Below are 144,179 nucleotides of genomic sequence, written 5' to 3'. Positions count from 1 at the left end.
TGTCCTATATCTTATCAAGACATTTTGGACAAGTACAAAGTACTCCCCAGTTAGCTTTCTAACAGGCTAAAAGCCATATTTGCTTAGTACACAACTTCCTGCTCTAGACCAAGATAAACAATGAAATCATTAGCAATTATTAAGTTGGCCTGTTGCAAGAAGGGGCTGAATTTCTTATTCTTTACCAAACAATTAGCTAGATTTACTAAACATCTAAATACAGACAGTAGAGAATATGATGCTTTTATGATGTACCTGTTGTAATGATAGGTTTTCTCACAGTATATTATTCAGCCACCAAATGTCTATGGGCTGTATGGAGCTCCACACAGGTTCTGTTTCCTGGTAAGAAAATGAGATAAAATGGGAATTCAAGCAGTGAAGAAGACTGTTTGTTAGTGACTGTTTTATATAGTTTTTTGTGTTTAACAAACCGTTCTTGTTGACAAAAGACTATGATTCCATAGACTTCTGCTACCCTGATTTACAGAGATGTAACTCTAAGTATCTTGCACTTTGACCAATAATACTTATGTAGTACTTTATGTTTTCAAAGCACTGCACAAACAATGACAAATTAAGCCTCAGCGTATCCGTATGAAGTTGGTTAGTAAGTACTATCACCATCATATTGGGGAAACTGAGGCATAGAGTGGTTCAGAGGCCTGTCCTAGTTCCTAAATATGAGCTCCATCTACTCAGAAATGAAACAGCCTGCTCAGCTGCTTCCCAGAAATTCAGCAAGATGACAGAACTAGAAATAAACACTGCAATGCCAAAGCATCAAGGTTTCACTCCTTGAACATGTTGTAATAAGGTGAAAAACACAATACCTACTCTTGTGATGAGTGTAGAGGCACCACTGTGTTCAAAGACATGAGAGGGGTGTAGCAAGTGTGCTTGTGTCTTCTTTACTGGCTGATCTATGGAGCAGTGTTAACAGGTGGGCTAGAGGAAGCCATATTTTATGTCCTCTGAACAGAAAGTGCTGCAGAGAGACAATTCATGGGCAGGTAATTATGGTTAGGTGACGGGCTCCTTAGAAATATGATAGATGGAAGTGGGACCACCCATCCCTCGGCCTTGGTCACAATCTCCTGTTGGGGGAAGGGATTTGGTATAGTTCTATAATGGACATTTAAAAGTTAAAAAAAGCCTTTGACAGGAGAATAAAGCTGATCATTTATTTGAGAAAGAGACCTAGTAAGATAAGATGTGAAAGATAAATATTCCAGACAGCCTAAGTCAGTAGTAGATAGACCCACGCATTTCCATCAAAGTAGTGCACAGCCTTTTGAAGAAGGCCAAAAATAATTCAACTCCCAATATTACCATGGAGAAATCAATGCAGTATTAATTATTCTTGACATTTTAGAATCAGACGAAGCAGCCACTATCTAATTATATGCACAGCATCACGTTAATGAGAACACTCCTCATTTGTTACACCACACAGAGCTTTATTATTTCTATGATTTGAATCCAAGTTCAAATCCTACAAAGAGTTTGCTTAGGGATTTGGTCCTGCCATGTTTGATGTTTTAATTCCTTATTTTCAACAGTTCCCACTATACAAGTGTGCTCAGGTCAAGGTCTTTCTCTATGTGATCTTATTTTCTGTGAGATGGCAGAACTAAGTAGATGGCCAATTGTCAACCCTTTGACTGGACGGTAACAACGGTTGCATTACTTTAAAAGTGTGGTGCACTTCAGTGTATCACAAAATCTTGGATTGATTTGAGAACTAACTCTCCTCTGTTCAGATTTGAGTCCTTAAAAGATTTGCTCTATAATTAGAATTAAAGGGTCAGCTCATCAACAGGTGCAATCAGCGCAGCTCCATTGATTTGGATTTACACCAGCTGATGGCCAGGCACAAAGTTTGTAAATCATCCTACATGGTTCCAGAAATTCCCGCAGAGAGGATCCAAAATCGCATCCAGGCCATTGCAAGAGGACATTGCAAACTCACAAAGCTTATCCCATCTGGTGCTTGAATGACCAGGCGTACTATGGTGATAGGTGCGTTAGAAATACCAAGAGATAAATTAGGTAGGTCAGCTGAGACAATTTTAAGATTTTTAAATAGTACAAGTATTAATAAAAAGGCAGCTTGCTGCTATAAAGTGAATTTTATAGATGTCTTTAAAAACATTCTGTACAGTCTTAATGATTTTTTTTCAAATAGCCTTAGCATTGCCAGGATATCTGGTCTTCATGTGGTGGCTTGTGGTGAACTTTCCCTCACTGCTATACTGGTTTCATATTTTTGCTCTTTAATAAAGCACTAAAGACAGGAACGCTCCAAATCTTCTGGCACTAATTCCCTCACAAAAAGCAAAAGTTGAAAACCATGCGGTTGTGGCTGAAATGGTTCTATCGGATGGAAATTAACAACAGAAAACATGGGAGCTATTTCGGGATTTCCTGGTGGGAGATCGCTAAGGGAGGGCAATAGCTCCCCTCCTCAGGGAAGATTTTCAAATCACCACGAGGTGTCCCTTGAACGTTTGTTCCTGATTTCTGTCATAGTGCAGTGACAGAGCAGGAGAGCTGAGTGATAGATCAAGAGACGCTCAGCTTCTCTTTTTAAAAACATGTCCTCTAGAATGTGTTGGGACAGTGTCAAATTATTATGACTTGTTGTGATTGATATGAATAAATGTGGTGAACATGAGTTTGGCATGGCTTGGTACGTCTGAATTTGCTAGAGGATTCTGGGAGCAGGGTTCTCTTAGTATCTCACAGCTGGTATGGAAATTTACTGGGAGTGATTAGAGGCTCTATCTGTGTGTGTGTTTTCAACATAGAACTTCGGTCATATCACCCTGGGGCCAACTCACCAAGGAAAGAAAACGCAAAAACACAGCATCAGTGAGGTTGGCACAGGCTGACCCGGGTCAAAATGACCCTTTTGGATAACACCACACTAAGAAAAAGTGAATGGTTGACGAGAGGGTAAACGTTGACTGATCTTTGGTCTCTGTTTTGCAGTCCCTTCTAAAATATTAATTAAAAAAACCAGTAATGGAATGCCCACAGGGCATATTTTCTGGGAATGTGACTCCTTTGAGAACAAGAGGTATAAATGCTAAGCAAAGTAAATTAGTTGTTAGTTCCTCAGTTAACATCTGAAGAGGTCTGTGATGCTGTAGGACAAAGGGTCTAAGGATAGCCAAGACCCTGCTATGAGAGACTTTTGTAGGACTTTTGAACCAGAAGGCCTCGGGGTAACCAAGACCCTGCTTTGGGGGATATTTGACAGACCAAGTACTTGAGAGGGGAAAAGAAAAGAAGGAAATAAGTCTCCATTTAGGACTGGTAGCTATACCTGCTTTGTTTGCCAATCAGGATACTGTGTAAAGCCAACATAGTTACTGAGGGTTTATGCTTGGGGAATTGAGGCTTATTAGGGAGACATATTATATAACCTTTTACTGCCTGTGTGATTCTCTCTCAAATAAACTGCAGTGCATTGAGCAAATTGGATTAGAAATTTCACTGGTAGGGGTAACAATCTGCCCAGCTGTGGGCCATTCTGGCAGGGCCTCATCTCATTGGCATGGCGCCTCCTGCTGGTTGTCCAGGGAGCTCTTTTCCAGCTCTGGAGCACCCTCCGCCGGCTGATGGCCTCGCCTGCCACTGGCCCCGGGTCCCTGCCCGACCCCGGTGCCCTTTGCTCAGGGGTTCTGCCCACTGCAGTACCCCTTCTCTCTGGGGAACTCCCAACCCCCTATCCCCACCTTGCCTGAGTGGCTACTGTCAGTCTCCATCTAGCCCCTGATCACTGGGGTGGACTGCAGTCTGTATACCGCTCATCATTGGAAAGGGGGGTTGGACCAGCTGCCTCTACTTATCTCTGGACTGCCCCTCTCCAGCCCTAGTACCCTTTTGTGGGCCCTTAACTTGGCCTGCAGCCTGGGGCTTTTCTAGGCTGGAGCTCCCAGCTCCTTCTGCCCTTCCTCAGCAAAGTTGCACCCTAGGTACCCTCCTCAGCTTCCCAGGCAGCAAGGTCCTTCTCTCTCAAGAGGCTAGAGAGAGAGTGTCCTCTTGAGCTCTGGGCTCACAGCCCTTTTATAGGGACATCTGTGGCCTGATTGGGACGTGGCCTCAGCTGTGGCTGCTTCCCCCAATCAGCCTTTTTCCAGCCACAGCCCTCTCCCAGGGCTGTTTTAAGCACTTCAGGGCAGGAGCGGGGTGACCACCCCACTACAGCCATTAAAGATCCATTTCAACAGAATTTACTCCCCCCATTGGTGCAGTAACCCAACTTAGGGTACAATGCAAAAGCCATTTATTTGATAGAGCTTCTAGGGAGAGCCAAGGATATACGGCTTTGGAGGAAGTGGGACTGGGAGTGGGTGGGGCGGGAAACTCCAGCTATGTTTATTGGCTGAGATATTAATTTTTCTTATTGTATAGAATTATTTTTTTACTGACTGTAGCTGAAATTGTTGTTGGGGTGCTTACAGCTTATGGGTGGGTGTGGTTTATGTTTTTTTTTTAAAGAATAACTGAATAATGGATTAAATCAAACCTTTCCTCTGGTTTGCAGGCTCTTTATCCAAGGCAATGGAAATGACCTCACCACCCTACTTGTGAAAAAGTTTTTCCTAATGTCCAACCTAAACCTCCCCCTCTGCAACTTGAGACCATTACTCCTTGTTCTGTCATCTTCTACCACTGAGAACAGTCTAGATCCATCCTCTTTGGAACCCCCTTTCAGGTAGTTGAAAGCAGCTATCAAATCCCCCCTCATTCTTCTCTTCTGCAGGCTAAACAATCTCAGTTCCCTCAGCCTCTCCTCATAAGTCATGTGCTCCAGCCCCCTAATCATTTTTGTTGCCCTCCACTGGATTCTCTCCAATTTATCCACATCCTTCTTGTAGTTTGGGGCCCAAAACTGGACACAGGACTCCAAATGAGGCCTCACCAGTGCTGAATAGAGGGGAATGATCACGTCCCTCGATCTGCTGGAAATGCCCCTACTTATACAACCCAAAATGCCATTAGCCTTCTTGGCAACAAGGGCACATTGTTGACTCATATTCAGCTTTTCGTCCACCGTAACCCCTAGGTCCTTTTCTGCAGAACTGCTGCCCAGCCATTCGGTCCCTAGTCTGTAGCAGTGCATGGGATTCTTCCGTCCTAAGTGCAGGACTCTGCACTTGTCCTTGTTGAACCTCATCATATTTCTTTTGGCCCAATCCTCTAATTTGTCTAGGTCCCTCTGTATCCTATCCCTCCCTCCAGCGTATCAACCACTCCTCCCAGCTTAGTGTCATCTGCAAACTTGCTAAGGGTGCAGTCCACACCATCCTCCAGATCGTTAATGAAGATATTGAACAAAACCGGCCCCAGCACCGATCCTTGGGGCACTCCACTTGATACCGGCTGCCAACTAGACATGGAACCATTGATCACTACCCGTTGAGCCCGACCATCTAGCCAGTTTTCTATCCACCTTACCGTCCATTCATCCAGCCCATACTTCTTTAACTTGCTGGCAAGAATACTGTGGGAGACTGTATCAAAGGCTTTGCTAAAGTCAAGAAATAGCACATCCACTGCTTTCCCCTCATCCACAGAGCCGGTTATCTCATCATAGAAGGCAATTAGGTTAGTCCGGCATGACTTGCACAGATCTGTGCAGCCAGGTCCCAGGCAATGAGCTCCTGGACAGCACCTTCCACTCAGAGCAGCCATCTGCTCCCTGCCACTGCCTGCCCACCCCTAAGCTGCTCGGCCCCCCTTCGCCTCCAGTTTGTAGAGGCTTTGCAGGTGTGGCTGGGCAGCATTGCCTGGGCCCAGAGCTGATCCTTAATCCCTTGCTCTCCAGTGTGGGGTTTGTATACCCCATCACAGGCCCTGGTTTGCCAAAGTACTTACGTATATGCATAAGTCCATCCCTGTTCAGCAAAGCACTTAATTATGCGCTGAATTCTTAGCACATGCCTCAAGTTCCATTGGGACTTAACACAGGTGCTTAAAGTTAAGCACATGCTTAAGTACTTTGGCAAACAGCCGCCTTAACCTAAATGGATGTGCACAACCAGGGATTATAAAGGTTTATCCAGAGGAGAAAAAGGCAACCTGAGTTGCCTAAAAGGAGGACAATGCTGATTGGTCTCAGCTTTGTCCTGGGAACCTTCAAAAAGAGAGAGAGCTTTTTGGGAAATGCTGGTTCTTGAAAGAGAGCTTGCTTAGAAAGAAGCAAAGAGTGTTTTGATCTGGGCTGAAGAAGAGTTGTAGAGCCTGAGAGATTATTGTGTTCCGACCCATCTGAGATTGCAGCTATACATGCAATTTACCAGGATCTCTGGGGTATTTTTTAACTTATCTTTTCAGAAAATAACTGCCAAAAAGTACCAGCTGGGTGACAGTTCTTCCTAAATTTGACAGCACCTAACTTCTTGTCCTTCTACCTACAGAAAGACTGTTACAATCTAGAAGACTGTTCTATTGGAAAAATAAAATGAAGTTTCTTAGGATCTGGTTCATTTACCTCTTTTGAGCTGATAAAAAGAGGGAGTTCCCCTTTACAAACCCTCTTTTTACCTTTCAATAGGAGCAGGCAGTGTCCCTGACTGTTACCCAGTTCCTAGTGGAACAGTGGCCATAACGTGAAAATCACCACCACAATTGGCAGTGGACGGCATCCTTTCCAGCAGTCTCAGCAGAAAGATCTTGAGCACAATCAGCATGGATAAGAAAATATCCTGTCCTCTCTTGGAGTGGGTAGGGGAGCCTGGTCCCACCTTCTCCACCAGGTTTTGGACCAGGGCCCAATGGTGGGCAGCTACACTCTGCACCTCAGGGTGCTATGCAGTTCGCCAAAGCAGTAATGAAGCCACTTGCTAGCGTCTATCCAGTCTGGGCTGTACCTGTTGAGTGGATAAATAGAGATTCTTTAGCATTGCCAAGTCACACGCTCTCAGGAGTACTGCATTCACCAATGAATAAAAATGAAACAGAAGTGGTGGAAACGAGGGTGAGGCACTGACTAGGGTTGCTGTCAACATTCTATAGGTCTCAGAGTTTTCTAATGTAGATGTTCACCACTTAAAACTTATCAGACTGTCACTCCCACTGCTGTGGTCAGAGAAAGTGTTTTGCTGCTAATCTAAAATTCAAAAGGTCAGTGAATCTGACAAAATTTTACCCAAGTACTGAAAAATTTAGAGGCCAGATTTGGTTCTCAGTTATGTCAGTGTAAATCAGGTGTACTTTCATCATGGTTTCTGGAGGTGCACTGGTGTGACTGACAGCCAAATGTGGCCCCCGGGTATTTTAAGACCCGGTATAAATCACTGTCTAAGAGTTGGCAGAGTATATTGCAACATGAAGATTTCAAACCAAGCAGGAGACGTATAATCACTATCCTGTGAGCTCCCTTAAATGCAAAACTCTCAGTGCCTTGAATCTAGCTGAAAGGTAGCCTATAGATCCATGCTCTCATATATCAAAGAGTGTAAGACTGTCTGATATAATGCGATACTCAACATGTGCACTTGGAAATGGGAAATGGTTCATGTCACTAAAGTATATTTGAATGTGCAAACCAACGCAGAGAAGAGGATTCAAAGAATTTAACTGCAGGAGATATACAAGAAATCTTAGTCTAATTAATATAATAAATGTTTGATTTAGATTTTTAGCTCACTGCTTTGGCTAAATAAGTTCTGCTGGCAGGTTTTTGGGTAACAAAATTCACTAATATTGAATCTAGTTATCCTTCTGCTCAACACAAACATCCACAGCCACAAAGGAGCGTCAAGTTCACTCACTGATTTTCTTCTTGTTCTTTTGGATGAGTTGGGGACAAGAGCATATTTCTGCATGAGGCACACTATTGTGTGCACACACTCTAGGACTCCCAGCTTTTCCTATGGAGGATGTGTGTGACACAGATTTGGGGTGAGGATGAGAGGCCTCTAACTCTTTGAAGATCCAAAATCCTGTTTCTCCCACATTCATTCCACAGGCCTCAATTTGAGTTTTGTCTTTTGTCATTCGTAATTTGGACACGTATTTGGAAATCAGAAACATCTTGGGGATTGGACAGAGGCCAACTCCCTCCACCTCTTTGGGGCCTTTCAAGAACAAACCCGAGTCTGTGCTGACATTTAGTATTATGAAGCTTTGGATAAGCTTCTCTGATATTTGGATGCTTACTCAGAGTTCAAGTGACCAAAATGTGATGGGAGCTTTCCCCTCACCTCTGCTCAGGCCTCTCACACAACACCTGACTTATCCTTACTGAGGAGTTGGATTCTGGTCAGGTGTTCCACTCCTCCCATCTCATCAGGTCACCTCTTCATAGTTGACCAGGTAAATCTCTGTGCCATTCTTCAGGGTGGCCTGCTCTTCTTACTGCCTTGCCAGATCTCTTTCAGGATCCATCTGAACAGTCTTCTCCTTTCCTTTTGGCAGAACTCCTCTTCAGAGGGCTGGCCAGGTGGCCCACTCCTCCCCGCTGGTCATAACTCTTCATACTGGCTCTCCTTGCTGGCTGGCTAGGCCCACTACATTCTGTAGGCAGGGGACTAGCTGGATGGCCTCCTACTCCTTCCAATGGCTAGATTTCCTTTGGGGTTCAACTGGACAGCCTGCTTATCTTTGTAGTAGATCCCAGAATTGGTTGGGTGGCCTAAACTATCTCATGCTCCCTCTCATTGGCAGATTTTCTCTTCATTATTTATTTTTGTAGTTATGAATCAGTTCCTTATGCATGAGTGTCCTCGTGATCTTACTTCAGATGTGTTCAACAAGGGCCTTTTACCCTGAAACACACAGGAAAGTCCACAAGTGACAGGTTTAAAAGTAAAAGCAAGTAGAAACAGAGACATATTTCTTGCTAAGACTTTGATGCAAAACAAAGATGACTGATAATAACAGGCCAAAACATTTAAGCTGAAGACAAAATTCCCACAGAACAGAATCAGGGCCCATGACGTTTTATCTCTGCACATATTAGGAATAATCCAAAGGATTATGAAGAAGTTTAGGAAACCTATAGAAATCATCACCTAAAGCCTTCAGGTAGGTGTACTGAGGGAAATTTCTTCCAGTCTTCCATCAATTGTCCAAACTTTAAACAAAAGAACAAAAATGTGCTTCCAGAAGGGTCCCCCAGGGATCAGTTCTTGGCACTACACTATTTAACATCTGTATCAATGACCTGGAAGAAAACATAAAATCATCACTGATAGAGTTTGCAGATTACACAAAAATTGGAGGAGTGATGAATAATGTGAAGGGCTGAATGAAATAGTGCAGGTGCCTGATTCAGAGCAATTTAGATCGCTTGGTAAACCGGGGGCAAGCAAACAATATGTGTTTTAATACAGATAAACATATATCTGTGAAGAAAGAATGTAGGCCATATTTATAGGGTAGGAGACTCTATCCTTGGAAGCAGTGACTCTGAAAAAAGTTTGGGGGTCATGGTGAATAATCAGCTGAACATGAGTTCCGACTGTGGCTCTGAGGCTAAAAAAGCTAATGTGATCCTGGGATGCATAGACAGGGGAATCTTGAGTAGGAGCAGAGAGGTTATTTTACCTCTATATTCGGCATTGGTGCAACCACTGCTGGAATGCTGTGTCCAGTTCTGGTGCCCACAATTCAAGAAGGAGGTCGATAAATTGGAGAGGTTGCAGAGAAGAACCATGAGAATGATTAAAGGATTAGAAAACATGCCTTATAGAGATAGACTTAAGGACCTCACTCTATTGATCTTAACAAGAAAAAAGTTAAGGGGTGACTTGATTAGTCTGTACATATCTACATGGGAAGCTGCAACAGGCTTCAACTCACCACTGCGGCGCCTCCTGCTGGCTGTCCTGGGGATTAGCTCTGTATGCCAGTGCGCCCTCCTCGGGTGGTCTTTCCGCCATCACTTCTGCTCCAGGGACCCACGTCACTCCCAGGACCACAGAATCCTCTTCGTGACACAGCCCTCCGGCCATACCACTCTCTGCATTCTCTGCTTCTGGGGGACAGTATCGCAGTCTCTCAGTTCAGCTACTTCCTCAGTGGCGAGTCGAGGTGGGAGGGACCCAAGCCCGCCAACTACTCCAGGTCCCGACCCAGGGACCTTGTAGGTGGCCACCACTTGCTGCGTCCCCCTTAAGTGGGGGAGGAAGGGTGCAACCCAGGATCTTGGATCATTGGGAAGCTGGAGCTAATTTGCAAGGAAGGAGGATACCGGCTGAGCTCAGTGGGGCTGAAGATTCAGTTGTTTTTGCTATTTTCTGCTGGACTTTAAGTGAAGGACTTTGATACCTTGTGGGAAGCAAGTAATAGGAAGTGGTCCAACGTTAGCCCTGAAGCACTCTGGGGCATTTGCTATCTTTGCTTCTCGTAAGGCCCTTGGTCAGTGCCCAGTGGAGAGGAAAGGCCGTTCTCATAGAAGAAACATAAAATCTTGTCCCCACCCCCTTGAAGAGGATAGAGACACTGTAAACCCGTGAGTAAATAGCATGCCATCCCTAGGCTTGGAGGTCAGCTGAATACCCTTTCTTTTGTAGGGACATTGGACAGAATATATTTTGTTAGACTTTGTTACCCCAGCAAGGGGTGTGTGAACGTAATTGGTGAGTCAGCTGGAGAATTGAATCGCTGTCTACCGAAAGGCAAACTGCTATATTATTGGAGTGATTGCTGGATGACAAGGGGGAGAGTTGGGACTAGTGAACTAACCACTAGGCAGCACCACTGGTAAGCCCTGCACCTGTCACTCCTGTACTTAATTGACAATGTACAGTGCAAATTTTTTACCTCAGAATGTCATGCAGTACCAGGTCATAAGTATATTACATCTACCCAGGTACCTTTACCCATTGGACTTGTAATCTCCTAAAAGGATGAAATCCGGTTTGTTTGACAAGACCTATTTTCCATAAAACCAGGTCTGTTAGTGAGAGAGACAAGCTTTTGAATTTACACAGAGCTCTTTTCAGGTCTCATTATTCTTTGAATATTGGAATACCATTAGCACTCTTCCAGTCTTCTGGAATTCCGCCTGGTATTCCAAGATTGATTAAAAATGAACGTCAATGGGCCAGAGATCTCCTCAGCCAACATGGACACATTTTTTTTTTCTGGTTGGTTGATTTTTACCAGGAATTAGGGTTATCAGCTCATGGTCTTGGAGAAATACCAGTTTGTTCTAATGATTTGAGTGAACTCTCATTTTGTAATTATGGTGTTTTATTTTCCTGAAGATTTTGACCTGTGAGTCATGTCATTGGATAGAACAGATTCTTTTGAATTGTTTGTTTTAAAAATCAAATTGAAGAGGCTCAACTATTCTGGCCTAGTGTGTACAGACTAACTAAAACCAGCAGTAGAAACAATTCTGTCCAGGGCCGGGCTGTACCTCAAGCAGACCCTGACACAATCAGTAGACATCCTGGGGCTTAGCAATTAGGACACATTATCTTGAGCATGCAATAGAACATTAAACTGAAAAAGCAGCAAAGAATCCTGTGGCACCTTATAGACTAACAGACGTTTTGCAGCATGAGCTTTCATGAGTGAATACCCACTTCGTCGGATGCAAGTAGTGGAAATTTCCAGGGGCAGATATATATATGCAAGCAAGAAGCAAGCTAGAGATAACGAGGTTAGTTCAATCAGGGAGGATGAGGCCCTGTTCTAGCAGTTGAGGTGTGAAAACCAAGGGAGGAGAAACTGGTTCTGTAGTTGGCAAGCCATTCACAGTCTTTGTTTAATCCTGAGCTGATGGTGTCAAATTTGCAGATGAACTGAAGCTCAGCAGTTTCTCTTTGAAGTCTGGTCCTGAAGTTTTTTTGCTGCAGGATGGCCACCTTAAGATCTGCTATTGTGTGGCCAGGGAGGTTGAAGTGTTCTCCTACAGGTTTTTGTATATTGCCAGTCCTAATATCTGATTTGTGTCCATTTATCCTTTTCCGTAGAGACTGTCCCTAACCAGATCAGTCACACCATCACCGGTTCATTCACCTGCACGTCCACCAATGTAATATACGCCACCATATGCCAGCAATGCCCCTCTGCTATGTACATCGGCCAAACTGGACAGTCTCAATGGAAAAGATGCCCTATAATGCCCTATAATGCATGAGGGGACACCCATGTAAAGGTCAGTGGCCATCTGGCCAACAGTAATGGTCCTGAAAGGCAATGAGTTTTCAAGTGTATCCCTTCTGTTACCAGCTTACCGCTAGATGCAACTCCACATGTCAAGTTGCATTCCCATGTGCAGATGCCTCACAAGCCCATTGACTGCTACGTAGCTGAATTACACAAGTTGAGTGCAACTTCTGAATTTGCCAGTTCGCAGATGAAATGATCAGGGATCCAGTTGTTGTGAAGACTAACAGTTCCAAAATTCATGAACAACTCCTAATGATAAAAGGCCTGGCCTTGGAGAAAACCCTAGAAACTGCCTGAAAAATGGAAAGTGCCATGGACTGTGCTATGTCACTCTCTGCAACACCAGAGGTCTTTAACCTGCACAGCTTAATGCAGTCTGATATGAGGCTGCAACCCACAAAGCTCCTAAGTCAACATGCATGGTGCCTTCACCATCCCACAGACCTCATTTCTCCCAATGCTACAGATGTGGTGACACTGGTCACAAGGCAGACTATCAAGGGTGTCCCACAAAGAAATCAGTATGCAAGAAGTGCAACAAAAAAGGACATTTGTTAAAGCTTGTAAGTCTGCAGTCAATGTTTACTAGGAGTTCTCATGGATGAGGATGATGGCAAACTGAATCCCAACAGTGTCCGGAATGTGACAGGAGATCACCACACTACTCAGCACTGCCAAGTGCAAGTCAACAACCATGAAATGAGGCTGTTAGCAGATTTTGAGTTGCCTTAAACTATCATTCTCAACCAGCTCTACACTGTGCTATTTGCCAGTTCTCACCCTGTGTGGCATCCTCCAGACACACATCCTGGAGGGTATGGTGGATGGCTACTCCCCATCAATGGCCATTTTACAGCTACCATAGAGTATAAAGGCCAAACCGCCCAAGAGAAAAATCTATGTAGCACAAAATGGTGTTTCTATTTTAGAATGGAATCATCAGCGGGATCTTCAGATGATATTAGATTAAAATAGTACTGAACCTGTCCTGCAAACATAGGATAGGCCAGGGGTTGACAACCTTTCAGAAGCGGTGTGCCAAGTTTTCATTTATTCACTCTAATTCAAGGTTTTGTGTGCCAGTAATACATGTTAACCTTTTTAGATGGTCTCTCTCTATAAGTCTATATTATATAACTAAACTATTGTTGTATGTAAAGTAAATAAGGTTTTTTTAAATGTTTAAGAAGCTTCATTTAAAATTAAATTAAAATGCAGATCTTATCAGTTTAGTGTGATCCTTGCCCTTGCTTTTCCTTGCTGAGTTTTCCAATATCTGGCCCATATTTGGATACTTTTAGATGCACACAGGCTTCTGAGTGATCACTTGTTAACCGGCTCTGAGAGGGACAGAGGACAGATTTCATGTGTGAAAATACCTGTTCACACAGGTATGTGGAGCCGAATGCTGAAAGCATTGCAAACGCAATTTTCTTCAAACAGTTAAATTTCACTGGCAGGGACGTCTAGCAGGTCAGAATAGAGGCCCCATGATCTCTCTCGGTAGCTTCAAGTGCGCTCCGCAGATCCACAAACTTTGATGCCCACAATTCTGAGCTTTTTAAATGAATGAGTTGCATTTTGAAATCTTCAACACCCATCAACTGAAATACAGACAAATCCAAGTCGCTTTCGTTGAACTTTTCAGGTTTAATTCGAAAAAAAAGCATCGGGCCAAATCGCTGGAAATCTTGAAATCTGTTAGAAAATTCTGATTCCAGTTCTTGCATGTACATTCCAATCTCATTGACACTGACGGTGCAACGTGTCGATAGCTCTTTTATGTGTGGAAAGTGGAAGTTTGAATACTCCAAGAAAAAACTGCTAGTTTTACAACAAATGCCTTCCAGGCTTCATAAAGATCCAGAACCGTTTGCCCTGCAGCCTGGAGACAGAGGTTGAGTTTGTTTAGGTGAGCGGTGATGTCAGTTAGAAACATGAGCTTACACAGCCATTTGTCATCATTCAGTTCAGGGTAGTTCTGTGCTTTTTGCCTTGATTGTATCAAAACAGTTTACAAAGCGCACCAAAACTTTGCCACGACTTAGCCATCGAATGTTGCTGTGAAGTGGAATGTCATTATAAGCATTGTCCATCTCTTCTAGAAGTGTTTTATACTGTCTGTGAGTCAAAGTGGATCAAGCAACGAGGAAATTCACAATTCACACCATTGTATTCATCACATTATTAAGCTCTGAATTAGAAATTTTAGCATACAGGTTTTCTTGATGGATGATACAGTGAAATGTGACTGTCGGGCAGCCAATTTGATCTTCAAGTAACTTTACAAATCCCTTCTGTTTTCCAACCATGGCAGGAGCACCATCTGTTGTCACACAAAATATTTTTCTGATGTCAACTCCTCATTCTTCAAAATGGTTTACGAAACTTTTCACTATATCTTTCCCCTTTGTTGTGCCATGCAGGGGTTTTAGGCAACAAAGTTCCTCTTGAATTTCATTGGATGCACAATATCTTGCAACAACTGCCAAATACAGAACGTCATTTATATCCACACTCTCATCAACTGCAATGCTAAACACTGCTGTGTCTTTTAATGCAGTCGTCTGCTTTTCGTTAACGTTTTCTGCCATTTCGCTTACGCGTCTCTCAACTGTTCTGGCAGAGACAGGCAGTTCTTTTATTCTAGACACGATCGTATCTTTATTTGGCAAATCATTGAACAAAACCTCCGAACTACTGAGAAAAAACTTCTTTTATATATTCCCCATCTATAAATGGCTTTCTGGTTTTTGCAGTGCACTGTGCAATCTTGTAACTTCCTTCTGTAGCTTGGTTTTTACTTACACTTACGCATTTAAAAACACTGCTTTGCTGCTCATATCCTGCTACTGCCTTTTTGATCAATTCAGTCTTGTCTGCTTTGAGCAGGGGGAGGGATAGCTCAGTGGTTTGAGCATTGGTCTGCTAAACCCAGAGTTGTAAGTTCAATCCTTGAGGGGGCCACTTAGGGATCTGGGGCAAAATCAGTACCTGGTCCTGCTAGTGAAGGCAGCAGGCTGGACTCAATGACCTTTCAAGGTCCCTTCCAGTTCTAGAAGATAGGTATATCTTCAATTACCTTTATTTTTATTACCTTTGTCAAGAAAGTTTTTCTTGTGTTTTGTTTCAAAATGTTGTTGAACACCTGATGTGCGACAAACAACACTTTCACAACAGAAAGCACAAACAGCACGGTCCTTCTTTTGAATAAATCCAAATGTGTTTGTCCAAGAAGGCTGAAATAAATGGACATCTAAGTTTGCTTTCTTAGGAGCTGGCATTTTGTCAAATGTACCCCTCAACTCACAGCGGGAAAAAAATTGTGACAGATGACATACACAACATCAAATGCAGTGCACTGTTCCACGTGGCATGGTATAAGCAGCAAATCAGGACAGCAAAAATATCCCAGTGGCATTGGAGCAATTTTTAAGGTGGGGTGCTGAGCTGCACCCCCTCTTGTCCCTGTCTGCATCCCTCACTGCCCCAGACTGGGGCCAGTGGGCCACAGCTGGGAGTGGCTTCAGATTGCCAGGCCAAGGCCAGGAGCAGAGACCTGGGCCGGCGGCCAGGACCCCAGGCCGGCAGCAGGCTGACCAGGGCTGGCTGCCAGGACCCTGGCTGGCAAGGGGCCAGTGGCCAGAACCCCAGACCAGCAGCAGGCTGACCAGGGCTGGCAGACGGAACCCCAGGCTGGCAGCAGAATGCCACTGAAAATCAGCTCACATGCCGCCTTCGGCACGCGTGCCATAGATTGCTGACCCCTGGGATAGGCTATAACCAGAAATCATTGCTGAGTTTCTGGAAGTTTTCACAGACACCACAGGTGTTGCAAAAAAATCAAACACACGCTCCAACTAAAAAGCAAAGTGATGCCTGTACAGCATAAAGTGTGAAATGTACAAATTGCCCTGAGACAACCACTCAAATCTGAAACTACACAAAGCAGATATCATTGAACTGGTTGTTTTACCAGAATTACTCTTATTGTTCTCACCAGGAAGCCTAATGCTGCCATTCACATGTGTGTGGACTTGAGAAACCTATACTCCAACATTGTGGTGGATTTTCATCCTCTACCTGACATCAGTGAAAAGTTGCTCACCTTAAAGGAGACAAGAGTCTTTAGGACCCTTAATTTATCCTCAGCTTACCACCAGATCCCCTTAATAGAAGACTCCCACAAGTTCACAGGTTTCATCACTCCTGAAGGTTTGTGCCAATTCAAATAGATGCCATTTGGGTTAGCCTCTGCAGCACCCATATTCCAGAGAATGATGCATATGGTCTTTGGAGAGACAAGAAGTGTTACTTACTTACAAGATGACATTCTAGTGTATGGCAAAGATGAGTCTGAACATATCATCCTAGTAAAAAGTTCTCGAAAAGCTTTGATGACATGGATTTACTATTAGCAAAAAGAAATGTCAATTCCATACCAAATCAGTGACATATCTAGGACATACTATCTCTTGGAATGGCATATAACCAAAACCAGACCTAGTTTAAGCCATTCATAAGAATCAGAGCTGGACAACAAGGACAAACTGATCCTTCTTGGGATTGTGCAAATACCATTCAAAGTTTACACAGCAATTTGCTATGAAAATAGTACCTTTGCATCATCTCCTAAAAAACAGTCATGTTTGAATGGGATGAAGCATGCAAGAACAGCTTTAATGAGATAAAACATTCAATTTTGACAAGCCCAGCTCTTAGCCCTTTAGATTCTGAGAAGCTAAGCAATTGTACTCACAAGCTTCTGTTGTGACAGTCTTGCTGCTATCTTGTCTCAGCTAAAAAATGAATGAGAAGTCACTATTGCATTCACACCCAGAGCCCTGACTGATCTGGAAAAAATTTATTCCATGACTAAGAAAGGATCTCTGGCCTGTTTCTGGGAAGCAAGACACTTCAGACCTTACTTCAGACCCGGTAGGAGATTTCTCTTAAGAGCGCCTCAACCTCTTTCAACTTTATTCATCATTCAGGGTTCTGGCTGAGCAATTGCCAAATGGGCCATCAAAGTAATAGACTTTGACCTTCAAACGGTGTATTTTTTAGGTGCCAAGAACACCATTGGAGATTTTCTGTCTCACTTGCCCATACCTTATCAAGAGGGTGCAATGGAGAAAGATGATGAAGAGATTGTCATTGCACAAATTTCTGCTTCAACTGAATAAGTGATCACAGTCTGTGCAACGTCTATGAGAGAAGACAAGGTACTTCAGGACCAAAAAAGTTATATAGTTAATGGATGATCTTATAAGACGCTGATACCAGAACACATGCAAACATGTAGACACACCACATGAGTTGTCCCTTGTAAATGAATGGATTTTGAGAATGGATCATCTTGTTGTGCCTACACTTGTGAGAGCATGATTGATTCACCTGGAACAGGAAGGATGTCTGAGGATGAGTCTAACCAAAAGATAATTATGACAAGATTCCTGGTGGACAGAAATGGACAAGCAAGTTGAGGAAGCAATCAAGAATTCCATAGCTTGTGTTAGTCACAGAAAACCTTCAGCTTTCCTCTCACTCCAGTTGACTATCCCAACTGTCCATGGGAGAAACTAGCCCTTTACATAATGGGACGCTTTGAAGATCATCCTGTTACACAGAGATTTGCCATAGTAATAGTAAACTATTATTCAAAGTGGCCAGAAATTATATTCACTGGGAAGGTTACCACTAAGACAGTGATTAAGTTCATGTCATCAACCTTTGCCTGAGAAGGATTCCCCAAGGAACTGGTAACTGAGAATGGAATGCAGTTGACCTCTCCTGAAATGCAACAATACTTCAGTAGAAATGGTATCAAGCACAAAATAATTTCCTTATTCCATCTGAGGGCTAATGGTCTAGTTGAGAGAAAGAAAGTGTGGTGAAAGAAAGTTTGCAAGCAAGACCATGAAAAGAAGCTTTACAGGAAACATGATTTGCTTACAGCACCACTCTATACTCCACAACAGCGGTATCACCCTTTAAAGTGTTAAGAGGATGCAGGGCCAATATATGACTTACTATTGTCAACAGCTTACATGTTTCCCTTGTACAACCAAACCTTCCAATGAAACCATTCATGAATGTGCTATGAAACAAGAAGAGCAATACAGAACATATGTAAATCATAAGAAAGGTGCTAAATGTCACAAGTTTCAAACTGGAGATTTTGTTCATTTGAAGGTGTCATACAGAGTCAAAAAAGGATGTTTATGTCATTCATATTCTTTACAGATAACAGAAATCTAAGGAGATTCTGGATGGATCTATGCTGCAATGTAAGCGCAGGGCTAATAGAACTCAAGTTAACAGACCCTGGGTTTGTTAACCTAGGGCTTGAGCATCTATATTAATTTGTAACCCCAGGTTAGGAACTGTTGGACCGTGGATCCCAACCTAGGGCTCCAGCGTCTACACTACATTATGTGGGCCCAAGTCCTACCTCCCACATCCCAGACTTCCTAGTGCCCTCCCAAAATGTGTCTGCTCTAACCCTTTGTTCGTGGTGCAGTGTGAGAAAACTTGACTGTCCAGAGGACAAAGAAAGTCTGCCCGTGGGATTGTGAGATACCTTTCACGGACTCCCAGAGCACGAGTCCAGTGGGGCTGCATCTACACTGCAAAGTAATAGGACTTGAACCCTGGGACTCAGCTTGACTCAAGCTCAGACTCTCCACCACCTTGGGGTCCTGTATTAGCACAGTTTGTGTGTAGATGGAAGGGAGGTTAGGCTTGAGCCTGAGTTGGAACCCTGGGGTTACAATGCAATATAGACATACCCTTTGCTGTATTAATAGATGGAAAGAAATGGAATACTTCAAGATTGTTTACAACTATTCAGCCAGCAGCTGAAGAAGAGAATGCTGATGTCCACCTTGGACCAGAGAACATCGATGACTTGGATAGTGATAATGGACAATCTACAGCAGTGGGAATTACTCCATGGCCTGCTTTCTTTCCTACCTCTCCAGGTATAAAGAGAAGACTGAAACAAAGGAGACTCCCTAAAAGTTTGGAGGACTTTGTTAAAGGATTTAAGTGATGGTTTGAAAGTGAAGGGTGAAGGATGTGTTGTATCTAGCTAGGCGCATCTAGCTGAACTGGTTTGCATTTGTGAGTTTGTTCCTGGGTGGTTCCTGTCATCTTGGGTTCAAAAACCATAATTCCCAAGATGCACCACTGGAAGGAGGATGTGGAGAGAGAAGGAGGAGAAAAAGAAAGTGAGCTCTGTGAAAGAGTGAGGAGAAGAAACCTTACCTTTGCTGCTATTTAGCTTCCCTAGTCTTCCTCCCAGGGGTTCAGATACAAAATTCAGCTTGGCCTTTCATGCCTCTTACATTCCCCTTGCTGTTCCTCCATAGAACACCTCCAAGGACTCTCTTCCTTTTATTAGGACTTACTGCTGGAGCCACTCCCAGCAACTGTTTCATGTCTTTTCTGGCCTCCTGCCAGACTTCTCTGTTCAAGAGAGGGTTCCATGGCTTACTCTAGCCCCAGGCTTCCTTCTGGGCCCTCCTGATTTCTCTACTCTCTCTAGTCCCAAAAAGTGACTTCAGACTCTCTTCCCACAGCTCACTTCTTCTCTCAACTTCATCTATTTATAGTCTTCTCCCATCCCCTCCCTGGCTGGGCTTCATCCTCACTTGAGCCTGGCCCACGCTTCAGGTACAGACTGAAGATCGGTATGTTAATTGCCCTCTCAGGCCCACATTAGCCCCTGAGGAGCCTGTGTGGGGCACACACCCCATCACAGGGTACTTATGAAAATGTGGCCTTAATTTTAGAAAAATGTAGCCCACCTAATCAGACAGGAATAAACAATGCCACCAATCAAGGCCTGCCTAGAAACGAAAGGATCCAAGATGGATGTTTTCAAAGGCTACGTCTACACTTTGAGATTGGGGGTGTGACAGATGTGCTTTCAGCTAGCTAGGGCACTGTAAATAGTCGTGTAGCTGCAGCTGCACAGGCAGCAATGAGCAGTAGCATGAGCTAGCTGCCCTGGGGACGTAACCATGGAGACTGAACATGTTTGTACTAGGGGCAGCTAGGCCAGGACGCTGCTCACCACTGCCCATGTTATCACAGATACACCACTATTTTTAGCACCCTAGCTAGACGACCGCCGGCACGGTTATGTCTATACGAGCTGGGAATCACACCCCTAGCTCCTAATGTAGACATAGCCAAAGTGTCACTGAGCAACGTATGCCACTCACATACCTCTCAGTCACTAATCTCACAGTCCGTGCTAGCCAAATACCTTAAAGGAGCAGGGCAGGACAGCAGTGGCTCCCTCATGCAACTTCCATATGCAGTCTCAGGCGAGGTTAATGGGAAGTTGTTCACCCCAATATCCTGCCTTTCATTATTCCCCATGTGAGAAGAGACAGCTGTAAAGAAGCAATGCAGTACTTCAGCTGCCATCTCACTTGGCCATCTGGTGCAACACAGATGTTATGTCTTTATTAATTCTCAATAATAACAAATGTTCTAGAGGTCTTTGGAGGGTTTCTGCAACTAGAAGTGATTTCAGCATCTTCTCACGTCATTCGTTCCTGCTGTTTAAAGCAGTTAATGGAAATAATCAGTAACAAAACTAAACCAACTTTGAAACATTAAGCATACAAGGGTGTAGCGGGGTGATCACCGGGCTCCGGCCCTGGAAGGGTAAAAGCAGCCCTGGAGAGGGTTGCAGCAGGGTAAGAGGGATTAAGAACGGCTGGGGAAGCTGAGTGGGTAGCTGACCACAGCTGCGGTCAGCTTAATCAGGGCCCAGCTGGCCCTTATAAGAGGGCTGGGGCCAGAAGCCATGAGAGTTTCTCTCTAAAGGTTGAGAGGGATGGGCCTGGCTGCTGGGAACTGAGCAGGGTACCTAAAGTGGAGCAGGGCTGGAGAAAGGCCAGAGGAGCTGGGGAGCTCCGGCCTGGAAAGCCCCCAGGCTGCAGGCCTTGTTAAAGGCCAAGAAGGGTACTGAGGTTGCAGAGGTGCAGCCCAAGGGTAGACAGAGGCAGCAGGTCCAAACCCTCCTTGACGATGATGAGTGGCAATTATGCTGCAGTCTGCCCCAGTGAGTGGGGGCTAGATGGTGACTGCAGTAGCCAAGACTGAGGTGAGGTGGGGATAGGGGGTGACCGTATGTGTCAGTTTCTCTGAGACAATTTTAATTTTATATGTGATGTCCCCAGTGTCCCAGGAAATTATTTCAAGACACCTGAAATGACCCAGTTTTTAATCTGATCAATTTTTAAAAATAACTACAAACCATATTCCATACTGAGTACCATGTGGGAAGAATAGTGTTTGTGGGGAAAAGTGAAAAGTCAAATGAGTTGTCAAAGTTAGACTCAGGACTCACAGTTTGTCAGACCACTCTCCATGCAAGACACAAACTATCTTATTTATACAGATAAAAGGGTGAGAATTTAACAAGATAACAAAGGAAGCAGAATCTGATAAGTTTACCTGGGCTAGACATGCATATCTTATTTCCTTACTAACTATTACAGATCTTCTGTTAATGTTTCGCCATTAGCACCATTGTTTATGCCTAATGTTTCTTTTCCTGGCACCTGTATTTCAACATTTCTTATTTCTGCTTAAAGGTACGTACAACAGTTCTTTAATCCATTCTTATTTTTACAATATAATTCATCCTACTTTCACAGAGTCAACCACTACCAAAGTTGTTCTTTTGCTCGGAGTTAATGTTAATGGAACTTCTTCAGTGTTTCATAATGGACTCATTCAGATTCCTATGTTACAGGTAAAGAATTTTCCACTCTGAGAAATACACACAAGTTGCTGTTGAGAACCTGGGAATAGTGACAGCAGCGCATGCTTTGTTTTTAACCAAAACAATTTAAAAAAAAATAAAAGGTTATTTCTGCATAACAGCTCTTAAGATCTGGCCTTTTCTGTCTATCCACACAAGTAACTATTTTGTGATCCTAAAAATGTCACCACTCCAGTGTTTTATTTTGAATATGTGGTCACCTTACTCATGATCACTGTAGTAGAAAGAGGGAGCCTAAGACATGAGGCCTGGTATAAGTGGCCTGGTGTAAGGCCCTGCTAAGACAAAACAAAGTTAGCAAGAGTCAAGCTACAAGGAAAAGTCTGGTCCTGTTACAAAGCAGAGGCCTGCTTGCAGGTTCACTCTTCAATACATGAGCTTGGCAAGAACAGGGCTGATATTGCAGAAGCACAAACACTCCTAAGAAGGGCTGGACACTTGCATAAACACATTCCAGAAAGATCGTGCCAGAACATCCCGATACCAAGATATGGTGTAAACACACTCCCCAAAGATGATACAGGGACCACTGACCCCTCTTAAGATAAGGCCAGGATGACAGAGTGATGGATAGCAATGTTTTGATCGAATCAACGGGTACAATGTAAAGGGTGGTGACTAATCACGTCAGAGGGGCAAGATGTAACTTGTTTGTATCAGTGTATAAAAAAGGGGGGATCTTTGTGTGGCCAAGGGGGGAATGGAAAGTCCCATTGTTCACTGAGCTGGTCCACTGTAATGGGCAAACGTGTGTTAGTGGTACTGCAGAGTCTACAGGATACTAGGACCATGCTTCATTGACAGTAAACCTGCCCAAGTGCCTTCACTACTGAACTGATTCTGTGGTTTTTTTAGGCAGTTCGATCGAGATCTCCTGTGTCAGCTACCTGTGCAGAGTTGGTGCAACACACAGCGAGAACACACATGCAGCCAACAACTGACAACAATTATCACTTATTTTTAATTGTGGTTAGCGCTCGCAGCCTGATAGCTGTTTTTCTAAGGTGTAGTAAGACACAGCCCCTATCCCAGAGTGTTTATCACCCATTAGCTACATTAGCATTTGCTGGCTCGTTAAGCTTCTCTTCAACTGCCTCTGGATTTCTTTCTCCACAGGACATTTCCAAAACAGTCTGAGCTGAATCAGAATTCTTGAAGACGTTTCCTATTCTCTCCAAGCCACTTCTAAAAGTGCTAGGCTTTTTCCAGTGCTTCTCTTTCATTAGAGTCAAGTATCAGAGGGGTAGCCGTGTTAGTCTGGATCTGTAAAAAGCGACAAAGAGTCCTGTGGCACCTTATAGACTAACAGAAGTATTGGAGCATGAGCTTTCATGGGTGAATACCCACTGTATTCACCCATGAAAGCTCATGCTCCAATACTTCTGTTAGTCTATAAGGTGCCACAGGACTCTTTGTCTCTCTTTCATTAGAGTATTTTCGACTGATGAAATTGTTATCATTTGATTCTAGAGGCTCCTCACAATTTTAGCCTACCATATTTATCATACTTGGCTCATTTCCTCAGCTACAAGTAATTCCAGAGCAGTTCTTCATAGAGCACAGCACACCTCTAAGCAATGTGCTCCTCACCATAGTTTTTGCATAGTTAAGAATGTGACGTACTACCATATTGGACTGGGCTACTGGAACAGACAGATGCTTCACATTATATCTCCATAATGCACATAAGTCCCCATGAAGTAAATTTCATTAGCGATCCTGACGTACAATGGTGATCAGCTTGAGATCTAAAGTAGGAAAGTTAGCAGCACTTATATTGTATCCTAGATAGGACAATTATACAGAATGGGACAAATCTTCAGCTGGTGCAAATTGAAGTCAATGGAGCTCTACCAGTTTATCCCAGCTGAGAATCTGGCCATTGGCACTGTTAATTCTATTGAAAGTGACTAATCCTTGGCAACATTTGTTCCCCTTGAGCTCCACTAAAATCACGGGCACCAAAGTCTCTATGACCTCTTCCTAGCCAAAACTGAGAACCAGTACTCCATCCTCATCCTCTTTGACCTGTGAGCCATCTCTGACCCTGTTGACCATGCTTTTCTTCTTGAAACCTTGTCCTCCCTTGGATTCTGTGACTCTATCCTCTCTTGGTTCTCCTCCTACCTCTCTAACTACCTCTTCAGCATGTCCTTCAGAAGGTCTTTGTCATCCCCCCTCCAACTTTCTGTGCAGGGTTCCATAGGGCTCTGTCCTTGGTCCCCATCTCTTCTCCCTTTATACCTTATCTGTGGGTGTTCTCATCCACAAAGACAAATTCAACTACCAACTCTGTCCTGATGGCTCTCAGATCGACCTCTTGCCTTCTGTCCAAACAAAATATTGGCCTGCCTCTCTGACATCTCCTCATGGACGACTAGACATCAGCTCAAGCTCACCTTGGCTAAGAAAGAGTTCTTATTCTTCCTCCCCAAGCCTTCCCTATTTCCTCCTTTCTCTACCACTGTGATCAACAGCAGGATCCTGCCTGTCACTCAGGCCCATAACCTGGCTGTTGTCTTTGACTCAGCCTTCTCTCTAGGTCCTCACATCAAGGATATGTATAAATCTTGCAGAGTCTTTCTGCATAACAGCTCTAAGATCTGGCCTTTTATATCCCTCCACACAGATAAAACTCTTGTCCAAGATCTCATTATCTTGCATCTCAGTTACTGTAACATTCTTCTCTCTGGCCTCGCCAAATGCAGTTTTGCCTCACTCATATCCTTTGATATCCTTGCCACTGCTTGCATCCAAAGAAGTGGGTATTCACCCATGAAAGCTCATGCTGCAAAACGTCTGTTAGTCTATAAGGTGCCACAGGATTCTTTGCTCCTCATATCCTTTAAGAATGCTGCTGCAAAGATCATTCTCCTAGCCCATTGCTTTGCCTATGCCACTCCTCTCTTTGCATCCTTCCACTGTCTCCCTCTTCTCTAGCACATCAAACATGAGCTACTTGTCATCACTTTCATGCCCTCAATGGCCTATCTCCACCTTACCTATCCTCTCTCATTCGCTATCAAGGTGTTGACTCCCACCTCTGACCAGGGCCGGCTTTATTAACTGCGGGGCCCGATTCGAATATCCGGCGGTGGTCTGGGGCTTCGGCAGCACTTCAGCAGCGGGGGGTCCACTCCAGGTCATCCGCAGCACCGAAGGAGCCCCCGCTGCTGAAATGCCGCCAAACACCCCCGGAGTGGTCCCCTCACCACCGAAATGCCGCTGAAGACCCCAGAGGGGACCGCCGCCAGGTGAGTAAAAAAAAATAATTTCAAAAGGCGCCTAAGGCACGGGGCCCTGGTGCGGGGCCCTCTTAGGCGCAGGGCCTGGTTCCAGGGAATCGGGCAAATCAGCCTAAAGCTGGCCCTGCCTCTGACTGGCCCCTGATGCCAGCCTCCACTGCCCACTTGATAAATGTTCAAACATGTACATTTGTGCTTTCTCCCATGGTGCCCTTTGTGCTTGGGAGGAGCTCCCTTTAGACACAGGCAAAGCTACTACATTATTCTCCTTCAGATCCCTCCTTAAAACTCTCCATTTTTATGAGGCCTACAAAACAAATTGGCAATGGTTAGGCTGCTGGTGTGCTGAGAACTGACATGCTGACTAATACTGTCTTGTTTCTTTGTACTCCCCCATCTGCCTATCTGCGTACATCTGCTGGCTCTTGTTTTATACTTAGATTGTGAGCAATTTGGGGCAGGGACCTCTTTTTGTTTTGTGTTTGTACAGCACCTAGCACAAGGGAATCCTGTTCCATGACTAGGACGCCTTGGTGCTATGGTAATACAAATACTAAATGATAATAAAATAATAATAATAATAATTAATAATAATAATTAAATTCTGTACCAGTGAATTCCACAGGTTATTTTTCCCTCTCCTTTTGGTAAATTCAGTTCATTGACATTTTCAATTCTGGATCATTGCCTAGGTCCAAAACTATTTCTAGACTGATGTATCCTACCTACAATTGATTTACTCCATTTACCAACTACTGGAGCATTCAAAAAATCATGGCATTTTTTTCATAGGAGCTATTTAGTTTCAGATATTTAGAGTCTGATTCTCATTTGCACGAAAGCTACTTCACACCACTCTGACAATGTAAAGAGGTTTTAAAATGAGTGTAAATGTAATTTATGCCTTTATGCTGCCAGAATGGTATAAAACAGCCTTGTGGTAAATTGTTATTAGTTATTATCTATATTGTGGTAGTTCAATAAAAGTTCAAGTCATGAAACAGGCCCTCCTCATCATGCTAAGCACTATAAAAACAGAACAGTTTTGGCCTTAAGCATTTACACTTCCATTGCTTTCCTTTCTCATGATCTCTTCTACAGTATTAGCCAGTGGATATATTACCTTGGGATCTTGGCAGTCTCTCCAAATTTTTCATTTCCCATATTACTTATCTAAAACAACCTGGTGAGATAATTTTCCATGTCAGCAGCTAATCTGAACTATCAAAGGTATTATTACTAATCTTTCCTATACCACTCTGCTCTTTTTCCACAATAGCTCCAGCTGTCTGAAAACCTCAGCTTCTCTTACTAGCACGAACTGGCCAGACTATCATTCACCGGCAAGATCCCACTCATGAACTCATTTCAACAATTAGCAAATAATATACACCAAACATCACAATCCTAAATTTCCTCTAGGCAAGTTATCTCCCTCGACTTCACTGTATCTATCTTTGGCTACCTTCCTCCCACCTCATTTACTCTAACGTTAAATATAACTCCTCTCTAATGTTTTTTGCTCTGCTTCTAATCTTGCTTGCACTATTTTTGGGTTGGTGGAAATACGCTGATTTCTGCTAAGCTGCTCCCAATTTAAACCAGTGTAACTGAGAGCAGAATTAGGCCCTACTTGGTTAATTTATCAGCTATCTCAGTAATACTCTCAATCTTTGACTCATCACAACTAAATACTCCAGGTTTGCTTGATCTTTTTACAAGAAAATAGTTTCCTGTGTAGTGCACCATGGAAATTTCTATCACATAGATTCCTGCTCTGAAATTTGCTACCCAGATCCATTCCTCCTCACTGCCTTTCACAACACAATCTAATGCTTGCTCTTGTTGACACAAATTATTAGCAGATCTTACTGCTAAGTTATCCTTTTCAGTCATCCTATTTCTTTAATACTGCATTGTATAGTGTGTTACTGGTCCCTCTCCGTGCCTAATCTGCAGAATGTGAGTCTGTTACGGATGCAGCTAGAGAGCCAACTCAGTTTCAAACCCAGTGTGTCAGCCAAGCTGGCAGCTCTCACAGTATCTCTAGTAGACTTAGAGTATGTCTACACTGCAATTAGACACCCGCAGCTGGCCCGTGCCAGCTGACTTGGGCTCATGGGGCTCAGGTTAAGAGGCTGTTTAATTGCTGTTAGACATTTGACTTCATTGGAACTATGCAGGCTTGCTTCAGCATGAGATCTGGTCTCTTTAGTCCAGTTTCAATTCAAATGGATTTGAGTCCCAAACACAAAAGTGAAACTCAACTTGTGAGTTTCTGGTACAAACCCTGAAAAATCATCACATTTTTCCTGGATTCCACATCACCTGTAATGTTGCCCCTTTGCCGAGCAGTAGCAGAATTTGAGGCCTTACATGTCATTTTCTTGTTTGGGATCAAAATTGGTGATGAAGACTGATGTATTTCCTTAGTGTCATTTGTTTATTTACTGAATGTATATGTAATAAATGAAGGGGGTGGGGGGAGCTCCCTTTGATGGACACCCAGCCAGCCAGTTAGCTGTAAAATCCCTCTTGGTAGCTATTCTCTGCTTGCTTTATCTGTAAAGGGTTAAAAAGTCCCCCAGGTTTAAAAAAAAAAAAAAAGGAGTGGGCACCTGACCAAAAGAGCCAATGGGAGGGCTGGAACTTTTTAAAATTGAGAATAAACTTCCCTTTGTCTGTTGTTTGTTCTCTGGAGAGAGGGGACAGAGCTGAAGTTATGCTGCAAGCAGCTTTAAAATCAGGTATGAAAACACATCAATTCATACCTCAAACCTACTTATCTAAAACCCCAAATGTGTAGATCAAAAATGTTTAGAAAGATGTGATTAGGTTATTTTCTTTTATTTCTGAAAGTCTTGTGGAATCCTCTGTGCTAAACCCAGATGCTTTTGTTTACATGTAACCTTTAAGCTGAACCCCTAAGAAAGGTATTTGGGGTGCTTAATTTTTGGAATTGCTCTTTTAAAATCTAGCAAAAGCCTAAGTTCCAGATGTATTTTCTTTCTTTTTGTTTTTAATAAAACTTACCTTCAAGAACAAAATTGGATTTTTGGTGTCCTAAGAAGTTTGTGCATATGTTGTTTAATTAGCTGGTGGCAACTGCTAATTTTCTTTGTTTTCTTTCTCAGCTCTTCCCCAGAGCAGGGTGGGTGTGCGGGGTGGGGGGAATGAAAGGGCTTGAGGGTACCCCACAAGGAGGAATTCCCAAGTGCTCTTTCCTGGGTCCAAGGATTTTTTTTTGGGTGGTGTCAGCGTTTACCAAGCCAAGGTCAGATCTTGGGAATTTAATATAAGCCTGGAGTGGCAAACATTAATTTTTAGAATCTTTGCAGGCCCCCACCTTCTGCACTCAAAGTGCCAGATTGGGAAAGCAACTGTGTTATGCTTTCTCATCAGGGCCTCCCAGAAGTCTAACTACTTACTGTGTGCCCCTTTCCCTCCCTTAGCCTCTGCAGCTTTCACCTGGGAAGGCCCTACTCCAAGACTGCTCACGGTGACCACATGGCCTGGAAAGGCAAAACTGGGCATCTACCTTCCTTTTGCAATACAAAGAAACCCCAGAGCTTCAGCTGTTAAGAGAAAGAAGAGTGCTTTAACCCACACAATACCCTATTACTCTCTGGGTGTGGTTAATACATGGCATCCTAACTCTTTCTATGAGTGTTTCATCTTGGGTGCTTATACCCCAATAACTCTTCTTGGGCAAGACATGCATGAGCTTTGCCCAATAGGCCAGCCATAACAGTGTATTGCACCAGGTTCTTGCAAAACAGCCTGGTTCTGTTCCAACTTCAGTTTGGGCTTATAAGTGGATCCAGGGCCGCCCAGAGAATTCAGGGGGCCTGGGGTCTTTGGCAGTGGGGGGCCCCCGCTACTGAATTGCCGCCAAAGACCCGGCACTTCGGCAGCGGGTCCCGGGGTGGAAGAACCCCCCTCTGCAGGTCTTCGGGGCACTTCGGCGGTGGGTCCTGGAACGGAAGGACCCCTCTGCCGCCGAAGACCCGGAGTGGAAGTAGCTCCGGGGGCCCGGGCCCTGCGAGAGTTTTCTGGGCCCCCCGGAGTGAGTGAAGGACCCCACTCCAGGGGCCCTGAAAAACGTTGCCCCGCTTGCCCTCCCACCCCCCCCCCCGGGCGGCCCTGAGTGGACCATGGACCTTTCAGCCAAACTGGATTGAATTTAGGGTTTAATCATGAAACTTTGGGGTTGTTCTGTATTCAACCCAGCTTCAGAATCACCAGTCAGGCTGTGGCTCTGGGCTGCAGTGGTCAAAACGTTCTGCCTTTGGAATGCAGAGTTGCTTGGGCAAAGAGCAAAAAATGGTGACTACTGTGTCTCCCAGCCAGAGGTGGAGTATGCACTTCTCCTGTCACCAGCCTTACAACACTTGCCTGTGCATTGGGAGACAGGGCACATGCCGTAAACTCACCCAGCCAAGCCCCCTTGAGGTGTACAGTACTATGCCCTGCGCCAGGACTCCTGAGCACCTGGTGTTAAGTCCTTGGGGCAGCTGGTGTAGGAAGCAATCACTTGAGGCCAGACAGCAGGCAGCTAACCAAAACCTCCATTTTATTTACAGATATACAGAGAGCTCACTCAGCCGGTTGAAACCGGTTGAGCTAACCCATAATAATCTAACTCAGTTGCCATAGCAACAAAAACCATGACAACCAAATACACAACACCTGGCACTTGAGGAACCCAAACACTGGGATTGTGGTGGCCTCTTGCCCACCTGTGTGATGAACTGGAGAGTCAGCATGCAGGCTGGGTGAGTGAGTGTTTCTTGGCACCCCCACAGACAGACCTTCTAGGGTATGGCTCATCGCAGATGGTCTCAGGAAATAATGTGGTGAGGAAGTTCAGGAGGGGGTGGGTTTCCTGCCTGAGTAGTGCTTAATTTGTAATGAAAGAGGAGTCAGGACTCAAGCAATTAGGTACCGGGGCTCAAGTAATTTTTTTACTTTTATAACTGAGGCTGCAAGGCCAGAGGAGCCAGGAGCATGAACGGCCAAGCTTAACCCCTTCAAGCCCTGGCACAAATTAAACACTGTGCCTGGGGGAAAAGCTAAACATTTTCTACAGTGACACCGACAGGAGGATGGAAGCTGCCTTTGCACCCTCTTCCTGTAATAGTTCTGTTGCTCAGTGAAATTGTGTCAGTGTTGTTATTCTGGGGACCCAGCCTGGCTGTGCTAACACACCAGTGAGGGACCATGTCACTAATACTGACTCTGGGTAAGTGAGACCCCTGGCACCTGTGCAGAACCTTGCTGATGGAAGAAGGGCTGTGCACTGAGAGAGGGGTCTCCCCACACAGAGTCAGTTACAATTATTATGAATATTTATTAATTATTTGTATTGCAGTTAGGGTGACCAGACAGCAAATGTGAAAAATCGGGACGGGGGTGAGGGGTAATAGGAGCTTATATTAGAAAAAGACCCAAAAATCTGGACTGTCCCTATAAAATCGGGACATCTGGTCACCCTAATTGCAGTAAACCCTGGGAGCCCCAGTCATGGACCTGGATTCCATTGGGCTAAATGCTGTACAAATACAGAACAAAAATATGGTCCCAAATTACTTACAAACTAAGTGAGCAGCATCAGTTGCAGGATCGGTGCTTTCGTGGATATTCTCATTGGGACAAAATATTCCTCCTCTAGCTTATGTAAACAAAATCACATAGCAACTCGTGTTTTCAATAAATCAATGGTGCATTGTTGTGTGGGTGACAAGTACTGTAATCAGTTATGTGGGAGGTGGCTGCAGATGCTGAAGGTCATCCTCTGTTTTGAAAGGCAGATTTATGGATGGCAAGAGACAGAACAGACTGGCTGCTGACCTTTACAAAAGGCTCTTATTGCTGAGATATGTGATATTTAAATACACATAATTTAGTTGTTAAATACATGCTCTTTGTGTCTCAATAAGAAGAACATCACAACTGTTATTCAAACTTTAATGCATCCTGCACAGGCTGCAGTTAGTCTAAAGCATTTTTAAATTGCAGTTGATATTTTCCAAGGACAATTCATTGGTGATAACCTCTAATAGCACAATAATACAAGCACCCTACCCTTTGCCCCTTGCCTATGCATCATAATTTCTCTCTTCCCATTGCTATTATTTATTAACTCTGGAGAATGTTGTGGAATATAATTGGTATAGCAATCACTAAACACATTAATATTGTTTTATTAGGCTGGTATTTTACTGACTGAGTCCATCATAACAGTCATTAACTACATAAAACATTGATATAAAGAGGAGTGTAATAAATGGTTCTCCTTAACCACTGAGGACTGGACAAGAAGTAATGGGCTTAAATTGCAGCAAGGGAGATTTAGGTTAAACATTCGGAAAAACTTCCTAACTCTAAGCACTGCAACAAATTACCTGCAGAGGCTGTGGAATCTCTGTCATTCACGGTTTTTAAGAACAGGTTAGAAAAACACCTGTCATGGATAGTCTAGATAATACTTAGCCCTGCCTCAGTGAACCTAGCTGAACCTATCGAGGTCCCTTCCAGTCCTACATTTCTATGATTCTATGATTATTGTGTTAATGATGTAAGATGAGATTTCTATTCTATTTCCCAAATGGTCTAAAAAATTATGAAGAATATTGTTCGGAACATGGGGGTATATTTTTCCTTATTGACTTGTGGTTTCTTGTTTCACAATCTTCTCATTCTTCCTTATTATGTGACAAAGACGAATGTATGGCTTGTCCAAAGGACTACCTAGGTTTGAACTATAGTAACCAGTTTCAGAATGGCTAGTTGGTAAGTTCTTATGGAGTGCCCAGCTTTAAATACACCCATGCATTTAACAAGGAATCAAGTGAATGGGCGGGGAGAAAGGAGAAAGCATTGCCTGGACAGATCATATGGTAGAAAATATATCATCCAGCTCAATGTAGTGACACTAATTTAATTAAAACCAAGTTGGAAGGTACAATTTATTGGCCAACATGACTAATTTTGTTATGCTTTTGCAAGCAGAGAAATTAATTAAAACTTTGAAGCTTACTTATTGGTATAATGAAAGCTCAATTTACACTGGTAAAAGATTAGGAAAACCTGCTTGATGGCTTCTCATGCATTTAAAAAAAAATAAGCTTTTTCAAATTCTCAAGACCAAGGAATGTTTAATTAAAGTCGATAGAGAATTTAATAGTGGGAAAATGACAGCAACAAGAAATAATCTTAAAAAAATAAATTGCTCTTGAGAAAGAAGGACCTGAATGTTGTTTCTGATTGATGTGAAAGGTGGGATATGCCAAGGATGGTGAATGTCATATGTTATGGGAATGACTATGAGGCAATAACAGCGGGGGTGAGTGGGATCTACCCCCACATAATAGTAGTGTATTGATGCCAGACGCTGAGTCCGCTGGCTCACTTCCTGTCTGGTTTCAAGAGAGGGATACCAAAATTATGCCCTAAGCCACCTCCCCTTGAGCTCTGTGTAGCTCAAAAGCTTGTCTCGCTCACCAACAGAAGTTGGTCCAATAAAAGATATTACTGTACCTCATCCACCTTGTCTCTATAATATCCTGGGACCAACACGGCTACAACAACACTGCAGATAACAACCTTTTCTTGCAGTGCCACAGCACATCAACATTGTAGCAGCAACATCCTATTAAAAGATTGCTCTTGGGTGTTTTGCCCTTTAGAAATAAAGAGCCAAATTAATCCCTGGTGCCAACGGAGTTCCACTTCCTGAGCGAACTGGGATTGTTTAGTCTGCAGAAGAGAAGAATGAGGGGGGATTTGATAGCTGCTTTCAACTACCTGAAAGGGGGTTCCAAAGAGGATGGATCTAGACTGTTCTCAGTGGTAGAAGATGACAGAACAAGGAGTAATGGTCTCAAGTTGCAGAGGGGGAGGTTTAGGTTGGATATTAGGAAAAACTTTTTCACTAGGAGGGTGGTGAAGCACTGGAATGGGTCACCTAGGGAGGTGGTGGAATCTCCTTCCTTAGAGGTTTTTAAGGTCAGGCTTGACAAAGCCCTGGCTGGAATGATTTAGTTGGGAATTGGTCCTGCTTTGAGCAGGGGGTTGGATTAGATGACCCCCTGAGGTCCCTTCCAACCCTGAGATTCTATGATTCTATTAATCTAGCCTCATATGTAGTCCAGTGTTTGAGTGAATTTGGCTCTCTATGTCCGTTGACCAACTCTCCCATTATTTGTGCTTTTTCCTCCTCCAATCACATATGAAACCAATCAGAACCAGCCCTATTTTGATGTGCCCCAGTATCTTGCATAGTGGTATTTCTTTCCAAAGAGATATCATTTACTGAGATACTTCATTGCAGGGCAGGTGGAAATCAGCATAGCATCTTAAAGGATATCTTTAAGCTGTTAGGCTAATGGTCCCCTTTGTGACCCATTTTGGATATCATGTTTGATGAACACCCTAAAGGCTGTGGCACCTTTAAGGGAATTTGGGAAAGAAGTCAACCCCAACCCCCAAAAGGAGGGGGATATTTCCAATGGAAGTTGACTGATGGCAGAGCAGTTCCTCCCCAGCCAGCCTCATGAAAGGATGTGTGGTCTAGAACCTTTTGATACTTTTAGTAAGAAGGAGAATCAGGAAAAGCAGCTGTAAATTGTAAAAGAAGCTGATGTTACAGCAAGTCATGGAAGTACAGAAGGGAGAGATATATCCCTCACCTAACTAAACACCCACTGAGTCACCATCGGCAGGTTTGAGTTGAGTTCTGCTAAGATTTGACCCTAACAATTTCCATAATACATTTATTTTATGAGCTGGTTGCAGTGTGTGCAGAGCCTCCATTTTTGAATTAAGGTAACTAAGGACAACAGATGTTAGCTAAGAAATTTGTTAAAGGCAAGTAAGTGAGTGATACTGATAGTTTTGTTCACCCAAAGAATGACCTCCTGTTATCTAATAACACGAGAATCTTTCTCTCGTATTTTCGGTAGGTTGGTGTCAATGGTATCGAAGCTGAAATTTGTCACATAAAAAAGGCTACCATTGGACAATGTATTTTTGTCAAAATCAAAATTTTCTGCAGGCAAATGTTGATTTTAGTTAAAAGAAACAAAATGAAATTTTCCATTGTGAAATGTTGATTGGAAATGAAAAATATCATTTTGACAAGTCAGATTGTTTAGTTTCAAACAGAAATATTGACCCTTTTGTTTCAACCATTTCTGATTTGAGATATTTCATTTTGGGAAAATTTTCAACATTTCAACATTATGTTCCAGTTTCAACATTAGTTCCATAAACCAATTTTGAAAAATGTCAAAATTTCCTGTGGGGTAAAAATTCTGCTTCCTGACCAGCAATAGTTGTGTGTAAGTGTTTTTATTTAGAGACAAGCCGGAACCAGGTATTGAGAGAGAGTGTCTTTGAACTTTAAAGAAGTTCAGATTCAAACTTGAATTCCTTCACCATCTCCCATCTTTTTGCAGACCAAACAAAACCCTGGACCTGTGCACCCTGAAAAGTTAATAGTTATTATTAAATATTTGTATTGAGGTAGCACCTAGGTGCCCCAGTCATGGGCTGTGTCTGTGCCCCAGAAAGCTTACAGTCTACATCCACATATCAGACAAGAGACAAATGGTGGATACAGACAGAAAGACAGGGCCCACAAGGAAACAATGAAACAATATTGATCAGTATTATCGTCAGTGGTCTCTGCACACCAACTATTGTCAAGTTCTTTTGTAGGTATCACAGCAAAGGAGAGTTTCAAGGAGTTGGATCGAGATCTGAACTTCATAACGTGGATCCTTGTGCATTTTTATCAATTATCTGAGACGCTTTCATAAGAAGTGCTGTGACAGTGTATTCCCCTGAGGGCCTGTGAAAAAGGCAATTCAGGTCGCAGCTCTCTGCCACGAGAGATGGAGAGTTTTCTGTAGCTCATTCTCTTGTTATCATCACATTGTGATTGCTGGGAAGACAGACTCAGAGCAGATTTTCTCTGTTTTCCTTCTCCAAGCCTGTTTTTGATGGAGGGATTGCAGTGGACATAGACTTTGCACACCTCTGCCAGATGAACAGCAATAACAATATCATTCAGAAGAAAGCCATGTGCCGGCAGGGTCAGAGATTGCACAGAGTGGCATGAGGGAACCATTATACAAATGAAAGCACATAGCATGCCGCCCTAGTTTTGTATTAGGCTCAGAAACTCCCTGAATTATCTCATATATAATTAATCCTCCTCCAAACGTCCATCTTTCATTGCGCCTAACATTTGTTCTGTTGTCAGTGGAGACTTTGAGGTTAGCCACATGTTTATTTTTTTCTCCTAAAATGATGATAGTACATTGCCTGCTGTGCAATCTTTGTTAAACCGAGAAATGCAAAATGTAGCCTTGTCTTCAAAAGTTTCTGTGAGGGGCGGTGACTGATACCTTTTGGAAGGACACTCCGGGAGCTGTGAAAGTCATCAAGTGCTTGTCCATCCAAGAGTTAGCAGCATTTTTACTGACTGTCATTCTACTATCCCATATGTCAGTAAAGCATATGTATTTCTAGGCCACTAGGTGATGATGATAGTGTAACTACAGCTAAATCTTAATTAACATTCCCATATGAATAAAACATTAGCACAATCATTTTCAGCCTATACACAGCTGATTTATGTCTCATTTCTTTATAGCCAGGGTTATGAACAGTGCAAACCAAATATTATAACAAATGAAAAGGAAAAATAAACATACAGCATAATTTTATCTTTTCCCAGTTTTGTAATTCAGAGTTAAGTAATAAGTTGGTTAAGTAACAACAAAATCCCCTTGGAAATCATCACTTCCAAAAAGCTTCTGCTGGAGACTTATTTATGACTACATTTTCAGAACTGGAGCGCCAAACTAGTATCCACAGTTTTTAACACTGACTTTTTGGCATCTGCGATCTTTATATATGCAAAGATCAGTTGTGGGTGGACAGGCTGCATCTGGAATTGTGACATTTGCACATGAGAATGCAGTTGTCATGTGTTTGCATGCACAAAACGTAGGGCGTGCAAAACCCATGGCATGCAAAACTAAGTGTGCACAATTTTGAGGCTGTGCTGAGGCCCTTTTGAAATGTGATGCTTAAAATAAAAGGCTTCCTTTTCAACTGAGTTATTCTGTCCTGAGTTCCTTACGTTGTGGGCCTATTCACGGTAGCAGAGCTGCAACAGAGTGGGAACAACCCACTAGCAACACAGGCTTGAACACAAGTCAGTCTCTTTGTGTGAGGTGGAAAAGGGTGTTTTTCCAGGGGTTCCGGTTCAACCCACATTGACACCAAATTGGCAAACGTCTCTGCACATTCCTTCTATGTAATTTTACAGGTAGCAATTGTGAAAAAACACACCATATAGGGCTGCTCCAATCTTCCCCAGAGCACCCTGCTCTGGCTTCTACTCAAAACTCCCCCTTGTCTGGGAAAAAAGAAGGGGGGGGGTAATTTTGTGACTAAAATTCACAAACTTTGGAAGAAAATTTGTGATTAATAATAAATCATAATAATAATAAAATCATTCGTCATTCACATTTTTCACTAGAACAAAAAACATTTCCCAACCGTGGTGCTAGAACTAGAGGTGCAGGGAGTGCTGCCGCACCCCCTGGCTTGCAGTAGTAATAACAAAAGCCAAATACATTATTTCCGTGGTTTCCATCAGCAGCAGCCCCACTATAAAAATTGTTCCAGCACCCCGTTTCCCAATCTGCTTTACATTAGGTCTCTGCATAGAGGTGCAAAACTCTTTTGCTGACTCCCCCTGGGGTCAGGTGTTAGAATCCTAGACTGAGATGCAGGGATTTTTTCTTGACTCAGCCACAAATTCCACCCAAGTGGCCCCTATTAGCCTCATGTCATCTCAGGAGTATAAAAGGTAGAGGGAGCTAGGGCCTAGCACAGAGGAGATTCTGCAGGGACATCCCTAAGAACTGCTAATCTCCGGCTTCATTTAATGTTTTGTTTTGTTTTTTAAATTGAGAATTAAAGAGAACCCCAGAAAAGAAAGATGAGTTTGAACACCAAAAGTGCATGAATGTGCTGCACTGAGAATGGGATGGCTCAGCCATTCATGATGCCCCATTACAAGTTTTAACATGAATAGTCAGACCCAGTATCTTTCAAAGATTGTTTTAAAATGGATTCAGTGCTTTACAGATGTAAAAGAGTGTAGGCTATAAAATCTGTTCATAATGATATGGTACAAGTTGGCACCATGATGGCCATAAATTGACTGAACCCTCTATTAAGCCATAATAATAACAGGTGACTACAATCCATCATTTTTAGCTATGGCCGTGATAATCTTTCAGGAGACTGAATAGTTGTGGTGATACTTAGCTGACTGGTCTAGCTTCCACCTGAAAGTTAACTGCTGGGTTGGCTTGATGGGTGATGCTAGTGAAGTAAAATGACATCGTCTTTTTATAACACTCCCAATTTAGACGTGTGAACAGGGTTCGGTCACATATATGGCCACCTACAACTCTGCATCAAATAGTGGGAGACAGACACAAATAGCAGACCAATGTATTTTCTGTCAAGATCTTGACTGCTTCCTTCTTTAATCAATTGAGTTCTAGGGTTGGCCAGAATACAAGAAGTACATTTTGTGGGGGAAAAAAACTAACAGAGGTTTTGACATTTGGTTTTGTTCTGCATCAGAACAAAAACTAGACCGTTCAATTTTGTCTCACATAGGCATGCAAGTAAAGCCACAGAGAAAGAGTTCTGCCCCTCCCTGTTACCCAGGGTTATCAGAATCCCCAACAGGGGCAACTTAACTATTTCACTCCAGGGGGTGTAAGGAATGAATCAACAGGAACTCAACAATTCTGTCTGATCAAGGAAAGATGCAAGTAAGCATGGTTTTGTCTAACACTGCCGTTTATTAGATTTAAGCACACACAGACATAAGGAATAGGTTTAGAACGTCCCAGATATTTACCTATATTCTGAGACGGTACTGAGTAATCAACAACAGGTCAGCGTCAGGAAAACTTCTCTCCCAGAATAGCTCCCGAGGACGGATCCCCCAAAAAACACTCTATTAGCTGAACTTTCTATAACTAACTTCTACTAAACACATAGCCATAATGACCCCTACTAAGTCATCACTTTTCCTAACTTTCAATAAACTGACAATCAGAGGTGTCTATACTCAAGGCTGTTCATCCACATATCTTCTTTCACTTTCTGTTATTTACTCTTCTCTTCTCCTCCTCCCATACTGATTAGCAAAACTGCCAGTAGTTATGACCTTGCTTCTGAAAGCCTGTCTCCAAATTAGCCCTCATCTATGTGGTGTTCTATTTCGTTAATACATAGTGGCCGAATGCACATAATATGATTGCAATTAGCTTGATCTCATTCTGGGGTACCTACACCCCTCAAATCGAGGGCACTATTCCCCCCCCCCCACAAGCTAGCCAACAGTCCAGTGGTTGGAGTGCTGGGATGTCAGAGACCCAGGTTCAAGTCCCTACTTTGCTTGAGTCAAAGCAGGAACTTCTAGACAAGTTTCTCACATCCCAGTTCAATGCCCTAACCAGTGGGCTACTGGCTAGTCTGCTGTGTGTGTCTCTCTCACTCTGGTTTTGATGAGAAATTACATCCTGGACAAGCAAAACAATCCTGACAAAGTTTTCATCAAAACTGATATGGGGGGTGGGATCATTTTTAACAAACTGGGTTTTTTTGACCTCTCCTCCCCCCCAAAAAAGTTTTGTTGAAAAATCCCTGAGCAGCTTTAATCCTGACACTCAGTTCCAAGATCTGCCCAAGAATCTTTTGTGCCAGCTTCTGCAGCAGCCAGAACAAAGGAAGATGAGAAGACTCCAAAATACAAGAAACTATGCAGGAGAAAATGAAGATCCTCTCTGAGGAGAAGCCAAGTGAGTTGGTGCGTATGTGTGCATGAAGGAACAGAATGGTTAGGATCTTCCAAATTGGGATTCATACAACTAAGAAAATGAGTTGTTTGTTTATGGTCCCGTTTTGTTTTTTAATCATTCTTACAAGAATGAGTGGCGTCAAATTCTTCTTTATTCACTGTGCCAATACAGTTACTCCATCTGTGATTTAGACAGAAATGGTCATCCCATCCCAGTAGCTCCATTAACTTCACTTTGACTTAGGGCTTGTCTCCACTTACCGGGGGATTGACGTTTGATGATTAATCCCTCAGGGTCTAGTGAAGACCCGCTAAATTGACCGCCGATCGCTCTCCCGTTGACTCCGGTACTCCACCGGAACGAGAAGCATAAGGTAAGTCGACGGGAGAGTTTCTCCCATTGACCCGGTGTGGTGTAGACACTGCAATAAGTCGACTTAAGGTATGTCAACTCCAGCTACATGAATAACGTAGCAGGAGTTGCATAACTTAGGTCGACTCATTCCTGTAGTGTAGACCTGCCCTTAGTGGGGCATTCATCTTCTGCATCTTTCTCCTCCTCTTAACGACCCATCACATGCACTAAGACTTATTACAGTGGATTTGCTCATAGATTACTACCAGACTTGGACCCAGTGGCTTATGTCAAAAGGAGAAAAGTTCCACATGATAAAGGATGATTTTTTGTATTTTTTTCCCCATCAAGCGCTCCAATATAGGCACCAGAAAAGAGATTTCCCACCAGGTCCAGCAATGCACATTTAGGTAGATCTAATATAAATGGTGTTCACTTTCCTCAGATGCATCAGATACTGACCACTCTCACCCTCCTGAGGTCCCTTCCAACCCTGAGATTCTATGATTCTATGATTCAGATGGGTAGGATAGCAGACTGATGGTCTGAAGCAGCATGACAAAACCAATGTCTCTGTGTGTAGAACTAACCATATTAGGGTAGAGACCTGAAAGGAAGAACAGTGACCGAAAATAAAGAGGTACATCATCATTCTAGCAGCCCATTCTGCCACATTATTGTTGCCTCGCTTGTTCAGAAACCTGGGACTGCCTAAAGTTGCCATTGGAAGGCTGGGATTAGGGCTGCTGTGGTTTTCATTCTTACTCACTGAGAGGTTCATTTCACATCATTCTCTAACCCCCACATTATCCATTGAGTTCGTGGTTTACTTGAACTTGAAAACGGGACAAGTTTTCCAACACCAGCAGAGTTTAGAAGGATCAGAATCTGGACCCCAACTTTACAACTGGGCTTTATCTTTAAGATGGGCTGAACCAAAATTTGTAGCCTAACCCTGTTGCTCCACCCCACCAAATTTTGGAGTGTTTGAAACCTGAATCTGAATCTTTTCCAGTTTGGATAACTTGGATGACATCACACAAAAATGAAGATGAGTGTAACTGAAAACCACCTCATCCTCCTTCCCAGGCTGGGCTCAACTATTTCTGCTGTTGTGGGTCCTATGGTATAGGGTTTCCTCAACTAGTAAAATGCAGCCAGCAAGCAGGTTGTGATGTTATTAATATGAATTGGGACAGTATAGATCATTGTTGCAACCAAGGTCCTGTAGTGGCACCAAATCTTGTATAAAGAGGGTCAAATTAGGTGTCTAAGACAAGGTTATGGTTTGCTGGTTATGATTATGCTATCTGTGTGCATGTATTATTTTTATATTTAAAGTTATAAGTATTGGTACTTTTAACTTTTGTATTTCAAACTTGTGCTATGCTTCTGGGTGACACCCCAGACAAGTTGGAGTCAGTTCTGCCTAGCCTGCTTGATGGCCCATTAAGGAGCATCAGCTATACAATTGACCCATTGAGAGAAGGCAGACACACCTTGTCACTCAGCAAGTTATACAGGGACACGCCTATAGACAGAACTCTGAGGTTTTTTCTTGCCACGTGCCCAAATGCTTGTCTTTGAAACAAAGAGATCACATGGCAAGAGACTATAAAAGGCTGCTGCAGCTCCTCCATCTTGTCTTCAATCCTGCTTCTTACCCCTGGAAGGTCTTTGCTACAAGCGGAATCGCTAAACAAAGGACTGATGACCCATCCCAGCTGTGGCTGTAGTCCAGAGACTTGACTTGAACTTGCAGTTTATTCTATCACTGCTACAAGCCTGAACCAAGAACTTTGCCATTACTGTATGTAATTGATTCCATTTAACCAATTCTAGCTCTCATCTATATCTTTTCCTTTTATGAATAAACCTTTAGATTTTAGATTCTAAAGGATTGGCAACAGCGTGATTTGTGGGTAAGATCTAATTTATATATTGACCTAGGTCTGGGTCTTGGTCCTTTGGGATCGGGAGAACCTTTTTTCTTTTACTGGGGTATTGGTTTTCATAATCAATTGTCCCCATAACGAGTGGCACTGGTGGTGATACTAGGAAACTGGAGTGTCTAAGGGACTTGCTTGTGTGACTTGTGGTTAGCCAGTGGGGTAAAACCAAAGTCCTCTCTGTCTGGATGGTTTGGTTTGCCTTATAGGTGGAAAATCCCCAGCTCTGGGCTGTAAGTGCCCTGCTTTAAGCAATTTGTCCTGAATTGGCACTCTCAGTTGCGTCCTACCAGAACCAGCATCATTACATATGGTGTAGGGTTTCCTCAACTAGTAAAATGCAGCCAGCAAGCAGGTATGTAATGAGGCCTGTTAGAAAGAAATGGCCACGGGGAAGGTGGGCTAAATAAAGCCTGAAGTTCAATAAACCTCAGCCAACCTACAGATGAGCTCTGAGGCAGATTCTGTTTCACAATGAAGCCTGACAGAAGGTAGATTCTATCTGGCTTCAGGTTCCACTATGGACGCTTTAAAGAGTTCTAGCTTTGCAAAGAGCAATATGCAAGTTACCAAAGATCCTGTTTGGGGTCTGAAAAAATCATTCATACAATAGCTTTGCTCCAGTGTTTAAAAAAGGGGGAGGGGGCATGTAGAGAAAACCACCCGCATGTAAAACATTGGATTAACCTTCCCAGAAACTGGCAAGGAAAACTGCCTCTTACATTCTATGTTTGTGCTCCCCTGCTGTAACAATGTGGGGCGGGGGGGGGGGGGGAACCTCACAATTTCCCTTTTAACGGTGTGTTAAGAGATTGCCAGGTCAGTCCTGGTGGTAGGGTAGCGGATGACTAATAGCGGCTTTTTTTAATTAAACAATATCAGAATGGGATGATTGATTAGCACCTCCACCCCCTGCATTTCACAGAACATTTCAAAATTACTTTTTGAAAAATGGAACTAAAAAAAATAAAAAACAATGATGGGAACTTTTCGCCTGGGAGGAAGCCCTTCTCCCATGGTTAGCATAAAAGCTTCAGGAATTTTTGGTCCCAAAGAAGGAAGAGAACTTTTATTACAATCACAATTTACTTTGGGCCTTATTTACACTTCTCTGACATCAGGGAGGTTACACAGAGTGTAAATCAGGGCTGAGTTTGGCCTGATGCTAGTGGGTTCCTATTTTAAGAAAAGGTATTTCTATTAGCATATTGTTTGAGAAGATCCTTCTCTTTTCACAAATCAGCTTCTCCTGTTTCTGGATCCTGCAGTGAAGACATATGGGCCATAACCTTAGCTGGTGTAAATCAGGATAGCACCACAGATTGCAAAAGCTGAAGGATCTGGTCGACAGGGCCAAATTCTGCTCATTTACAAGAGTATAAATCCTATTGGTTTTTATCTGAGTATCACAAAGTGCTTTGCAAATATTGTTTGTTTAAGCCTCACAACTCTCTCACCAACAGCAGTTGGTCCAATAAAAGATATTACCTCACCCACCTTGTCTCTCTAACACCTTCGGAAGTACGTAAGTCTGTTATTATTTTACACAGAAGGAGAAGTTACGTAACTTTTATTATTTGAATGGCTAGGAGCAGCAGCCCCAACTGAGTCCGGGGACCCATTGTGCTGGGCATTTTGCATATATGAGCCCTGCCTCTAACAGCTTACAATCTAAGTAGACAAGAAAAATAAAGGGTGGGAGGAGAAACCGAAAGGTGAAATGCTTTGTACAGGGTTACCTAACAGGTCAGTAGCAGAGTTGGAAATAGAATCTCGGTCTCCTGAATCTCAATCTAGTGCCCAATCTACTGGACCGCACTCAGTGGCATGGCTGAGAATACAGTCCCAAGGCCTGGTCACCTGCCCTAGACTGTCAATCTCTGTGAGGAGAATGCAATAGAACAACTTTTCCGGCAAGGCAATTACCTAGACGCAAAGGACCCTTTGCCAGATACAGTATCTGCCATGTTTGCACCCCTCAATAAATCTTTTTCTCTCCCTCTGTGCCACACAGAAACCTTCCTTCTTGACTTCCCTTTTATTCCCCTCCAGGGCCCTGTCTTCCTGTCAGGGGTATGTGTGGCATGTGTCTGACTGAAAGGTCCAAATCTCTTCCTCGTGACTACCTCAGGCTAAACTCTAATTGAAATTAGTAGGAACCTTGCCTGAATAAAGGCTGCATGACTTGGCCTCTCTTGAGCAAATTATCCCCAACCTTCTAGAAGGGAGGGAAGTTTCTTCCACCAGGAGCAAGTGGGGAGAAGGGTTTGTAATACAACGCACAGGTGTTGTTCATGTTTTCTGCCCTCTGTAGGAAAAGATTCCAGGACATCTTTTCAAAGAGGACAGTCAAGGCCACAACCCTTCTGTCCTAAGCTCCCCACTACAGGCGACGTTAAAAGGAAGCAAGGAGTGAAAAACTTAAGAGCTGAGCTGGGACAATTAGTGTAGTTTGCACCAGGTGATTATATTGTCTGGCATCTTGGTCAGACGCCACCTTCCCTTGCTCCTAGGAAACCCCTGACAGCTTCTTCTCACAGGACTCCCTCCTCCTAGTGGCTCTCTCCAGTACCTCACCTTGCATAGACGCTTAATAGCTGCTAGATCTCCTTTTTTCCTCTCTAGCTTTACCCCTAGAGTTGTATACCCTGTGCATCTCCACAGTGGGAGGTATGCTTGTCACGAGCTATGATGGACTCTGCCGTGGGTGAAGCTATGCAAGTGCTTAGGGCAGAAACTCTTTGCAAATGTCTCACTCCTGTTGTCAGGTAGGCAGAAAAAAGGTGTTGTAACTGTGTACATGGGTCCTCCTGTATGTGACGTGTGTCCAGCAAGGAGAAATATGGAGCAGGAGGTGCTGCAAAAGGACGAAATGTGAGAGTGTCCAAAGCAGAACAGGGTACGATCAGCAGAGAAACAAGAATATTCATATTCATTTGGAGATCACAGAGGGCTGCATATATTATAGTCAGTTGGGCCCAGCAGTAGGCAGCAGCAGAACGTGTGTTAGCTTTTACAAGTGAGGATTCAAATCTGGTATTGTGGCTATTCCCTGCTTGTTCTATGCTTTTGCTTACTTATGCTCACCAAGGAAGGATGGTTCTGTGAAGTTTTAGACACAGGCTTGCAAAGTGGAAAAGCTGTGCCCTGCTCCTGGCTTTGCCACAGGCTAGTTGTGTGACCTAGAGTAAGTCACTTGCTCTCTTTGCCCCTCAGTTTCCGTATCTGAAGAATGGGGATAATACTTACACCGGGAGGTAGGTATTGTGAGGCTAAATTCTTGTAGTTTATCAAGTAGTTTTGATCCTCAGAAGTACAAAGTATTTATGATTTGGGGATTGGGAATGCTATCAATAAAACTACTTGAACCCCAGTGCAGAGTTAATTACATATTTTAAAAAATCTTCATAAGTCACAGTCACTATAAATAGTTACCCAAAGCCATAGAACAAGAGTTAGGTACCTGGGGGGCTGAGGCCACAGCCTTTTGTGCTTGCCAGTATTGTCACATTGCCTCCTTGTGCTGCTCCCTCAGTCTGCCTGTATCCACCTGTCATCCTTTGTCTGGTACTTAGACTGTAAACTCCTTGGTGCAGAGACTGACCATCTTTTGGTTCTGTGTTTGTCCAGCGCTGAGCAAAATGCAGTCCCAGCCCATGACCAGGGCTCCTAGTAGCGTTGCTCAGGCATTTTCTGATGAAATATTTTTTCTTCAGAAAATACCCATTTGTCAAAACTGAATCTCATTGTGGAAACATGTCGATTTTGACTAAACTTCTGTCAGGAAGATGTCTCAAACACAGACTAGAGCCAGCAGCCCAGTGGTTGATGCCCTCCCCTGGGATCCAAGGTTCAAGTCCCTGCTCTGTGTGATTTAGAATAGGTACTTGAAGCTGGGTCTCCCACATGTTAGACGAGTGCCTTAGCTGCTGGGGCAGGGCTTGCCCCACCATATTTCTAGTGTAAAGGGCTCACTTTTGTTTCGATGTGAAACACAGACAGATTGCCAAACCTCTGAACTTTTCAAGAAAGAGAATTCTTGTTTTCCAGCCTCCTCTACTCCTAAGGGCTAGCACAATGCAAATACTAAATTAATAATAATAGTAACAATACAACTGGCTCACTCCTCATGTAGCCAGGTAGATTATACTGCTTTAACGTATGCATCTGACCGTATTGGCTGCATCTCATTTGCTTAGAATAATACTTGAGTTGATCAGGTCAAGTATTATGGTCAGGGTCAATTTACTGTGTGTTGAGTTACCACAAGCTACAAATGCGGGCTCTTTTTCTGTAGTTTGATTAACATTGTGTCTTCCTTAGCTGGTCTAGTCCCCTGTGCAGTGCAGCTTCACGTCTGTCATGGCAGAGTGTGGTGTGTAAACAAGAGAAAGGATGGTCCTGAGGTTAGAACACTAGTTTGTGCCCCTCTGTGATCAAACTCAGTTCCTCATATTTAAAGTAGGGATAATATTTCTCTACCTCATGCAGGTATTGTGAGGATAAACACATTAAAAGATTGGTAGGTCATCAGGGGAACAGGTAAGTATCCTAGATAAAATGTTTGGGCTTCTAGAATTTTTCTTTATTTTCAGATGTGGTGAGCACTGTGATGCTTCCCAGGAATACCCAGGGTTGTGCAGCACTTCTCTGCCATCTGCCGTAGTGTGCGGAAGCCTTATCTGTGCCTACCAGAGTCAGATCCCTGACTCTCCCGGCCACAGACAACACAAGCTCTCCCCTCTCAGCCTATTCAGGCTCCACTGTCACTCTACAGGTTAGCGATAGGCACATACCAGTCCCTGAGATTCATGGGTTTGCTGATCCCAAAGAAGTAGTATCAGTTACACCTCAGATCACCGCTCTGCTTAACACACAGCACTTAGGTAAGTTGATAGTGAAAACAGGTAAATATTTGTTTAACAAAGAACAGAGATTCAAGTGATAGCAAGTAGAAGTGTTGGAAACAAAAGGTTACATGTAAAATAAAATCATAACATGCATTCTACAACCTAGACTTAATTAACTAGATACTTTCATGTCCTATAGAGCAGTGCTTCCCCAAAGTCCTCCATCATTTTGCAGCCAGGCGTGGCTGTGATATTAAGAACATAAGAACGGCCATGCTAGATCAGACTAAAGGTCCATCTCACCCAGTATCCTGTCTTCCGACAGTGGTCAATGCCAGGTGTCCCAGAGGAAATGAACAGAACAGGTAATCATCAAGTCATCCATCCTCTGTCACCCATTCCCAGCTTCTGGCAAACTGAGGTTGGGGACACTATCCCTGCCCATCCTGGCTAATAGCCATAGATAGACCTATCCTCCATACATCTATTTAGTTCTTTTTTGAACCCTGTTATAGTATTGGCCTTCACAACATCATCTGACAGAGTTCCACAGGTTGACTGTGCATTGTGTGAAAAATACTTCCTTTTGTTTGTTTTAAACCTGATGACTATTAATTTCATTTGGTGACCCCTAGTTCTTGTGTTATGAGAAGGAGTAAATAACACTTCCTTATTTACTGTCTCCACACCAGTCATGATTTTATAGACCTCTCTCATAATCCCCCTTAGTCATCTCTTTTCCAAGATGAAAAGTCCCAATCTTATTAATCTTTCCTCATACAGAAGCCATTCTATACCGCTCATCATTTTTGTTGCCCTTTTCTGAACCTTTTCCAATTCCGATATATCTTTTTTGAGATAGGGCAATCACATCTGCATGCACTATTCAAGATGTGGATGTACTATGGATTTATACAGAGGCAATATGATATTTTCTGTCTTATTATCTATCCCTTTCTTAATGATTCCCAACATTCTTTTCGCTTTTTTGACTGCAGTGCACATTGAGTGGCTGTTTTCAGAGAACTAGCCACAATGACTGTAAGATTTCTCTCTTGAGTGGTAACAGCTAATTTAGATCCCATAATTTTATATGTATAGTTGGGATTATATTTTCCAATGTACATTACTTTGCATTTATCAAAACTGAATTTCATCTGCCATTTTACTACCTGCCTACTGTATTTTCCACTCCATGTATCTGATGAAGTGGGTTATAGCCCACAAAAGCTTATGCCCAAATACATTTGTTAGTCTCTAAGGTGCCACAAGGGCTTCTCGTTGTTTTTGCTGATAAAAAACGAACACGGCTACCCCTCTGAAATCTGCCATTTTGTTGCCCAGTCACCTGGTTTTGTGAGATCCCTTTGTAGCGCTTCACAGTCTGCTTTGGATTTAACTACCTTGAGTAGTTTTGTATTATCTTCAAATTTTGCCACCTCACTGTTTACCCCTTTTCCAAATCAGTTATGAATATGTTGAACAGTACTGGTCCCAGTACAGACCTCTTGGGGACACCACTATTTATCTCTATCCATGCTGAAATCTGACCATTTATTCCTTCCCCCTTGTTTCCTATCTTTTAACCAGTTACCAATCCATGACAGGACCTTCCTTCTTATCCCATGACTGCTTACTTTGCTTACAAGCCTTTGGTGAGGGACTTGTCAAAGGCTTTCTGAAAATCTAAGAACAGTATATCCACTGGATCCCCGTTGTCCACATGTTTGTTGATCCCCTCAAAGTATTCTAGTAGATTGGTGAGGCATGATTTTCCTTTACAAAAATGATGTTGACTCTTCCCCAACAAATTATGTTCATCTATGTGTCTGACAATTCTGTTCTTTACTATAGTTTCCACCAGTTTGCCCGGTACTGAAGTTAGGCTTACTGGCCTGTAATTGCCAGGATCACCTCTGGAGAATTTTTAAAAATTGGCATCACATTAGCTATCCTCCAGTCATTTGATACAGAAGCTGAATCTTTCATTCATGAGAGAAGTCATGCAGTCAGCTTTCCTTCTTTGTGAAAGACTGAGGGTCTGTGTTTGCACCCCCAACAATTCATTGTCTTCACTAGGAAACAGGAGTCCCTCCCGCTTTTTATTTCTGCCTGTAAATTTCCTCTCTTGAAGATTTTGCAATCTCTTGATTAGCTTTTGGCTCAGAGTGCAAACAAGCATCCATTGTGAGACACACAATGCCCAGTATACACATGACCAGATGGAGAGAGAAGTGTGTTACCTCCCGCTTGAAAGGAACATTCCTGAGGTCAATCGCTTCCTAGTGACCTGCCCTAATTCCAGAGCCTTAAGAACATAATTTTTAGTACAGATAGATAACTTCTTATATATTATCTATATGTACATATCACGATGAGAATGATAACCAGTTGGCTACTGGCTCTTGGTAGAGACTTTATATGCCACCCTTTCGTGTATTATTAAACGTATATTTGACCCAGGGGATCCCTGTAAAACTTTATGGACTCCCTGTGCCCTCTGCCAGTTGGCACCAAGAGGATGCTGGGTCACAAATGTTAGTTAGATGCCAACAGTTAATTTATCAATGCCTAATTTACAGAGATCAGGCTGCCTGCACAAACAGAAGTGCACAGGGACGCCAGAGCCATTCCCCTTTGTTATTGCTGTAGTATCATTTATTACTTAGCTGACTGTAGCACCTTCAATGTGCTAAGCACTTACCAAACACATAAGAAGAGACAGTGCCTGCCCTCAACAGCTTATAGTGTGTAAAAAAAAAATGAACAAGGAGAGGAGGAAAGTGATGCTTTAAGTGAAATGATTGGATGCCCAAGTCATTAGTAAGAGTCCAGGAATGTCACTCTGTGTCATCCTGAAGCTTAAAATGTCTGTACTGTCAGTGCGAAACGATTGAAGCAGCTACAGAGCTCTTTTTATTCAGAACATCATCAGGTTGAATCATCACTGGGATTTGCAGTTTGTTGCTATCTAGCTTTTAAGTTCTCAGCCATTTTGATGTTATGAATTACACCCGTGGGTTGTATGGTTACAGTAAGGAAGATATTTACATAATGCCTAAACCTTTGTGATATCAGAAGTAACTCAACCAAACGCCACCCTTACTCTACAGCTAATCTGCAGGCAATGATTTCATTGGTTGTATGAGGAAGACTGCACAGATAATCGATTACTTGGCCCAACTCTCAGACATCAACTCAACCACCCACACAACACAGTCAGCATACACAGTAACCCCAAACACATATAGCCTCTTACCGCAGCACAAACTCCGCATTTGCCACCCACCCTAATCCACACAATCTCCCAGTGCAACCCAACCCACATGCAGCAACACAGCCAACACTCATCAAAACCCCAAATACACACAGTTCTTCATGACAGCGCCCCTCTTTGGCCACTTGTAAAAGTCCACACAACTCTCCCAATACAGCATAACCCACACACAACAGCACAGCCACCACAAACAGTAACCCCAAACATCACTCTGATGTCTGTTGAGACAGTGTGAAGTGATGGAGCTCCAAGCATGGGTGAGAACTCTTTCTGTTTAGAATATCAACAAGCTCAGTCATCACTGGGATTCGTGGTCTGTTACCATCCAGTTTGTAAGCCATTTTTGGCTTTATTACATACAGGACTTTATGAATTACACCCGTGTGACAGCACAGGCTTTCACCTACTAGTTGTTGTTATTATTTTTATTATTCAAGACTTTGGCATCCGCAAGCTGGGGCGAGCTGCAGAGTTTAGAAAAACCTGGGGGAAAAAACCCAACTGGTTTGCAAGGAGAGTTATAAATATGACAAACTGGAAAGTTGGGCTAAAGCCCAGACTAACGGTTTTCCTCTAGAAATGTGTTTAGATCTCCTACAGCGAACTGAAAAGGTGTGTGGATGTTTAGAAATATGGGCACTTTTTTTTGTAAATGGGAGCTGAAATTTAAACAGAACATGCAAACATGCTCTACTGAACCTTAATATTCGCTAGCTATGGCATCTACACTATGTGCAATAAATACAATATTTCATTGCGCTGGTTATTATTATTTTGGTGCCAACTTTATTGATTTCTTCTTGCAACAAATACTGAGCTACACAACCGAAGCCAATGAAACCCAGCTTAGATATGGCATTTGGTGAAAATTCAACAAGGGCTTTCTTTGTCTGCTTTACCTGCCAGTTTTCAAATGCTACCCGAAGAAACCAAACTGGACTGTAAATACTCTCAGGCTTTTTTGATGTTCCTTTTAGAGGTTAATTTCTTCAGCTGTTCAGAGTGTGTTGCTGCAAAGGAAAAGAAACGTTGTGAGTTTATATTTCCTTGAGCATTTTTCACTGGCGATGTGCTGAGCACGTTTCGGGCGCACAAAAATGCCTCATCCGGGGCAGAACACAAATAGAGGGCAGCTACTTTGCTGGAAAAGAGAGTGCGTCAGAGTTTACCTATTTTGCATCAAACACGGTGACACAAACAGAGGGGCCCTTGTGCTTCTGTTACGGCGCCCTGTGGCCAGGGACGGAAACACAGGCATTTCTAAATTAAAAGAACATTTCTGTATTAATATATCACTTCGGTACACACAGAGCTAGCTATTTTCCAAAGGCCAAATACTGTACGTTGTGTAGTTCGCTGAGTTTAAAATTTTATGAAAGAAACACAGTCGCTTTCTTGACGCCATGTAGCTAGCCTTATGAAAGAGCATTTTGTATCTGAATGGTGCATAGAAATTTCAGAAAGTGCATACGTACACAGATGTGATCCCTGGGGGAAAGCACATAGATCTGGGCAGAGAAAGTGGAATAAATCATAAGGCTTAATGTTCAGTTCATAAATCCAGTGTTTGTATTGACTTTTGATAAGGTAGAATACTGGTGCAAACTGAATTTTACTTTATATACCATAATATGCAGTATTTGCATAAACATAACGAGGACTGTGTACTATAGTTAGGTTCTGCTGGCACGCGTATTACATTTATTTACTGTCCACAGTGTAAATGGGCCAGATGCTGATCTCAGGTACACCAGTGTGAATCAGACTAATGCTGTTGGCGTCACTGTAATTACTCCAGACTGGGAGCATGGATCAGCCTTCATGTCACACTCCCTGTCCAAGTACCTGATCCAAGCCGGGGAAGCTAATGATCCAACCATTGGACCAAATTCGGTGATGAATCCTGGTCACGTGCCACTGGAGGCATGTTCTGTATATGCTAAGAAGAAGACTCCAGATTTACACTGGTGTACCTGAGATCCAAATCTGATCCACTGATCTAAATTGTGCTCATTGACATGATAGACACTAATGTGTGCCTGCAAGTTTTATAAGTCAAAAAATGTTAAGTTGCTTCTCCCAATTTTTTATAGATATACATGTACATATTAAAAACACCCTACATCTTTCAGAAACAAAGCTCAAGGTGTAAATATCCTGCCTGTTTGAATCCATCCCAGGTTGGTAGTGATTTAAAGTTGTTACTATCTGACGGTTGTTTGCGGGCCCATCTCAGATGAGTTTGATTATCTCTTAGTCTTAGTAACAAAATAAACCTACATGTTAATGGTTACTATGTTTTATTTTCTAGTGCAGTCAGTGGAGGGTGGACATTTTCCCCTCATTTCTTTAGATGTGTATGGAACTCAGCTTAAAGAATCCTTCTCAGTTATCCTGCCTCCTCCAGAGACTAAATATCCAGTCAAACAGAGCAGAAGGGGGACGGAAGGGCAGGATCATCAATCTGGGAAAACTTTACATGAAACACTTGTGATTTACAGCAGTAGGACTCACTTAAAAGAAAGGTGAAGGCGAGAGGGCCGGGGACTATAGAAAACAATTTTTTTCCTGGATCCCGTCATCAGTGATGCAGACTCCTGTAATTTTATCCCAAATCTTGCAATAGTTATTGTTTTTTCTTAAAGGCCCACTGCAAGAGGGTGGGCTAGGCCTTTAAGGGATTTGGGCTCAGCCCCACTTGCACCTTGTTATTCAGTCCCAGGGGTTGGGTTTGTGCTGGTGGTTGGGTCAGGCGACTGGGCCTCATGTGATGATAGTCTAGGGGTGGAGCTTCCTATAAAAGGGAGTCTGCTCCAGTGAACAGAGGCAGATCAGAGGCTAGGAAAGACTTGGGCAGGGAGGATCAGAGAAGCTCTGAGTGGGTTTGGAGGAGCTCCCCTGCTCTGAAGGAGCTGAGAGCAAGCCCTGAAAATAAGGGTAAAGGAGAGAGAGACCTGCAGGGGACCTAGAGGAAACCCAGGGTCCGAGAGTACCAGGGTCTCCACACTACCACATGAGAAGGCCTGGCTGGAGCAACCTGCAGTGAAGAGCAGAAGACCTAAGAATAAGAGGCTGAGGAAATATCAGGCAACAGAACCTGGATTTGGGGAAAGGGGCTGCAGAAATCATGGGGTGGGGAAAAGACTTGTTTTGGTATAAGTTGGTATTTGCACTCTGATGTTGTTTTAATGAGTGAGATTCCAAGAAGCCCCTCTCTTAAGAAGCCCAGGAGGTAGAAACTGATGCAGCAGAAGGGCCCAATGCCAGATTGGGTAAAACTTAGTTATACCCAACACCTGGGTTTCAAGACCTCATGATTGGAAACCCTCTCTCCCACCGCCACCTGAAAATGGCCCCAGAACCTCCAACACTGAAAGGAAATAACAAGAACCCAAAACTTACTCTATTTAACATCTCAGGATTCTGGGGGACCTGGCTCATGATATTGGAATGTTTGTGGCTGGCAATCCTGCAACATGCTTATTACACTGGATAACTGACACTTCCGTCAGAGACTGAACTGAGGGAAACTGAGGTGCTGCTGCGAATGAGGGGTCTTTTCAGGGCCATTTTCTAACCAGCGGCGGGATAGTAGCTCAGAGGGCTTCATTCTGCCTGGGCTCACCTGCCTTGATTATTCTAGTGAGCTGTGAAATTGGACTCTACCTATAAATGATACTGGAGTCAGATTTAAAAGGGAAACAAAAGCAGAGGCAAATGTGTTCTCTGAATCCATATACCGGAATTGGAATAATCCTGCTTAGTTAACAAACCCTACCTCTGTATGTGAGGAAATGTTCCTGCAGTGAAAAGTTACTAGCCAAATATAAATATAAAGTTAAATATACCAGTTCAAGTTGTATTTTAAGTTTGTTAAGCTGTGGACTAACTGTAGCAATAGGACCGGTTTACCAGATGGCAGAATCTTGGATGTGATTCCCTATGTGTGCAGATATGTACCTATCTTCACTGATTTACTACATCCTTCAAATGAACTCTGAAAGTGAAAGTATTTAGAATTAGAGCCGAACAAGTGGTAGCATTCAAAAGTGTGAAATAATTCCTGTTTTAAGTGCCAGTACTTAATTCTACAATGCCACTCAGCCAGTAGCTATAGATGTAGGTAACTATGGGTCAGGACATATATTTGCCAGACTACAATGGCCAGATGCTGCCAATTGCCTACTACTTCAGTACACTGACCAATGGTGAGATTGAATAGGCTAGAGTCTGACCTCAGCAGTATTATAAATCTAGAGTAAGTTCATAGTCACAATGTAACAGAAATCAAGATTTTTCACTGGTGTAATTAAGTTCAGGGTCTGTGCTCAGATTAAAATGACATGGTACAATCATGCAAAATAAATTGCTGTAAAATACAATATGGGTTAAATTCCTGTAAACTTTTGACAGACCACCAGCTATTTGTACCTCTGATAAACAGCAAGCACTTGGTTTGCATGCCAATGAGATGTAAGAAACTACTCCTATGCATGACGAGCTTCAATCATGTGTCTGGCAATGCCCTGGTAGTCATGGTCACCAAAGCTAGACACCCTGTGAACATGATTGAGGCAGGAACATTGCAAGTAGTTGAGGGAACTGAAGTTTATGAAAGAGATCTTCAGTCCTCAATTCTGATGTCAAGTTCAATGCGCCAACAAATCAGTATAACTGGTAAGAGTAAAAGAGATACATATTCCACTTGGAATGCTGCAAGCAGGGGTGGCTCCAGGCACCAGCACGCCAAGTGCGTGCTTGGGGCGGCAAGCCCCGGAGGGCGCTCTGCCAGTCGCCACGAGGGCAGCAGGCAGGCTGCCTTCGGTGGCATGCCTGCGGAGGGTCCGCTGGTCCCACGGCTTCAGGGGATCTCCAACAGGTGTGCCGCTGAATCCACGGGACTGGGGACCTCTCGCAGGCAAGCCGCCGATGGCAACCTGCCTGCCATGCTCTCAAAATACCTAGAGCCGCCAATGGCTGCAATCACATTACCTGAGCAATATACTGCTGCTTGATTGCTGTGAGAATAAAAGTGGATCTGCTGGGCAAGATCTGCTATTGTGCAAAATGAACATAAGAGCACTAGGGCCAAATTCATCTCTGGAGTAACTCCATTGAAGTAAAAGGAAATTGGTTTTACATCCTACGTTGTTAAGCTCAAGACATCTCTATGCAAGAAGAGGAGATACTGATAGTTCATCCCACAACTAAAAGATACTCAATATCTTTCACCCCGATTCAGTGCACAAAATCTAAGAGATGGTATTGATCATCCCAGATTCAGTGCTGTAAGCGATGGGGCTGGATCAAACACAGCAGAAACAATTGAAAGCTGCATAGTTGGGTGTCACCGCTGTAGAAGAGTATGAATCTGCAAGTGCTCTGTGCCTGGATGTATAAATCTGGATGCAATATTTATACTGTGCTCATGTCAGTGGCATTTGAAACCAGTGGGAATCTACATGCAGTGTGTGTAAATTCCAGAATTGGCTTCAAAGGCTGCAGTCGTTTTAATTGGGGGTGGTCGGACACCAAGCAGTACGCTCATCGGCTAAATCTTAAGACATTGCTGTGACAAAAATACATTAAATGCTTTCTTTAATTACTTGCCTGATTCAAAGTCCTATATGGGATATTAGGAGTAAAAGTAGGAAAAACCTCAACTATCTGTAGTCCACTACACTATTGTACTCTCCCACTCATAGGTACAATGTACTCAGCCCAATAATGGTACAAATACAGGAAAAGAAAAATCAAAGTACATAGGCTGGATTCTGATCTTAGTTGTAAACCAGGAGTAAGTCCACTGAGTTAAACAGACCTATTCTTCATTTACATCATTGTAGATCAATAGAATTTGGCCCCATGGATTGGACAATAAGGCACATCACAATGACTAGATTATACCTGGCATGGTGCAAGCTAAACCAATCATATATCCTAACCCCACTGCAATTTCTTCCTGCTCATGAATTATTGTCGTTATTAAAAATCCTTCTAAATTAAATTTCTCCTCTTTGTAAAGCAAAAATGGGTATCTTTGCTTCCTGGACAGCTGAAATAGTGATTATAAAGCTAATTCACTTTCCTTATCCGGTTTAACATATTAACCACAGAAGACAGTAGATGCTCTTCTCTTTTCCAACACAATTAGCTGGAGTCCATGCTTGCTGCATAGTAATTTATTCTAATGGAGGAAAAAGACATTTCCCTAATGATGTACACTTATGAAAAATGAAGAGGCTTCTCCTTAGTAGGCACATTCAGTAGGATGAGAAATAATTGTTTTCTTTAATCTACACTGAAACAGACCCAGCAGAGTTACTAAAATTGGATTCAGGCATCTTAGTTCTCAATAAACACAATAACCTTTTCTTAGTGTAACGTACCCAGCACTCGGCATATTTGGTGGTAGTAAGTGACAGAGGATGTTAGTGTAGTAGAAATCTAGTCTATTTCTTGGCCATTATAAGGCTGTTCTTCCTCACATGTAAAGGATTGTGATTTTGAAAAAGAATTAGCCATTGTTTAAACAGAGGCACTCCCTCAAACCTGTGATTCAAGTTGCCATACCGTATTATTACCAGGTCGGGGCGAGAAATGGTTTGCCATTCCCTCAAAAATTGTGAGAAATCAAAAAAATTTCTCACCCCAAATGAGGATGTAAAAGGCAATCAAACCTTTGTGATCTGTCAATCCAAAAATTCGGTTTTGGGTCAATTCGTTTTAATTTTGACCATTTTTATTTTTAAATTTGCTTTTACCGTCGTTAGCTTACATTTCTAAACCAAAAGTCATTTTCAGCAGGGAAACTAGACATGTTCATTTAAAAAATGTCAAAACAAACCACTGACAATTTCAGTAGGAGTGGGTGGGCTCTGCATCAGCCCGTACCAGGCCAGTGTGGGAGCCAGGCCAGTGAGAGGACTGCAGGATCCATGACAGTGTGAACCACTTGCTCTAAAACCCCATGCAAGTCAATGTGGGGATCTGCAGCTACTTCTGCATCACATAGACTAATACAAGGGACCAGTGGTGTACTGCAGCCCTGACCCTGAGCTGGGTGGTTCACTTTGACCTAGGGTGACCAGACAGTAAATGTGAAAAATCAGGACAGGGGGTGGGAGGTAATAGGAACCTATATAAGAAAAAGACCCCCAAATCGGGACTGTCCCTATAAAATCGGGCCATCTGGTCACCCTACTTTGACCCTCCAATCCCCATCCACTTCTATCTGCCTAAAACACGATTTCTACAGCTTTGTGAGGGAAGGGAATTTCACCCACTGTGAACAGCAATTGTCAGAAAATATCACAACTTGAAAGAAAAAGGAGATGTGAACATAACAAGTTTCTGTATATGGAACTACATCCTGCACTCTTGGCATTCCTCTGTTGAAGTTTTGGGTGCATGAATTATGCAGCATCAGACTTTTAACAAGTTGCTTATTTTCAAAATTTTCCTTCTCCGCACCTGACCCTTCCAGAAATACTAAATACCAAAATAAGACTGGGCAGGAGGGCGGGAATCAAATCTTGGCATTTCTTAGTGAAAGTCCCTCAGAGATTTAATAAACTGCCATTTGAAGAATGACCCTGCTAACAGTGATAACACTGAATCATTAAGGTTTCATATAGCCTAGCCTGACTGCTTTAACCTTCACACTCCACAAGTAAAAACATAAGTCCTCAGCCAAATGCATCCCTGGTGTAACTCCATTTGACCCCACTGGAGGTTGCATTAGGAAGGAATTTGCCCCCGTACTTTTGACTCCTTACTAACACCAACTCATGATGGGTTAGTCTGAACCTCAGTGCTTGATATATGACTCCCAGTAGGGTTAATTACTCAGCTTTGTAGTAATCCACAGCCCAGTCAATCCACAATATATTTCATCACAGTAGCTGCCTGAATGCTCGGTTAGGGGCCCAATTAATCAACCAGGCATTTTAAAAATATAAATTCACATTTTATAATAATGTAAAACAGCAAGGTATTAATTTTTAGGTGGTGTGTAGCAAATGCACTCCCACCATCCCCCGAATCTCTACAGCTTGATTTATTTCCTTTAAAATTGAATGACTTTGGAAATCCGTTTTATTAGCTTTCATTATTTTAAAGCATACAATAAAGTGAAAACATTAGCTAATAACTGCTTTTGATTCAAGATAAAGATGCCTAAAGAGTACATATCGACGGCTAGAGGCACTGTAGATTATCCAGTCTTCTCAAGGTTCAACTTATTGATTTGGAGACAGAATTGCATAATTTTAAAAATATATGTATAAGTGGACTGCATTTGTAATATAAGACTACCCAGGTGACTTCTGTGCTGTTTAAATAAAGAAAAAAGAAATTAGGAATTGTATTTTAAGAGACGTGAAAATTCCTTTCTTTATTCTGGTTTCGGAGTAGCAGCCATGTGAGTCTGTATCCGCAAAAAGAACAGCAGTACTTGTGGCACCTTAGAGACTAGCACATTTATTTGAGCATAAGCTTTGTGGGCTACAGCTCACTTATTCTGCAAACATGTTCTGAACCAGAGTTGTACAGTGGGGGTGGGGGAAAGGTGGATTAGAACCTGATGAAACAAAGAAAAGAAAATAGTGCTGCAGCCCTAAGAAGCTGTACTGAAAAATGTTTCCATCAGCATGTAACATGCCCTTTATTCTCTACCAATTCCTGTTCAAAGAGAAAAAGTAGAACACAGAGGAATATCTTGGGGACGAGCAGTGGGATATGGAGACTTTCCCATCTAGGTGACTTAGGGCTTGTCTACAGGAACATTTAGTTAGTGACAAGCTAGGATGTGAATCTACCCCGCGTTAGCTTGCTGCACACTAACTGCCCATGTGGACCCTATTGACATGCACTAACAATTCCTTAATGCACATTGGTCTGCCCTGCTTTAAAACGGGAGTAGTCTAAAGTACACTAACAAACTGTTAGTGAGCGTCAGCGGGGTCTGCTGGGATAGTTACTGCATGGCAGGCTAGGGTGGGGTAGATTTGCCACTAACTAAATGTTCCGTAGACCAACCCTTATTAAAGTACAGGCTGGGTTGGTAATGAACACAAGTCATCACTTTCTGATGACTGCCCCTTTGTCTACGTGAAATGAATCTGAAGGACTCAGGACAATGCCCAATAACTGACATTAATTGGCACCCTTGTTGGAAGCTTTGCTGGTCTTGTAGGTTGGAATCTCAGAAGAGCTAAGTTCAGTTCCTCAGTGTGGGGCATGGCTTAGGCTGGATAGAGAGGTTAGCAAAAACACAGGAGCTACAGAGCTGAATGTTGATGCACCGGCAACAGGTTTATAAGCTTGGAAAGGTGAAAATCAAAGGGTGATTATTGCTTTATAGCTCTGTTCAAATGCATTTAACTAGCATGAACCAGGGTTGTTTTTGCCACCTTACCTGCCTCAGCACATAACCACTGCATGTGAAATGAGAGGGTGAAAAGGGAAGTAAAGCCACATTTTTAATGTGAGCCTCTGGGTTCTTTTGCACCAGCATTCACAGGGATTCCTCATTCCTTTAGGTTCTATCTACATTCTCTTACTTGCTAGGACTTGCAGGCAGGCCAAACAACTCTGGTTTATGTTAGTTAACTGCATTTTAAGACAACTGTAAAACAATAATCACCTCTTGATTTTTGCCTCTCCAGATCTGTAAAACTGTTGCCTGATCCCATGAGTATCTCCACCCTCTGCTGTCAACATCTCTATTTTCTCCAACATCTCTGTCTAGCTGAGACACTATGCAGAGGGAGCCATACTGCTGCAGTTTAAATAGAATCATAGAATCATAGGACTGGAAGGGACCTCAGGTCAATACATCCAAATTAAATACATCCAAGGAGGCTGGATAACTGCAGTAAGGTCTTCTTCCCTTGCCACTATCTTGGTGAGAAACAAGCAAACTTCAGCAGGGTCAAAGCTCAAGTTCTGTTTGAATGCACACTGCACCTTTGGGATGCTTATTCAAACCACCCAAACTGCACGCATCAACAGTATCAAGCTTGATGGAACAGGCTCTCCCACGAGACTCCCATGCCCTCTGCTTCCAGGCCTGGCCTGGGATACAATGACAGTGGCCCTTCTGATCATAATTTTGATAAATTATGTATCCAATGAGACCAGCTCTACCTGGGTGTAGCAGTGGGATCTGAAGCTGATTCCTTTAGCATGAACCTCTCCTACTTGCCTAAAAGAGGTAGGTGCCCAAATCCAATGGGCTCTGAAAGTTCTAGCCCTAGCCCCTTACATGGCAGCTGTAGCAGACTCATTTAATCCCTTCTGTCATGTGGCCCCTGGAGAGGGACAAAGCATCACACCACCTTAGAGTGGCTTACACATACGTCTGAGGGTCCATTTCAAGTGTGGCTTGTAAAACAGGAGAGTTATTTTGCACCAATCTGTTCTCCCATCTCTAATCATAACTCTCCTCCCACAGCTCAGGTTGCTGTCAACCAGTCCATTTAAAACCCAAACATGACAGGTCTGTGGTGAGCTGGAGTGCTTCTCTGGGCCTCTTCATTCCTTCCCAGTTTGGATCAGTACCATCAAGTTTCCAGTCAATATGAACTGGAGTAAAACAGGTGGATCTAGGGCATACCTGTCCACCCCAAGGATGCCTCTCTTCCCTTTTAAACACAGATCCAACTTAGGTTCATATAAATTGTTTTCTCCACAGGCCCCTCCCAACCTGAAGAGCTGTTGTGGTGATCAGCCATTGTTCATACCTTCAAGTTTTGGAGCTAAGCCAGATCCTGCTCATATGAATAGAGACAGGCAGGCAGGATTTGGCACTGCATCTGGTCGGAGAGTCCTTGTTCTTTATCTCACCCACTCACCATCTTGGCAAGCATTAAACAAAATACAAAACAACCCCCCTCCCCTGCAAAAAAAACATTAATTAAACACAGATCATAACCCTTCCTAGATTTTCCGCTTTGCAAAGTGCAGCACTGTAATTCTCTTATGAAGAAAAGCTATAGCTACATGAGCAGGTTCCAGTTGCAGGGGTAGCTGTGTGCGCATAGAAGGTTTTAGGCAATCTTGTCTCCCTCCCAAGGCCCCCATTTCTGGGGTATCTAAGCACCTCACTGTGTTTGATGAATTTAGCCACACGATGCCACTGTGATGTCACCTTTGTCCAGTTTGTCCTCATCTGTCCCTCCACAAAAGCAAGTCGACACCAAACCTCTATTTTGTTGCAAGCATGTTTTTTCCATTTCTGGCCAAAGAGTGTTGTCATGAGTTCGGCCCAGCATGTTTTCGGTCTGCCCAGCGGTCGCTTGTCTCTGGGGATCCAGTCACGGGTTGTCCACCTATTGTCTTCCCTACGGATTAGATGACCTGCTCATTTTCACTTTGTGTGTCGTACACTGCCTGCATTACATTGGTCAACTCTGTATGCCTTCTGATCTCCTCATTCGCGGAGCGATATACATTTGCCTTTTCATTGCTCTCTTGGTGACAGCAAATTTTTCTTCCTCCGCTTTCGTTGTTGACCAGCTTTCTGCTCCGTATATCAGTGCTGGCAGAACAGTGGAGTTAAACAGTTCTTTCCTTTTTTTCATGGGCAGTTCATCATCCGTTAGAGACATCTTTATTTAAAGACCCCGCCTTTCGCCTCCTACTGCATTCCACTTTGAATGAGTTGTCTCTGCTCATCTGCTGACCCATGTAAATATATTTGTCGACCTCCTCGATTTCTTTCCCATTTACAGTGAAGATTCCTTCTGCACAGTGCTCATTCCTCATCCACTTCGTCTCCGATGTGTTTGCTTCCAACCCGATATCGTACAAAAGTGTTTGCAGTTGCAATTTCTTCTCCAGTTCTGCTGTGTCCTTTGCCAGTATTACACAGTCGTCAGCTAACAGAAGACGTGTTAACTGTTCTCTGTCAATTCTGATTCCTTCTTCCCAGTTCAATGTATTGAACAGCGATTCCAGTACTGCTGCAAACAGCTTCGGTGAGAACATGTTGCCTTGTCTGACTCCTCTGTGTATAGTAATAATGCAGGGGATACTGAATAGCGTTATCTCTGTCAAGCAACTGTGGCTAATTTCTTCCCTATGAGGTAGGAAGTGCGATTATCTCCATTTTATAGATGGGGAATTGAGGCACAGGGACTCTGACAGACTTATTTCATCACACAGGAAAACTGTGGTAGAGCAGGAAATTGAACTTGGACCTCCTAAGTCTCAGGCAAGGGCCCTTACTACTAAACCATTCTTCTTTCCCCCAAACAATGTCTGGTGGGGCTGCTTAATCTGATACATTGTTCCTGTTATCTGACATGACCTCAGCCTCTCCAAAACACCTGTAACAGATTCATAATGCATTATCTTGGTATTGCCTTCTTTCATCCTCCTCTTCTTCCTTCTCTTTTTTACCCTTTCTTCTTTACCCTTTTCATGGTTTGTAGAATACTCACCTTTCACGTGAAGTTCTTTAGAATCCATCTTTTGAAAGTCATCACCAAATTATGTCCTTTTATGGACCTTTAACACTATTTATTCATCTTTCTTGATCTCCAAGACAACTGAATCTTTGTAAATTTCTTCCCCGTTTTGTTGAAGTGTATTCGTTACACTTTTATTCCACAAATGCTGCAGTTAAGGTTGCAACTTGCAGACTGGGAGTGCTGACCCTTTTGAAAACTCTGATTGTAAGATCTAAAATGATGAACAAGTTATCCTGTTAATTCTCAGTGGAATTACTCCAGATATATGCCAGGGTAACAGAGCAGAATTGTGGAGGATGGAAAAGGAAAACAACAGTTCCAGTATAAAGAAAGGGGGTACTTGTGGCACCTTAGAGACTAACAAATTTATTTGAGCATAAGCTTTCGTGGGCTGCAGCCTACTTCTTCAGATGCATAGAATGGAACATATAGTAAGGAGATATATATACATACCGAACATGAAAAGGTGGAAGTAGCCATATCAACTCTAAGAGGCTAATTAATTAAGATGAGCTATTAGCAGCAGGAGAAAAAAGACTTTTGTAGTGATAATCAAGATGGCCCATTTCAGACAGTTGACAAGAGGTGTGAGGATACTTAACATGGGGAAACAGATTCAAGCTGTGTAATGACTCAACCATTCCCAGTCTCTATTCAAGCCTAAATGAATGGTATCTAGTTTGCATATTAATTCAAGTTCAGCAGTTTCTCATTGGAGTCTGCTTTTGAAGCTCTTCTGTTGCAAAATTGCCACCTTTAAGTCTGTTACTGAGTGATCAGAGAGGTTGAAGTGATTCCTGTGCTTAAATTGCCATAAAAAATTATAGGTATTCCTATTAAACAGTTTCCTAGTGTATCAATCATGTTATGCTGAATTTTATTTCAGAGTGACTCCACTATCTAGTTGCTCTATCTCACCTAAGGCTGCTTCCTTTTTCTGTATGTTAAAATTCTTACGATGTGGATTTTCACTGGTTTCTCCCCTCCTCGCCTTTACAAGATTTCTCCTTTGTTAATCTTTTTGGAGAAGGCATAATCTCAGGACGGCATCTGAACTCTCTTGTGCCGAGACATTAATCTGCATTGCATAGTGTTTCAGAGCAAACAGTTCAGGAGTGAATGTAAACTCATTCCCCTTTCTTCCCCTCCTATGTATTTTATTCACTTCCCTCATCTCAGCAAACAGAGCAATGACATTTTTGTACACAATAGGCCAACACAAGAAATAGAGGGGTGCATCCTGGTGAATTTTCTTTAACTTCTTCAACTTTTTAAAAAAACGAAGACAACGTCAGCTCACCTCAGATACATGCGGCCCTGCCAAGAGGTACCTTAGCTGATGGGCAGTGAGGGGCCCTGCTGGGAGAGGATCAGAGAATGGAAAGAAATTGATTTGGGAGAAATGGGAACTACCAGAGTTTTCAACTAGGATTTATAAAACTAGGCCCTCCATATGTTTAATCTTGGGGCTTAATTGCCAGCTCATCCTTAACCAGGTCTCCCACAAATACTGTGATGATCTGTGCTACATAAATACATAAGATAAACCTCATTTGCACTTGTGGTGGCGTGTAGGTTACATGTAGGTACACACCTCAGTGAGAGGCAGGCTGTGTCCACATTTGTCGCTGCAGTACGTAGCTACACAGGGCAGTGAAAGGCATTCCAGCGAGAGGGGGCAGTGGGGAAAGGCTCTAGCAGCCTCCCCACCCCATTGTCTCCCCCATGCCACAGCCTTTTTCTGCTGCTGGAGCCTTTTACTGAGGCCAGGAAAGGTTCCGACACTGGTGAAGCGGACAGACACTACATTGATAAAAACAGCAGCAGACATGGGAGGCATCACTTGGGTGTGTAGAGAGAGGCATAGGGAATATACAGGTTCCAGCATGGAAGGCCCTCTACTCTATACGGCTAAGTTATGCCTCAGTGTCTACACTGCTGTTTATATCCGTGCTAGCTGAGCATGCAGTGTCTGTACTCTACATGCCACCCAAAGTGTAGACCTAACTACAGACAGAAGTTATTCTCAGGTATAATTTGTGGGCCAGATAGTGGCACCTGCACTTGCATTGAGTGGTACTGTAGTCTGCAATCAATCCTATAGAAATCAATGATGGATCAGTGGGACTGCTCGCAGAACAAGGTCTGACCCTGTGAGAGTAAGACTGGCAGAATCTGGCCATGTGGCATTTAGATGACTGAGTACATGGTTTGTTAGTACAGCCAGACATCTAGCTTTACACTGCTCCTGCAAACAACTGAACATACAAAGTACTGCCTGCAGTTATTGGCAGCATCTGCAAATCGAGAGGCCAGATTTTCTAAAAATCCCTTAGTCTTCTAGTATGGAAAAGTGTGCGACCACTATCTACTTATATGGCCCTCATTACCACAGTATCTGAACACCTCACCGCCTTTAATGTATTAATCCTCCCTACGTCCCTGTGAGGTGGGGAAATACTTTTATTCTGTAGATGGGAAACTGAGGCACAGAGCAACTAAAAAGCGACAAAGAGTCCTGTGGCACTTTACAGACTAACAGACGTATTGGAGCATGAGCTTTCGTGGGTGAATACCCACTTCATCAGACGTATTCACCCACGAAAGCTTATGCTCCAATACGTCTGTTATTCTATAAGGTGCCACAGGACCCTTTGTCGCTTTTTACAGATCCAGACTAGCACGGCTACCCCTCTGATATAGAGCAACTAAGTGACTTACCCAGTGTCACACAAGAAATATGTAGCAGAGCTAGTAACTAAACCGAGATTTCCTGAGCTAGCACTCTAGCCATTGGCCCGTCCTGACACAAATCTCCTTTTATGGATAAAAGCGCCTGCCAAGTAGTTTCACTGGAAGAATCCTGGGCTTGTTTGCAGCACAGAGCTCTGTTAGCTTAAGGTCTCTCCTGTGAATCCCCCAGGGTTCAGTTACACAGGTAGTAAAGTGGTTCAGGGAGCCTCTCAAGAAAAACATGAAGATGACTATGAAGCACCTTGTTTTTCAGGAGTGAATGGCACCTACTGATGTGCTGAAAAACAGGCCTTTGTGCATGGTACTTCTTGCCTCTGCTTTCACCAGCCTCATGTTATATTATTAATTATTGTATATTTATTTATTTATGCAGCACCTTAGACACTTTATAGAAGATAGAAGGGAGGTCCCTTCCTGGCTGAGTTTTGCAATCTAAGGGCCACACCATTGGCATTCCCTGCCTGGATGTGCTAGGGTGGGAAAGGGAACAGGGTCACTCTTCCCTGTTTGGTGGTCCCAAGCAGGAGGCATCTGCTAGTGCACCCTGAGTGCCAGGTGAGGAGGCTTGTGCTGCTGGGAATGCTACACTTCTCAGGGAGGGTTTGCCTCAATCTGGGCAGATTGGAAGGAGGGCCAGGGCTGCACCCACATTGGGCATCATGGGAGGATGGTCCTCAGGGAAGTGCACATTACACTATTCTAGAGGTGTAGCAGCTGAGTCCTCTTCTCCCAGACTCGCCAGCCACCACCCCTTGGGCACCCACTACACAGGCACAATGTCCCTGGCTACCATGCTTCAGGCCCTTCCTGTATCGAGGGAAGTCCAAATAGATAGGATGAGCTGAGCTGAGCTCAGCCTCCGAGCTGCACTGTTCAGAAGTTGTGGATTCAGCTCTGGGAATTTGGTTTAACCTGTTACTAAGCTAGGGAGACCCCTGATTCCAGTCTGAACTTTCCCAAAGTTCAAGAGGGTCTGGGCTCTAGGGCTTTGGTTCAGACCTGCTTCCAGCTGAAAATATTTAACAAGCTTAACTTGGACTGTCTGTGTCTCGCTTTAAATAAAGGGTAAAGCGGCCCTGCTTAAACAGACCAATGTCTTGATCAAAATGTTGCTTTGTCATATCTGTTCCATACAAATTTGCCCCCTCTGGGCCACTCCTGCTTGATGTCAATGGTTAACGCCAACCTCAGCCTTGTCCCAGCGAGTATTCCACAAAGCCTTAATTTCACAGCCTTCAAACAACAGTGAAAAATCACCAGGAACTTTCTCTTAGGCTCCTGGATCTCCCTAGCAACCACAGGCCAAGCATACTGTAATTCAATTTATGCCTTGAACTCCTTCAGGAGCCTCTTCTTTAAAATCTGTCACAGTCAACATGCCTTGGGAAACTATTATAAGTGCCTGAACCTTTGACCAGCCAGAGAAAGTGAGCCTTAGTATAAATCTAGTAAGCATGTTTGGTCTGTTTTTCTGTTTAGTGTATGGTACATTTAGCATTCAGTCCATGGTCCCTATCTCCATTCTGCTTGAGAAAACCACTATGCATCTGTCATACTGTCTGTGTTTAAACTGCGCTACTAGGCCCGAATGTGGTGTGTGCAGAGGGGGAGAAATGCCTCCATTCAGCTAGAAGAATTGCTTTATGTGGAAATGCACTGACATGGCCCTAGGCTGATTGGGAGACAGTGTGTCATGGGAAAGATAAGCAGGAATGACCTGGCAGGTTTGTGAATGTCTCAATCCCGGACTGAAGTGGATTTACAAAAGAGTAAAAGCTTAGCCGAGAAACACAAATGATAATGAACTGCGGGCTGTGTTTAAATAGCAACCCCCAAATAGTTCTGCAGTGAACATCATCCAGTTACTTTAGTCAAAGCAAGGCCTGTAATTTTCAGGGCTATTTGCTTAGGCACTCTGTGTGAGCATATTGAAAAAATTATTGCTTTCGCTGACAAATACCATTTTCAAATTAGGCGCATGACACAATAGCTTATAAATAGGATCCCCCTCTGTGTGTTACTTTACGCCTCCAGTGTGGTCAGAAAGAGAAGACATTTTAATGACTCATGTTTGAATGGAAACTTGTCTGTGTTGCAGATTTAGGGGCAGATCCTCAGCTGGTGTAAATCAGTGGAGCTATGTCAATTTACACCAGCCGAGGATCTGACCCATAGTGCCAAATCCACGGGATGCTGAGAACCTGCAACTCCCATTGACTTTGGTGGGAAGGCAGATGCTCAGCATCTTGCAGGAGCTGGCCCTTCAGGTAATTACTAACTGGCTTTGTTCCAATGTGAATTTGAAAGATTTACCCTAAAAGCAGCTGCCTCAGCCCGCCACAGCGTGTCAGCTAGGAAAAGCAGCCTGTGAACTGACAAGGGATTTTCCAGTTGAATCGAAAATAGATGTCACAGTTTATACTCGGTTCTGTTGCTTAGATATGTGACAGGTCCTATATAAAGTTGAATGGTGTAATTCTATGATGCCCCTAAATGATGGTTATTGTTTATGGCTTATATAAACTGCTGCCTAAGGATAGTTACATATGCTACAATGAAAGAAGATCCCCTTCTCATTCCATGCACATGGACTTCTCAGGCTGAAATTGCATTAGCAACCCACGAACTAGCACCATGCAAATGTAGGGCCATCATGTAGCATCTGTACACTATCTGATACGTCCCACAGGGCCGGCTCCAGGCACCAGCCCAGCAAGCGGGTGTTTGGGGCGGCCAAGGGGAAGGGGCAGCACGTCCGGCTCTTCAGCAGCAATTCGGCAGCGGGTCCCTCGGTCCCTCTCGGAGGGAAGGACCTGCTGCCGAATTGCCACCGAAGAAGAAAGTGGCGCGGTGGAGCAGCCGCTGATCGTGTTCGCGGCTTCTTTTTCTTTTTCTTTTTTGCCGCCTGGGGCAGCAAAAACCCTGGAGCCGGTCCTGATGTCCCATAACTTGAAAAGTATTGGGCCCTGTCAGGGGATGGACTTGATCTAATCAGTCTGTCTTAACTCATAGTACTGTGATCCTATTTATACCTTCAACCCTCCATTCACATTGTCACCAATGGGAGTTCCTGGTGCAGTTGAGTGTGATATTTGGCTCTGTGGTACCTAGCTCTGTAGTGGGAGAACAACAGTGGGAGTAGGACCAGTGATAAATATTTGCCTGATCATTAATTAGCTAGACATGCCAGCCTTACAGTAACACCATTTTAACTTCTGAATGTCCACAATGCAATGAAGGCGCATTGGCTCACGGAGTATGAATATGAAATACCATCGAGACTGATTTTGCTCCCGAAAGCACCAGTATAAATCTGGTTGATTTCAATGTTCCATTTCCAGTTACCTTAACACAGATAATGAAAGGTAGCACAGGCAATTGGTTAGCATATAACAAACTACGTGGAGCTGGAAAGGAGAATCTGGGTATTTTCCAAGATAAAGTAAAGCAGCTTTCTTCAGTCATCAAAACATCTAGAAATGTCTATTTCAGTGGTTAGTCAGACCTATTGCTGGCCGAGCAGCCATGATGGCTGACACCATACTTCAGACTGAAAACCGAGAAACGCATAAAGCAGTGGAATCATAATAGCTGCCCTTTGCGACATGGGAGCTCTGTTGGCTCTAAATCAAGTGAAAAAAAATTAAATATCATTTATCTTTCCCTGAAAAGTTTATGTGCCAAATTTTGAGGGAATTATCTTTTTCACATCAGCTGTTTGCTTGACTGTATAAATACAATACCTGCTTGATAAAGGAACAACAATGCTCCTTTCAGCCATGTAGAATTGCAATTTGCAGTGAGTTTATCTGACATCTTGGATGATTAGCTGTTAAGTTATCTGAAGCAAGACACACTGAGGAAGATAAGCACTGAACAAAGGATCAGAGTCTCTCTCTCTCTCTGGTAGCTGCTTTAAACAAGCCCAGACAATCAGATACTGAAATATGAAGTAGTATATACAATTCTACAGCAGAGGCCTAGTGTAAACCATGATACGTACACCCATTTCAGACATCAAATACTTCTTTTAATGATGTGTTTTCCTTGACAAATTGTATGGCTAATTCCATGCAGTTAAAGAAAATACCATCGGCTTTTCCCAGTCACCATGTAAGGGCTTGATCTAAAGTGCACTAAGGCCACGTCTACACTAGAGAGTTTACAGTGGCACCGTTGTTCTGATGCAGCTGCACCACTTTAAGATCTCCCGTGTAGCCGCTCTATGCCAACAGGAGAGAGCTCTCCTGTTGACATAATTAAACCACCGCCAGTGAGCAGGGGTAGCTATGTCGGCGGGAGAGCATCTATCGGTGTAACTTATGTCGCTCAGGGGTGTATTTTTTCTCACCCCCGAGCGACATAAATTATACCAACAAAAGTGTTTGTGTAGACATAGCCTAACTCAAAGGAAACATTCCCATTGACTTCAAGGAGCTTTGGCTCAGGATCTAAGAACTTGCAGCTGAATCCTGAAGCTTTTATTCCCATTGATTTCAATGAAGCTACTCCCCATAAGGGCTTCGGGAAATGATACTTGGGTTGTAAGCATCTTTGGGGGCTTGATCCTGTTGCCTTTGAAGTTAATGGGAAAGCGCGTGTTGGTTTCAGTAGTTTGGGATCAGGGACACAGTGCATGTTTCTGGCAGGCAAAGAAAGGCTTTGCAAAATTACTCAAGGCTGTTTTTTAAGGCATATGATCATTTTGGTTTTAAGATGAAATGGAACATAGTTGCGACTATTAAAAAGTTGGCCATTGACAAGAGTCACCGCATAGTGATATCTGACATTACCATAGCTTCTCTCCCAGTCCCCCCACTCTTCCCCGCCCTGCACAGAACAGGAATTATCTGGGGTAACTGTTGGCATATATTGACTTTCTATTTGCTGATGCTCTAATGGTTAATAACACTTTGCTTACATAGGGCTTTTAATGTGAGTGTCTGAAATTGCTTTGAGAGATCGCAGTGGAGTAAACAGGACTAATTCCATTGCACAGAGGGGGAAAACGAGGCACAAAAAAGTTAACGCCAAATTTTCAAAAGTGACTATCAGTTTGGGGTGCCCAACTTGGGATGCCTTAAAGGAGCCTGATTTTCAGGAATTGGTCAGCCACCCAGATTCTGAAAACCAGGACCCTTTAAGGTATCTCAGGATGGCTACTCCAAAATGGAGGCACCCCAAATCACTGTTATGTCTGAAAATCTTGGCCTTTGTGACTTGCCAACAGTTACACAGCTATTGCTATTAATATTTATATTGTGGTAGTCTGAGAGGTTGGTGTCCCATTGTGCTAGGCGCTGTACAAATATGCAGAAAGGGACAGTCCCTGCCAAAAGAGCTTACACGCTAAAAGATAAGACATAATAGGTGGAAGAGACAAACAAAGGGGTTAGAGTGGAGGATGGGGGAGATTGAAATAATGGGATTATGCAATGTTTAGCCAATTGGAAGTAGTCATCACAATTTGCCACCTGCCTGGCCATCAGCTATTTGCTGTTTCTTGTATGTTACAGAAATGGAGGGACTTGGAGGAGGACAGGGTGGTGGTTTTGCAGATTTTGACTCAGAGTTTTTCCCCACTCATAAGCGCCAGCATGGGATTAAGTATGAAACTGGGTGTTGGAAATACAGAAACCAGTGATTGAGGGTGGCATAATGGTGATTGGCTAGTAAATCAGTGACAGATCCAGAAAATAACACACATATATTTTTTTAAAATTACAGCTATTTCCCTCCCCCAGCCCAAAACCTCAGAACAGTGAGCTTGCCACACAGGGGTTGAATTCCGACTCAACCATACTTGTGTTAATCTGGAGTATCTCCATTGGCATAGTCTGTATTTATGTAATTGTGAGATCAGAATTTGGTCCCATAGCTTCAAATAGGATGATGGGTAGACTGAGATTATGATTACAACAGGACAGAATATGAGTGGAAGTTAATAACAAATAGTCTCTTGTAGCATTTTCATCTTTGACTCATTCACAGTTGCAATAAAGTCCTGTTTCTATCTCAACATCAACATTCACAATTCTCCAAAAGAAAATGGAAGATAAAATAAATAGGAATTACCCTAACAGATCCCCTAGAAGATTTTTCTTTTATTAGATTCCAACAAATGGCTGCAAACACATTTCAAACTGATCATATTTTCAGCAATGTAAATATCCCAAAGTACAGATTACACAGTCACCATTTTTGGGTAGGCATGTCAGATGTGCCAAGGAAGAGGAATAATAATGCTCCTCTTTATTCTCCATGGCTTAATATTCTCTATATGGTCAGACTGACCTATACTTCAATCATTTCAGATTTGTTCTGGTTTTAGATAACCTTTCCTGAATCAGAACAGAATATATGACAGAGATTTGCAAAGAAATTAGTAATTTTTTTAAATCTTTGCTACTACAGAATTTACTGTATTTTCCTCGTGCTGAAATTCTCTATTCACATATAAATTTCAGCATGATCAGAAAAGCAATAGCTTGTACCAAGGAACTACTGCAATTGCAAGAGAAAAAGAAAAACATCCCAAGCAAAACTGTATTGATCACCATTGTTGAGGTAGCTTGTCACAGCACAGTAGTGCCTCACCAGGGTTTAAACATGATTCAGTCTTGCATCTTAGGTTGGACTAAATCACATTCCTGAACTGTGCTACTGTTTTAGACTTTTCCATTCAGAGTTACTTATTTATTTATTTTGATTTTGCAAAAATAGAAAGGAGAATCTAGCCAAAGCCCAAGGCACAGGTTACAAGAAGAAAAAATACTAAATACTATATGTAGTATTTTTCTTGCATCTATGGGTATATTGCATTGCTACATGTGGGACTAACATCAATGCTTCAGTATAGCTACATGCAACATAGTATTACGATTGCCATGGGCATGCTAGATAAATTCAGGCTAGAAATAAGGCTCAGGTTTTCAAACAATGAGGGTAATTAACCACTGGGACAATTTATCAAGGGATGTAGTAGATTCTCCCTCATGTGTGGTCTTAAATCAAGGTTGGGTGTCCTTCTAAAAGATATGCTCAAGATCAATCACAAGATATGGGCTAGATGCAGGAATTACTGGGAGTGCTTTAGCCTGCATTATGCTGGAGGACAGACTAGATGAACATAACGGTCTCTTCTGGCCTTAAAATCTATGAATCTGTACCATCACTTTGAATTTTCTGATATTTGTGCTATTAAAATCTCTACCTTAACTTTGCATTAAATATTTTAATTTCAATTTCCTTGGGGCTCTTTTTTAAAAAAGGAAATGTATATTTGGATCTAGACTGTTCTCAGTGGTACCTGATGTCAGAACAAGGAGTAATGGTCTCAAGTTGCAGTGGGGGTTGGATATTAAGAAAAACTTTTTCACTGGGAGGGTGGTGAAGCACTGGAATGGGTTACCTAGGGAGATGGTGGACTCTCCTTCCTTAGAGGTTTTAAAAGTCAGGCTTGACAAAACCCTGGCTGGGATGATTTAGTTGGGAATTGGTCCTGCTTTGAGCAGGGGGTTGGACTAGATGACCTCCTGAGGTCCCTTCCAACCCTGATATTCTATGATTCTATGATTTTACTGGTTTCACATTCAAGTTGTTACAGCTCAATATACACTGCCGTATTTATTTAAATGTCTGACCTGAGCACCAGAGCTGCGCATTTAAATAAATCCACTGAGTGGAAAGGATACAATTTTAGGCCCCAATCTAGCAAAGACTTAAGTCCATGTAAACGTCATTGGGACTACTCACTTATGGAAAGTTATCCATATACTTAAATTTGTGCAGGCCTAAGATGTATATTTTTAAAAGTCAGTTTAATTTTATCATGAAGGGAGTCATACTGACAACTGTGTAGAGACAGGTTCTCCATCAATAGTTTCCCACTCATAAGTGCATCTCAGTCCCTACCTGGAAAGATCAAGAATGGGAGAGTAGTTCATTCATTTTCATAGCCTCTTTTCTGGGACTACCAAAATTTTTTCCAGTTGGTGATAGTTATAGTGGTAGATTTTGAGTCACGGGAACTGGTATGACATAACGTATTTGTTGGGATATAGTCAACATGGTTTTTGTAAAGGGAAATCATACCTCACCAATCTACTACAATTCTTTGAAGAGGGCAACAAGCATGCAGACAAAGGACATTCAATGGATATAGTCTATTTAGATTTTCAGAAAGCCTTTGACAAGGTCCCTCGCCAAAGGCTCTTATGCAAAATAAGCAGTTATGGGATAAGAGGGAAGGTTCTCTCATGGATTGGTAACTGGTTAAAAGATAGGAAACAAAGGGTAGGAATAAATGGTCAGTTTTCAGAATGGAGAGAGGTAAATAGTGGTGTCCCCCAGGGATCTGCACTGGGCCCAGTCCTATTTAACGTATTCATAAAAGATCTGGAAAAAGGGGTAAACAGTGAGGTGGCAAAATTTGAAGATGATACAAAACTACTCAAGATAGTTAAGTCCCAGACAGACTGCGAAGAGCTACAAAAGGATCTCACAAAACTGGGTGACTGGGCAACAAAATGGCAGATGAAATTTAATGTTGATAAATGCAAAGTAATGCACATTGGAAAACATAATCCTAACTATACAAATACAATGATGGGGTCTAAATTAGCTGTTGCCACTCAAAAAAGAGATCTTGGAGTCATTGTGGATAGTTCTCTGAGATCATCCACTCAGTGTGGAGCGGCAGTCAAAAAAGCGAACAGAATGTTGGGAATCATTAAGAAAGGGATAGATAATAAGACAGAAAATATCATATTGCCTCTGTATAAATCCATGGTACACCCACACCTTGAATACTGTGTGCAGATGTGGTCACCCCATCTCAAAAAAGATATATTGGACATGGAAAAGGTTCAGAAAAGGGCAACAAAAATGATGAGGGGTATAGAACGGCTTCTGTCTGAGGAGACATTAATAAGACCGGGACTTTTCAGCTTGGAAAAGAGGCGACTAAGGGGGGATATGATAGAGGGCTATAAAATCATGAGTGGTATAGAGAAAGTAAATAAGGAAGTGTTATTTACTCCTTCTCATAATACAAGAACAAGGGGCCACCAAATAAAATTACTAGGTAGCAGGTTTAAAACACAGACAAGAAAGTATTTTTTCATGCAACACTGTCAACCTCTGGAACTCCTTGCCAGAGGGTGTTGTGAAGGCCAATACTATAACGGGGTTCAAAAGGGAGCTAGATAGATTCACGGAAGATCGGTCCATCAATGGCTATTAGCCAAGATGGGCAGGAATGGTGTCCCTAGCCTCTGTTTACCAGAAGCTGGGATTGGGTGACAAGACATGGATCACTTGATGATAACCGGTCTGTTCATTCTCTTTGGGGCACCTGCCATTGGCCACTGTCAGAGGACAGGATACTGGGCTTGATGGACCTTTGGTCTGACCCAGTATGGCTGTTCTTATGTTCTTATGACCAACTTATTTTACATAAACTGCTAAGTATCTGTGACTTTTGGCAGCAGAGAACTTGAACTCAAATTCAAAGATGTACCTGTAAAAAAGGATTCATTACCAATCCCCCAAACCTTCCCATCTTTTGAGCTTCTGGAACCTGTATGGCAGGGGACAAATTACTTCATTGATCCCTAGCCTCTCTGGATTTTCTGGGCCATCTCCTCTGGGCCCACTCAATTCTTCCCATCTGAGGTGTGAATGTGAAGGAATCTTCACTTAGTATCCTAGGCCCTTTGCCCTACTTCTGTAGGTTTATCCTGGGCCCTTTGATCTATTTATTCTGTGGGTCTGATATGGCTCTTAATTTTTAAAAAGCAATTCAAATCCACTGTATGGTAAATCTATCGCTAAAGAGAAAGAGAGAGACTATCTTGAGGTCCCTTCCAACCCTAATATTCTATGATTCTATGATAGTTATGTAGTGTATGAATCCCACTTGGTCTGCAATAAACAGCTTTTTTTTCTATAAAGAGACTATATTGATCTGACCTTTTAACAATACTAGAACCCACAACAAAGGGAGTATTTTCCACTTAGTTTTGTTTCCCACTATTGTAGTGGCAGGGTGATAATGGACCAACATCTGTTCTCTGTTACTCCTATGTGGCCCCAATGAAGTGTCCTATCCAGTGGGATGTAATTACCAACATCATTTTCCCTCAAGGTCTCTTGATCATCAAGTTTCTTTGCTAAAGTGTCTGATGTTAGTAATATGAAAACAATATAATGACACCAGCCCAGATCTGAAAGGGAAAAAATGCTTGTGCCCCTCGAGTGTTTAAAGACTGAGGCTATGGGCCAAATTCTGTTCTGGCTTACACCAAATGCAAGGAGGGTGACGTAATTCAAGGCAGGATTCAGTCCCATGCTATAGACAGAATACAAAAACAGCAAGATTAAAGAAAAGATTGTGTGGGCTTCCAAATGCCTTCATAAGGACTTTTTTTTAATAGGAAGGTTTAGTGTAAAGTAACTACACTTGTAGTAACAGTAATGAATAGACAACTGTACGTGTTTAAAGGGGGATTTTCTATTCAAGGAACTGCTAAAGGCCAAGGTTTTTAATTACGCAAGCTACTTGCCTAGACCGACTTGCTAGTATCATTTGTTAGGGAGAGAAAGATTTAAAGTGGAGAAAACTTGTCTAAAATGGCATTAGTCATAAAAAACAGGCTAGACAATTCACGATTTTTTAAACTTGAAACTATAAATTATTAAACCACACCTCAACTTGCAATATAAATAGAACCTTTAATTCAGTGGGGCCTTTGAAACGTCACGGTTTCTGTATTCATTTAGGTAACTTCACAGACACACACATTCTCTCGCTCTTTCAAAATGCTGAAAGTGATGAGTTGTTCAAACTGATGTACCATCACTGAAAGCTGTGGAGTTCTTTAGAGAAGCAGTTTAGAAAAGCTTTTTCCATCCTGTGCTCCTTCCCATTTACAGCTCTAAAACTCAGGCAATATAATGCAGCTCTGATCTAATGAGAATTTAACTGACCTCCGCTCTCAGTTCGTAAGTCCATGACAAAGGTCAAGCCTTCAGAGGAGGCCTCAGACATGAAAGGCTGGGAAGAATCTCTCTTGGTGGGGTTATGCCAAAATTAGCACTTCAGTCAAACCTGGTCTCTGCAGCTTTTCTCTGCGGCCTCCCAAAACTTTTGTTCAGTGTTTGTCACAGCAAGTCTGTTTAAATAAAGAAATGATCCTGCTTGATCTAGCTGGTACTTCCATTTAATAATCATTTCATATATATACAGTGGCAAATTAGGAATATCTAGCACTTATGAGCCATAGAAGAATGAAAAAGTCTGCTAACTCCAATGAGCTGTAGGCAAAGGTATAGTTCAATAAAACTAAATATTTGCAGCCCACCTCTGATTTGTTTCACTGCTGTAAATTAAAAAATAGCGGCATTGATTTCAGTATCAGAGGGGTAGCCGTGTTAGCCTGGATCTGTAAAAGCAGCAAAGAATCCTGTGGCACCTTATAGACTAACAGACGTTTTGCAGCATGAGCTTTCGTGGGTGAATCCCCACTTCGTCGGATGCATGTAGTGGAAATTTCCAGAGGCAGGTATAAATATGCAAGCAAGAATCAGGCTAGAGATAACGAGGTTAGTTCAATCAGGTAGGATGAGGCCCTCTTCTAGCAGTTGAGGTGTGAACACTGAGGGAGGAGAAACTGCTTTTGTAGTTGGCAAGCCATTCACAGTCTTTGTTTAATCCTGAGCCGATGGTGTCAAATTTGCAGATGAACTGAAGCTCAGCAGTTTCTCTTTGAAGTCTGGTCCTGAAGATTTTTTGCTGTAGGATGGCTACCTTTAAATCTGCTATTGTGTGTCCAGGGAGACTGAAGTGTTCTCCTACAGGTTTTTGTATATTGCCATTCCTAATATCTGATTTGTGTCCATTTATCCTTTTACATAGGGACTGTCCAGTTTGGCTGATGTACATAGCAGAGGGGCATTGCTGGCATATGATGGCGTATATTACATTGGTGGACGTGCAGGTGAATGAACTGTTGATGGTGTGACTGATCTGGTTAGGTCCTGTGATGGTATCGCTGGTGTAGATATGTGGGCAGAGTTGGCATTGAGGTTTGTTGCATGGATTGGTTCCTGAGTTAGAGTTACTATGGTGCGGTGTGTAGTTACTGGTGAGAATATGCTTCAGGTTGGCGGGTTGTCTGTGGGCGAGGACTGGCCTGCCACCCAAGGCCTGTGAAAGTGAGGGATCATTGTCCAGAATGGGTTGTAGATCCCTGATGATGCATTGGAGAGGTTTTAGCTGGGGACTGTATGTGATGGCCAGTGGAGTTCTGTTGGTTTCTTTCTTGGGCTTGTCTTGCAGTAGGAGGCTTCTGGGTACACGTCTGGCTCTGTTGATCTGTTTCCTTATTTCCTCATGCGGGTATCGTAGTTTTGAGAATGCTTGGTGAAGATTTTGTAGGTGTTGGTCTCTGTCTGAGAGGTTGGAGCAGATACGGCTTTACCTCAGCGCTTGGCTGTAGACAATGTATCATGTGGTGTGCCCGGGATGGAAGCTGGAGGCATGAAGGTAGGCATAGCGGTCGGTGGGTTTTCGGTATAGGGTGTTGTTAATGTGGCCGTCACTTATTTGCACCATGGTGTCTAGGAAGTGGACCTCCTGTGTAGATTGGTCCAGGCTGAGGTTGATGGTGGGGTGGAAGCTGTTGAAATCGTGGTGGAATTTTTCCAGAGTCTCCTTCCCATGGGTCCAGATGATGAAGATGTCATCAATGTAGTGTAGGTAGAGAAGGGGCGTGAGTGGACTAGAGCTGAGGAAGTGTTGTTCCAGGTCAGCCATAAAAACGTTGGCATATTGTGGGGCCATGCGGGTGCCCATAGCAGTGCCACTGGTCTGGAGGTATATATTGTCATCAAATTTGAAATAGTTGTGTATGAGGATAAAGTCACAGAGTTCAGCCATCAGTTGTGCTGTGGCATCGTCAGGGATACTGTTCCCGACAGCTTGATTTCAGTGGTTTTACTCAAGATTTACACCAGTGTAGCTGAGAACAGAATTTGCCCCTACTGCAGGTTATCAATATCTCATAGCCACCATCATGAACAGCACATTTCGCCCCATTTCCAGCTTCTGAACATTTTTTTAAGTGGCTACTGATTTTGGAAGTTAGGGTGTTGAGCTTGAGACACCCACGGATGTCTCAAGCTGGGCACATAAAATCAGTGATCAGGTTCAAAAATTTGGTCTCATAGCCTTTTATAGATGTACAAATGCTAAAGCTACGATTTTGTAGTCTGACCTCTTGTTTAACATAGGCCAGATAATTTAATCAGGTGATTCCTTTGCTGGAGGGAGTTATTCTTCCCTGTTATGTATCCAAGCACTAACACGCCTAGTGTAACTTGCAGTTGAATTACAGGATCTTTCAGGAGACATACAATCTTGATGGATGCCCCAATTCAGCAAAGTACTGAAGCATGTGCCTAACTTTAAGCATATGAGTAGTCCCATGTGTTTAAGATTAGGCACATATTACTGTCAGTACCTTGGTAACTTGTGGTCCTAAGAGTACAAGGGATGTTGAATTTATCATCAAACTTGACAATCTCACCGATAAAAAGGGGTTCCGCTTATTTTCAATATGAGTTTTTCTAACTTCATCTTCCAGCCCCTGGATCTCATTATGCCTTTGTCTGACAAGTTAAAGAGCCCCCTAAAATCCAGTATCATTACCTCCCTCTGTAGGTACTTCTAGACCAGGATCATGTCCCCTCTTGTAAAAGACATTTCCTCCTGTTTATCCTTATTCTCCTGTCACCGGATTGGCTCCCTCGCCCTGGATTTCCTCTTGCAAGCAGGCTTCACACACTCTTATGTAAGTTCACTACAGTGTACTTTACTTGCAATGTTTTATAAAGCTTCATGTCCCATCACCATAAGGCTTCTCCCAAGCTTCAAGTACCTCATAGGCACTGGGGGTGGAGAGAGACATCTCACCTCTCTAAGGGCTCATCTATACTTAAAATGCTACAGTGGCACAACTGCACCACTGCAGCGCCTCAGTGTAGACACTACCTATGCAGACAGGAGGGACTCTCCCCACTGGCATAGGTAATCTTTCCTCGAGTGGCAGCATCTAGGGCTACAGAATTCTTTCATCCATCTAGTGCTGTCTACACAGAGAGTTAGGTTGGCTTAACCATACCACTTGGGTCGTGTGTGTATTTTTCACACCCCTGAATGATGTAGTTATGCCGACCTAATTTTTTAGTGTAGACCAGGCCTAAGATACTGAACGTCTTTGTCCTTGCTTCCAGCCTCCTTTCTCTCCTGACCTGTCACTCCTTTAACAATCCCTAGATCAGTGGTTCTCAAAGCCGGTCCACTGCTTGTTCAGGGAAAGCCCCTGGCAGGCTGGGCTGGTTTGTTTACCTTACGCATCCGCAAGTTCAGCTGATTGCGGCTCCCACTGGCCGCGGTTCACCGCTCCAGGCCAATGGGGGCTGTGGGAAGTGGTGACCAGCACATCCCTCGGCCCGCGCTGCTTCCCGCAGCTCCCATTGGTCTGGAACGGTGAACCGCGGGCCAGTGGGAGCCACAATCGGCTGAACTTGCGGACGTGGCAGGTAAACAAACTGGCCCAGCCTGCCAGGGGCTTTTCCTGAACAAGCGGCGGATGGGCTTTGAGAACCACTGTCCTAGATGATGAGCTGGATCCCCTTGTTAACTGGTTAATCAGCCAGTCCTAATCAAATATCTCCCAGTTTGGCCCAGGCAGGGATGCTCACAAAGTGCACAGAATGTTGAGCCGGCCCTAGGCTACTGCCATTCCATCACATCTCCCATGTAATGTTCATGCTGATTGAGAAAGTATCAGTAGACAATTACAAATAGAAATAGAATGTCAGAATAACAGTGACGATTTTTATTCTCTAGCCTCTCTGGTACTGGAATAAAATAAAAAAGGAGATTATACAAAAATTCAGTTTCAAAATAACAGTTGATCTCTTATTTGATCTGAAAAATGAATCTGTTGTTTTCAGAGATATGATCTTTATCACATACATATATATAGACTGCAGTCCAGCGCTATAGAAATCACTAGATCAGGCCGTACTGTTGTCAGACATAATGCAAACACGTGCTGATTAGAACATTGCCTTTTCTTTTTCAGCCAATCTATATTATATACAGCTACACTGTCACTGTAGAAAAGCTTTACCTGTTAGCTCTGTGTCACACACTCAGGTATAGGTGGTGCAACCCAAGGGTCAGAGCAGAATCGGGGGGCAGAACCAGTGGCGTGGTCAGGAGACAAGCCAATGGTCAGAGCCGGGAGTGAAAACAGAACCAAAGGGCAGAGCAGGAGGGAGACAAGCCAGTGGTCAGAGCCAAGAATTAGGAATCAGGAGTTCAGAGGTGGGCAGGGACTAGGGCTGGAGTGGTCCAGGCAAAGGCTGGATAGGCAGCAGCTCTGACACAGCTGCAAGCATAGACTACATTGAGTAGCTATTGTGCTGCTATTGCTGCATGGTTGAAATGGTGATCTGTTGGCTCTTCTGACCAACCAGGGAGCATAATCCCTGACTGGTGAGGGTGAGGGTTTATTGGGCCGAGCCAAACTCATTGGGTTGCTAGGCAACCAAACCCAGAGGCAGCTGAGTTCCTGACACAGAGCATATGGACCTTGTTTCAGCAAAGCATTTAACTTCAATGGGCTTTAATGATGTGCTCAGAGTTAAGCATGTGCTTAAATGCTTAGCTGAATTGGATCTCACTCTTTACATTTGATCTTGCTCGGCAGATTGCTGACGGGTCAGATGATGCAGAAAATATTTTGGCTTAAAATACATTCCTAAAAGTACTTTCACTTGTAGCAATTGTATTTCCCTGGGGAAATCTGGTCAGTGCAAAAGGGAGGGAAATGCTATGCATGACTCTTGAAATGGAAAATGCTCCATGAGATAGCAAATTGGACTGGAGATGTCCACAAGACAATCCCTCCATTATGATATGACCCACACTGTTAAAAACTTTGAGAACCTGCCATCTGGGAAACTGTTGGCTTCCTTCAGGAGATTTAATAATCTCTCTGTCCCTTTCCTTTTTCTCACTGATTCTTCCTGAAAATCTATCCACCTGAGTTAAAAGCAGGAGAGGTAGAGGCCTGGAGATGTTTGAGGCTGGATTTTTTTCAGATGCCACATTGCTTGGCACACTGCATCCTTTAGTTCCAGACCTAGTAGAAAGTGATAACAACCAAATAAACTGTCAGCAGCTACATTGAAAGGAAAAAAAGAGCCCAGTGTTCCTTCTTTCAGGCATGCAGAGAACTAGCACTGCATGTAGCTATCACAAATACCTGGAAAATACTGTGCTTGCTGCCAGAATGTTGCTGAGGTTTTTCTTAATGGCTACATTCTGAATGGACTAGTTGTTAGGCTCCTTGTGCACCACGGGAATGAGGTGTATTTTATGTAGGACTGGCATTCTTTATTTATTTTCATGTATTCCAGCATTCTTTATAAGGGACAGAGCCAGCACCCTTGGTTATTCAGAGCCTTTCTACTGTTCCCCTCATACACAAATCAAGGCATCCCACTGAAGAGATGAGGAACTTTTGTTATCGACATACGTGTTTCACAGCATGATTCAAATTAAGTTCTTTGTGTCAATGTAACAGTTACAGTAGACAAAAAAAGGGTAGCGATTAACACTCCAAGTAAAAGGAAAGAGCTTGCAGCATAGTAAGATGCAAGCCGAACATGTCAGCATTGACTTTGGAGTTCAGAATAGATAAAGTGACATGGACTTTCAGAAGACAGTATCGCTGCTGGATCTAAATATCAGTGATTCCAAGACATTCCTTCTCCTGCTGAAAAACCTTCCACCTCCTAACACCCAAGCTGGAGAACCACACAATGCAATCTGTGCTCTGGGCAATAGAATCCAAACAGCCACGTTTGACAAAATATATTTTTTTTTAATATTAAATCTAAAGAGGTTAAAAGAAGCTGTACAATCCAGTTGGGAAGTGAGCACCATATGCGGCAGACCTGAATTTCAGAGGCGTTGCAGAGCACCCACAACTCCAGCTGAAGTCAATGGGAACCACAGTCACTCAGCACTGGTGGAAATATCTATGTGGAAAGTAAATCTTTTTGAGTTAAGGTAAATCTCCCGCAGCTTTTGTTTCCCCCTTACACATCCCTAAATAATAGAATGGATTGCATTTGCCTAACCATTTGTGCCACAATAGAGTACAAAGTAGTTGTAGAGAGTGTCTCTGCTTGCAAACTGGTGGACATGAGTTACATGTTGGTGGAGATAAATATTGTCAAGCCTGGAATACAGTGGGAAAAGCTGCAGCTCTGCTGAGCAGGGGACCAAGCTGCAGTTAGCTCATGCAGGGAGGGGTTGCCACTCTCTGATGCATCATGCCCTCTGCAGTGCCCCTTCCCTATGGAATACAAAGGGGAACTGGGCATATTGGAACATGACACTGTCCTGGCCAGTGCAGACCCTCTAAGCCAGCCCTTGCATGAAGGGGAACCTCAGTCCATATGCTGGAAGCAGAAACTCCAGGCTAACTGCCTGCTCCATCCCACAGCCTGCTCCTTTTGAGCCTACTTTACTTAGTGAAAGGTTCATGTATTAAGGCTTTAGGATGTTTTTCAGGATTTGACCCAAATAGACTACCCATTTGTGATTAAAATTCTCAAAAGTGGCCTCTGATTTTGGGTGACCAACTTGAGATACAGTGGCTCTGCCCGTTTTGCTCCTGGGGGAAATATTGGGGGCGCTGCCCCGAAGTCTCCTGTACACCAGGCTACAGTAGTTGGTAGCCCTTATGGTGGCTGTAGAAGTGTGTGTCAAGGTCTGTGGTTGTTAGTCTTTACTCCTTCCTATACCCCTGCACAGCTGCATGAGGCAACGCCAGAAGGTAGCCCTAACTTATTCTTGAGGGCATTGTGGCAGAAGTGAGGTATCTACAAGAGTCTCATCAGTGAGGAAATCTTCAACGGGATAAATCACACAAGTAAATACTCATTGTGAGTTAGTGTTGAGAGTCAGACTTTAAATAATTACATTAAAGTCCAAGCTAACTCCCTCCTCCACGTTTCTCAGCATGTTCTGCCTTCTCCATGTCTGTTACTTAGACTGTAAATCCTTTGAGACAGCACTGTCTCCATTTGTGTGTCTTGTACAGTGCTAAGCTTGCTGTCAGCATTTAAATCATAAAACAATCTATAATTACTCCTGCCGTACTGCCATATTCCTTAGCAGATATGGATTTAATCACAGTGAACACTATTCTTCACAGCCAGTAGGCCAACCGATGACTGTATTTAATAGATTTGGAACTGTTATGGATCTATAATCTCAGAGACACAAATAATTACATTTTATATTTATGAACTACCTTTGGTCTCAGAGCACATTATAAATTATTTCATGGTGAATGGCTAGTCTCCACATAGTTAAACCTTCTCTTTAAGCCTGATGATCTTCACAATGAACCCAGAGAGTTAAAGGATTAAAAAAAGTATCTATTTTTCATTACACTGCTTTTACAGAAGGATTTTGATATACAAAGCCACTATTTGACCCTTACTTGGAAAACAATCTTTTGAGTTCTAATAGTATTTCCCAGAAATAATCCTGTATTTATGCCCCAATTTGACTATTAACTTAAGTCTGGTCAGAAAATGGGCTTTTTTTCCCATGGAAAAGTTCAATGATAATGAAAAACCACCAAGTAAGCAGAAAAGTTCAGATTTTTGGCAATAACTACAAAAACATTTTTTTTTTAAATTTGAATGTGCTACTGTGGTGCCTCACGGAAGCTGTAGTTCAGGTGCCCATGCTCATGTTCTCCTCTATAGCTTGGGGTCCCTGTCAGACTACCAGTCCCATGATGGGCCATGGACTCCCCTCATGTTGAGGAGAGGCAGTTGCAACACGGGAGTCCTTGGCCATGGTGCATCAAGGGCGAGGAGGTTTGGTGGAGGACTCCAGCCCATAAAGGAGAATGAGGACATGAGGAAACCAAGCTGCAACTCCCATGAGGCACTGTGGAAGGAGATCTGAATAGAAATAGTTCAGTTTTCTGGCATTTGTTTTTTTGATTAAAAATAGTTTTCTGCCAAAAGCAGACACTTTTCACAAAAAACTTTAGTTTAACTGAAAACTCAATTTTCAATTGAAAAACAGTTTGGATGGAAATTTTTCAATGATCTCTATAGTCATGTTACACACGTACTAAAGTGCTTTGCTGGATCAGAGCCTCGGCTTTGCATGTTACAGAACTTATACATCTGTTCCCAGCAAAACCATATCTTTTAAAAAGTTTGCTCATTATTTTTAATATTAAAGCAACTGGCTAACAAGACATCCACGGTTCTGTACATGTATTGATGCTCTTTACGGGATGTATGATGCTGTGATGTGGCAACTGAGGTCACTTGAGTGCACTAAATCGGATTTTTCTAGCCCTGTTCTGCTTGAAAGAAATTTTAAAGTGAAAAGGATTTGGCACTCAGAGTTCCATGGTTTGGAACTGCATCCAAAATCAGAGGCTTAAAGTTCATACAGTTTTTTTCTGAATAAGGAAAAAAACTAACCCAAAACAACCCATCAAAGAAACTTAAAAAAAAAAGATACTGCCAAAAACACATTGAAAGAGCTAGGCATGCAGGGGAAAGCTGTTCCTTGTGAACATGTAAACGCATCTCATTCAGAATATGTTGCTTTATCCACACAATGTGACCTAGTCTGTCAGATAAAGAGAACCAGTCAAACAGAGAGGATGTGGTTGCTGTTTCAGAACTTGAAAAACAAAATCAATACGGTTAGGGTTCCCAGCTCCCAAAAAATTAAAAACAGTGTTCTCTTTAGCTTCTTAAGCTCCATCCAAGGAAAACAGAATTTTGAAGGATACTTCAGCTTAGCCTACATTGACAATTGGCAGAGCTGATTTGGGGAGGGAAGGAATTGGGGGCAGGGCTGGCTTTAGGCCAATTCCCCCGAATCGGGCTCCGCACCTAAGAAGGCCCCCATCCCCGTGTCTAAGAGGGCTCCGCACCTAAGAGGGCCCTGCACCCTAAGGAAGAGTGCCTAACTTTTTAATTTTTACTCACCCAGCAGCAGTCCGGGTCTTCGGCGACATTTCGGCGGCGGGTCCTTCAGTGCCTGGAAGACCTGGAGCGAGTGAAGGACCTGCCACCGCCATGCTGCCGAAGGCCCGGACCATCGCTGGGCATTCAAATCGGGCCCCGCAGTTCCTAAAGCCGGCCCTGATTGGGGGAAAGTAAAATAACTTTATGCCCTTCTGTTCTCACCACCAGAATGAATGAACTTATGCATTTGAGTGTCCAGCAGTGGAGCCCAAGTCTGGAAGTGGGTCTCTACACCATTTTTTGAGTATCTTAATCAGTATAAATTACAACATTCTCCTTTTCCCTACCTGATCCAAGCATTCACTTTATTCTTTGGCAAGCATATAACATACAGACTCAGAGCTCTTCTTTCCCCCCTGATTCCTTCAGGATCATTCTGTGACATTAGCATGCACAGCCTAAACTGGGGGAGACGAGGTGACACAAATCCCCATCTCCTTGTTTAAGAAAGAATCAGTTTGTTCTATACAGTGTAAATGTACCATTCAAGCTCTGGGGGCTTGACCATGGCTAATAATAGTCTTTCAAACTCACCACAGTGTCACCTTTTAATTTGGTGTCCTCTGTGTCAGTTATGCATGGTAATATCTGAGTCAGCTTGGCCTTTCATCAGCCAAGGTTTAACCCCCAATGTGCTCTATAGACACCACCCCATGAACTGGGGAAATTGTATGAATCTCTCTGCTCTTTGAGGAGTTACCTGCTTGGAGTTGTGAGACTAGAACCCCTCCACCCCATTTCTGAGTCCCAGAAACACTCTCCACCATCATACAACCATGGAAACCCTGATGGGGAAACTGACACCAACCAGTGAAACCAGTAAAATTATAGAATCATAGAATATCAGGGTTGGAAGGGACCTCAGGAGGTCATCTAGTCCAACCCCTTGCTCAAAGTAGGACCAATCCCCAACTAAATCATCCCAGCCAGGGCTTTGTCAAGCCTGACCTTAAAAACCTTTAAGGAAGGAGATTCCACCACCTCCCTAGGTAACCCATTCAAGTGCTTCACCACCCTCCTAGTGAAAAAGTTTTTCCTAATATCCAACCTAAACCTCCCCCACTGCAACTTGAGACCATTACTCCTTGTTCTGTCATCTGCTACCATCTCTTTGGAACCTCCTTTCAGGTAGTTGAAAGCAGCTATCAAATCCCCCCTCGTTCTTCTCTTCTGCAGACTAAACAATCCCAGTTCCCTCAGCCTCGCCTCATAAGTCAAAACTCACAGTCCCCAAGTCTATGCACCATCAAGCTGGTTCTAAATTTCCTCTCCTCTAATCTAAAAGCTTTTCATTAGGAGGATGAAAATAAATCCTGGTGAGCCTGAGTTTTGTGATGTCATTCTAGCATGGACCAGCAAACAAGATACTCTGGAGTTTGAGGACAATAGTCATCAATCACAGCAGTAGAACCTGCACTCAGAGTTTACACTGAGTGTACAGTATATTAGATTCAAAAATCAGTGTCAGCCTGGAAAACCGAAACCTCCCATGCTTTCACTCTCTCACTTGGTTTTCTATAAACTTTAATTTTCACCATTGGAAATGGGCATGGCAGAGTTGTCTGAACAGCTTTAAATTATATTGAATTTTCAGAATTAAAGCAGTGACTCTATATTCCAGCTTGTGATTCCCATCCCAAAAACAAATATAAGCCCTGCTCCACTAGGTGCAGCATTAGCCTATGTTCAGGAGTGGGTCCTATTGGGTGTCTTCACTGCAGAATTAACTCTCACTCAGGTGTTGCCCCTAGCCTGTCTCCTGTCCACACACAAAACTCTTTCATCTGAGTTTAGTGATGCTTTAAATCCAGCCAACTGGCACAGCTGGGGGAATAGCCTAGAGATCAGGTGCAGCTTTCATTTGGGCTGGTAATCCTCTCACTTTGCCTGAGGACACAGGTTAAATCTCTGGAGTGATAGTCCTTCAGTGCTTTCCCACAATTCCTCCCGTGTGCCCAGAAGGACAGACGAGTTCTCCCACAATTCACTAGGAAAGAATCATAGAGTGGCTCAGCTTACTGCAGCACAAAGAACATGGGGCATGCCCCCAGGAGTCCTAGCAACACACCGGGATGAGTGCAGCACCAGTGAGGAGACAGTGATTTGTGTAGGGCTTTACAGTGTGGCCGCTCATGCCTGGACTAGGCTAACCTGGGTGCCCAGATCTGGGTGCTGATCGCCTGGGTTAACTCTGCAGTGAAGACAGACCCTCGGTCAGGATGAGTTTGTCGTTATATGTGGTGTTGTCTGTTCACTTGTGCGTGGATGTAAACAATGGATGTTCACCCTGCTACTGAGAACAATGTCAGGGTACTGTGTAGCTTACACAAACGCTCTATGAAGTCAATGGACAGATCACATATATAGCGAGGGTAAGTATATACTTTTTTCTAAACATAGATCTAGATAGACACACACAAATGTATCTGTGTATTCAGAGGCGGCTCTAGGTATTTTGCCGCCCCAAGCACGGCAGGCAGGCTGCCTTCGGCGGCTTGCCTGTGGGAGGTCCCCGGTCCCGCGGATTCGGCGGCAGCCTGTGGGAGGTCCGCCGAAACCACGGGACCAGCGGACCCTCCGCAGGCACGCCGCCGAAGGCAACCTGCCTGCCGCCCTTGCGGTGACCGGCAGAGCGCCCTCCGTGGCTTGCCACCCCAGGCACGCACTTGGCGTGCTGGTGCCTGGAGCCGCCCCTGTGTGTATTATGTATTATGATTTGCAACTGTTGGAATAGTTCCTGTTACTGAAAGGGCCAAACTTAATTACAAAACTGAAACAAATCACATTCCCAGAACAAAAGGTGGGGTGCAAAAACACTTAAATGACATCCAAGTTCTTTCATTATACCGTATATAAATCACTTGTTAGAAAGAGAGGGCCAGATTCTCAGCTGGTGTAGATGGGCTCCCCATTTTGATAGAGGATTCACATCAGTAAAAGCCAGTAGTGCTACACTGATTTGCACCAGCTGAGGATCTGGCACTACGTATTTTCATTCTATTCACAAAGAGGATTTTCAAACTTTAATTATAGAGTGATGTTAATCTCTACAGACACACATGCACCCATGTAATTCGATATAGAGACAGTGGGGAGGACATTGGCCTGGGCCTCAGGAGACCTGGGTTTTATTCCACTAAACTCCTGGGTGATCTTGGTTAAATCACTTCCCTTCTGTGTCTCTCTTTTGCCTCCCATCCTTTGTCTGTCTTCTCTGTTTAGACTGTAAGTCCACACCGGGGGGGACTATCTCTCACTATGTGTTTGTACAGTGGGACCCCTGTCAGTGGTGGGGCCTCTAGATGCTATTATAATACAAATAACAAATAATAACACAGGAAGGGGGATTAGATGCCATAGAGGAGTATGAGTCATCATTTGGCTCGCACACGCTTTTAGGTAAACTGCAAAGTTTGTGTAAACATGAGAAAATGTTTTTTAAAAATCCTGTCAAGCCCAGTGTCTTGCTCCAGTGATAGCAAAATGTGTAACTCGAGATTGTTGTTTTAACGCTGTGCAGTCTTTTCAGATGTTGTTTTTGTTTGCTTGCAATGAACAGGACTTTGTTGGCTCGTTGCTGAACTCACACATAAAGTCTTTCATCAGTGCAGGCTTTGGTAATAGGCCCCTGGATATCAGTAACATTGACACATTCCATACAATATCCCCCTCAATGATTTGCAGTGCTCCTACAACTCAGTCCTATTAATGTATGAGTGACTCTTTTCATTACTTTGCCATAGATCAAGTGTTGGCCTCTAATTTTGACAGATGATTCAAATACATCTGGTTCTCTTAGCTTGAGTCCATTCAGCTCCTCCAGCTTGCGCTAAATGATGTTGTTTGCCAGAGAAGAATAAACTGTTTCGGAGGGCAGCACAAAAGGCACTTTGATGGCTGAGCTGCAGTCCCAGCCGAGAGGTAAAATGGCTGCCATTGAGAGAGGGATGTCAATGAAAAAAATCTATTTGGGTGAATTTTACAAATTACTCCCTGGAACTGCTTATGTTTTGCTAAGTAGCAGACAACCTGTAAACATTTCATAGGTTAAGATGACTTTGAGAGATTCATTTTCAAAATACAGCGGAAGACTTCCCTACTGTTGCAAGACTAGTATTGACTGAGATTCTCCATGCCGTTATGTGAAGAAGACAAATGCACTGGAAATCCTCAGCGAGAGGTCACTAGTATAATTTTTCAGGGTTGTTTACACATGGATCTCATCATATATTATTGGTTTGGTATGGTTTGTCAATATTATTTTATGCCCAAGAATTTCAACCCACGTGAAGAGAAATGAATGCAAAGGAGAACATTGTAGCTAATATATTTTTACATACTGATCACTGCCAGGAACATTGTAATTTATTTTTAGACTATGTATTGTCAACTTTATTCTTGATTGATTTAGGACCAGGTTCTGCCACGTTTGCACTGACTAGAACCTTACTCCATAAATAACACCACTGATTTCAATAGGATTACTCATGGGAGTAAAGTACTAATCTGCTATGAGTGGTAGCACATGATCTTTAGTTAATTTTAAAATATTGAATGGCCTCAGCTTGGCTTTCCCTCTCCCTCCCTCCAAATGCTAGCTAATATTAATATTATTTATTGTTTCTGGTGGCACCCACAGTGTGCTAGGTGCTGTACAAAGATAGAGGAAGGCACAGTCTCTGAGTCCCAGGAGCTGAAAGACACAGTGTAGGGAAAGGTGCACAATATAAAAGGAAAGGGACCAAAGTGAGGATCAGGCAAATCTTAACAACACTTCGATGATTTGAAAATACAAAGTCTTTTAATTAGGTTTGTATGCTCTCCCAGATTGCCTTGCATTTTTGTATCTTCAGCCTTGCAATTATTAATGTTTCAAGGTACTAATAAGACTCCATCGCTGTATTATTGGTGTACCTCAGACACACAAGTGAATGGATCTTTACTACTCCCTGTGGGCTAAAGAAGTGTAATCATCCCCACTTTATAGGAGAAGAACAGAGGATAAGAAAAAATGAATAATTATGGTGACGATCCTGCAGCCAAGCTCTGTGCAAGCAAGCCTGGGTGCTCTGTTGGAGTCAGTAGAGCTCCAAGGAGGGGTGTGCTCACACTGAGCTCATTGCATGACTGATAGGCTCTCAGATATCAAGGTGACAGTCAGAATAAAAGAGTCTGAATAGAACAGATCAGGGTACAGTGAGTCTTCAAGAGGGATTTGAAAGCTGAGAAGGTGGTGCCCCCTTTATATACCATGATTTTATATACATTGTATGTATATACATGTGTGTATACCTATACCTATCTTGTTATAAAGGATGCACTCACCTACAAGTGAAACCTTATAGAAACATGAAAGGACAGGAGAATCCTGTCCTTTAGAAACCTGGGGAATTGGGATCCATCATCTAGTTGGCAACACCTGAAGTGAAATCCTGCCCCTGTCGCCCACTGAAATCAATGGGAGTTTTATGACTGATTTTAATGAGGCCAGGTTTTCACCCTGGACCCTAAAAATCTATTCAATTGATCTAATGCTTCACAAATAATAGGAACTGTTAAACTAACTTCTTAAGATTTTTCAGAAAAAACACCATCTCAAGTATTTTGGTTTACAGACATGCAGAGGAAAAGTGTAATTAGTGCATGGTTGTCCATGGTGTCACAGCCCACAGCTGTTCTGCATTTCATGGATACCTGGGACTTCACAAGTGACCGTAGCTGGTGATAGGACTTAGGTCCTTCTCTTCCCAAGACACATTCTCTACCACAGGAGCTAAAGGAAAATCTCCTAGTTGTACTTGTCTTGTCATCATGATGTACCATTTAGGTGAGAGCAGCCATAGTTAGAATAGATAGTTGGAGGATAGGTCCATCAGTTGGAGGACGTGTCTATCAATGGCTGTTAGCCAAGATGTTCAGGGATGCAACATCATGCTCCTGTTTTCCCTAAACCTCCAACTGCCAGAAGCTGAGACTAGACAACAGGGGATGGAACACTTGATGATTACCTGTTCTGTTCATTCCTTCTGAAGCATCTGCCATTGGCTGCTGTTGGAAGACAGGAAACTGGACCATTGGTCTGACCCAGTATGGCCGTTCTTATGTTCTTATTTATGTTAGCTGGGATTAAAAAACAATAATAAGTAAAATACTTGTGTTTCAGGGCATAAATCAGTCACCATGGGTATGTCTACCCCAGAGCTGGAAGGTGTAAATGCCAGCTCAAGGAGACATACCTGTGCTACCTCTGAATGAGCTGGCATGTTAAAAATGGAGTTTAGCTGCGGTGGCACAAGCATCAGAAGGAGCTAGTTACCTTGAATACAATCCCATCTGAGTTCATAGGTATGTAGTCAGGACAGCTACGCTGTCCCACTGCTTATGCCACCACAGCTACACTTCTATTTTTCACTTCTGATGTTAGCTCAATCAGTTCCAGGGAAGACATCCCCTTTTTGACTAGGAAGAAACTTCCTCTCAGAGCAAATTATTCCATAAACATGCTCCAGGGGGTGTCTTGCACTATTCTTTGAATCCTCCGGTATAGGCCACTGTCCGAGATGGGATAGTGGACTAGCCAGATCACTGCTCTGATGGACTGTTACAATCCCTATTCAAAAGCAATATATGTATTGTGAACCAACCTCCCAGTTAATTTTATAGTCATAAACACAGGTGAGAGTCTGACTTTCTGTATCATTAGCAGGCAGTGGTACTCATATATGTGTGAGCACACATGCACACGCACACACCTGTTCACCATCACGATTACATGCCTATTCCTGAAATGCTGCTTTCCAAGCAGAAGGCTTTGGTGACAGCTTCTGTCCTGAAGTCACTGTTGCAAGTGGTTCTGTATTTTCCTGAGTCTGCTGCAAACCCCAGCAGCTTTTCAGAGGAACACCAGCACGGCTCACAAACAACCTCACAGGGTTACATCTGCTGCAATCTCATGACCTTGCAGTGCTAGTAATGAGAACACCATTGGGAAAGAGGAGATTCTTATCTCCAGCTGCCCATTGGGACACAAGTGTTAGCTCTGAGATAACTGACCGTAAAACTGTGACATTTTTATGCCTAAAAATATCTACATTAGGACATCTATGAAGGAATTTTACATTTATGAATATTAATTTATCTGTGTAGTTGGACTCCTGGTAACAAAGGGATTTGGCTTTACAGGCAGAGGAATACAAGAAATAATTATTTTTAAAACATTCCTGAACTAGTTTCCCCGCCCCATTCCATATGTAATATATACAGAACACATGCTGGTGTGGTGTGACATAAAAAGCTTTGTCAGCTCTTGTCCGGGATGATCTGACTACCTCAGCTGGCTTCCACAGTTGTGAATAGTGCTCCCATCACAATAAAACCTGTATCTGACTCAACACAGGCCTATATTCTCATTAGATATAATCATAATAACTAGCTCCTATCTAGCATTTCCATTAGTAGATCTCAAAGTGCATTACAAAAGAGCTTAGTATCACTATCTCCTTATACAGACAGGGAAACTGATGCACGGGCAAGTGAAGTGACTTGCTCAGGGTCCCTCAGCAATCCAGTGGCAGCAGTGAGATGAGAACCCAGGTCTCCTGAGCCCTGCAACAGGGCTGTATCCAACAGGCAACATTGCCTCCAACTCCTCATAACGCCAGTACTACTATAACCCCATTTTGCTACTATTCTCCATTCCTTTCCTGCATAATCATCCATGTCACAGATCCACAGACTACAAATCTAATCTATTTAGATTGTAAATTATTTGATGCTGGGACCTTGGGCCTGATTGTTCTCTCAGGCCAGGTCTACACTAGAGACTTCGTTCTGCCAGCATAGCTGTATTGATCAGGAGTGTGATGAGGTGTGATCCGTGTCATAGAATCATAGATTATTATGGTTGGAAGGGACCTCAAGAGATCATCTAGTCCAACCCCCTGCTCAAAGCAGGACCAATCCCCAAATGGCCCCCTCAAGGACTGACCTCACAACCCTGGGTTTAGCAGGCCAATGCTCAAACCATTGAGCTATCCCTCTCCCTATGTCTGATATAGCTGTGCCAGCACAAGACCCTACCTAGTATAGATGTAATTATACTGGCAAAATTGTGCTTCACTTGGGGAGTTGGGAGGAATAAGCTATACCATTAAAAGTGCAGTTTCGCTGGTATAGCTACAGTCACACTAGTATTGCTTTGCAAGTATAGTATATCAGTATAACTGTACCAGCAAAGTGTTCTTAGCCTCAGTTACACAGCTCCCAATTCCTACTGCCCCTATGTAACTGAGTTCAGAATTAGGCCCATTATCTTTCTACTTGTCTGTGAAGTGTCTAACCCATATTGCACACCAGTGACAGATTTTCAAAAGCACACAGCACCCATAGTTGGAGCCAGAGTGTTGGAAAAACTCCACTCCCATTTAAGCTTCTGAATGAAGTGACTAGATTGTCTCACCAAGCTGGGGAAAATAAGAGCTGGTGTGTGATGGTTTTGGTTTTGAAAATCTTCCCCTATATAAATAGTAATCAATGAAAGACATTATACTGGATGAGTTTGCAAATATTTAAGGTTTCAAAACATTAATTTTCTTAATTAAATAGTGATGATTGTGCAACATTGGTCTGACCTGAAGGTTAATGCAAAAATCCCTGTCTTTGGTAGGAATTTAATGCCTCACAAATTCCCTGGGATAAGTGAAATTTCCCTCATTTCTCATATATTTCAAAGCTGAACTGTCTGTCTTTAAACTTTTCTGATAGCTTCACTTGTCACTTCAGTGTGCCCCAAGATAAATCTATTGATAACCAGATTTGTAACCTTTTTTAATAACCCAAAACATGTGTGACATAGAATGATTTCTTCATGGCTTTGATTACATGTTCTCTTGTTCAAAGGATTATTGTTTTTATTGTCACCTATTGAGAAATGCAGTTATGATCATTAACAGTGAGTACACATTTTAAGATATTAGATAACTGTACTAGCAGCATTCAGAGTCACTGGTGCAGAGAAAAGAAACAAAAGGAGCAGTCTCTCAATGGGGTGTCATTGGCACATAACATAAGAAATTGCAGGCACCAATATTCTATCCATCCAGTCTCCCATACCTGAAGTGTTTTGCTTGTGTTCAAGTCTCTCTTTCTGCTTTTGCACCAATGTTCTTAATTCCCTTTCTGTATACATGTTAGGGGGTGTAGCCAATGGTAAGATATAAGTATTGATTAAGGCTGTAACAGAAGGCATACAGGCCTCAGGGCTGTGACATATTTAGCTTAGCCAAACATTTCAAGGCCTATTGACATGAGCAGCTAACTGATAAGTGGCCCTCTGTCATATTACAGTGAAGAAGTTTGCAATTTGCTGATGTTTAGGAAATGTAATACCACAATGTAACGGTTAATACAGCAAGATGCTGTTAATGACGCTTACTAAAATTTTGGGGAATTCTTAAGAAATGTGTGTAAGCAGAAATCTAAATAGCAAGTTGCTATTAGCATCTAGGTCAATTAACTGTTATAAGAGGAACCAATAGGTTAGCCTATGAGACGAAGTGTGCCCCAAGATTAATGGGGTATTGAAGTATGGAAAAGGAAAGGGGTTGAGAACCTTATACATAGATATGCACCCCACTGGGCACCAGCGTTACTCATTATCAAAGGTGTCACCCAGCTAGCATGCTGTGGGAAACGCCACACTGATGACTACTCGCTGATCATCTTACCTAGTCCAGGGTTCCTCACAAAGGATCAATGAGTAATGACGGTGCTGACATCTTGTATTGGCTCCATGTCCTTCGTTATAGTGCAGTGAACGTCTGATTGTTTTGCTGGCTAATAGGAGTATTGATGGAGGAACGTGTGATTAGCTTGAGTTGTTTCTCTTGTTTCTCGTGTGCCCATCGTTGAGTCTCTCATTCTGATAACAATTCTGAAGCTGTAGCGAAGAGGAGGCCGAACCCACTCAAACACCACACGGCAAATTACTTAGATTAGAAATCAAATCTAAATCAATTGTAACAGATAATTAAGGCCACAGGGGATAGATACTCTGGCAATCGGTGCTCCAGAGAAACCTCAGATGTATCAGATAGAAATCTCCCTATTAGTCTGATTAGCTTCTTCAGTGGGTTGGGAAATCTTTTCAAGGTTGTGACTTTCCCCCATCTTTCAAAACCCCTGGCTTATATGAGCCTACCTTAGGTGTGCATAGTCCTGAGTTCAAATTCCAAAGAAGCCCTTTATAGGGTATGTCTACATGGCAATTAGAGAGCTGGGGGTGGCCCATGACAACAGATTTGGGCTCGTGGGCCTTGGGCTAATGGGCTGTTTAACTCTGATGTTGACGTGTGGGCTCAGTCTGAAGCCCTAGCTCTGGTTTCCCGGAGGTCCCAGAACTCAGGCTACAGCCTGAGCCCCAACTTCTTCACTTCAATTAAATAGCCCCTCAGTCTGAGCCTTGTGAGCCTGAGTCAGCTGGCACAGGCCAGCTGCAGGTGTCTAATTGCAGTGTCGACATATCCATAGAGGCCAGGAATAGTGCCGTGCCTCTACAGAGAGACTTGGGAGACCAAATCCCTGCTTTGCCACAGGTTTTCTTTATGGCCTTGGGTAAGTCACTTAGTCTTTCTATGTCTCAGTTCCCCATCTGTAAAACAGGAATAATAGCACTTCTCTACCTCACAGGGGTTTTGAGAGGATAAATACATTAAAGACTGTGAAGTGCTCAGATACTACAGTCATGGGGGCCATAAAAGCACCCAGAGAGAGATTGCCCAATTGTCCCATCCTGGAACTACTCAACTCACACCGTAGCATAAGGGGTGTGCTAGGGGCAGGAGGGATGTCTGAGCCAAGGATGCAGCACACTGAACTACAGAGATCATGGGCAGTGCTGGAGCCCACTGGGCAGCCCAGAGAGGCTGCTGTAACTTAGGCAGGCCCTCGGGATTCTCTACATTAAACTCTCCAGCCCTGAGCAGCCAAGGAGTGGGAGAGTGCAAAGGGGGTGTAAAGGCACTGTAGCCTCATCTACCTGGGCTGCAAGTTCTACAGCCCAGAATCATACCCATTACATTTTCCTAGGGAAAACCCCTTCCTTAGCATTGGCCCAGTCCTGTGGGTGGGGTTTCCAAGAACGCTCAGTCTTAACCTCAGAGTCAGAAGACCTAGTGGACAGAGCATTGATCTGTCACCTGGGTTCAATTCCCAGCTCAGAAACAGACTTTCTGTGGCAAATGACTAAATCACCATGTGCCTGCGGGTGAATGGGGATATTTCCCTGCCTGACCAGGGTGTTATGAGGGGAGGAGGTCAGATACTATAGTGATGAGGGGCCCACACATATCTAGTTAGATAGTGGTGGCCTAACTCTGCTCCCACTGAAGTCATGGGAATTTTACCATTGGCTTCGGTGGGAGCTGTGATAGGCTAAATCAAGGGTGTGGGAACAATTTGTATAGTGGGGGCTCTGAGAGCAGGGCCAGCTCCAGACCCCAACGCGCCAAGCATGCGCTTGGGGTGGCGTCCCGCGGGAGGGCGGCAGGCGGTTCCAGTGGACCTCCCGCAGACGTGCCTGCGGAGGGTCCGCTGGTCCCGCGGCTCTGGTGGAGCATCTGCAGGCATGCCTGCGGGAGGTCCACCAGAGCTGCGGGATCAGCGGACCCTCCACAGGCACGTCTGCAGGAGATCCACCGGAGCTGCGGGACCGGCGACCGCTAGAGCGCCCCCCGCGGTGTGCCGCCCTGCTTGGGGCGGCGGAAATCCTAGAGCCGCCCCTGTCTGAGAGTCATTGAACCAAACTGTAACCCCTGTTTATGATGGACCCCACTTCAAGCCAGCAGCACCCCTAGTTCCAGCACCTAGGGGCTGATTCTGAGTACTTTGGGAAATCCCAGTGTTCTCCAGTTCTGCAGCTACAGAGAATCAATCCCATGCAACAGAGCTGTGCAGCAGACTCACTGCTGACCAGTTTAGCTTCGGTGTGTCAAGTTAGGCACCCCAAAATGGGGGCACTCAAAATTAGAAGCTGCTTTTAAACATTTGGACCTTAATCTTATTAGTCACTCTTCTATAAATTCACTCCAGTTTTTCTGCATCACTTTGCATTTGCAGAGCCCAGAACTGCGTACTAGAATGCACCACAAGTTTGATACCACGGTGCTGTATAGAAATCTGAGCCAGTGCTGGATAATTACAGCCTTGGTTCAACCACTAAATGGTGTTCTGTGGAGTCAGAGACTGTCATCCCAAAAAACATCGAGGTTTTGCCAGAAGGGGAAAATGTTAGGAACATAAACAATATTGAAAAAAACAAGGCAAGATCTGGAGGAGATATTTTCCCAATAGACACCCTATAATTTGCTGTGAATGCGGTAATTTAGCCAAAATAATATTATTGCATGTGCTTCCAACAGATTTCTATTTAGCTCATTGGAGTGCACGGATCTTGGGACTGGTAATGTAATATTGAACCTTTCATCTTGTGTTCACTGGTCCAAATCCAGACCAGATCAGTATTGAATTAGAGTTGTTTCCATATGATGGCTATTTGATGGCATCTATGAAATAAACTGGTGTATTATGCCCAAATTCTTGGTGGGAATGTGTTCACATCCACGAACGCCACACTAATTGGTAGTCTCAACAAACTTAAAATTGTCTAAAACCCATAGGCAGCTCTGAAAATCTTAGTCAGTATATACTGAACTCCATCTATACATTGCAGGGGCATATTTAGTGGCTGGCGCACTGCTGGAGATACAGAAGTTCCCTGGTCAAGTGGGAAACAAAGACAACATATCTACTTGAAGATATTTAACTGGTGGCAGCGGTTTTGCTTCAGCTAGAGATCAGCTTAAAGTAAATTCCACAGAACAAAAATACATAATAATGGGAAACATAAGAACATAAAAAAGGCCGTACCGGGTCAGACCAAAGGTCCATCCAGCCCAGTATCTGTCTACCGACAGTGGCCAATGCCAGGTGCCCCCGAGGGAGTGAACCTAACAGGCAATGATCAAGTGATCTCTCTCCTGCCATCCATCTCCATCCTCTGACGAACAGAGGCTAGGGACACCATTCTTACCCATCCTGGCTAATAGCCATTTATGGACTTAGCCACCATGAATTTATCCAGTCCCCTTTTAAACATTGTTATAGTTCTAGCCTTCACAACCTCCTCAGGTAAGGAATTCCACAAGTTGACTGTGCGCTGAGTGAAGAAGAACTTCCTTTTATTTGTTTTAAACCTGCTGCCTATTAATTTCATTTGGTGACCCCAATACAATATTTTCTCATCTATGTAATATCTTCATAGATTGTAGATGTTATTGCCATGTGTGTGTGTAATCCATATACACTTGCAATAGTTAGATAATGACCCCTATCTCCAGGTTCATATATTAACTGCATTCTTACTGTTCCATCGTGTTGCACATCCCAAATCAGTAACTTTAGAGACAACAAAATGGAATGCAACATAATGGCAACCTGTGGAACGTACAGCCAGAGAACATCCCTAGGTTGGTACTGTGGCTGGATTATTTTTTTAAAGGCCTGAATTATTTTATGGCCACAAATAAAATATATCTAGGGGCTTTGCTAAATAAAATACAGGCAATGAAAACCTGGGCCAAATTGCTATTTGCGCTACATCTTGTGCAGTCTTTTACACCAGTGCAAAGGGGGCATTAATGGCTATTGTTTTGATGTAGTAGCATTTTACATCCACTTTACACTGGTGTAAATGAATATAGAAGGTGCAGCACAATGGAGAATCTGGCCCCTTATGTTTCAGGGGTTATCCTGATCAGCTGTAAGGGTAAAGTTTTTCTCTCCTATGTGTAGGAACTGAATCATAGGTATGGTCTAGTATGGTTGTCTGAGCAGCAAACTCAGACAGGAAGTCTCAGTTCTCCCCCAGCTTCTTCCAGTGATTTGCATGTGACCTCAAGCAAGTCACTTCACCTGCTTGTGCAGCAGTTTACCCATCTGTAAAATGGGGGCATAGTATTTTTCCACATTTGAAATATTTCAGAATTCCATACAATGATCTGATCAATCCCTGAAAATAAAAAGTGGGAGTGAGTCCTGTACTTGGGTTGAGAAAGTAGCCACCTATGTATCTATTTGTATGGCCCCCAGCACTGGAGTATCTGAGAGCCTTCTAGATGTATAAAATGAGAAATAAAAATCACCTATAAGCTGGCAAAGATTAGGTCTAACTCTACTCTCACTTCCACAACTTTTTTCTTGTAACCCCATTTAACTCCAGTGACTTACTCCACAGTGAGAGAAGAATCAGACCCAAACAACTCTGCCCTCTCTGTACGTCAACAATGTTATCTGAATTCTTCTTGTCTTTATTTGCATGACCAAATAAAGAAAAGTTCAACATGTTCTGCAAGCCAACCATGATTCCATTGTTCTCTGAACTGAGATGTGCTGGTTGTTTAAATAAAGAAAATGTTTATCTACATCATCTTACTCTGTAGCCCACTGATAACTCGGAATTGCAATTAGACCATACTGTCCCCGCAAGCACTTTGCTCCTGCTGGGACGTCTTTTCCTGTGTTTACCCATGTCCTTGAAGAAATACTTGGAACAAGGTGTCCATGCTGTGAGAAAAACACATTTTCTAATTGTTTAGCTTCCTTAATGCTAGAAGCATTCACAAGCAGGGAGAGGGATCTGGAAGCTACAGTGGTATGTCTGTAAATCCTATTCTTATACAGGGAACAGGGGTAAAATTTCAGCAAGGATCTTCTCCTAGAGATTTCCCCACCCCACCCACACACACCTTCGTTCTATTGGAGGCTGTAGAGTTCATTCCCCATAAAAAAAAAAAGCTATAGGGTCAATCCCCTAGGAAGCCAGGGACATCTGCACAGATGATCAGTGTGCACAGTGGAGCACCACTCTGGTTGAGACCTCTCAGCCCTATAGTACCACAATATAAATGTTGATTATAAGGACACTGAAGTCCTTTCAGGGCTGGGTGCTGTGGGAGTGCAAAGTATTTTATTATTTACAGACCTACTACCTGAATTCCTGCTCTAGGGGCTAAGAGAACTAACACCCATAGGACAAGATTTTCAAAAGTGAGCAGTGATTTTAGAGGCCTCAATTTTTGGGTGCCCAACTTGAGATGTCTGGTCATCAAAAAGTAGGTGCTCAGCACTTTCTGAAAATCAGGCCTCTTTAAGATGGACCATGCTGGGTACCCAATAATTGAGATATCCAAAATCACTGCTCGCTTTTGAAAATTTTGACTATTGTTTTTAACTACCTCTTGCTGATATGGCTCAACTCAATATGCGTGAGCTCGACTAGCATACTGCACAAAAGCAGAAAATGTTCTGTATGCAAAAGTTAATCTACTGCAGTGTGCATATATTGCAGACACAGGGTATATAACATGCAGAAATAGGACTGATGCTGAGTTTGGGGTGAAATCCTGGCCCCACTGAAGTCAGAGGAAGTTTTGCCATTGACTCCAATGGGGGTCATCATTTCCATCCCTGTTTTTGGAAAGTGTTAGAAAGTGTTAAAGTGTTGGAAAGTGTTAAACATACAGCCACTGCACCCACCAATCCCATGCAGACGGGAGAGATTCCAGAAGACTGGAAAAGGGCAAATATAGTGCCTATCTATAAAAAGGGAAATAAAATCAACCCAGGAAACTACAGACCAGTTAGTTTAACTTCTGTGCCAGGGAAGATAATGGAGCAAGTAATTAAGGAAATCATCTGCAAACACTTGGAAAGTGGTAAGGTGATAGGGAATAGTCAGCATGGATTTGTAAAGAACAAATTGTGTCAAATCAATCTGACAGCTTTCTTTGATAGGATAACGAGTCTTGTGGATAAGGGAGAAGCGGTGGATGTGGTATACCTAGACTTTAGTAAGGCATTTGATACGGTCTCGCATGATATTCTTATCGATAAACTAGGCAAATACAATTTAGATGGGGCTACTATAAGGTGGGTGCATAACTGGCTGGATAACCATACTCAGAGAGTAGTTATTAATGGTTCCCAATCCTGCTGGAAAGGTATAACAAGTGGGGTTCTGCAGGGGTCTGTTTTGGGACTGGCTCTGTTCAATATCTTCATCAACGACTTAGATATTGGCATAGAAAGTACGCTTATTAAGTTTGCAGATGATACCAAACTGGGAGGGATTGCAACTGCTTTGGAGGATAGGGTCATAATTCAAAATGATCCGGACAAATTGGAGAAATGGTCTGAGGTAAACTGGATGAAGTTTAATAAAGACAAATGCAAAGTGCTCCACTTAGGAAGGAACAATCAGTTTCACACATACAGAATGGGAAGAGACTGGCTAGGAAGGAGTACGGCAGAAAGGGATCTAGGGGTTATAGTGGACCACAAGCTAAATATGAGTCAACAGTGTGATGCTGTTGTAAAAAAAAGCAAATGTGATTCTGGGATGCATTAACAGGTGTGTTGTGAGCAAGACACGAGAAGTCATTCTTCCGCTCTACTCTGCGCTGGTGAGATCTCAACTGGAGTATTGTGTCCAGTTCTGGGCACCGCATTTCAAGAAAGATGTGGAGAAACTGGAGAGGGTCCAGAGAAGAGCAACAAGAATGATTAAAAGTCTAGAGAACATGAGCTATGAATGAAGGCTGGAAGAATTGAGTTTGTTTAGTTTGGAAAAGAGAAGACTGAGAGGGGACATGATAGCAGTTTTCAAGTATCTAAAAGGGTGTCATCAGGAGGAGGGAGAAAACTTGTTCCCCTTAGCCTCTAAGGATAGAACAAGAAGCAATGGGCTTAAACTGCAGCAAGGGAGGTTTAGGTTGGACATTAGGAAAAAGTTCCTAACTGTCAGGGTGGTTAAACATTGGAATAAATTGCCTAGGGAGGTTGTGGAATCTCCATCTCTGGAGATATTTAAGAGTAGGTTAGATAAATGTCTATCAGGGATGGTCTAGACAGTATTTGGTCCTGCCATGAGGGCAGGGAACTGGACTCGATGACCTCTCGAGGTCTATTCCGGTCCTAGAGTCTATGAATCTATGAAAACCCATGGCCAATGCCAAGGGGCCCTGGCCAGTTGTGGGCCCCTGGATGAGCGCTGAAACCTGTGAAGAAGTGCGGGGGGGGGGGTACTGTCACCGGAATGTGGCCCCATGCCTGCTCCTCCTCCTCTTCCCGAGGCCCTGCCCCCTGGCCAGGCGAGAAGCAGAGCTGGGCTGTGGTAGGGAGACCATATCCCTTCCCCCCGCACGTGAAATTGGCCCAAGCTGCTCACCCTCTCCTCTCCCCCCCATGTGGAGCTGGCCTGAGCCATGGTGTCTGAGGCCGCCCCCCTTCCCTTGCATGGGGCTGGCTGGAGCCCTGCCATGTGGGACTGGCCCTAGAGCCACCGCTCACCCCCCTAGCAAGAGCAAATGGGACAAATGCCCAGTTTTGCCAAAAAAGTCAGGACATCCAGGGCAGGGCTTAAAAAGGGGACTGTCCGAGCCAAAATGGGACATATGGTCACCCTACACTGTGGTGAGAGTCACCCAGGGAGCCCGGGCTACTCTGGGGAGCCCTGGACCCTCCATCTGCCCTGGGCAGGAGGCCAGGGTGCTCGAAAGCAGCCCCTGGCCCATGTCCCTGCCCCCCAGGGCGCACAGCCCAGGGCAGGTAGATGGTGCAGGGCTCCTCACAGCAGCCCAGGGCTGCCTGGGCAGCTCTTACCACTGCCTGGCTTGCTGGCTTGGCCTGGCCTGGGGAAGGGAGAAGGGGGGGACAAGGCCTTGTGTCGAGGAGGAGTGTGGGGGGCCCAATGTTCTTTGTGCCCAGGACCCCAATAAATCTTAAACCGCATCTGACTGCAGTGCAAGGTTTTTAACATTTGACCTTGCATTGCATTTATTGACACACAACCACTCTGATACTCCTTCATTCACTTCTTCAGAGATTACAAATGAAATATTCACCAAACACGTTAGTTTGCATTTTTCCTGCTTAAAAATAAGTTTCAACAATGTCATTCTTCAAGACATACGGTATTTTTCTTTCACATTTTAAAAATGGGCAGCAACTGATACCGTTTGCTTCTTCTCTTAGCCCGAGTTTGTACGCTCATGTGAAATTCCACTTCAAAGCCTGCAGGAATGGAATGCTCAATGAAACATATGCCAAAGACGGAACTTAATGTGACATGGATCTTCCTGTAAAACAGCAACGCAAGGAATGTAATGTTCTCTCTTTTTTTTAATGGAACTATAAAAAATTTAGGCTGCAGCATTATTTATTCCTTTACAGGAAAAGAAGGGAACTGCTGACTATACAATGATGAGACTAAATTGTATTGGCCCATGACTTTGTGTCAAGTGCTTTTGTTAATGACTTGACATGAATGGAACCATATGACAGTTGCTACTGTTTTTACAGCCTAAAAAGGCAGACAGAAAGAATTGTTTTTTACACAGCGCTATCATGGATGATAAATCATCCTGCTGTAAATTCCTAAAGGGACTTGCTTTTTCTCTACACTTTCTTCCTTTCTAGAATCTTGTTTTTTTTTCCTCATCCCAATTTCAGCATCTCCATTCTGATCTTGGCTCCCTATCAGCGGTGCGGAGGCCTTCAGGCTTGAGTAGTTGTGAAGTAACTCTATATCCTCTGAGGCATCAGACGGGAAATAGTCACAGATTTATTGGGCTTTTGGGGGGGCTTGGAGGAAAGCCAGGGGAAGGCATCCTGCATCCTGGCATACATTCAGAGGCAAGTCAATATGGATTTATTCCACAGTAAAGGCTTCTCATACAAAAGTTGTTTTGGAGTAAAAGTAGAATATAGAGACTTGTAAAAAAATAAATGATAACATTTGTTTTTAAACAGGAAATCCAGGGTTCCATTTATATCCATCAATGAATTGTTTCCAATGTGTTTTTTTATTCTTCTCACCACTAAACTGTAGCACAGGTGCAGTTATTATGAAACCATATTCTGGACAAATACAGTGAAAAGCAGGCTGTGTCCACGCTGTGATGGGTAGCTACATGTGTCAGTGAAAGGCTTTGGCAGAGAGGAGGCAGCAGGGAAAGGTTCAGCATCTCCTAGGATGGCAAGTGTGAAAAATCGGGACAGGTGGTGTTGGAGGTAATAGGTGCCTATATAAGAAAAAGCCCCCCAAATCAGGAGTGTCCCTATAAAATTGGGACACCTGGTCACCCTAGCAGCTCCCCACTGCTGGAGTCTTTCACTTACCCTTCTGCCTCCCCCTTCCAGAGTCTTTCCCTGATGCTGGAATCTTTCTGTGCGGAGGAGAAAGGATCTGTGACGTCGCACTCCATTTGTTTAATGGAAATATGCTTATGACTATGATGTAACTGGAATATGCATTACGCAAAAGGTCTCTTGTAAGTTATCATAACAAAGGTTATGACCTACTGAATATATTCCTCCTATTCGTATGTCTGTATCATTTTTGTATCTGAAGCTAGAAATATGAAGTATAACTCTGAGGTCCTATTGTAATTATGCAAAGTGTGGGCCATTAATGGTGGCTTAGAATCTTGATGGCTCCTATTCACTAGAACAATTGGTCAGAATGGTTTATTACCTGCACGCCTTCCTGTGTACCTGTGGGCCAACCCGGGAAGAATGGAGACTAGGGGTCTTACAGTGACATGTGACTATGTCACCTGATAATGAAATCCATCTTAAATCTGGTACTTTTCCATTTAGAAGGAGGGGTGGGGACCCAGAGAGACAAAAGATTCCTGCCTTGTGCCAAAGCTATAAAAGGGGGTGGAGCAGGACAAAGGGGGCTGCCAGTCATGAGAAATCCCCTAGTTACTACCTGAGATGTCTGCTGGAACTAACAAGGACAGTACTGGGGAAAGGATTGGGCCCAGACTAGGAAGGGGTCTAATCTGTGAAAGAAGCTTATTGGAACATCTCTGAGAATGAGGTTTACCTGTATTCAGTTTCTTAATGTATTAGGCTTAGACTTGCATGTTTTGCTTTATTTTGCTTGGTGACTTACTTTGTTCTGTCTGTTATTACTTGAAACCACTTAAATCCTACTTTTTGTACTTAAAATCACTTTTGATTATTGATAAACCCAGAGTAGGTGATTAATACCTGGGGGAGCAAACAGCTGTGCATATCTCTCTATCTGTGTTATAGAGGGTGAACAATTTATAAATTATCCTATATAAGCTTTATACACCGTAAAATGGATTTATTTGGGGTTTGGATCCTATTGAGGACTGGGTGTCTGGGTGCTGGAGACAGGTAACCTGCTGAGCTGTTTTCAGTTAAGTCTGCAGCTTTAGGGGCGAGGACCAGACCCTGAGTCTGTGTTGCAGCAGGCTAGTGTGTCTGGCTCAACAAGGCAGGGTTCTGGAAGTCCCAAGCTGGCAGGGAAAATGGGCTCAGAGGTAATTTCAGTATATCAAGTGACAGTCCCAAGGGGATCTCTGTGACCGAACCCATCACAGGCTCTAGCAAAGTGGAGGTAGTGGACATTACATGGCTGAAAATAGCAGTATAGACAGGGAGGCCTGGCTTGGCTAAGTAGAGAGACAACTAGGGTACGTACTTGTGTATGTACCCACACCCTTCAGACGTGTCTTCACTCACTGCAGGAGATGGAAGGAGAGTCAGTGTGACCTAGTGGAAAGAACAGTGGACTGGGACTCAGGGCTTGTCTCAGGTGGCGGAGAGTAGCAAGCAGGGGGAGAAGGCAGAGAAGAACAAGAGGTGGGCAGGGCCTCAGGGCCGAGCACGGGGGAGTGAGACCATGGTCTGGGCACCAGGGCCTCTTCTGACTGTGGGACCAGCGCCACGGCACCATTGGCGCCATTGTAAACCTGGTTCTGCCTCTGAAAGAACTGTGTAGTGTAGATATACCCTCCTAGAGAAGATAAGTGCAGACCAAATGCAGACCCCCCTGGAAGTCACTATAAACAGTGTTCTTGGGAAAATCAGAGGGGCTTTCATGGAGCACAGAGTGATACTCCTGTGAATCCCTTCCTTTCTGTGCCATCCACCCCAAAGGAAAAAGTAAAGCAGAGCTTCTAGTGATGGCAGTGGATAGGATTTTTTTTCGGTTTTAAAGCAAGATGCCAAATAAATAAGTGGGCTAGATTCATTGCTTGGGTTCTGCCAATGCAAGCTGGTAGAATCTGGGTTGCAGCCTCTCATTGGAGACAAGTCTACCAGAAGCAAAGGAGTAATGGCTCAACTGATCTTCACCCCCATTTCAAGTCCTGATTCAAAAGACTCGTATCTACCATCATGTCCCTCTGCTAATACAACCAGTCTCCCCAAGACAGAGGCTAGGACAGTTATTTTAGATGTTTGACACAACATCTTAACACTGATCAGACAATACAGTAGCTGCATTCTCTTCCTCTGGGCCCTCTTCTGCTAACACCTCCTGGCCTCCTATGTCCAAGGTGAGTAAAAAGTTCTATATGGGAAAAAAAAGTAGGGCTTTGGCAACCTCTTGGATATTTGAGGAAATACAGTAGTCAAAATGCAGACTAGCTATACATGTCACAGAAGGATCCATCTGTGCAACAGCAATTGAGTCATACTCGTTGGTTTAGCCCACATGTGAGCAATACTATAGCATCCCTGCTATATCTCATGCAATGAACTCTTCTTTGCATAAATTACTAGGTCATGGTTAGGTGAGTCATTGAGTTTGATTTGGTGGCTAGAATGCAGACTGTTCAAATGAGTTTGGATTTTCACTGGACCCGTTTGGCCTGTCACAGAAACAGCTGCAGATTATTTCTCACCCTAAAACCCACCTCCCACTCCCACACCTACAGTCTCAAAATCCAGCTATTGGCTCACTACCCAGATCAAACATCTGGGTACCAGATACAGACATCTCCCTGCTGGACTGCATTACTGATACACTGCAGGAGATGCCTTAGATGGGAGGGGAGGCAGTGTGGCCAGTGGAAAGTAAAGTGGACTGGGATTCAGGGCTTGTCTATACAGGGAACTCAGAAAAATTAATCCAAATTAACTAAAGGTGTGAATTTGAAGTGGATTGGTTAATCCAGATCAAATCCCTGTGTGGATGGTCTTATTCAGAATTTCAGTGGTCTTAATTTGGTTTAGTTTAATTCACTTTGGAGTTCATATCTTTAGTTAATTCAGATTAACTTTCCTAGATGTGCCTGTGCAAACAAGCCCTCAGCAAACCTGAGCACTATTCTTGGCTGTGCCACTGGCCTGCTAGGTGACCTTTGGCAAGTCACGCCACTGCTCTGTGCCTCAGTTTCCCCATCTGAAAATTGGGGATAATGGGGACTTCCTTTGTAAAGTGCTTTGAGATCTACTGATGATAACAGCTAGGTATTATTATTATTATTATGCCATTAGTCTGACCGATTTGATCTTTCGATACCTACACATATCTATATAACATGCAATAGGGTTTCCCTTCCGGTCCTGACCTCTGGCTGTAGTAGAACAAAAGAGAAAGCAACAAAGTGTGATGCTTCCATTGAAACATGAATCTACATGTAAAAAAAAGTGAGAATTCAGTAACACTGTTTCAGACACAACAAAGATAATTCAAACAAAAATATCCATTCGGGCTTGCAATTGGTTAGCACAATTTCCAAACCCATAAAGTTGAACATGACCAACTATCAAATTTATAGTTATTAAACTGATTGAACTTTTTTTTGGAAAAACATTTTCTCAATTAAATTTCAACCAAAATAATTTCCACTTGGTTGAACATTTTCTGGTTTTTAATGAAAACTAGAAACTAAAAAAAAATTCAGTAAAATTTTAGGGTTTTGTGAAAATGTTGGGTGTTTGAAAATCAAACATTTTTACTAATGTGGGAGCTGCGATTGGCTGGACCTGCGGACGCAGCAGGTAAACAAACCGGCCCAGCCCGCCAAGGGCTTTCCCTACACAAGCGGTGTCCCAAGTTTGGGAAACACCGGGCTAGGGGAAGGTGTGGCTGGAGTACATAGCACTCTGGTTATGCTAAGCAGACAGTCAGTCTCTTAGGCTTCTCTCAGGTACATCAGCTGGAAACTGGCCCTATTAGACCTGTTCTAATATGTGCCAAGGCTGTGTCTGGGACAGAAAATCAGGGGATGTAACAAGCTCCTTAATGGGCCCCATTGCTGTGCTCTCTAAAAATTACAGGCTGAGATTTGGAAAGGATCTGGCTGCCCTGTTCAGTGGCATCTATCCAGTTTTGGTGTCCAGATCCCCAAGACAGCTTTGAAAATTTCAACCATAGATTTCTTTTTTTAATATTAGCTCCTTCCTGTGCTTGTAAATTTGTAAGCACTGCAGCAACCTGCCTAAGAACCAGAATTGAATAGAATAGGCCAGTTTTTCCCAAACTTGGGACGCCGCTTGTGTAGGGAAAGCCTCTGGTGGGCCGGGCTGGTTTGTTTACCTGCCCCGTCCGCAGGTCCGGCTGATCGCACCTCCCACTGGCCGGCGGCCGCGGTTCGCTGCTCCAGGCCAATGGGAGCTGCTGGAAGCAGTGGCCAGTACGTCCCTCGGCCTGCACCGCTTCCTGCGAACCTCGGCCAGTGGGAGCCGCGATCGGACGGGGCAGGTAAACAAACCAGCCTGGCCCGCCAGGGGCTTTCCCTACACAAGCAGCGTCCCAAGTTTGGGAAACAGTGGAAAAGGCAATTAGCATTCAGACAGATTGCGTAAAATAAAATAAAATAAAATAAAATAAAATAAAACCTTGTATATTGTGCACTCAGGAGAATCTAATTACAGGGCAGTTATTTTTTAATATACAGTGAAACTGCAATCTAACTACAGTTAGTAGTTAATGTGTAAGATTTTGTGGTAAGTATCTTAATGTATAACTGCAGAATGGAAGCCTAATGATTAGCTCCAACTGAGAAATGCCAATTATTTTGGGCAGGAAATTGTTAAAAAAAATATCATTCAGTAAAAAAACCAGGCTTGGGTCTGACACTTGAACTCATGCATTCAAATGGGTTAAAAATTAGACAAAATGGGCTTGCCTTTCCCTAGAGTCTATGAAGATCCTTGAAATGAAACATAGTGGAGGTGGTTTTAGTGAGATGACAAAACAGCCTGGAATAAAGTACAAGCCGATATATTAACATTTAAACAAACATACGCTCAGCCAAAACAAATGATACCTCAAGAATAATTTCTCCTCATTGCTATCTGGTGCTGACATGATGGATGAAATGTCCCGTGGCTGCAAATGAGGATAGCTTGAGTAAGCAGCTGTGCTGTGCACCATCAGTGTGTGTCTTTTAAATTAATAAGCTGCACACTTGAACATGGTAAGGTAAAGACAGGGAAAGCGGCCTAAAGTAAGACAAGACAGTCATTTCTAAATATACCAAACTGGTGGTGACTTGATCCTATGTCAATAGAAATAAGTGTGACTTCTCAGGAACCAGTCTGAAGAATTGCCATGAATACCTGCTGGCTGCTGGAGAAGAGACAGGGCCTGATATTCCATTGCCCCGCAGCTTGGGTAGTCAGTTACATGGGAACAAAGTGAGCACGGTTAGTGTGATGTGCTACCCAATCAGAATCGAAGTGCCTTGACTGGTGTAAGAGATTACAGAAAGGGCAGGCAATGAAGGATCAGGCTCACAGCCTCTAGCAATAACGTATTGCCTCCTCTGTGATGCAGATGACTCTGCTGCAGTGGGCTTTCCTAAGGGAGTCCTCTGTCAGGCATTAACAGCAGAGCAGCTTATGGAGTAAAACTAAAAAAACAATTAGTATCTAATGGTCTGGATCCTGATCTCACTTACACTCTCCCTTTGCTGAATTGCACCAGTGGACCTAAGAGGAGAACCAAGCCCATTAACTTTCCATGTGATAGACTCTTTTTACAAAGCTGATGTTAATGTTCATTTTGAACCAAGTGTCCCCCTTCCGCCTCCCATGCCTTGGACACCAACAGTCCCAAACTCTGGGAAAGTTCATTCTTAGATCCAAACATTGTAGATCAAGTTCATCTCGAGTGGCAAGACAAACCTCACAGCAACATTCCCCATCACATATTCTCGCTCAACACTACCGTACAAATAAATCACACTAATCCAATTAGAATTGAATTTGTATTTGTAATGTTTTTAGAATAGATCTAGTTTCATGCCATACATGTTTGGATTTATGAAATCAAGCCAGTGTGTATGTTAAACTTTATACTAAAAGTGGCAAATGGAAAATCTTCTTTGGTTCATGTGGCAGATTCATGCATTTTGAGCAGAGGAATTAATTTCTTTCCCTGGTATTGCCATGAAAATTTGAATTAGCAATGGTATGTGGCATAGGCCACATGGTATGTGACAACTGAGGAGACCTAGGTAGCCAGTAGGGGCGAGTGGGAAGCAGATTTCCTGTCCCTTGAATATTTTTGAGTTTGACATTTTTTCCTGTTTGAAATCCAGACAAAAAGTCAAAATCTAGAAATTTTTTAAAAACTGAAAATGTTTTTTTTTTTAATTTAGAAACATTTTATTTTGATTTCAACCATTATTCTTCAACTTTATAAAATCTAATTCGCTCACATACTGAAACAGTTTTGAATTGGAAACTTGGAATTTTTCATTTCAGAAATGTCAGAACAACACATTTTGACAATTATGACACTTTTTTCTACATTTTTGCAAGAGTCACAGTTTCTGTTCCAATGAATCAGCTTTTTTTCCCAAGGAAAATAACATTTTGTCAAAAAGTTCTTGACCAGCTCGAATAGCTAGGGAGTTATTACAGTGTGGTTCTTGTTTTCACTGCGCATGTTTATGTGCATATAACTACACGTAGAAGAAAAGAATAGGCAGAAGTTACAGAGCAGGGTAGGATCTCAGGAAGTTTGGATTCCGTTTTACTTGGCCAACCATTTCCTGTATAAATTTTGGCAAATCATTTAACCTTTCTATGCATCAGTGTTCCCATCTATAAATTAGGCTAACATAACCTACATGGGACCCTGTGATGCCTAATTCATTAATATTTGTAACGTGCTTTGAGATCCATAGCTGAGAAGTACTGGTATTATTATCAACACTACATAAATCTAAGTTACGTCCTGTACACACTAACACCCATTGTACTATTATTATTTTTCTTTTGGAGGGAAGCAGCTTATATACGATGACAAATTTATTCCTCAAAATTTGAAGAAATAATTACTAAACAATTACCAAATCTGTCTCTGAAAAACTCAAGGGTTACGTAGATGCTTAGGGTGAAATCTTGTCCCCACTGAACTGCCCATGGGAGTTTTGCCATTGACTTCAACGTGGCCAGAATTTCACCGAAAGTATTTGTTCAAAGAGAAAATACTTCTTTTTCCAGATAGTTAAATAAACAATCTGAGTTGATTGGACTAGGTCATTGTGATGCACCCAATATGAAAGCCTTACTTAAATAGTGCCATGTATTGTTTGCATCCCATGGGCCGTTAAACCCTGGCCGGGTGTAAATCGGCACGCTCCATTAAAGTCAGAGTTACACCGATTTACATCAGCTGAATAGCACATCCCACATTTCCATCCTGGCAGCAACCATACACACAGAGAGCCATTTACTGCAATGCTGCCATGTCAGAGCAAGAATTAAAACCTGGTAAAAAAGGAACCAAAATCGATACAGGCAGCATGACCAGGATGGTGGGAGCTCCATTAAAGTCCCTTGAAAGGATCTTTACCACTTATTGGGGGGAGGGGGGTTTCAGGGTTTATTTCTTAAAAATGATTCTTGAATAATGACAATAGGTGGGAAGGATGACCCTGAAAACTGGAATCTCTCTGCATATTCTAGCTTAGTGACTCGGCTGGTGCAAACAGTCAGTGCCAGGCAGATAGAGATCTACTCCAAACTAGCATTGATTGTGACATGATTTACCAAGGCCAAAGTTTATCTTTATACAAGGACAGTCATTTTCCACATGTTTTGTTCCTGGATTTTACACTCCAGAATAGTGTTTTCCAGTAAGTTTCCCTGAAGTGCTTTAGCAGGAGAATGGAATCTCATGTAACACAGGAGACCCTGACCAGATGAAAGGAGCTAACTGTGCTGGGAAAAGATCACATCACTTGATGGTAGAAGAGTTAGGGATTCGGGGAAATAAAAAACTGGAGCACAGGACTGGATGTTTTTCTTCAAACTTTTTTTCCCCCTGAAGTTTCTGAAACTTAAGGAGATTGTTAAAAGCACACCAGAGATTTAAGAACATAAATCCTATTGATTTTCAATGGGACTTGCACTTTTTCTTAGGTACTTTTGAAAGACCCATCCTAATATACTAATGTTCACCCACGAAAGCTCATGCTACAAAACATCTGTTAGTCTATAAGGTGCCACAGGTTTCTTTGCTGCTCCTAATATACTAAATACACTTCTACAATCCAGCAGTTAACAGGTTATCACACACAGGCTGTACACATCACTAAAGCAGGTGTAAATGCATTGATCTGAATTTAGCAGTTTGGGCCCATCTCTAGCTGCATGTATCTTTATAGTCCAGTATCTTTCCCCAGTGGTGGCTATCGCAGCTACTTAAGATGTAAACACTCCATACTATCCTACACCTGGCCAGTTGTATTACCACTTCAAGGAGAAATAACAACACGCTGATACAGCTACTCTTTACAAAACAAATTGTGCTTTTTGACTGCCAGGCCCTGTGCTGGTTAATGAGCTCAATCCTGCAAACAGTGTCTCCTGTGAGTAAACCATCATTGCTCCTGCATCGAAAACCATTCAAATGAATGGGACCTGGTGCAGGAAAATGCTCCCAGGCATAACTGTGCATTTGTACTAAGGACAGGTGAAAGCCTGCAATGCTGACTCAGACCTTATGTAATGGATTAAACAAGAGACCTCCAGAGCTAAAAGCATAAGTTACTACAGCTTGAGCAAAAGAGCTAGGCTCACACGCAGATGGTGTTTACTGACCAATATTCTCTGGATTAGACACAGAAACCAACACATAACATACCCTGGCTAGGGAGTTACGTGGATTCAAGCACAACAATGGGAGTTTTGCTGACTACATGCTGAGGAAGGACTGCGGGATTTGGTCCGATCAGCAACAGGCAGACGTCACAAGTTCGGCTTAGATGAGCAATCAAAAGTTTGGAAGCTAATTCAAAGCTTAATTGAACTATCCTAACCTCCCACGTCTGCTCTTGTTGGACTGGGCATCACAAGAACAGCAGTTATCACAGTAGCTGCCATAGCCAGTCAGAAACTGGGAGGGCAGAGAAATACAGCAATAAAGATAAACGTTAACTGAACTTTTTTCTACCTCCAAAATGCATCATTTTAATTTGGGGCAAAGGAGTAGGTGAGTTTTTCTTTTTACCTGCACTGACTCACATACCCTCTATGTCGGGGTCGGCAACCTTTCAGAAGTGCTGTGCCGAGTCTTCATTTATTCACTGTAATTGAAGGTTTTGCGTGCCAGTAATACATTTTATCCTTTTTAGAAGGTCTCTTTCTATAAGTCTATAATATATAACTAAACTATTGTTGTATGTAAAGTAAATAAGATTTTTAAAATGTTTACGAAGCTTCATTTAAAATTAAATTAAAATGCAGAGCACCCCCGGACCGGTGGCCAGGACCCGGGCAGTGTGAGTCCCACTGAAAATCAGCTCGTGTGCCGCCTTCGGCACACGTGCCATAGGTTGCCTACCCCGTGCTGTATATGGAGCTGATCAGTTTCTCCCTGAAGTCAGTGGAACGAGTCCTATTGGTTTCAACAGGCATTGGATCAGGCCCTGTACGCTACCACACAAGGACACATTTTCAAAGATATGGGTAATGGGTGAGCTGAACAAAAGTGTGTGCACCTGCTATGGGCACCTGTGCCCTGACCCACCACTGACATCCTGCACCTCGGAGGATCGGGCCAGTGGCTTGTTAACATGTAAGTCAGGTAATTAGTGCCACGTTCTGCTTGCCATTATTATGTGTACATAGGCCATTTGCACATGCTGATTCAGTTTGTGCTCACACATGTGGGGCTTTGCCAATACATGCAGCAGATACAGAAGAGCCTTCTATGGTTCACTCCCTGTGCTGGACTGTACAGAAATGCTAGAGAGGCCATGAGGTGGGGCAGGCTATTCAATAGCTTTTCAATGTATGACCTGCTTTTAGGTCCCCTTCTTGTTTACTTATTTTTTTATATCTGGCCTTTCCACCCTCTTTGTTCACTCTGGCTGACAGATCCCCAACCTGCTTTCCAGGGACAGGAAGTTCACGATTCCCTGTGAAAACACATATGTACGAACCTCTAAGTCCAAGCTTGAATAAGTTGGCTGCTTGTTTATCCCCAGGATTACCATTTTCATTTTGTTTGGTAGAATAGAGTTATTACAGCAGGAGAGATTAATCAAATTGCTAGAGGCCTAAAATATGTCTTAGAACCTGCATCAACTCCAAGAGTTTTCTCTCTAAATTATCCTCTAACAGGTCTCCTCCTAGGGCTAGATCCTCAGCGAGTGTCACCAGATGTTACTCTTCTAAAGACATCTTGAAGCCATGCTGACACCAGCAAAGGATCCGGCCCCGATTCGCCAAAGCAGTGCAGTTCTGCATACTTGATACAAAATATGCGGCATTTCGAGAACTGAGGAGGTTATATAAAATATGTTGATTTTAACATTAAAATAAACAGCACAAGTGTCATTATACTGATTGTATTGTTCATTTTTGTACTTAGTTCATTAAAAGCCTCCCTTTTTAACTGAAACAAAGCTGCTGGGGAATATCCAGTCTGATGTACTAGTGTGAACAGGATCCAGGATCATTGTCACCAAATTGAACTCCAGCTTTCCAAGAAATGAAAAGATCTTTGATGACAATATGATCTCTGGTGCTTTTCCCATGCTAATAAGCTCAATGAGCAAGACATCTCATACTGAAATGTATGTTAAAGGGAAGTAAATTTAACGTGTCTTCCTTTCAAATAATAACACAGAAAGAAATATTTATAGCACTGACATGACATCAAGAGAAAGAGAACTGATCATCCATCAGACGATTGTCAATTGTATCAAGGCATCTTCCTCTGTTAATATAGAAAAAATGATAATCATACTCTTTTATTGTCTTTCACCTGGAAAGAGCCTGAAATGTTGTGCAAGCTTTACCTTACTAATGTAATTTCACTCATCGCTTATACGCAGGCACTTCAGAGGGAGAGTGTAGTGCAATCCAGTGGTGCAAAGTAATGTTTTAGAAGAGGATATGAGGAACAATATTACATCTAGCTGAAACTGAAGGGAAAGGTAGGCAGGCAGAATGTAATTGGTCTTTCCCCTTGCAAAAAGTGTAATGGGATCTTTAATAGCCGCATACAGGCAGGACCTTAGTTTTATCTCTCATCCCAAAAATGACACTGACAGTAAGCTGGTGCCCCTAACACCATGCCTTGGCATTGTTTCAGCACTGACTCAGAGGAAAGAGTGATATCCATTGATTCAGCTCCACCACTGTTTTGCACCACTTTGGGCTGTCCTTGGGGGATCCAAGTACTGAACAGAGTTTATTTCTGCTGCAGCTCGTAAGCTCTGATGGGATGACAGCGGTCTAGGTATGGAAGGGTGGTGTGTCTGTAGGCCAGGACTGCTTTATGGCTTATGGAAGTAGAACATGGGTGGAAGAGATTCTTGAATATTGGGCATAAATTTACTTCCCTTTAACATGCACCATGTTATCGTTGCCCACTCCAGGAGCCTGGATTACCAGTGTGAGCACTGGACAGCAGAGTGTGGGATGGAACAGCAGGTTCTGTGGGGTTGCTACTTTCCTCCCAATACAGGTGGGCTGGGAGTAGACAGAGCAGAGTCTTGCCTCCATCCCGCCAGTACACCAGCTAGTACCTCTACAACAGCACAGACTGGGAATTAATTTGTTACTTGTATGATCCGGTAGCAGATTATTTCCCCCCTGGCTCAAGGGGAGAACCAGGGAAGGGAACATGACAAAGTGACAATTCCTTCGGGGGGCTGTTTAGCTGCACACCTGGCCCTGTGTAAGGCCTCGATCTTGTGTACAAAATAATACGCTATTTAAGCAAATGAATGTACAACTTGAAATGCCTGTGGCCTCCCTGTACCCCAAGTAGATACATGAATAGGGGATGAGTTAAAGGTTGGTATCTGCTTACATACATTCTGAAAATTAAAACCTGTATTCCACAATGCGTCAATATGTTCCCGCACACAAGGGGACCATTTAGTCCACAGTCCACAGAGTTAGACTCAGAGGGAGAGTGGTTTGGGGAGAAGAAAAAGTTACTTGAACTTTATAGGTCAAGAAAATGCCCAACTAAAGTGGACCGTCATTAATACTTTCCAGTTACACCCCAGGAACCATTAGAACTGGGCTTTAGTGATCAAGCTGGTGAGTAATTTTATGGAATGTGCTGGGATTTACAGGCCCCATGCTAAGACTAAAGGAGTTGTGGAGCAGTACTGGGCCAAGAAGGCCTCAGCAGCTGCAGAGCATGCTCCAAATGGAGGACCTGCTTAAAAGGGGACCCTGCCAGTCAAGTCAGGGGAGAGTGAAGGAGAGACTGGATGCAGGAAAGCAGCCAAGCTGTAGCTTCTGAGAAACAGGGATCTACAGGAGAAGGGTCTGGACTGTGGGTATGACCTGACTGGGAGACCAAGGGCCTGCCTGACCCCATTTTCTCCCTAATAAGAGGGAGCAACTGAACTTTGAAAAGTGAGCTGAGAAGACCCAACTAATTGTCTGAATTATTGAGACGGTGAGCAACTATCTGCTGAGAGGGCAGCTCAGGGCTGGGACCACGCCCCAAACTGAAGAGAGAACAGGAGAGGCAGGAAGTGGCCCAGGGCAGATTGGTCTGTTGTACCAGCTGGAGGGGACTGAGGCACTCCTCACTGCTTCCCTGATGGGACCTGGTGAAGAGGGTGGGCCTGGGTCCCCATTCCCTTCTGCCCCCTCCTCTGGATGATTGGGGGAACCCAGGGAGCACTGAGGGATGGTGGACTGTAACTTAGCCACCAGGCCCTGAAAATGCCCATCCAATCCATCCCAAGACTCTGGGAGACTGCTGAGCTGTGGTCTGTTCACTAGCCATGCTGGACCCAAGGGAAACCTGCTACACAGACGCACATTTATCCAGCCCAAGAGGATGATCCATTCCATACAACGGGCTTCATCGTTACAAGATGTTCCAGGACTGAGGCTGTATTGTGCTCCCTTAAATTTGGTTTGTAGATTCAAGTGCAAATCAGAATATCTTTACTCCACTCTTCCCCTTGATTTCTTTCCAAACCTAATCCACAACTTCAAGAGCATTCACAATGCCTCACTTGTTTGTATGATGAAAAGCAGCAAAACATTACTCACAAATAGAAAACTACAGTCCGTGTCCCTTGAACAACCCTTTTTCTAAACTCTGAACTGAACTCAGGGGCAACACAAATATTCTATAACCAATCAGACATACAGTAATTTGCCAAACTCTAACTTTCATGGCCAACCCTAAAAACAGCACACAACAGATGGCCATAATAAGGCTTCTATTTTTCTGTCACCTTTTGAGTCTTCACTAACACTAACGAATGAAGCCTCCCAGCCCTCCTGGGAGATAAATACAGTAAGTATTGTTACATTCCTGATCGAAATCTTGGCTCGTGATTGGCCAGAAAGTCATGTGATGAGTACTCAGCAGGATGGAATGGTAAGCCAATTATAGCACATGCAGATGAGGGCGTCCTAAATAACTGGATGTGCTTTTATTGAAAACATTTATTATTTACATGTATTCTTTACAGTTCCATAGTTCCATAGATGTTCATGGCACATCAGAACACATGAAGGATGGATTCCCTGCCCACAGGAGCCTACAAATGCATCCGAGGAAGTGGGTATTCACTCACGAAAGTTCATGCTCCAATACGTCTGTTAGTCTATAAGGTGCCACAGAACTCTTTGCCACCATACAAACCTAGGGCATATCGAGGGATCTGATTCTCACTGACATTAGTTTGGCAGATTATTACACTTACATTGTTGGCTAACTCAACTGGCTTTAGCGAAACTCCTCTTGCTTTATACTGGCGCAAGTGAGAGAAAAACCAGCCCCAAGGAAAACAGGAAAAGTGAGCAACTTTGTGCTAGACAGTCCCTGTAAGCACAGCCCTAAGCCAGGGGCGGTGTGTAAACTCCATCATCTCTGCAACCCCATGAGACATCATGTCCCAGAGACACCCCTCTGATTTACAATTCACTCCCTGCTTCCCGCTTGCTGAGGGGTGTGGTGGGGAAGGGACAGGAGCCAGGTAAGGCCAGATAAGGGCTCATATCGTGCTGCTGGCCTATACCAGCAGCAATGCAACCGTTTCTGAATCCCCTTGTGCTTGCTCAGCTCTGCTGTGGAGTGGGGCCTCGGATCCAGCTATTCCCTGCTTCTGTGTGACCACTACTCCAGGCAGGGGAGCGGGGAATTAAATAGGCTGACAGCACCCACTTACTTCTGTGCACCTGGATTCAGTGTCCAGGTAGCCTATATAGGGTATAAGGGAGGCCTTACTCCCACAGGTGGGCATGGAGTCCAAGTCCCATTCTAGCCCACAGGGGAAGGGATAACCAGACTAAGGCTGGGGTAATAAGATTACACAGTCATGTGGGTGGATAGTGTATGTTACAAAAATGTTTATTCACCTCTGATGAGCTAATCTCTGCTTGTTGATAGACTCATCAGAGGAGAATAATTGCTTTTCTCTGGACCTTTAAAGTTGCTCTCATTCCTAGAGCTGGCTGGGAAATAGCTTTCCCATCCCAGGAATATGTTTGAGATTTCAATTTCCCCCCCAAATTGGGATGAAGAGTCAAATGCAAATTTTCACACACTGGCAATCACCCGCCTGAAAAAACCCACACGCCTAGATTTGGATCACTCAAAATGTTTCATTTTGATGACTTCTAAGTGTTTCGTTTTGATTCTGAGCTTAATTTTTACAGATTTTTTTTATTATGATTTGCTTAAATTTCTAAATGAAAAAATCGTTTTCAGCTGAAAAACCAGAATTGTTCTTTGACAATTTGGAAAGGTTTTTCTTCAAAAAAAATTGGAGAATGAGAAATTTGTCAAAACAGACCCTGCTTTGCAAACAGTTTTGGTTTGGAAAAATCAGTGTTTTCCAGCAAAAAAAGTTTTGTCAAAAATATCCTGACCAACTCTACTCCTTCCCCTACACACCTTTGTGAGTTTTTACAGCCCTTCTTTAAATAAACCGCAGTCTGGTGTAGAATTTTATTCCCAGTTTACCAGATAATTTTTAGAACATATTGGAAGGTAGGATCTAGATGACCACTGTATTTTATCAGAGCAATCACTTCTTTTCAGCCTGTTGATCTGTCCATATGTAGGGTCCTGTCCTCACAGCTGGGTGGTGGCAATGCTTACTAGTCACTTTCATTCTCTGCATGTTTTGTCTGCTTGTCCAGCAAAGGGAACAGCTATAAATCCAGCATCGCCAACTCACAGTTTTATTGCCAGTCTTGTGATATTTGGTGTTTTTCTTAAAGCCTCAGCTCCTGGAATCATGCAGTTATGTCAGAATCTCAGCATTTGCTTTTTTTAAAAGTAAGGTTCCAGCCCTCCTGGTTGCAGAGAAAAGCTTGAGAATGCTCAGAACTTAGAAGGAAATTAACTCAAGCAGTAGTAGATTTTTGTCCCTGATTCAACCCCCAGTGTGTTGACCAAGATGGCAGTCACCACAGATGCAATTAAATACACAACACCTGTGGTGATGTCCTGGAGAGAGGACAGCAGATAGTCAGGAGCTGCTCCCAGGAAGGCGGTGAGGAGGCCTTTTTGGAGAAGTAAAATGATTGTCCTCTGCTCAGCGCTTAATTTTTGTCAGGTCTGACCCCCAGCACCTCAAGGCTTGGCAGTTTGTAGCCCCGGCACCCCTGGGCTTCCCACATCAGTTATGAAAGTAAAAAAATTCCTCGAGCCCCAGCACCTGTTTCATTACAAATTAAGCCTGGCCTTTGCCCCACCCATCTCCCTTTTCTAAGGCCTCAGCAAGGGATGGAGGTTGTGGTGTTTTTTGGTGTGGAGGGCAGGCAGCTATCTGGTACGTGTGAGTAGGGTGCAACAGTGGGTGGGACAGAGGAGGATGGTGCTGGTGATGAGAGTGGTGTGCAAACTCCCTGCACCCTGCTTCGGAGAGGGCCAAGTTTCATGTCTTTGATTTGCCGAACGCTGCCCATCCTAGTAGGGAGACATGTCGTCCCCTGGCCGGGAATTGCTCCCCAGAACAAAGGGCTTGGGGAGCTTTGATTTAGGGCCATCTGTACCTAACAATTCAATTCAGCGAGACTTTTTTGGCATGACGAGCTATACAACTGTTGCCAAAATGTAAAAAATATATAGATGTCTTGGGTCTATATCAGAGGAGGGTATGAGATTCCTAAATGTCCCCCTAAAACTGGGTTACATGCTGTGTTTGGGGGCCGATCCCCTGATCCAGTGGCAGGTTGCTACATGGTGTGATGCTATCTCTAACAGATAAAAGGACACAGGGTGAACACACTGCAATAAAAGACAATGTGGGGGGAAAGGAGGAGAAAAATCCATTCATTAAAGTGAGGGAAGAGGAAATAATATTGTTTCACTAAAGCACAATGAAAACAGAACTTTGCACACTCCGTACAACTCTGCTTTTCCTTTGAACAAGTGCCTTGTTGTGCCACACATTGGCTTTACCATCTTATGACAACAATCTGTTTGCTTCCTCCTACTCACTGAGGACTCAATGTGATGTATTGGTGGTCTTCAATTCCTATTGAAAGCAATGGGAATTGAGGCACTCAGCACCTTGCAGGATTGGGCTCTGGGAGAAATTCAACCAGTGCAGAGGGCCAGCAACACTCATAATAGCTTTTGAGTGATGCATAGGCCTTGGGCTGACCTTCTGCACAGGGCCTGGGAGAAATCCAACACAAAGCTTTATTGTATCTTTTAAAGTACCACATGCCACTGCTTCTTTGCCAGCCTATTGGTGGTAAGTCCTGGGTTGCCTGCCATGTGTGGGTGGCCATGCATCCACGCCAGTAGAGAGAGGCTGACTGGAAAGGAGGAGAATAGCAGATTCCCATCCATCACATGACATGGGAAAGCAGGTGGAACAGATATGAGAAGCTACCTTTCAATTGTGTTTTAATGAAAAAGTTGTTTGTTCTTCCATATACTTTGATGAACGTCTGTTTTCCCTCCAAAGCCAACGTTTGTCTTTCATTATGCCCAACATATGCTCTCTTAGGCTGCACCGTTTTTTCTACCTTAGATAAATAAACAGGAAAATTTAATTTACCTTGCAGAAGACTCTCCAGCATGCTCTCTTTCAAGTCTGGCACAACTCCCAAATGGAACTCCTCCTGGAAACCTCTTGGGAAATGGGATGCTTGTCTGCAGGCCCAGCTCCATAGCTCAGATGGAAGCATTTCAAAAACAATAGTCTCTACGCTCTTCAGGGTAGCTGTAGCTAACTCAATAGGCATGTAGAGGGAGTGGTATAGGTCCAACACACAGAGGGGTTGAGAACTGTGACTTTATAATGAAAAAGAGATTCTTTCAAGGCAAAGCATGGGATAAAAGCAGTAAAATTTGCCACTCCCAGCTGTTGACAAATGATGTCTTAGTCTTTGTTTTGCCATACTAGCGGGACATGGATGGATTGCAATTTATTACAATGAAATCTACTACTGACTAGAGCTAGTATGTGGAGCTAAATTCCCTGTTAGGACATCTACCACTTCAGATACAAGCTTGTGCCTTTTTGCAGTATTTCTCACTAGTATCCACAGTACTGTTACAGCAATAATGCATGAAAGTTAAATGAGACTGTATGTATTTCCAGTGAAACTGGACTATGGGTCTAAGATTTAAATATGGGCATCTTAATAAGACAGCCAAATCCAGCATCTAGTCAGCTCTAAGACAGGTAAAACATGTATTTAGGGTCTAGATCATGTGATTAAGGGATCTGAACATTCTGTCAAGGTGCCTCATTTGAAAACTGTCCTCGTCTGAGTTTGATTTTGACTACAGACAGTTGAATTGTCCATCACAAATAATATTCCTTTTTTCTATTTTTGAATTGTTCCCAAATCTGGTTTCTGAAAATGTCTTTATTATTCATAGACATTCCCAAAGAGCTTGGGCAAAAAATTTTCAGCCCATCAGTTATTCATGAACTGAGCACTTTGACTATATGCTGTGAGACTGATGCAACACCTACTGAAGTCAGTGGAAAAACTCTGGTTGACTTTGATGGGCATTGGATCAGATTCTATTCCTGGTATGTAATTAGTCACTTAAATCACACAGTATTCTTTCTACACTCTAACTGGCTGGTTGAATTTTTCCAGCAGGTGCATAACAAATGGCAAATGATGGATATTGTCTTTCTAGTACACATTTGTCAAGGATGGTCTAGGTATACTTCCTCCTGCTTCAGTGAGGGAGGAGGGGCAGACTAGATGACCTCCTGAGGACCCTTCCAGCCCTGCATTCCTACAATTCTATGAGCTTAACTTCCAGTATGTGCTTAAGTCCCACTGAAGTCAATAGTCCTGAAGCACATGCTTAAAATTAAATATGCACTTAAGTGTTTTCCAGAACAGGGATAATTAAGCACATACTTAACTCTTATCTTGAATGGGACTAATATAAGTCCATAAGAAGCAATTTCCTGTTTATTTGGGAACATATATAATTATTCAACCAGCTCTTGGTTGCTCCTTGAATTGTCCTTGTGAAATGCCATGATGACATCTATAGAAGTCACAGAGCAGACCCGCTCCTCAGGGTGATAGCACCTCACACGGACATACTGGCCATTGAGCTGCTAAATTGTGGACCTCCAGGGCTACTGTAGTCCAAAGAAAATGTTTATTTGATTATGAATTGAAACCGTGCTCCTGAACCATGCCCTTGAGGTCTCCAAACTTTTTAATGGAAGTGTTTGAATTCTGAGCTACTGAGGCTCAACAGCACCACCCACTAGCAACCTGCTGCACCACAAAGGGTAAAAAGGGAGGTGAGAGTAGGTCTCATTTCTCCTCTGCCTACCTCCTTGGTGGGTTGTGGGAGCCTGGGAGAGCAGCATAGGAGACCAACATGCATCCGACGAAGTGGGTATTCACCCACGAAAGCTCATGCTCCAATACCTCTGTTAGTCTATAAGGTGCCACAGGACTCTTTGCTGCTTTTACAGATCCAGACTAACACGGCGACCCCTCTGATAGGAGACCAAGTGGCTCTGCCTGAGTCTAGCTAAAGTACTGATTGTGGCCCCTTGACTTGTGCGAGTTAATATGTTCACCTCCTGAGCCCACTTGGTTAAAGGATGGCTTCATTGATACAGACACTAGTCATTCAAATCCTACATTTTTCCTCCCATACAAATATCATTGTGACTCTAACCTAGCTAGAATCAAACAAAACATAAAAGATGTTAGTTGCGTTGCTTAATGTGCTCCTGGAAGGCACTCAGCTACTCCAGCAATTAGTATGATAGAAGACCCTTTATAGAATAGAATAGTAGAGAAGCCTGGGCCAAAATTAGAGAAAACAAATGATGTGAGAAGCATACCGGCCTTGCTGCTGATCTCCTGCCCAATAATGGTTTTATCAAGTATGTGAAAGTGTTAAACTACTTCTGCCTTAGACAGTGTTTGGCTTCTTAACTGGATTATCGTACAAAGAATGTTACAATGAGGTTCTTAGGTCTGTCAGGTCAGCTTGGTAAATGATAGTGTCTCTTGAAGCTATAATGGATGAGAAAATCCCTGATAAGATTTGACACTCGTACTATACAAGCTGTCACTGTAGACATTTCACTTTTTTCTTGATGTTTTTAAGGCCATAAATACTAGTCCCTAATGTTAAGTATGTGAACCTTACATTAATCATCCTGCCAGTGGGAACAGAGAGCTTTGCTCATAAACTGAAATGGAGCAGGGTTAATCTATCAGCGTTTTGTAATGAGGATTATTATAACAAAATATTTAGGTTGATTTACTGATGTGCTGCTCATATCTGCTAATGATCACGCATCACTAAGAACAAAGGGTCATCATCAGGAGTCTGAAACTCACAGAAGTTTCTAAGGTACTTACCAAGCCTTTACACAGAGCAGCCCCCTTGGTTTTTTTACTGCTGTTAATGTCTGAAACTCACAGAAAGTCCTTTCCATATCTGTTAAATTCTTTAAGATTAGTGGGCCTGTTCCTCAGCTGATGTAAATCATTATGGCTCCACTGATGTCACGTGAAGATATGCTGTCTTAGTTCAGCTGGGGAGCTGGCCTCTGTCATGTTTTCAAATGATTCTATTTAATACTGTAAAGTCGTTCTACAGATGGTAGAAAAGGTAAGGTGCCTTGTTAGGCTGAGTTACGCAGAAGTAGAGGGAATTCTTGTTTTTAACAAACAAAGTGAACTTGCCTTGACAATATTATTTATCTGTACTGCAGTAGCGCCGAAAAGCCCTAGTCAGGGGCCAAGATCCCAATGTGCTAGGTACTGTACGAACACAGAACAAAGACAGGCCCTGCCCCAAAGAGCTCACCATTTAAATATCAGCAATTACTTAAACAGAGTAGCAATTACTGGCTTACATTGAAATAGCCCAACTTGAGCTTAAGTTAAGAGCTCATTTGCACAAAGCAGTTTTGCATGGGTGCTGCTACCTCAGTGAAGCCCCCAGAAGAGATGCACGGCACCCGGATAGGGCCCATTTTACACTAGTGCAGCCCATCTAGACTGATGCCTGGGCTACACATAACAATTAGATTGACCTGGCTATGCTGCTCAGGGATGTAAAGATTTCTGTGCCCTGAGTGCCATGGTTAGGCCAAACTAACTCCCAGTGTAGCTGCAGCTAGCGCAACAGCTGACTTACCTGCTGCATCTCGGAGCAGGGCCGCCCAGAGGATTCAGGGGACCTGGGGCAAAGCGGGGGAGCTGCGGCACTTGTACTCACCCAGCAGCGGTCCGGGTCTTCGGCGGCATTTCGGCGGCGGGGGCCCTTCAGTCGTTCTATGTCCTTGGCAGCACTGAAGGGCCCCCCACCGCTGAAATTCCGCCGAAGACCCGGACCGCTGCTGGGCCAGGGCTCGCAGGGCCCCTGCGGGGCCCGGGGCAAATTGCCCCACTTGCCCCCCCGCCCCCCGGGCGGCCCAGTCTCGGAGAGATGGATTAGCTACATTGACTGAAAAGGACATTCCATTGATGCAGGAAGCCTGTATGCTACAGTGACCCAGCCACATTCCAGAGCTGGGCACCTGTAGCACTTGTAGTGTAGACCAGAGGTCTCCAAACTACAGCCCACGGGCCGGATCCGGCCAGGGCTTCCATTTGTCCGGCCCTCCAACCAACAGGGGAGACGCGAACAGCTGAGTAGGCACCCGGAGCAGGCAAGGGGAGGGGCCGCCGGCAGCAGCTCACACGGCAGCACAGCTGAGCTGTGCAGAGGGGTGAGTGCCTCTGGGAGCCAGTGTCCCCACAAAAGGGGAGCCAACTTAGGGGAGAGTTGCTGCTGCAGCTGAGCAGGCAGGGACCCCTGTCGTAGAGTAAAAATACAAGCCAGATGCTTAATTACATTTCTAATAAATGGAGTAAAGAAGATGGAAATTAACAATTTCATAATAGTTAAATTTTAACTACAGCACTAATAGAACCAAACCGTATTTGTATGATACAAATGTGTGAGTTTTTAGAAATAAAATTTAAAAATATGTGAAAGGATTTTTAATGTATTGACAAATATGTTGTGTGATTTCACAGTACCTGCATCGATTAACTTTTATACCTGATTTAGAATTTAATGCAACACCGACACAGTAGAATAGTGTTGTTTTTAAATGATTTTGCATATATTTGCATATATTTAATTTCTTTCACAGTCGCTTTGGCCTGCGGCGCCCCTTCAAAAAATCTAATATGGCCCTCGTCTCATAAAGTTTGGAGACATACGCTGAGAGTTGGCACTGGGCTAGCTAACGTGGTGCAAAATGCCCAAATGTAGCCAGACCGTTAGGCAGAAAGCAATGGGAAATCTCTGAATAGCTCAAAGCCCAAAGGATAAAACAACACCACTTTGCACTTCTATAGCACCATTCTTACCCAAGGAGCTGAGTGTTTTACCAGCGCTAATGAATTCATCTTCAAAACACCCATGGGAGGATGAGAAGTATTTTTAGCCCTACTTAGGGAGGGGGAAACTGAGGCACAACTGTCCACTATGAGTACCTATGATGGCCTTATATGTTTGCACAAAATGGCAGTGGAAAAAGTGGACAGTGTATTGAGGCCTGGAGCGTCAGGAAAGTCAGACAGCACTTGTGCACACACAAAATGCCTCTACATTTCCCATGCAGTTACTCTGCTTGCCCGCTGGTCATCTAATTGGACATGTCATTGGTCAGCTGTACTCTCAGTGGCCCTGTACAGTGGACAAAGTCAGCTTAAGCAATGTGACAAGATGGTAATTTTCATTTAAAACATGCAATGTCCCACCGCCAGCTGAAACGGGTTTTTAGAAAGCCTCAGGAAGCTTCTGGTAGTAGCCCTGCCCCCCTCTCCCCGCACAACTCCACTCCAGCGATGGTGATATGCGTTCCTGAATGGCTCAATGCTTCCATCTGTGCTGCACACATTGTACCAGTTGTCCGCAATAGGACATGCTGACGGCTCCAAAGGGTACAGCAGAACCTGCCAAGAAGAGATGCCAACGACAGCGAACAACAAACTGGACTTTCTCAGAGAGAAGCTGCACTGTACATGTGCTTCCCTTGCCTGGCACCCTCACAAATTACAGCCAGGGACTGAACTGAAAGAAGGAGAGCTAACACAGCATCCAAAATCAGGGCCCTTGAGGTGGGAAGTGAACTGGCTCTAGGCAAACGTCTGTATGTTAAACCTTGTACATGACTTAGATGCTAGGGTGATGGGCAATTTATGAATGCAGGAGCTACAGATAGAGCATGACAAGATTAGGTCAAAAGATGTGCAAAACAGTTGGGATAAATTGAGACCCAACAGAAACTGTCACCTAAAACTTCCAAAAAGTTTTGTTCATTTCAAGGGGCGTGGGGCACGCAGGGGGAGGAGGTATAAAGTCTTTTCTCCTCTCACCCCACATTTCTGGACCCTAAAATATGCAAGAAGAGCATTTTAATGTATATCCTGGAGCCGAACACACCCACAGTTTTGATTCTGAATCTGAATTCAGAGGCAAATTTCACAGCTTGACTTATTGTGATAAACTCAAGGAGCTCAATCTATTTAGCTTAACAAAGAGAGGTGAAAGGGTGACTTGATTACAGTCTATAAATATCTACATGGGGAACAAATATTCACTAATGGGCTCTTCAGTCTAGCAAAGAACGGTGTAACATGATTCAATGGCTGAAAGTTGAAGCAAGATAAAAATGTACAACTTATTTTGGAGTCTGAATTTAACAGCGAGAGTAATTAGCCTTTGTAACAACTTACCAAGGGTTGTGGTGGATTCTCCATTACTGCCAATATTTAAATCAAGATTGGAATTACTTTGGGGAAGTTCTTTGCCTGTGTTATGCAGGAGGTCAGACTAGATGACCGTAATCTGTCCCTAGAATCTCTGAATCTCTACTAGACTTAGTTTAAGTAGACCCAGATTGAAAATTAGGCCCTAAAAGTGCAAAAAATTACTATGATTGTTATTTTCTTCTATGTTGTAAGGACCACTGATTTGCAGGTAGGAATTGCTGGTATTTAGGACAAGGAAAAAAACATTTTACCTCTTGCAACCTTTTTATAGAAATGCCTTGAACTCTTGCAAAGGGAATAAAGGAATTTTACACTTTTGGCAAAGAAATCCTGCTGGAGATCGAAGTGGTGATGTGTTAAAATAGCCTCACTTGAATTGGGTTCAATCAGCAAGCACTGGGATCTTGGAATAGCAGAGGTTGCGTTCTAAGGGTAGGCTACCCTCTGGGTGGTGGAGAGCAACCTCTCACTTGGAATCACAATATGTGAGATCTCAGAAAAGCCAGCCAGGACCTCAGATGGGGTAAATTGGGTAACTGTACTGATGCCTCTGGGCCCTTTTGCACCATTCTGGCAGTGTACAGGGGACTTAGTGTAAATGAAAATATGGTCCTTTGTGTCTTGCTAAAATTCCAGGAACATTTTCCTAGCAGCATCAAAGAAGAGGATGCCCAGTGCATTTGCGTTGCACTAACAAGATGGTGAGACTATAACTACCAGAGAGAGAGAGAGATTTAGAGCCAAACTCTGTGCTGAGTTACACTCACATGGCCCCTTCAGAAGGGCGTGTAAATCAGAGCAGAAGTGAACACTTAACATTACAGAGCGGTTGCAAAACTTACTGAATTAGGATCAGATTCTGTCCTGAGCTAGACACTGTGCTACTCCATTGATTTCCAAGAGGATCCATAGACACCAGCCCCAATTGCTTGTAAAGTGCTTTGAAATCCTCCATGGAAGGTGATCCTATGAGGCACTGATTTTATTGCATACAGGTTGAATCAGACATAGACTAAAAATTGCGGGGAAGGGAATTGCAGGGGCTGGTGTCTTGGGGAAGCTTAGACCCAATCCAGCAAAATGTTTAACACCCAGCACTCCTCTCAGAATCAAACCATTACTCTCTGGCCTGGCCTGGCCTGTTTGGGCCTTGTAAAGCCCGGAGGTGCTGGAGATAAGCAACAATCATTATCAGCTGCAGTTCAAGAAGAGGGAGACACAACAATGTCCGAGGGCCTTGAGCAGCTGATGAGAACTAGAGAGTAAATATGGTCACACATTCCTTCAGGTTGACAAACAAGGAGACTCTGTTTACCAAAGGGCTGGGAGCTGAGGATGCACAAGGCAGAGTTGTTATTGTCATGTTGTAAGGCCCATAGGCCGCTGGATTCTACATGCCTGTGTATTTGATTGTGCTAGTGCTGCTGACAGGGGATAAATAAACAAGATTAAGCAGGTCCTTCTCCTTATCTCAGCCTCTTTATCCCAGCTGATCCCTCCCTGGGCCCTTTTCATTTATCCTGGAATTCCTCACATGCTTGAATACTTAGCTGTCACATACAGTTAAAAATGTGGTTGGAGGCCTTGCATGCAGCAGTTGGAATGTCTCAGCCCTGGGGCAGCTGTGTGTTTGTTGGAGCCGTTTGCTTGCTCCGCACTTCTTAAAAAAAAAAGCTGGGCTTGCAGCGGATATATGGCCTGGGCTGAAACCTAGCACAGAGGAAGAACATTATGGTGCTTGGCTTGGTCTATCCCTCGTCGGAGAGATGGATTCACCCTTGCGAGCTTGAGGTCAATGGCAACCGTACCTCCCTACCCAGGCACCATAGGTGATATCCCCCTGGAGATGGGAGGTGATAGTCCCACCAACACCTTTTGTTGGGAATTCCATCTGAGAAAGCCAAGTTTTGGTGCCCATCTGGAGCTCCTTGCCCAGGGAGGCTGCCAAGAGGATACCTTAAGTGTGCACCTCTTCTCTGCCCCCTAACTAGTGCTGCCCATGTTTGGGGGTGCTCCCTACAGCCTCCGCACCTCCAGTGAAGAAGAGATTGTGGGCATCTTACATCAATCACGCCAGCCTCTGCTGCCTTGGGCTGAATTTTGACCTCTGGAGGCCTTCCACCAGGGTCTGCAGTGGTTCTGCCATTGCACACCCTGCATCTAACCTGATCCACAGAATTTAATTTGTTTGCTTAAAGTAATTACAATATCATGTGATTCAATACTACCTCACCCCTCTTCATGGGAGGTTCATGCAGAAATTTCTTCCTCACACAGAGCAGGCGGCAGGGTTGGCCCCATGGGTCCCCAACTTTTGCATGAGGCTAGTATCATCCATGCAAAGGTCCCATGCTTCTGGGCTGGGATTGAGTCTACTGAGACCTCCCCAAGAGAGTAGCTGCCACGTGAGCTCTTCTTTTACATCTAGGAGGGAGGAGCATGGAAATATGGAGTTGTACTAGCTTCTGTGGCTGGAAAAATCCAGTGCCAATGTGGGGGAGTGTTGTTCTGTCTGGAATCCCCACTTCCCACATGGGGATCCCTGGACCCAGAGTAACCAGAAAAAGGGTGGGGAGGAGAATGAGGGAGTAATAGAGGTCAGGATGCTACCATGTGGGTGCCTAAATGCCCTTTACACGTGGAAGAGGAGATCCAGAAATAGAGGGTTTCATTTGCACAAGGATCTCTGGGGCAGAATCAGTCCCATTATTATTTGTTTTGTATCCAGAGCCCAAGAATGTGTAGGCGCTTTACAGAGCAAATATAAATCTTTGCTGGAATCCCGGCCCCCCCAACATTTATAACCGACAATGCAACACAGGCCAACCTTTTCAAATGTGCCCAGAAATGTTGGATGCCCCAATTTTGTGGGTGCCCATCTTGAGACATCTGTGGTGTGAGCACTCAAAACTCCCAGGACTTCACTGGGCATTGAAAATCAGATGTCTCATATCTGGGCACTTAAACCACCTAAGATACACTGCAGAAAAGCAGGCGTGAGAAGGGTCAGTTGTCTTCTGTGCCAAGGACAAACAACATGGAAAGAAAATACAAGTCATGCTATTTATTTCCCTTGCTCCTTTTTCATCTTTCTGTTCAGCTGATTTTATTAAACCGCTCAGTAAAAGATCATTTGTACCTATCTTTCCAATTTGCTGTGCTATTTCTCGGGGAAACTATTACAACTGTCTTTTGGCCGATAGTTTCAAAATGTGATTAGTGATTCTGGGTACCTCCATTTTTGGGGGGGCCCAAGCTAAGACATCTTAATAAAGCCTGGTTTTTATAAAGTGCTAAGCACCGCCTCTCTCCGAAAATCAAATTGGGGCGCCCGAAATCACTAGCCACTATGGAAAATGAGGGCTGCATAACAATTTTTCTTCTGAAACTTTTGTGTGTATCCCCATAGCTAAACATTTGATTGTAGATTTACTACATGAGCCAGCTATGCAATCAGTGCCTGCACTGGCTTATTTATTCTTTCCTATGCCATGATTCAAGATCCCACAGTTTAGATCTCCTTGTTAAAACAATATCAACAGACATGAAATATGTCACCAGGAACAGCCCCTCCCCCCATTACAATCCCCGTCCTTCTTTTCTGAGGATGGAGCAAAGAAAATGTCTTTTCAGGATGCATTGTGCTCATAAGCTGGCAATTTATTTTCTTCTCCGGTTGACACTGCCAGCCCCTTAGTGCTTTTATTGACTCTGGCTAAACACAGTGACAATTATTTTTGTTGGTTTCAAATCACATTCTCTAATGGAGTGTGAAGTCAGCAGGTTTTTTGCACGCTGAGTGTATCCCTTTCAAACACCCGAAGGGGAGGGGAGAGAAAGATGATGGCTTTTTTGTTTTTATCCTCTTGTACTTTGGCATTGGTTGAACGAGTCGTTTGTTCCAGGTCTGGGGGAGGTGAGGGAGAGGCTTGTGGTTGACAGATGTGGTGGAAAGTGGAGCCGGGAGCTTCTTATCTTAGGTTTCCTATTGTAAAACTGGTTTGACACAAGCCTCCACCAAAAGTTGGTGTAAGTGTCTTGGCTGGAGTGGTGAAGTGGCGGAAGCAGTGTGAATGGTGTTAGTTGTCTGGCTTTTGCGTGCTGGGCACTTTCTTACTGGATAATGGTCAGAAGTGATAAACCTCTTGAATAGGGCTAGTCCTTGTCTTTCTTTCCCTCATATATCGGGCTATACCCTACCTTTCCTGTACTGGGCAATCCCATGAGGTGAGCTGTGCAATGCTCCCCTCACTGGAGGATGAGTTTGGAGCATGGCCTTAAAGCCCTGCAGCTCAGGAGATCATGGGGAAAGATCATTGCTCCAGGCCTGAGGGAGCCATGCTCCCCTTGGCTCTCCCCTGCCCCTATGCAACCCTCTCCTCCCTGGGCATGGAAGTATAGGCACAAAATGGGTGCTTACACTACGGGGAAACAGCGCAAGTTCAACTCTGATATCCTGGGAATACCACAGAATGCAGCTGCTCCCCAGGAGAGGTAGTTAAACAGGCTTTGACACCTGCACTCTGGGACACCCAAGCCACACCCAGGATCCAAACTTGCATTAACAAAGAGTTAATTGGGTTTGTATTATCGCTGTGTATCTGGTTCTACTGAAGTCCAGGGATAGCAGAACTCAGATGTTCTTCATTTGATAAAATTTCTCAGGACTGTTCTACGCTAGAAAATTGGATCGACCTAGCTACGTCACCCAGGGGCATGAAATATCCACACTCGCGAGTGATGTAGTTAAGCCGACCTAAATCCCTGGTGTAAACAGTGCTAGGTTGACAGAAGAATTCTCCCGTTGAGCTAAATACCACCTCTCAGGGAAGAGGATTACCTACACTGACAGAAGAACCCCTCCCAGCAGCGTAGGTAGTGTCTACACTGAAGCACTACGCAGCTGTGCCAGTGTCGCTGTACCAGTTTAAGTGTAGACAAGCTCAGATACTGTGGAAAGTCCTAGAAATTAACAGCTTTAGTGACATGATTTTTTAAATTAGAACATCTTGTAGAGTCATTTACACCTATGCAAAGGGAATTTTAAAAATCTACCAGGTCAAAATCCTCTACTCACCTACCCTGTAGAAGAGATTTTGCCCACTTTCTTTCTGCTCAAGTGATACAAAGCACTTCAACAACTGAATTTCAAACATCACGAACAATTAGAGCTGGGGCTGGGTGGGGAGGGGCTCATTTTCCCCTGCCAAAAATGTCAACACCTGAAAATTATCTGTGTTTTTGTTGAAATTTCTTTTTTAAAATGTGTTGGGTTTTCAATAAGCTAAATGCTCCCAGAATGAACATTTGCATTAGGAAACCTCCAAAATTCTGGATGAAAACAAACTTTTTAGTGAAATTTTCTGTTAAATCCCATTTTCTGGGGCGGCAGGTTGGGGGACAGGGATGGACAGCAGACATTTTGCTAGAAATTATTCAACCAACTTTATATTTACGTGGGCTTGATATTTAGCAAAGACTCAAGTTCCCATGCCCATGCCTGGGTTTCACTCCATATTGTCCTGCAGTATTTCCTTTACATATACATGAATTTTCTGAAGTAAATTTAAAATACGTGTTTGCTTGGTGAAAAATCTCTTCCAGCTGACAGGATCTGGCTAAGGTATGTGCAGGCCCCCACCCCAGTATCTGAGCACCTTACAACCTTTAATGTATTTATCTTCAGAACACCCCTTTGGGGGTAGAGAAGTGCTATTATCTCCATTTTACAGATGGAAACTGAGGCACAGACTGAGGCCAAGACCTTCAAAGGTATTTATGTGCTTAGCATCTATTGAAATCAATGGGACTTAGAGGCCTAAATACCTTTCAGGATCTGGGCCTTAAAGTGACTTGTCCAGGGTGACACAGGAAGTCTGTGGCAGAGCAGGGAGAGACCTGAGGACAGGTCTCCCAGGCCCAGGCTGCCGCCCTGATATCTGGTCTGCTGAAGATTTCTGCTGATGGTTTTAAAACAAGATTGATTCTGTTATCAAGAGGGTTAGCTAGGGCTGGAAACGCTGTGCCGTGATATGGGGGTTAGGGGAACTTAACAAATTATTGTCAGAATAAACAAATACACCTCTACCTCGATATAACGCGACCCGATATAACATGAATTTGGATATAATGCAGCAAAGCAGCGCTCGGGGGTGGGTGGGAGTGCACACCTATTTTATTCCAATTGAAAAGGCTTCTTGGGAAGTGAATGTTCCCCACCAGAGAAAGCTTAGTGTGACAAAAGAGCTGCCCTTCCATCTCCAGGGTGGGGATATCCCGTCTAACCCTGAGCATTGGGAGACGCACCAGCTGTTTGGGGATGAGGGGCTAATCCAGCTGCTAAGAAGTCAGCTAATGGGTTCTCCCAAGGCCGTTTCTGCATGCTGGCCTCCTCAAGCTGTATTTGTCCCTATAAGTAGCTCCTAATTTTGAATGTCTGCCCTTTTCTCCACCCAGGGGAGATTCCCACCGCAGGGTATGTGTTACAGGCAGGCCGATTTCAAAGGGGTTTATGATAGAAATTCCTGAGTACACTGATTCTTCCCTAGCGGAGTTTCTAAAGCCTTTTGAACTGAGCATTAAATCAGTTTAATGGGGACTATTATGCCAAATGTAGGTGTTAATTAGAGAGAAGAGTCGTAAATTTACTACCGCTGAAGTTCCCCTCACGCCATTTTTGATACTCTGCTCTCGCCTTCCAGGGCCTTCAGACCTCTACCCCTTCCTACTCACCCAGTCTTCTCTTTGATCACACTGGCCACCCCACCTGTTGATTCACCAGTGAGGTCAATCTTCACCACTTGCTTGTCTGCTTCTCTCACAACTGATACTGCGTCTCCTCCCTCCCTAGCCCTCAGGCACAGCACCCCTTAACCCAGCCATGAATTACATCCTTGCCTCACTTCTACAATACAGCTGCAATAGGCCACCACAGGACAATTAATGCAGCCCCCTCCTTGGCCTGCACTCCTGCCCTATAGAACCATGCTGCTGTGCTGCATTTGACGGCCTGTACAATTCTACCACAGCAGGGAGGGTGCTTCCAAAGTGAAGTGTTCCAGGCCATACACAATTCAATGGCAGGGTCTGGATTATAACTCAAGAGCTCCTGGTACCCAATCCTGCATTGAAATCACTGGGCAACCGTGGCTCTCTCTGGAGAAACTGTGACTCCTTTTTCATAGTTACACTACAACAGAATGGAATCTGAGGGACGAAGAAATTGTGACTTGTCTAAGGTCAGGCAAGAAATCTGTAGCCAAGCCAGGCACTGAACCTAAACCTTCCATAGCCAAGTGCATAGCCTTAACCACAACACCATTCTTCCATTAGCCTTTCTTTTTAACGTTAGTCACCCAAGTGTGAAGAATTTGGCCTTAACTTTTCTGTGACTCAGTTTCTCCACCTGTAAAATGGAGATAATAAAACTTATTCCTTGTGTTAAGTAATCCGTGACCCTCAACAGCAGGTAGCATACAAGTGCAAATTACCAAATAAGCATTTTGGATACTTATTCAATCCAAACCTTATAAAATTCATCTAGAGCTGCTGTAAATATATCCAACAAAGTGATGTCTTGGGATATATAATTTTGAGCTAAGAACATCCCATTAATTATTAGATCCAGTTTTACTTGAAATCCTAATTTCCAGATAGACATTTAGGGAAAGAAAACACATACACACAAAAACAGAGATGCCAGGGACTGATTTTCATTTGAACATCTTATATTTATTTTGCTTCTTTATAATTATGCAAATCTCAGTGCATCTTTTCTTAGTTAACTGGGTAATGACTAGCTTGGTAGCCAACAGAGTGCTGCCTTTTGAGAAAAGATAGTGTTTGAAATCAGGGGTTATGCGTAGAGCCCGCTCAAACAGGTCTCTGTGCCAAAGGCTTTGTTTTGATACTAGAAACATTTCCACTACAGCAGACTCTGATGATAGTCATGTGCGGGATTAGGAACTGACTCCATTCAAATAACAGACAGCTGTTTGGAGTGAAAACTCGTCTCTGTCAGTTTGCACTCAAAGAAGGCAGAAGCAAAAAAAAACCAAAAAAAAAAACCCCTTAGGCCTGGGAATCATTGTGCCTTAATCCCTCCTTTGGCAGGAGATAAAACTAGGGCTTTCCAAGGCTCTATAATTTCTTGCATTGACCTGGAAAGAGATTTCTCTATTCACTGGTCTGTAAACCTACTTTTTTATATTTACTACATGATGTACAAGGACTGAATCTCCAACAGAGAAAACATGCCATGAGGGGCCAGGAGCCTGGGAAGAAATTTAGTCTCAGTTTAAATAACTTAGTAAAACAGAGATACACAGTAGCTATGAAAGAGGAGGGCAGAGGATGTTAAAGCCATTCATGGATTGTTCTTCTAACTTACAACAGAAGGTTTTTTCATTCTCTGCTTCTACAGACTGAAGTAGGAAGGAGGGCCAAGATTTTCAGAAGCGATGAGTCATTTAGGTTGCTTCCCTTTCGAGGTATCCAACTCGAGACACTTTAAATGGTTCTGGTTTCAAAGGGTAGATGCCCAGCATGTTCTGAAAAATCAGGTTCCATTAAATCGGGTCCCCAATAACTAAGGCATCCAAAACTTGCTAGTCTCTTCTGAAAGCTTGATCACTGATATCCCATCTCCAGCAGAAACCTACAAGGAAAACATAAAACTGGACCAGAACTGCTAGTCATGCCTGAGCATGTACAACTGCAAACAGAATGAAAGCCCAGATAGCATGAACTGCTTGCAGAGCGAGTTTGTGTTTTCAGTCAGATTCACAGACAGTGCCCTTCATACTGGAAGTTTAATTTCTGGATAGTTCACTGAAAAAACATGCTGGGCTAATGGCCCCACTGCAAAAAATGGCAAAACTCCCTTTCATTTCCAAGTGACCCGGCTTTAGCTTTTTGCACACCTAGAGTCTCTCTTTTTTCTCCTGTCTTGTGGCCTCTTTAAGGCTCATCTTCTAAGAGACCCAAGAATAATATTTAATCCATTAGAAAAGAAGGAACTAAAGGGTCTACCCTGAGGGCACTGACATATTAACCTATAGGTCAAGGCCAGGAGAAACATCCCCTGCAAACAAGTCACAACATCCAGCAGTCAAAAGAGATCAACAGAGTGGAATTATTAAAAAAAAAAAAAAAAAAAAGAAGGATACAGAGCTGATTTTACATAACATTTTCCCTATTTTGTTTTGATTGGAAGCTGCCGTGTGTTTCCCTGTGGCCCAATGAATAACCCTCTCATCATACCCAACGCCATTCATGTGTAGAGGTGAAGCTATGCCTGTTTGCCATATTTGGAGGCAGTGTACTCAGCAGCTTACAGGAAGGAAGGTCTTTTTTCTGAAAAAAAAAAGAAAAAATGAGAGTCAGGAGACATGGCTTTGTACTCCAAGCTCTGTGCCCCTTTCGGTGAGGCCCTGGATAAGTCACTGACTGTGCCTTAATTTCCTCATCTGTAAAGTGGGGATAATAGTGTTCGTTCACCTCTCAGCAATGTTGTTCCAGGTTTAGAAGTTGCCCCAGCTGGTGCAAAAGAAGGTATCAGCAAAACTGTAATATATGAAGACCCCAAACAGTTTAGAACTGAAAAAAAAGGAGATCTGTTATTTCGGTACAGGATCACCTAGACAACTCATCAGACTCCATCTCAAACAACCTCCTCACTCCCACCCCACCATGTCCCCACCTCACTGGACCATGCTCAGTAGAGCCTTAGCTATTCTATAGCTATTCTCATGTTGGCCACCAGGTGGCAACAGGCATAACAAAAATCCCTACAACATTACAGAAACCCTCTGAGAACAAAGCCACACTTTTGCATGGCTCCTACTTTGATCCCTGACCCTGCAGCTGAAGTCAGTGGGGCTCCATGAGCACACGGGTTTCTGTCCCTGCACACTGAATTTCAAATTCAGGGCCTTAGATGGTGAACTCTTTGAGGCAGTGTGTCGGGGGTCACTCAGCAGCACATGCACCCGCTCCTGGTGAGACATGGTGAAGGACCCTCTTCAGCTTTGATGCCTCCTGTTGACAGCCCCTCCAAACCTGCAGTGCCTACCCCTCCTCCGGACTCAGCCCTCCAGCCAGGTCACTTATAACCCCAACAAACAAAAAGTCTAATGACCTTATACAAGGTCTTCTGCCCCAGTCTGGGCTCAATAGTCCTTGCTTCCTGGCTTCAGGGGGCTTTTACATCCCTTTTCCTGGGGGTAGGTAGGGGAACCCTCTACTCCGAGTTCCAGGCCAGTGATTCTGTACTAAATAGCTCAAGTCTGCTCCCTCAGACTCACTGTGACTTCCCTGGGCTGCTTCCTACCTTCATCTGCCTCCAGGCCCCTTCCAGAGCTTTCTCTTTGTGAATGTTCACACACGGCAACATTTAGCACAGAAGCAGTTACCTCTAACAAGCAGCTCTTACAGGGACTTTCAAAACTTTGGGAACTAGTTTCAGATTACTTTACAGCCATTAATGCATTAAGTCTTGCACCTCCAAGAAGCAGAGGATCATTAGACCCATTTTACAGACGGGGTGTGGGAACAACAGGGAGGTTAAGGCCCATATTTTTTCTAAAAGAGTTCAGAAATGTGTGTCTTGATTTTTGGATGCCAAAGTGTCTCAAGCTGGGCACTAAGTGTATGTCCACACTGCAATTAAAAACATGCAGCTCTAGGGCCCTGTGTAGTGGGAGGGTCCCAGAGCTTGGGCTGCAGCCAGATCCGATCCGAGCCGGATCATCCAGAGCCCTGCGAGCCCAAGACAGCTGGCACGAGCCAGCTGCAGGTGTCTAATTTCAGTGTAAACATACCCTCCAGATGCAGGGACCCAAAATGACTGGACGCTGAAAGTTTGGGTTTCAATGACTCATACAAAGTTCCTATGTAGAGCAGGGTGACATTTTGCAACTGAATTTTGTTTCTGTCCACAAAATAGGTGTTCACTGGAAATAAAATAATGGTGGGAAAATGTCATTTTCAACCTCTCTTTTTCAAATTTTTCAAAGGGAAATTTCGAAAGAAAAAAGTTATTTTGTTTTTAACTGAAATTTTAGATTAGTTTTGATTAGATTTTAGATTAGTTTTGGTTCTGAAAACTGATTATTTAATTTTGGTGTTTTGTTCCCCATCTTCTCCTTCCCGCCCCCACTTCCTTGCCACTGAATACAACTGAATAAATAAGGGGTTTTTGCTTCCCACTTTTTCCTTTTCCTTCTCTCCCCATCCCCCTGCAACTTTTCAAAACTTGTTCACTTTGGAAAAGTTATAGAGAGGCAAAAAGAAAAATGAAACTGTAACTGTAACTTTTCCAAAGTTGAGGAAGAGTCGAAAAGTTAGAGTGGCAAAAGAAAAAGGAAAAAAATAGAAAACAAAACAAAATCTGGACATGGTTCATTTTGTTGAACTAAGTGGCAAAGAGAAAAAGTGAGCAATGGGAGGGAATTTGGGGGAAAGCAAAACTGCAAAATGTTGATTTAAAGAAAATGGTGAAAATTCTTGAATAAATAAAAATTGTTCCAATTTGAACTCTGCAACATAGAAACCAACTTGAGATTTTGAATCTCCCCATTTTCCCCATCAGCTCTATTTATTTCTACGTGACTTTAGCCAATCTCCTATTTCCCATGATTGTTCTTTAGCCATAGTGTCATCCTTTTCAACAGAGCAGCTACTGCTTAGGCAGAGTAGAACTGAATAAAGGATGCTGGCAGAGCTCTAACAGTCCAACTCTGCCTTTCATTTCTCCTGTCTGCTTTGCAGACCTTAACATTATTTGACTTTTAAAAAAAGCTTAATTTAGTTTTGTTTGTATTAGATGATCTGTATCTGCAAGATATTACCCCATCAATATTTCATGTTGAGGGGAATCTAAACCAATATGAATGAAAGCTAAGCTTGTTAGATGGCTTGTTAGATGCACAAAGTATAAATTGAAATAAGGGGACTGCTCTGTTCAAAGAATTGTTTATTTATAGGGTACTTTTCTAATCTTTATATTTAGACTGATCAAAATATTTGCTGTAGACTCTCAAAACCCACAAGACACAACAGAAAGTACCCTCCTGTAAGTTCACAAATCCTGGAACATAATGAGAAGGCTATATTTGTATATTTCATAATCCCCCCCACATGCCAGGAGTCAGGATTTTCCCAGTGCTAAAAGGGGAGATATTATGGAAGACCTGAGCTACCATACATCAAGTGCATGTGCTCTGAATATGGAAGACATATGGTTTTATCCCTTCATTTACCTACAGGAGGTTGCTATTGGAACTGTTCTGGTTTTTGTAGGGATACAGTTCATGCTCTACTAGATGGTCCTGTATAGGTCTAAAAATGGAATCACAGGGCAACAAGGATTTGGATATGACCGAGCTATCTCTATGTACATAGATGGCCCTCCCTTGTCCTATGTGAGACCTATAGAGTCCAGGTTGTACAATGTCACTGAACTGTAAATGATGGGCTTGGTTTGCTGGGTTTGTGACTCCCGAATTACCCTGAGTTCACACACAAGCAAACACTCCAAATGAAAAAGAAGCGAACTCTGGGGTAACTAACGGCAGCACTTCTCCATTCCCTTCTGCTCCTCCCTATTCCACCTTCCCCACCAGGGCTGGGCCCTTACCTTTGGATGTGCAGATGGATGACCTGCATCTCATCCCCTCCCATCTGACATGCTCCTCTGGCCTGCATTCCAGTCTCCGGGAAGGGCCTGCTCTTAGCATAGCCTCCTGATATTGTTTAGGGATTGCTTTGTCCTACTAATCCACCTTTCTTCAGCAGCAGGATGCTGCTCTGGATTTAATTAGTCCCTAAACTCATTCTGAGGCCAAGGTTCTCTAGAAATCCTGGGAAGAGCAGGGATGTTCCCGGAGCAGTGATGTTAAGATACTATGGGCAGATCTTCAGCTCCTGTAAATCAGTGCAGCTCCTTTGACTGCAGTGGAGCTATGCTGATTTATACCAGCTGGGAATCTGGCCCTTCCGTGTAATTTCTTGTGACTAGGTATCCATTTTGTACTTTATGTACTTGTGATCCTTTGTGTGAGGATGGTAGCACTAGTCTGAGAGGGAAAAAATAGTAGGAGGTAATGTTGAGCTTAAAACTGGTTGAATTCTAAACCCTTCGCTTGCTGACGAACACGAGCAGCAGGTAAACATAGGCATTGTCCAGCACCTGCAGTCTAATGCTGCGCACAACTATACTTATCTGTAAATTAGCTCCGTTGATCTGACACCACTGCCGCTGCTTGTCCACCCCGAGACCCCAACCCATCTCCTAGCTGTCAAACCCTCCAAGATATCCCTTGACAAGTGAGCCCCACTTACTCCCTGTTGTTCTCAGTCTGCAGGTTCCATCTACCTGGAAATGAGTTAGCCTTGTAGCGGGTACCAAAATGTTACATTTACTGGCATCTGAGAAAAGCTTTTTCTCCAACACTGGAAATGTATTTAAGTTTCTCCTTGCAGTCAGGTAAAACACAAAAAGATATTTATAAAACCAAAACACAGTTTAAACTCATTGTACGTGTAGGTCGTGGAAGCTCCTTCACTGGAGGTTTTCAAAAAGAGGCTGGATAGCCATCTGTCTTGGATGGTTCAGGCACAACAAATCCTGCATCTTGACCGAGGTCAGACTGTATGACCCTTGCGGGTCTCTTCTAGCCCTGTGGTTCCATGAAACACCTAATTCTTATCTGGTGCTTTTCATCAGTAGATCTAAAAGCCCTTAAAAAGGAGGCAAGTATCATTATCCTCATTTTCACATGTAGGGAAACTGAGGCACAGAGTGCTCAGGTGAAACCTTGCAAACACCAGCTATTGTGTGTAATACTACAGGGCATACTCCCAGGCTAAACAATAGCACTGGCTAAACTATAGAGCACGGTGCTAGTTAGTAAAAGTATGGACTATGTTTGGAACACAAAAAGAAGAGAACAATTTCTGTAGCTATTTTATGATGTTCTCATAAAAAATCTCAGTTTTAATCTAAGGGGTTGTTATTGGGTTTTAAAATATTATTTTGACCCATTAATAAAATTAACTACCTTTATTTTCCAGTTTTGCTTGTCTTTCCCTTCCATTTAACACCCATACTCAGAATCAGGATGGAAGAGACAAAGAAATATAAACTGATAAACAAATGTAGGCAGTAAAAGTAAAGAGTTTTCTTTGTTCATATCAACACTCTGATCTGATTTTTATAAACAAATCACTGAAAAATCTAGGTCAAGTTACCCAGGAAATTAATATGCCCTTTAGCAAAAATTTCTCACCCTGAATATGTATATATATCAGCAGTGAAGTATATTTTTCATGAGTAATTAAGACATTATGGGTTTCTGGTTATTCGCAGACGTCTTATGGGAAAATGAATTATAAAGTCACAAGAATAATAGCATTCAAAGAACCTTTCCTCTTACTGCAATATTGATTTTCAGAACACAAACAGAGGCTCAGAAAAGCTTAATCTTGGTACTATACCTATTTTAAATGCCAAATGTTGAGTAAATAGACCTCTGCAGGGATATATTTGTCTGAAAAGTCCTTTGGGATTAAAGAATATTAACCCAGTATTCAGCCTGAGACCTACTTTGTGAAGCTTCTTTGTTACTCTGTCAGCTATCTAAAGCCCTATATGATAGGTCTCAGCCCTGGTGATATTTATTCAAGTAAATCTAAGTATAAGAGTTAAGATGCAGCTGTTCTTACATTGTGGACATCTTTGGGTCTCAGTGTGTTTCAACTTGACACTGAAGTGCAGAACATCTCAGAAGGCTAATAAAGTATTCACCACTCCGGCCTTCAACATGTTTCTTAGCCATTTTCCATGGTCAATACTTTTTTTTTTTCCTAATTAATTCTGGCCGTGTATAATTTTGCTCAGGCTCATGAACCAGAGAGTTGTTTACTTAGCGCTAGTTTGCACATAAGACACAACTTCTTAACGCGGCTAAGTTGGGCTCTCTAGTTTGCAATGCCAAATCCTGCCCTTCCTCTGAAGTGCAGAGTGTTTATATTTTTGGATCACCAAGCCAAAGAAAATAACGTTGTTTTCCACCAAACAGGAAAATCTCTCTAGTTCTTTGCCTTTTGAATTGATCTTTGGAGTATCTTGATACCTGGTCATGAGTATAGAGGACAGCCTCAGGTCTGATTCTACTCTCCACAGTCCTGATGTAAAATGGAAAGAAAAATCAAGCCTCTAGAAATGTTGCCAGTGCCTGAGCCAAAGCCCATTGAAGTAAATGGGAGTCTTTCCACTGGCTTTGATGGACGACGATGGATCAGGTCCCTAAACGCAAGGGTGATTTATTTTTGGATGCTGTTTAGAAGTGCTTGCGGTATGTAATGTAGTAAAAGCAAAGTCTCTAATTAAAACTGTCAGTAGTCCAGACTGGAGGACAATGAATTGTTTACATGCACCTATTGTTATTGTACTATAATTACATTAGATAAATGAAATGATAAAAATGCAAAGTAATTTCCAAAGGAAAGATTTTTTTTAAATACTTTATTCAGACACTCTTCATAGTGTACTGACTGAAAAGCGGAGCAATGCACCAGCCACAGGCTGCAAAAAAACACCAGGCGGAAAGGCAATTCGGGTTCCCAATACTAGCCAAATTGGTCCACAAATGCTGTTCATCTCCTTGCACTCTCTCCCCTGCAATCTGAAGGTAAATAGGAGTCACAAAATCCCAGGAGCTTTTCAATTTTCCATAGAGTCCCTCAAATGCAGTAGCTGTTAAGAGGCCATGCAGGGTGTCAAAGTAAATATTATAGTCATAGTGAAAGTGCATGCCTAATGGACACAGATACCTGGAGGACAACTTTCCACCTCAGAATTAAGCTATGTAACCATATTATTTAATTGCTGGACCCACTAGGTTTAGTGTAGATCTGCTGAACTCAGATTCTAACAAACTGGCTGTTGTGATCTGGTTTCAATTTTTCGCGTGAGTGGAATCCACTTTAGTCCAATGCTTTTGAACTGTGAGTTGGGGAGTCCCTCCTGGAGAATACCATTCTGTTTCAAGATCACCTCCCTTTCCAAGAGTGGGGAGAAGAACAGGATGTTGGTAGGTTCAGTGTACTAATTTCTGAGACGTAATGTGTAAACCTCAAATAGTTGGGAGCTGTGATAGAGAAACACAAAAAAGTAAAGGTGCTTATGCAGGAGTTACTGGGTGGCATATTCTGTGGCCTCTGGTATGCATGAGGTCAGAATAAATAATCTAATGGCCCCTTCTGGCCTTCTACTATAATATCTATGAATAATCTAAACTATCTGATCCTAGGAGGTCTTCAGAACAGAACTGGAAAACGCATGTAAAAAGTCTTTTTCATGATGTTTTGGTACTTCCAGTGTGATCCCATCTGAGACTGTGCATTGTAGAGGGGTGTTCCAGCATGTAAAAGAAGGGATAATTCAAACTCTTTTGAACCTCAATAACGCTGCTGTCTCAGCAAGGTTAAAAATTCAGGGTGAAGTCTTGGCCTTCCCAGTGAAATCAATGGCAAAACTCCCATTGACTTCAAAGAGGTCAGGATTTCACCCCAGGTTTTCATTTGATCTGAACTGGTTTGCCTAGCACTATTAAGGAAGCCTCATTAGATAGCGGATGAAGCACTGATATCCTTCCTCAGCACCCAGCCAGATTGTCACATTCCATACC

The 144,179-nt window shown here is 43.3% G+C and overlaps 2 long non-coding RNA genes across 3 annotated transcripts in view; one reads left to right on the top strand and one right to left on the bottom strand.

Moving 5' to 3' along the window:
- Window positions 1-29,887: 29,887 nt before the first annotated feature.
- LOC120406794 lies at window positions 29,888-114,580 on the top strand. 2 transcript variants are annotated; one of them, XR_005599588.1, is made up of 3 exons: window positions 29,888-29,969; window positions 81,738-81,907; window positions 114,379-114,580. It is a non-coding gene; the product is annotated as an uncharacterized LOC120406794 (long non-coding RNA). The 2 variants fall into 2 exon arrangements; XR_005599589.1 differs by lacking the exon at window positions 114,379-114,580 and adding an exon at window positions 82,658-82,804.
- A 20,990-nt stretch (window positions 114,581-135,570) lies between these two features.
- LOC120407155 overlaps window positions 135,571-144,179 on the bottom strand; it is an 18,774-nt gene continuing 10,165 nt past the window's right edge. Inside the window, exons 2-4 of the long non-coding RNA XR_005599819.1 lie at window positions 136,987-137,052; window positions 136,750-136,842; window positions 135,571-136,144 (exon numbers count right to left, since the gene is read on the bottom strand). This is a non-coding gene — a long non-coding RNA (uncharacterized LOC120407155). The remainder of the gene's footprint in view (window positions 136,145-136,749; window positions 136,843-136,986; window positions 137,053-144,179) is intronic.

Source organism: Mauremys reevesii, linkage group 5 (assembly GCF_016161935.1).
Source record: "Mauremys reevesii isolate NIE-2019 linkage group 5, ASM1616193v1, whole genome shotgun sequence".
Taxonomy (NCBI): domain Eukaryota; kingdom Metazoa; phylum Chordata; order Testudines; family Geoemydidae; genus Mauremys; species Mauremys reevesii.
Note: the sequence above shows the minus strand (reverse complement) of the source record. Positions and strands in the feature narration are given on the sequence as shown.